General features: G+C 31.3%; 12 protein-coding genes across 15 annotated transcripts; 7 read left to right on the top strand and 5 right to left on the bottom strand.

The window, feature by feature from the left end:
* Window positions 1–4,336: 4,336 nt before the first annotated feature.
* LOC114396068 (GDSL esterase/lipase At5g33370-like) lies at window positions 4,337–9,119 on the bottom strand. Its single transcript, XM_028357960.1, has 5 exons — window positions 8,715–9,119; window positions 8,457–8,584; window positions 5,954–6,196; window positions 5,224–5,476; window positions 4,337–4,754 (listed from the first exon to the last, which is right to left on the bottom strand). The coding sequence occupies exons 1-5, from the start codon at window positions 8,965–8,967 to the stop codon at window positions 4,516–4,518; spliced, it is 1,116 nt and encodes a 371-aa protein (XP_028213761.1). The 5' UTR covers window positions 8,968–9,119; the 3' UTR covers window positions 4,337–4,515.
* Window positions 9,120–12,208: 3,089 nt separating this feature from the next.
* Window positions 12,209–14,787, top strand: LOC114395736 (MDIS1-interacting receptor like kinase 2-like). The gene is made up of 2 exons (XM_028357579.1): window positions 12,209–14,010; window positions 14,215–14,787. The coding sequence occupies exons 1-2, from the start codon at window positions 12,342–12,344 to the stop codon at window positions 14,589–14,591; spliced, it is 2,046 nt and encodes a 681-aa protein (XP_028213380.1). The 5' UTR covers window positions 12,209–12,341; the 3' UTR covers window positions 14,592–14,787.
* Window positions 14,788–19,722: 4,935 nt separating this feature from the next.
* Window positions 19,723–23,147, top strand: LOC114395518 (probable leucine-rich repeat receptor-like protein kinase At1g35710). The gene is made up of 2 exons (XM_028357317.1): window positions 19,723–22,086; window positions 22,308–23,147. Exons 1-2 carry the CDS (start codon window positions 19,839–19,841, stop codon window positions 22,682–22,684), a joined length of 2,625 nt encoding a protein of 874 aa, XP_028213118.1. The 5' UTR covers window positions 19,723–19,838; the 3' UTR covers window positions 22,685–23,147.
* Window positions 23,148–28,237: 5,090 nt separating this feature from the next.
* On the top strand, window positions 28,238–30,937 carry LOC114396589 (MDIS1-interacting receptor like kinase 2-like). The gene is made up of 2 exons (XM_028358652.1): window positions 28,238–30,328; window positions 30,533–30,937. The coding sequence occupies exons 1-2, from the start codon at window positions 28,408–28,410 to the stop codon at window positions 30,907–30,909; spliced, it is 2,298 nt and encodes a 765-aa protein (XP_028214453.1). The 5' UTR covers window positions 28,238–28,407; the 3' UTR covers window positions 30,910–30,937.
* Window positions 30,938–38,114: 7,177 nt separating this feature from the next.
* On the top strand, window positions 38,115–64,566 carry LOC114396585 (MDIS1-interacting receptor like kinase 2-like). 2 transcript variants are annotated; one of them, XM_028358649.1, is made up of 3 exons: window positions 38,115–39,643; window positions 62,124–63,782; window positions 64,004–64,566. In XM_028358649.1, the coding sequence occupies exons 1-3, from the start codon at window positions 38,185–38,187 to the stop codon at window positions 64,378–64,380; spliced, it is 3,495 nt and encodes a 1,164-aa protein (XP_028214450.1). In that variant the 5' UTR covers window positions 38,115–38,184; the 3' UTR covers window positions 64,381–64,566. The 2 variants fall into 2 exon arrangements, with proteins under 2 accessions (XP_028214450.1, XP_028214451.1); XM_028358650.1 differs by lacking the exons at window positions 62,124–63,782; window positions 64,004–64,566 and adding an exon at window positions 41,060–41,899 and having other exon boundaries at window positions 38,115–40,855.
* On the top strand, window positions 43,937–47,194 carry LOC114396588 (probable leucine-rich repeat receptor-like protein kinase At1g35710). The gene is made up of 2 exons (XM_028358651.1): window positions 43,937–46,421; window positions 46,643–47,194. Exons 1-2 carry the CDS (start codon window positions 44,444–44,446, stop codon window positions 47,017–47,019), a joined length of 2,355 nt encoding a protein of 784 aa, XP_028214452.1. The 5' UTR covers window positions 43,937–44,443; the 3' UTR covers window positions 47,020–47,194.
* LOC114396590 (AAA-ATPase ASD, mitochondrial-like) lies at window positions 48,615–50,533 on the bottom strand. Its single transcript, XM_028358654.1, has one exon. The coding sequence runs from the start codon at window positions 50,416–50,418 to the stop codon at window positions 48,916–48,918; it is 1,503 nt and encodes a 500-aa protein (XP_028214455.1). The 5' UTR covers window positions 50,419–50,533; the 3' UTR covers window positions 48,615–48,915.
* LOC114396591 (AAA-ATPase ASD, mitochondrial-like) lies at window positions 57,539–59,504 on the bottom strand. The gene has a single exon (XM_028358655.1). The coding sequence runs from the start codon at window positions 59,377–59,379 to the stop codon at window positions 57,880–57,882; it is 1,500 nt and encodes a 499-aa protein (XP_028214456.1). The 5' UTR covers window positions 59,380–59,504; the 3' UTR covers window positions 57,539–57,879.
* Window positions 64,567–75,605: 11,039 nt separating the features above from the next.
* LOC114394417 (protein AATF-like) lies at window positions 75,606–81,428 on the bottom strand. Its single transcript, XM_028355989.1, has 14 exons — window positions 81,236–81,428; window positions 80,825–80,916; window positions 80,554–80,717; window positions 79,794–79,866; window positions 79,441–79,515; window positions 79,236–79,346; window positions 78,866–78,908; window positions 77,677–77,770; window positions 77,341–77,443; window positions 77,161–77,256; window positions 76,993–77,025; window positions 76,672–76,771; window positions 76,084–76,168; window positions 75,606–75,986 (listed from the first exon to the last, which is right to left on the bottom strand). Exons 2-14 carry the CDS (start codon window positions 80,906–80,908, stop codon window positions 75,857–75,859), a joined length of 1,191 nt encoding a protein of 396 aa, XP_028211790.1. The 5' UTR covers window positions 80,909–80,916; window positions 81,236–81,428; the 3' UTR covers window positions 75,606–75,856.
* A 16,955-nt stretch (window positions 81,429–98,383) lies between these two features.
* Window positions 98,384–102,336, top strand: LOC114395581 (homeobox-leucine zipper protein HAT3-like). 2 transcript variants are annotated; one of them, XM_028357404.1, is made up of 4 exons: window positions 98,384–98,804; window positions 99,582–99,871; window positions 100,274–100,353; window positions 101,842–102,336. In XM_028357404.1, the coding sequence occupies exons 1-4, from the start codon at window positions 98,636–98,638 to the stop codon at window positions 102,173–102,175; spliced, it is 873 nt and encodes a 290-aa protein (XP_028213205.1). In that variant the 5' UTR covers window positions 98,384–98,635; the 3' UTR covers window positions 102,176–102,336. The 2 variants fall into 2 exon arrangements, with proteins under 2 accessions (XP_028213205.1, XP_028213206.1); XM_028357405.1 differs by having other exon boundaries at window positions 98,387–98,804; window positions 99,585–99,871.
* Window positions 102,337–113,887: 11,551 nt separating this feature from the next.
* On the bottom strand, window positions 113,888–118,926 carry LOC114394520 (cationic amino acid transporter 9, chloroplastic-like). Of its 2 annotated transcripts, XM_028356123.1 has the most exons (9): window positions 118,450–118,926; window positions 117,100–117,506; window positions 116,811–116,987; window positions 116,137–116,361; window positions 115,877–116,053; window positions 115,324–115,551; window positions 114,760–114,813; window positions 114,543–114,632; window positions 113,888–114,421 (listed from the first exon to the last, which is right to left on the bottom strand). In XM_028356123.1, the coding sequence occupies exons 1-9, from the start codon at window positions 118,685–118,687 to the stop codon at window positions 114,281–114,283; spliced, it is 1,737 nt and encodes a 578-aa protein (XP_028211924.1). In that variant the 5' UTR covers window positions 118,688–118,926; the 3' UTR covers window positions 113,888–114,280. The 2 variants fall into 2 exon arrangements, with proteins under 2 accessions (XP_028211924.1, XP_028211925.1); XM_028356124.1 differs by lacking the exon at window positions 114,760–114,813.
* Window positions 118,927–123,210: 4,284 nt separating this feature from the next.
* Window positions 123,211–125,805, top strand: LOC114394821. The gene is made up of 3 exons (XM_028356494.1): window positions 123,211–123,873; window positions 123,977–124,105; window positions 125,481–125,805. The coding sequence occupies exons 1-3, from the start codon at window positions 123,244–123,246 to the stop codon at window positions 125,622–125,624; spliced, it is 903 nt and encodes a 300-aa protein (XP_028212295.1). The 5' UTR covers window positions 123,211–123,243; the 3' UTR covers window positions 125,625–125,805.
* The last annotated feature ends 1,954 nt before the right edge of the window (window positions 125,806–127,759 follow it).

Genomic DNA, 127,759 nt, shown 5'->3' with positions numbered 1-127,759 from the left:
TTTGAATTTATTGTAAGAAATGAGGAATACATGTGTTTGATATATACTCAATCACAATCTATATGAAGGAAATGTTTTCAATATTTCATACAAGAGTATTTCTTAATCTATATCATTATTTTCTTATCCAAGCTGCGGTTGCCAAAAAATAAAATAAAATGAAATGAGCTCAACGTGTACGGTTTACAGCAATAATGATAGGGTATTTTGTTCGACTTGTACGGGTTTTTGAAGATCAGCCCATGTTTGTTTCAAGTATTGCTCAAATTCTGATGTTTTATTTTTCCAACATACCATCGTTTTTATTATTTAATTTTTCAAAATTATTTCAGCAAAAAATGATTGAAATAAATTTGTTATAATTTTTAATACAATATTTTTTTTAATGTTTTTGTTGTCTCGAGATTAAAATATTGATGAGATACACAAATATATAGAGTAATTTTTTAGATTATAAGATGAGCCCTTTAGAATTGCACCAGTGGAATGAAAAATTGTTTAAAGTATAATGTAAAATAAAAATAAGTTGTTATGGTGAGATCTATATAAAAATTTTAAATTCTAGCTATACCACTAGCTAGTAGAATTGTTCTTACTATTGTCAAACCTGAAACCTATCGAAATCAACATATTTTAATTAGTGTACATATATATATATATATTGACATACTTAACATTTTAAAATAATAAGAAAAACAATATTTTATAAAGTAGCCATCATTCAATTCTTTCTTTCAATTAATAATTGATGTGGTCCTGTTCTTCGTTTCTATTGAGAGAAAGAGAAAGAAAACGAGGCTATAAACGAACAGCGAAGAAAGTTTATATTTCACCGTTCATTTAAGTATAAAGTTACAGTAAAATTGATAAAAACTATGGGCCCACCCTATTAAGTTTTCACCCAAATTAAACTCGGCGAATTTGTGAAGAAACATGCTAGAAATTGATCGTTTACCAAAAGCTAAATTACAAATTTGATATCTTATTTTTCTCAAAGTTTGAATTTGATCTTCATATAATTTAATTCACGAATTTACTTTTTTAATTTTTTAGTTTCATTATTTTAGTCTACAACTCACAATCTCAAAATTGAACATTGACGGTTAATTATTTATCTTAATAGTCACATATTGCATTTCGTTGAACGTTGATCGTCACTTGTCACAATTTTATTGGAAGTTGATTTTAATTAGATGCATAAAATTAACATCTAATAAACGTGTAACACATGACCGTTAACATCCAAATAGAAGCGTGACACGTGCTAGTCAATATTGTAATGTCCGATTTTGGGGATGGGTACTGAAATAATGAAATTACAAAAATTTGGAAAAATAAATTTGTGATTTAAACTATAGAAGAACCAAAATTGAATTCTAAGATAAATAGGAGACCAAATTTACAATTTAACTTTTACCAAATTATCCTCTTAGTGTGGGAAAAATACCGAGAGCTCAAATTCGAAAATGTATCCCAACCATATTCGTTGTCTTAATTTATTAATGGTATCCAACTTATTTGAATATCTAAACCACATTCGATTTTGTTCAAGCCACAACTCCAGCTCCAATTCGACTATGCCACCAACCATATTTGATTAAGTTTGTGAGTCTCTCAAATAAATTATAAAGTTCAGGATTAGTTTTTTTTTTTTAAAATGTAAACTTGTTTTACAAAAAAATTATAAAGCACAAAAAAAGTAATGCACGGGTAAGAACGTAATTTCATGAATACTTTTTTTATATTTTTATATTTTACTATCTACTACATCATTGTTTTTTCTGTTATTTCATCTCTCTTTTTATCTATTAAATAATTCCATTTTTCACTCTCTTTCATCTGTCTTTTGTTTTTCCTCATACTTTTTTTTATTTCACTCCAACCGAAAACCACCTAAAGAAAAGCAAAATCTATATCCTATAAAATCGTAAGAAAAGGATTATCGAGATGCTTTGTTCAATAGACTGAAAGTTCAATTGATACGTACCTTTGATGAACATCCATAAGTATATAATTAAACCATCCTCGTATCGTAGCCGTCTTAGCCTAGAAACAATTCAGCTTCTCCAATCCTACATATGAAATTAATCTTATATAAAATAAAAACTGTATTAGAAAGAGATTATGACAAAGTGATTGTAGGGCATCGTGTCACATGAAGATGACATTGGTTTCATGCTTTTGCACCATCATGCAACAATGCATCATCTATAGCAATGTCATCCCTCCTGCGACAAGACTTCCTCAACCTCTTTTATATTTTCTCTCTTTCTTTGCCTTATTTACAATCTTCATTGCCAAGAAATGAATACGTATATATAGATGCCAACGTACATAGATAGTTCTCAAACTTTCGTAATTCAAGCCGTACCAATTGCTGATAAAGTTGCCATTAATTTTGGTGGGGTACACGGAGAAATGGTCGAGTCCTGACAAGTCAACTTGAACTTGAAGGGTTCAATTCAAGCAACCTCTCTAGTGTTTAATTTCATACACCATTATGCAAAATTAACAGGCAATTATATACACACATAGTACTACTTACTCGCGTTCAGTTTCTCGAGGTTAAAAATGTGACAAAGCTATATCACTTTAAGATATATGAATTGAATAGTTAAGAAAGAAGAAAAAAATCATGAATTTACTTTTTTTTTATTAATAAAAAATTAACAATTAATATTTGTTGATAAAAAAATGTTACAGTTATGTTGAGTAATTTTTTTACTCTATTTACATTTGAAATTAACATAATGTTTGTTCAATATAAATAATTAAGGATAAACCTTTTATAATCATAAAAGACTGCGAGTAATATTTAAGCCAAAGTTAATTTTGAGTGTGGGGCTAAATCGCAATTCGTTAGTTGATTCCTCAAAATCACAACTAATGGAAGTAGACTTTTTGTCTCGTTACTCGATCGGTGCAATTGAAAAATTCAAATACAAGATATTAACCTTTTGGCGTTATATGATGATGGCTAAGTCATTGATTAGTAATAAAATTTTCGGCGTGCTTATACCTTCATCGTAGAAAAGTATGCAAAGTGTAATAAGGTGAAACGACATTATTAGGTCAACCAAAAGTTACATATATATGACGTGCGTATAAAAGCATGGAGACTGTCAACTCTGGAATTGGATTCCCTACCGTTAATGCATGAGGTGCAGCTCTAAATTTAATGTGATGACTTTTCAAAAGAAAATTTCATACTTTAACTTAATATATAAAACCAAACATTTTTTTTTCAAAGGTTAAGATTTGTGCGACTGCAGGTTTCAATTCCTCAACTCTAGATTTGTGTTGTTGGCCATTAAAGACATATGTGCCAAAAAAATAGAAAATTAGAAAAGTAGTTCTAAACTTATATACAGACAATTTGTGACATTGACCACTCATGTAAAAGTCTTCTACTTAATAACACTTTGTTTGATACAACTGAAATAGTCAGAAAATAAATGTGGACCGGAGGAAGAAACTCAATAGAATAGAAGTTAGGGTGCATGTGTTGGGTTATGAAGAAGAAAAAAGAGACAATGAAATTGAATAGAAAAAAAAGAAAAAAAAGAAAAAAAATGAGATTATCAAGTTGAAGAAAAATAAAATAGAATATAAAATAATATTTAAATTGAAATTGTTTGATGATATAAAGAGGAAGGGGTATAATATTTTTTGAATTCCCTGGGTTACACTTTATTTATATTGCTATGTTAATATAGTGTAACCTGGGAGTGGTGTTGGTATTTTCAATTTTATTGAACAATACTTGTACATAGATTGGAGTATCTTTGTGTCCTATACATATAAATATATATCATTACTTTTGCTGATTAAAAAAAATGAAGTTGTTTGTAGATAAGAAAAGAAGGTTGATAAATTAATATTAAATAAAAAATATATTATTATTTAAATTGGAATCAATACGAATTTAATTAAAATATTATAATATAAAGACATTTTTATATTATTCAATAATAGATTGCCATATATTTTATTTGATTCAGCAGAATTGCCATACACGAATGGGATTTAGAGTTCAAGTAAACCTCGATCTAGAGCTAGAAGTATAACAAGCTAAATGTGATATATGCAATATGAATGATAGTTTTAGTTTATATGTTTGAGTAACATAAGTGATTTTAATTTTTGTTATAATTAATTTTAATTTTAATATTTTACGTAAAAATAAGTTTGTATTAAAATGAAATATAATTAACTAGGAGTTAAATATGTTTTTTAATTTATTTTAAATAGGGTAAGGTTCACTTTTAATTTTTTTTTAAAAAATTGAAAATCTGGGGAGGCCACGGTGGAACAATATTTTTGAAATTCAAAACAATTAAGTAATAGCTTGATGAGATTTCAAGCTCCAATCATTTATACATTTTTGAAAATTACACAATTAATTGATTCCATACAAATTAACAACAAACCCAATTACAGTAAGAGCTATCATGCATTGGCATTGAGGGCCAAGTTAGTGATAACACACTATTCATTAGGCTAATTTGTTAATCTTCATGAATGTGTTCGAGCATCCAAGGTCAGAATGGTGCTGAGGTTCATTGGCTTCATATACTTTGTAGAGCCAGACATAATTTGTTCTACAACAAGTTTGTTTGCCTTTTCAGTTGGATGGAATGGATCCCAAAATGCATGCAAGTCTCGGTTGGGGCATAGGTTGGAGACTGGCAAGCATAGCCCCATACCATTGTAGGGTCCTTGTCCACAACAAGCTACTTTTGACGTGTTAAATCCTATACCAATATGACAACATAAAATGTTAGGATTTAAAGTGATAATTGTCCAAGTTTAATAAGCAGTTGTATAAGAAATATCTCTAGATAATGTGGACCTATACCATTCGATCCCATTTCTATCACAATGAACACCACACATATTTAAGCATGTCAAGAGTGTATACAATTAAGGCCACTAAACAAATGACAAATTATTCCATTTCTTCTTTATTATTTCATTAAAATTATCATGCTACATTTTATATTTTATATAGATCAAGAAAAATTAATAAATAAATGAAAAAAATAAAATCTTTACAAAATAAATCTTATTATTATTAATTTATTTTTTTTATTTTTTGGATCATATCATTAATATTATGAGATATAAAAAAAAATTAGTGTTATGTTAAAAAGTTAAAATGATAATGATAAAAATTTTCTTACACAACATTTATTATCATGAGATGGAAGGAGTATATAGTACCATAAGCATTGGGATTGGTGATGAAATCATTGTGCATTAGTGCTGTATTTGCAGCAATGAAAACGTCGCTGCCAATTTTCTTGTTAAGTTCAAGTAGCATTTGCTCTAATTGAGGGTTGTACAATGATGCAGCACGTTGTAGATCAGCAGAACATTCTCCATTTTTGCCTCGCATGGCCAATTCTGCAGGGGCACAACCCAATGGCCCTGACCCTGTCACAAGAACTCGCCGAGCTCCCAGATTATATAGCCTCTGCATTGCATTATTAATATTACAATAATAATAATAACAAAATCTTATCTTATCAGGCCAGTTTTGTTACATGGATCATTCGATATCATTTCACAAAATTGAAAACAAAAATTTTCATTATTATTGTTATTATCATAATTGAAATAAGGTAAGAAGCCAAAATACATTTGTTTTGAATGTGTTTTTTGTGTCACCAAAGAATCTAGGTCATGTTTAGATAAACTTTTTTTTAAGTAAATAAGAAAGTAAAATGAATTAAATTTTTTCTACAAGTTAAAATTAATTTATGCACTTTAGTTTTTAAAAAACTTATTAAATGATTGACTTCTAAAGTTAAATGTATATGTTTAATTATTTTATTATAGTTTACGAGAGAAATTACGAGAAAAATTCAATATATTTATCTTCTTATTTTCTTGTTGTATAAATATTTACAGAGAAGTTTTTTGAAAGAGAACTTAATTTAATTTTATATACCTGCAAGTGCTTGCTATACCGATTGATGAGAAACTTGACATAGTCTGGGAGTGAGTATTGACGAGACCTTGCAGTAGAGTCCACTAGGAAGTAGTTGTTTACAAAATCATTGCCACCAACAGTGATAAGGATCAACGCTTGATTCACGAGTCGTTTAGTTCGTGAGACACCAATTAGAGCACTCAGTCGTTGTTGGTACTCTTTAAAATAATCTATTTGTTTGTGCATTTTAATTATGTTCATCTGCAAAAGTTGCATTAAGAAGCATAATTGCCAACTACAAATGTTTGCATGTTAATTTCGAATTGAGAAGTTCAATTTGTACACGACTTTTTTTATAACTTTTTTCCAAATTAAGAGAGACAAAAGAAAAGAGAAAAAAAATACGTAATAAGTTAATTAAGCAATCTAATTGAGAAATATGGAGAAAAGAACAAGTTGTAAACAGGTATCCTAAAAGATACTACTAAGTGTTGCCGTAATCAGTTAGCATTCATTACTCAAAATATTATATGATTACCTAGCCGTGATTAGTTAGGATATTATATCTCAAATTAGTCATATATTAATCGGATATTTTTCTGTTATTATTTTTCACATATTTGGCTCATACTTGTATTTCAAATTTATATATATCCTTACACCTCAATCAATAATATTGACTACTCCAATTATCTTTATTTTCTATACTAAGAACAATATGTTACTGTTTGACCATAAATAAATGTTCAGGTCCATTAAGTATGATATGGAATCTACCCCTTGCCTTAGATTCAAATTCCCGTGGTTTTGTGCTTCCATGTTTTCCGGGCTTTAATACAATTTATTATCAGTTTGGCTTTATTCGGGAATCACAATGGTATAACTTTATAATTAATTGGAATTCTACTAGTAGCCTAGTGGGGAAGAGTTTAGGAAAGTACAAACCTCGTTGTTACCATTTTACCAAAGAAACTATATAATTGATTGTCAAACTAATTACAAATTTACTAACAAAATTTGATATAATTATAGTAGATGACTGAGTTTGATAAAAGTTGAATTCTGAGTTATGAAATAATTTTTATTGGAAAACATAAATCTATTAATCTCTTAATTATGAGTCATACAAAAGATTAAACACATAATTTGATTTTTATAAGTGGTAACTTGCTTTGGTCTTTATTTAGTGTTCTTAGAATATTAATTAAAAAATTAAAAAAGTATTTATTATGGAAATCATATTTATAAAGGAGTATAAAAAGGTCATAAATAATATGATTTTATGTATTTAAATAATTTTTATTTTTATTTTTTAATCAATATTTTAAGAACAGAGATTAAAATTTGTGATACAATTTAATTCCCACTTCATCAAATGTCTGACAAATTAGACCTTCCCTAGCCTGTTAAAGTTAACCAAATTTAGAAACTAAATATTTGTTATGAAATTGACAAATTTTAATTTGGAGACTAATTAATAATTATTATGAAGTTAAGAATTTTGAAAACTAAACTATATATCCGGACACATTTAAGGACGAAATGAATACAACATTTTGAAGATATTTACTCTACAACTTCATAATAAAGGCACTCACCACACTCATGCATTGATCTATTCATGCTCATTCTTGATTAACTCTTAATATCATTAATCCTTTTTCTTACTGCTAACTTGTATTGTAAGGTTCTTTTTGCAAAAGTATTTACCCCTTTGCACAAGCAACAAGCATCTGCATCCAACATTCGAAGTCTAAAACCTATTGCCCTTCAACAGATACCACTCAGTCTAGGTGCAAATCCTGGCTTTTTACACGAAGGAAAATGGGGATGAAATATTGCAGAGTTATATTACTCATACAATAGTTTTCTATAACATTATTTTTTTTCCTATTTCTTAATTTCTGTCACATCAATCATTTCATCTCACTTTTTTCTCTCTTTAATTTCCATCTCTCTCTTTGTTGTATAAAAATATTATACAAATACAATGTCTGTTGTTGAAATTGAAACTTGTGTCGTTGCTTTTGTTGTATATTTCTAAGAGCCAACACACGGTAAATATTGATGTTTTTAGCAATTAGTAGAATATTTTGTCAGGAGAGAATCTTTATTAACAAGAATTAATCACATGAACATATAATTATTAGAACGTACAAAAAGTTAAAATCCGGAAAAACCTATGACTATTTATGGTAAAGCGTGCTCAAGGTTTTGAATATATGCATTGTGCGATATTACGTAAAAACACAGTCTCAGATATTATTTTTTCAACACATTATTTTCTATTAGGTAAAATTCAAGTGTACCTATTCCACTAAATATACATGTGGGTCTCATTTACTATTTGGTGAATCCCATTCCTAATTAAACTAGTAGGACCTATATAAATTTCAACAAAAAGAAGATATTATATTAAAAAATGCGTTGCATGTTAATGCTCTTTGTACTTATACATGTAAGAAAGAAAGAAGCTAGCTGGAATTTCATGTCATTAATGAATAATGAATTAAGTACTTACAAACTGATCTCCTGTATCGTTAAGGATTCCAACGCCAGCTGAAGCAAAATTGGCACCAACTAAGAGATTTTCTCTCGTTAAGTCCGGGCTCAAGTAAGGCATTGTAGACTCAGCACCTAGTTGCTGACCTGAAACATTGACCCTCCTCGTTACAGATACATCAATTTTAATGTTGATGATGCTAAAATTAATGACCATATGATAAATAAGTATTTGGACATGTATAATGCAACCTTTTTTCACATATGGAAACTTAACTGATAAAATCCGGAATGTTGAAGCCGTTAGAGAAGCGTCCAGTTGCTCTATGAGTTGGATAGTCAATTCCATAAGGAGGGGCATTAGCACGAGCAATGGTTTGCAAATAGTTGTTGTTTCCATTGTCAACAAGCGAATCTCCAAACACAAAGAATGCTCTTGGCCTGGCTTCACTTCTAGGGACAATAACACCAAGTAGTAATATAACTAAACCTAGAAGTACCATAGGAACAAAACTTGACGAGGGTGCCATTGAAATGAACCTTTGAAATAATTGTCTTGGTTTTGGAAGGGTTTGTTTAAGATATGGGATGAAGAGCTTTACTTACCTGGGATACATATACAAGTCTTGAATACGTACCTTTCCCACCAATGTTATAAATAGCATGAATAATTGAATATTGCATGAGCTTAGGGCTTTCCGATTTTGGGTGCTCTTTTATTGAAGGTTTTAAGTTCTAGCTCTAGAAATTGTGGCAACGTTACGAGCTTAATTGAGATGGGTCGCATTGAGAGTCAAGAACACGAGTTTCCACTTTCTAGGTAGATGCATGCTTTGACTTTGTGTTAGACTTAATTTGGGATGAGATGAATATATGATGTTGTAGTCTTAGTGTAAAGTAGAATTTTATATTGGATAATAATAAAAAAATTAAACATTATATAAGATAAAATTTATAAATCTAAATTTTAAAGTTTTGGATTAAAATATAATATTAAAGTTTACTTTATATATATATATATATATATATATATATATATATATATATATATATATATATATATGTCTGTGTGTGGGGTTGCTTGGTGGCCTATATTGGAATAATTGTTTTTAGTATTTATTTCCTTAAATTTTTAACATATATATGAATATGCCTATCTCTATCGACCAATATAATTATTTGGATTTGTACTACAACGTATCTAATTTTTAGTAATATTTTTTGTCTAACACATAATAAAAATATTATTAAATTTAGTTACATTACAAATAAATATTAATAATATGTTTTTGAGGTATTTTATCAAATATTGTATATAGTTTATATTACTAAAGCCTAAAAATATTAAAAAAACTTTAACAATATAAACTATATGCAATATTTAATAAATGTTGTAAAAATATATTAGTAACCTTTATTCATAATTTTGTAACATTTTTTGAATGTGATTACAAATTTTTAGTAATATTTTTATTAATTGTTAGATAAAATAAATATTGCTAAAAATCAAATTTGTATTTGTAGTTTGCTGGATATATAGAAAAAATTAAATATAATAATTGACATTTCTTAATTTAATCGATCAGTAGCTTTGTTAGGTGATGATCTCGTTTCATGAAGGTTTTGAAAAAGTTGTCAAACCAACCTTTAATGCATAGTAACACTAATAACGAATTAATATTTTTGAGCTAAGTCTACGGTGCAACGTCATTTTGTTACTCCACTCAATAAATTATCCGTTCCTCCTTCTTTTTCTACTTCTGAGGCTATTAAAATACTACCAACGTTGAAAAAATAATAAACAATATTAATATCCTATCTCTCTCTCTCTTTCCCCTTTATTTGATAAACATAAAAAATCAAAATTATGCTTCGTTAATACAACTTATCCTATATGAGTAATTTTTTTAAAAGCTAGATGCACTAGTTTAGCAATTTTAAAAGCAAATTGCAATAGATTGGTAAAAAGAAACATTTTTTCTTGTTTATACCATAATTATCCTTCATTGAAGCAATCTTGTTAATTTGAACGAGATAATAGGGACATACTATAAATGACAAAATTCATCTTTCAAGATGCCAATTGATCCTAATGTTTGATGATAAAAAAACTGTATTCTATTCTATAAAAAAATAACAATCATCACTTAAAATTCATAAAAAAAAACTGACAACATTTTAACTAAAAAAGGCATTTGTAGCCGCCAAAATATGTATTCTTGACTGTCAGTCTGTCAAAAACTAATTTTTTTTTTAAAAGAATGTGCACACATGTATACGATAATAAGATTTAAAATAGAACAAAGATATCAATATTTCCTATGCTATTATTAATTAAAAGACTAAAATGCAATTCAACCACACTGTGGTTGCCAAAAATGAAGTGGAAAAGTTTTATATATCTATATAAACTTAAAGGTGTAAAGGAATCAATAAATATATTGAAGTAACACATAGAAGGTGTAAAGGAATAAGTTAGTTATAGTTATATTTGGTTTTTAGTTTAAATTGTTGTCGCTTGAATTTTAAGATAAATCCAATCAACTGACACAAAAGAAAGGCAAAAAGAAGAGTCTTTATCCGTGGGTAAATTTATGTTTGGTACCCAAACATATCATTAGTTTTTGAGCTACAGCATGTTAGTTATCTTTTGTTATTTTCAGAAGAAATGTATCGATGTGAATCATTTCAACAGAGTTCATAGAGAACCAACCCAAATATATTGCTCAGATACTTTCAGAAAGAAACTTTGAAGAAATTACACGCACCAGCCAGTGCTAGTCGATTCAAACAACATTCTTATAAATACTCCTGTAGAAATAAATAAAAACAAGAGTGTAATAAATTCTGACACGTACAACTATTCTCGTCCATCCCTTAAGCATGTTTCTTTCTTATCTCTTTCCGAGAAATTGTTTACGGTTTCTCATGCAACCTAAACTTTCTAGTGGCCCCTCCCAATATTGTTAAGAATAATCCCAAAATGACAATGATGTCCTCGCAGAAGTGACAACAATTTCTAAGCATTCCCCATCATGGTTCTTGGAACGTGTTAATTAGTCTAAAGTCTAAGCATACGCAGCAATGGAGAAATGGTTGCATTCAATTCTTCGAAGTTGACTCGAATGCCGTGACAAATATTATGCAAGTATGGTCTAATGGGGCAAAGCCTGTTTATGCTTGTCGTAGTCAAGCTGGGGTATGAGGATGAAAGATTTATCAACTAGCATGCACGTTATTTACTCACAAAACATAAATTAAATTAATACTGCGTGCATAATATCATTAGTTATCTCATTATTATCATTATTATTTATTTATATTGATATTTTTTAAAAACAATTAAAAGGTATAAAGAAAAATAAATTTCAAATTGTCTAAATAATATTCAACGCAATTCATGTTCAGCATTCAAATAATAATCATTTATGAAACATAGAGATGTTGATAATCGTGTTTAAGAGATGCAGTCTTGTTCATAAACTTGCGGTGGCTCCTCCGGTTGACAATGCTGTCCTCACAGACTTGATCAGTGACAACAATTTCTAAGCATTCCCATCATGACCCATGAAAAGTGTTAGTGACTTAGTCTAAGCACACGCAGCAACGGTGAAGTTGTTACATTCAATATTCTTCAAAATTGACTCAAAGTCAAGCAATGCCGTGAAAAATGCATTGAACCCTCAATGGGGCAAAGCATGGAATTCTATGTTTTTGGCTGATGTAGTAAAGCTGGGGAGTGACAATAAAAGAGTGACCAACTAGCATGTAAGCCACAGTCACAGAACATAAAAAAAAAGTTCATTTTCTCATAAATCTCAGAAACAAACTTGTTAATTATCTCTCTAAAATACCATTAACTGCTTAGCTCATAACTCAGTTTGAATATTTTCGTCCGCAAAGGATGAAGTTTCTTGTTATTTGCAGTGTTGTTATTATGGGGATAACATTGGAGTTAGAAGCCGTGCCTACACCGTCGCAGCTTCAATTGGAAGAAAATGCTATAATCAATAGTGGATGGTGGAATAGATCAAAGTCAGTAGCTTCACGTAATATCTGTTCATGGTATGGTATGTCTTGCAACGTCGCTGGAAGCATAACTAGAATCAACTATCCCTTTTATACACCTGGGATTCGATTAGCAACACTAAACCTCTCTGCTTTCAAGAATTTAGAATGGCTTGAGGTCTCAAACTGTGGACTACAAGGGACTATCCCATCTGATATTGGTGATCTCCCTAAACTTACTCATCTTGATTTGTCCCATAATTCTCTTCATGGTGAAATACCTCCTTCATTGGCAAATCTTACCCAATTAAAGTCCCTAATCATCTCTCACAACAAATTTCAAGGCCCCATTCCTGGTAAGTTGTTGTTTCTAAAAAATCTTACTGGGTTAAATTTGTCCTATAATTCACTTGATGGTGAGATACCTCCTGTACTGGCAAATCTTACCCAGCTAGAGAACCTAGACCTTTCAAACAACAAATTTCAAGGCCCCATTCCTGGTGAGTTGTTGTTTCTAAAAGATCTTAATTGGTTAGATTTGTCCTATAATTCACTTGATGATGAGATACCTCCTGCACTGGTAAATCTTACCGAGTTAGAGAGACTAGACCTTTCAAACAACAAATTTCAAGGCCCCATTCCAGCGGAGCTTGGACATTTGCTTCTATCTGTGCAAAATGTCAACGTGAACCTTTCATTCAATAATTTGAAGGGTCCCATTCCATATGGTTTAAGTGAGATTCAGCTAATAGGGAACAAGGATGTATGTAGCCATGATTCCTATTACATAGATAAATATCAATTCAAGCGTTGTTCTGCCCAAGACAACAAAGTAAGGCTCAATCAGCAGCTGGTCATAGTTCTCCCTATCCTCATTTTTCTAATCATGCTCTTCTTACTACTCGTGTGTCTGAGGCACACTCGCATTGCAACTAAGAACAAACATGCAAACACAACGGCAGCCACTAAGAATGGGGACTTATTCTGTATATGGAATTATGATGGAAACATAGCCTATGAAGACATCATTAGAGCAACCCAAGACTTTGACATGAGATATTGTATTGGAACAGGTGCCTACGGGAGCGTTTATAGGGCACAATTACCAAGTGGCAAGATTGTTGCCGTGAAAAAACTCCACGGATTTGAAGCAGAGGTGGCAGCTTTTGATGAGAGTTTCATAAATGAGGTCAAAGTATTGTCAGAAATAAAGCATCGACATATTGTGAAGCTCCATGGATTCTGCTTGCACAGAAGAATCATGTTTTTGATATATGAGTACATGGAGAGAGGCAGCTTGTTTTCAGTGTTGTTTGATGATGTGGAAGCCATGGAATTGGATTGGAAAAAGAGGGTTAGCATTGTGAAAGGCACTGCACATGCTCTTTCCTATCTTCATCATGACTTCACTCCTCCAATTGTGCATAGAGACATATCAGCCAGCAATGTCTTGCTTAACTCAGACTGGGAGCCCAGTGTTTCAGACTTTGGCACAGCCCGATTCCTTAGCTCTGATTCATCCCATCGAACTATAGTTGCTGGAACCATTGGGTACATAGCCCCAGGTAAAGTGTTCATATCTTTATTTTTGGTTACTTTCTCTTGTTCGTGATTTGATGCAGATAATGACTAAACAATACATTTAATAACAGGCAAATGGACTTGTTTCTTACACTGAGTTTATAAAAAAATTAGATTTTAATGTTGTTACTTTTCAACTACTCTCCTTCTGATCTTTGAATCTGTTGGTGTTAATGTTGTAAATGTAGAGCTTGCATATAGTATGGTTGTGAGTGAAAGGTGTGATGTGTACAGCTTTGGAGTGGTGGCACTCGAAACTTTGGTGGGATCGCATCCTAAGGAAATATTCTCATCACTTCAATCAGCATCTACTGAGAATGGCATCACATTATGTGAAATATTGGACCAACGCCTCCCACAGGCAACAATGTCAGTTTTAATGGAAATAGTTAGTGTTGCCATAGTTGCATTTGCGTGCTTAAATGCCAATCCTTGCTCTCGCCCAACAATGAAATCGGTCTCTCAATGTTTTCTTACTCAGCTTACACCATTAGACATTCCTTTGCGTGAGATTTCATTGCAGCAGCTCATGAGTCAAGAACTCAGGCATTATTTAAATTTGTGAACTCCTGAAAGTGAAACTTCTAGTTGAAATTAGATGTGTCAGCATTCAATAAACTTGTTGTCAAAAGACTTCATGAAGTTCTGTTTTGAAGTTGAATTAGTTCTCGTGATATGTTGTTTGTATGGATTACAAAACTTGTTTAGTTTGTAATTTAATAAAAATCAGGAATATGAGGTACCACAAAAAGAAAACTTGTTTAGTGTGTGTTCTGTTTTTAGTTTTTTGCATTTTTACTTTTAGTACTTTAATTTTTATTTCTTCCTTTCTTTTAATTATTTTAAGGGAATAAAAGTAAATATTGAAAAAAAATGAAGGAACTGAAAATTAGTATAAAGTAAAAGTTAAAAGACTAAAAAAGTTTAACGATTAAAAACGTATATAAGAGGCGTGATGTTAAGTATTGGTGTTCTTGAAAAATCTCACAACAACATTCACAGCACTATTCCTTGTGAATTAGTGTCTTCAAAAATCTTACTTTATTAGACCTATATTTTAACAGAATCAGTGAAAAACTTATAATAATATTTTTTTGAAAGAGATCCTGAGAATCTTATCAACAAAGAAATTTTTAAGAATATTTTTTTCTTTCTCACGATAAGTAATACAATTTTAAAACTATTTTTACAAAAGATCATATTAAAGAAAAAATAAATCAAAGATTTTTTTCTCAATTGATGTGGAAAAACAATTCAAAGAAAAGATCATTTTTATCTCACCAAAAGTAAGTAAATATGTAAAGGTAAAGTAAAAGAGAATAAAAGAATTTAACGATATAATAAAAGTTATTCTTTTTCATAAGAGTAACCTATTCATTTTATTTCTCTTGTAAATCAATTATTTTTCATTAAAATATCTTCAATTATTTTTTTCTTTTTTAATGAAGATCGAAGAAGATCAATAAATTTAATAAAATTAAGAATAACTTCATAAAAAAAATTATAATTGTATAAAAATTTAATACTAATAACTATAACTTAATCAATTAAATCTTACAATTAAAAAATAGAAATAATTAATATATATAAAGACGCTATGCTAGGTTAATCAATGGCAAAAACTACTTTTATTTCTACTATTTATACTTATAGCCAAAAATTAAATATCGAAAGCTGACAGTATAGAATGCATATTTGTCCAATATGTTTGTCAGTACACGGCAGTCATGTAGCACGATATCCATACATTAAATTCGCTATTTTTTTATATATAAAAAAAGTATTCAACCATTAACTTCACACTGTTGAATTGTTCAAGATGAATGACAGAGTCAGCTTGGTTAGATGATCCTCTTTCCTGAGCTAATTTGTTGATCTTATGAAAATAACTTTTATAATTTATATAAAAATAATTTAATTATTTTTTATTATAGAAAAATTAAAAACTTATATGATAAACATTTATTAAATGGTTTATTCAAATGCATCCTACTAATAATTTAATTTTCACATATTAACAGTGTAAAGATTTTTTATATTATTAATTCATTTGTAATTATCCTAAAATATTATTTTTAATGTAAACAAATTTACTATATATAACCATCTTTAATTAACGATAGTTGTCAATACCTTTTAAGTTCGTTTGAGTAATCTGTTTGAGCTGGCTATCTTCGGCCATATGGCATCAACTGCACAGGCTTATTGAAATTCAGGAACAGCACAACATCGCCATATGTATAACGTACATTAACAATACAATTAGGATTTTGGAGGTTTTTATATTAATAAATTTTTACTGCCAATATGTAATTATTAATATTTAACTTTTTTAGACAAAATAACTTATGTCTTTCATTCATAATCAAAGATTTATACAAGTAGCAATGAAATTAAAAAACACGGAAGCGCAAAAAAAAATTAATTAAGACCTGACAGACCTAAAAAGACAACAGATGTATTGTAATACTTCATATGTAATAATGCATGAGGTGTTTGCTTTCCTATTATCTCTTTCTTATTTTAATTTCATATATCATTCATTATTGCATTATCTTTAGGGGTTAGTCGCTCGAGAGAGGATAATCCTTAAAAGAAATATAAGGAAGGTCTTACATGCATCCGTAAAAACTCAAAGCTACCGCCTCCAATAAGTCAAAAAATGTGTCTTCATAATCAAATGAAGTTTATTTAATCTCAAAAGGTTCATTAAGGAGAAAGACTAATAAACAAACCCTTGTGATATAATATTACTTCAAAGTTTAAAAAGGAGCAAATCAAAGAGAACAACAGTCAACAACAAGTCACCAACAAAATAAAATAAATACAAAATGTATATTTCGATGAACAATTTTTGGTGTTTTATTTGTAATATTTTTATGTTTTTTTATCATTTTGATTGATTATTTTTCTTTCATTAAATATATTTATTTGATTGTTTTATTATGTCAATTTCACTTTATCTTATATTACTCTTATAAATTTTATACATAACACTTACTTTTATCTCCACGTTAATCAACTTTAATTGAGTGATCAACCTCTAATTTTTTAATATTCTCTTATATATTGATAAATAAAAAATATCTTAATTTATATGTAATTTTTTTATCTCCTTTAACAGAAAATGATATAAAATATCATTGACAATTATATTTTTAAATTTAGTTTATCAAACAAATAAGTTATTTAAATATTTCTTTAATTAGTTATAAACCCGCTCAACACACGAATCTGTGTCTAGTTATACCAGTTATAGTTATACCAGCAATTATTCATATAATTAGTGTAAAAAGTAAAAAATGACCAACACTTGAGGAACCAATCAAGGTGACTCTTCTAAGAGCAAATGAGCGTCAGAAAATAACACTTATCATATAAATGGCTTCCATACTACACCTTTTAGGTAATTTGCTTTCAAAAACTATATCTAGTTTAGTGAAAAAAGTCCATTAATCCAGTGGCAGCTAGCTGCTCATGGTATAGAGTTGTTGATTATTTAATTTGTTGTATTTATTTTATAAACAAAAGAAATTATATGGAGAAGCCCTTATCCTGGGAGAGTATCCTTGGTCTCGAACACAAGGAGAAGCCCTTATCACCATTCCTCGTGAAAAATTATATGTATGTGTTATGTCACCTTTTTTTTGTCCAAAAATAAGTTGATTGTGGCTTTAAAAAAAGTTGCAAAAGTAAAAAGAAAACAAACAAAATGAGAAAACAGAAAATTTCTTGCAAGATGCCAATTGATCCTAATGTTTGATGGTAATAAAAAACTGTATTCTATTCTATAAAAAAATAACAATCATTACTTAAAATTCATAAAAAAAAACTGGCAGCATTAAAAAAAAAAGGCATTTGTAGCCGCCAAAATATGTATTCTTGACTGTCAGTCACAAACTAAAATCTTTTTGTAAAGAATGTGCACACATGTATACAATTATAAGATTTAAAATAAAACAAGGTGATACGAATATCGCTACACTATGCCATTGTTACATTACTAAGAAGGAACATTAATGAAGATAATTGTTCTGTTTCCTCTTTATTAATTCCACTTCTTTACATATTTATAATACTTTTCTTCTAACAGAATATAATTTGTTATAACTGTCTAACATCCCTTCAACTAGCTAACTTGTGGAATTGTTGTAAATGCATAAGGTAGTGCCTATTGTGCTGTTATTTCTATCAGGATTGCTATCACAAGGATATCAATATTTCCTATGCTAGTATTAATTAGTAGACTAAAATGCAATTCGACCACACTCTGGTTGCCAAAAATGAAGTGGAAAAGTTTTATATATCTATATAAACTTAAAGGTGTAAAGGAATCACTAAATATATTGAAGTAACACATAGAAGGTGTAAAGGAATAAGTTAGTTATAGTTATATTTGGTTTTTAGTTTAAATTATTGTCGCTTGAATTTTTAGATAAATCCAATCAAATGACACAAAAGAAAGGCAAAAAGAAGAGTCTTTATCCGTGGGTAAATTTATGTTTGGTACCCAAACATACCATTAGTTTTTGAGCTACAGCATGTTAGTTATCTTTTGTTATTTCCAGAAGAAATGTATCAATGTGAATCATTTCAACAGAGTTCATAGAGAACCAAACCAAATATATTGCTCAGATACTTTCAGAAAGAAACTTTGAAGAAATTAGACGCACCAGTGCTATTCGATTCAAACAAAATGCTTATAAATACTCCTGTACAAATAATAATAAAAAGAAGAGTGTAATAAATTCTGACAACTATTCTCGTCCCTTAAGCATGTTTCTTTCTTATCTCTTTCCGTGAAATTGTTTACGGTTTCTCATGCAACCTGAACTTTCTAGTGGCCCCTCCCAATATTGTTAAGAATAATCCCAAAATGACAATGATGTCCTCGCAGAAGTGACAACAATTTCTAAGCATTCCCCATCATGGTTCTTGGAACGTGTAATTAGTCTAAAGTCTAAGCATACGCAGCAATGGAGAAATGGTTGCATTCAATTCTTCGAAGTTGACTCGAAAGCCGTGACAAATATTATGCAAGTATGGTCTAATGGGGCAAAGCCCAAACTGGGGTATGAGGATGAAAGATTGATCAACTAGCATGCACGTTATTTAGTCACAAAACATATTAAATTAATACTACGTGCATAATATCATTAGTTATCTCATTATTATCATTATTCTGATTATTATTTATTTATATTGACATTTTTAAAAAACAATTAAAAGGTATAAAGAAAAATAAATTTCAAATTGTCTAAATAATATTCAACGCAATTCATGTTCATCATTCAAATAATAATAATTTATACAACATAGAGATGTTGATTATCGTGTTTAAGAGATGCAGTCTTGTTCATAAACTTGCGGTGGCTCCTCCGGTTGTTCAAATATAAAGCTAATCCCAAAATGACAATGATGTCCCCACAGACTTGATCAGTGACAACAATTTCTAAGCATTCCCATCATGACCCATGAAAAGTGTTAGTGACTTAGTCTAAGCACACGCAGTAACGGTGAAATTGTTACATTCAATATTCTTCAAAGTTGACTCAAAGTCAAGCAATGCCGTGAAAAATGCATAGGACCCTCAATGGGGCAAAGCATGGAATTCTATGTTTTTGGCTGATGTAGTAAAGCTGGGGAGTGACAATAAAAGAGTGACCAACTAGCATGTAAGCCACAGTCACAGAACATAAAAAAAAAGGTTCATTTTCTCATAAATCTCAGAAACAAACTTGTTAATTATCTCTCTAAAATACCATTAACTGCTTAGCTCATAACTCAGTTTGAATATTTTCGTCCGCAAAGGATGAAGTTTTTTGTTATTTGCAGTGTGGTTATTATGGGGATAACATTGGAGTTAGAAGCCGTGCCTACACCGTCGCAGCTTCAATTGGAAGAAAATGCTATAATCAATAGTGGATGGTGGAATAGATCAAAGTCAGTAGCTTCACGCAATATCTGTTCATGGTATGGTATGTCTTGCAACGTCGCTGGAAGCGTAACTAGAATCAACTATCCCTTTTATACACCTGGGATTCGATTAGCAACACTAAACCTCTCTGCTTTCAAGAATTTAGAATGGCTTGAGGTCTCACACTGTGGACTACAAGGGACTATCCCATCTGATATTGGTAATCTCCCTAAACTCACTCATCTTGATTTGTCCCATAATTCTCTTGACGGTGAAATACCTCCTGCACTGGCAAATCTTACCCAATTAGAGAGCCTAATCATATCTCACAACTACATTCAAGGCTCAATTCCTGAGTTGTTGTTTCTAAAAAATCTCACTGTCTTAAATTTGTCCTATAATTCACTTGATGGTGAGATACCTCCTGCACTGGCAAATCTTACCCAATTAGAGAGCCTAATCATATCTCACAACAACATTCAAGGCTCAATTCCTGAGTTGTTGTTTCTAAAAAATCTCACTGTCTTAGATTTGTCCTATAATTCACTTGATGGTGAGATACCTCATGCACTGACAAATCTTACCCAATTAGAGAGCCTAATAATATCTCACACTTACATTCAAGGCTCAATTCCTGAGTTGTTGTTTCTAAAAAATCTCACTGTCTTAGATTTGTCCGATAATTCACTTGATGGTGAAATACCTCCTGCACTGTTAAATCTTACCCAATTAGAAAGCCTAATCATATCTCACAACAACATTCGAGGCTCAATTCCTAAGCTGTTGTTTCTAAAAAATCTTACTATCTTAGATTTGTCCTATAATTTACTTGATGGTGAGATACCTCATGCACTGGCAAATCTTACCCAATTAGAGAGCCTAATCATATCTCACAACAACATTCAAGGTTATATTCCCCAGAATTTGGTTTTCTTGGAAAGTCTTACTTTGTTAGATCTATCAGCCAACAAAATCAGTGGGACCTTGCCCTTGTCACAGACAAATTTCCCAAGTTTAATATTACTTGACATTTCCCACAATCTACTTTCTGGTTCCTTAATACCCTTGTCAGTAGGAAACCATGCACAGCTAAATACTATTTACCTCAGAAATAACTCAATTAGTGGAAAAATTCCACCAGAGCTTGGATATTTGCCTTTCTTAACTACTCTGGATCTAAGCTACAATAATCTTATCGGAACAGTTCCTCTATCTATGCTAAATGTCGCTGAAGTGGACCTTTCATTCAATAATTTGAAGGGTCCCTATCCAGCTGGTTTAATGGAGTCTCAGCTATTAGGGAACAAGGGTGTATGTAGCGAATACGATTTCTATTACATAGATGAATATCAATTCAAGCATTGTTCTGCCCAAGACAACTTAGTAGTCATGGCCGGCGGCAACAAAGTAAGGCACAGGCACAATCAGCTGGTCATAGTTCTCCCTATCCTGTTTTTTCTAATCATGGCCTTCCTACGACTCGTGCGGCTAAGGCATATTCGCATTGCAACTAAGAACAAACATGCAAAGACAATTGCAGCCACTAAGAATGGGGACTTGTTCTGTATATGGAATTATGATGGAAACATAGCCTATGAAGACATCATTAGAGCAACCCAAGACTTTGACATGAGATATTGTATTGGAACAGGTGCCTATGGGAGCGTTTATAGGGCACAGTTACCAAGTGGCAAGATTGTTGCCGTGAAAAAACTCCACGGATTTGAAGCAGAGGTGCCAGCTTTTGATGAGAGTTTCAGAAATGAGGTCAAAGTATTATCAGAAATAAAGCATCGACATATTGTGAAGCTCCATGGATTCTGCTTGCACAGAAGAATCATGTTTTTGATATATGAGTACATGGAGAGAGGCAGCTTGTTTTCAGTGTTGTTTGATGATGTGGAAGCCATGGAATTGGATTGGAAAAAGAGGGTTAACATTGTGAAAGGCACTGCACATGCTCTGTCCTATCTTCATCATGACTTCACTCCTCCAATTGTGCATAGAGACATATCAGCCAGCAATGTCTTGCTTAACTTAGACTGGGAGCCCAGTGTTTCAGACTTTGGCACAGCCCGATTCCTTAGCTTTGATTCATCCTATCGAACTATAGTTGCTGGAACCATTGGGTACATAGCCCCAGGTAAATTGTTCATATCTTTATTTTTGGTTCATTTCTCTTTTTACCTGTGTTCTCTTGTTCGTGATTTGATGTCGATAATGACTAAACAATACATTTAATAACAGGCAAATGGACTTGTTTCTTACACTGAGTTTATAAAAATTGTAGATTATAATGTTGTTACTTTTCAACTACTTTCCTTCTGATCTTTGAATCTGTTCGTGTTAATGTTATAAATGTAGAGCTTGCATATAGTATGGTTGTGAGTGAAAGGTGTGATGTGTACAGCTTTGGAGTGGTGGCACTCGAAACTTTGGTGGGATCGCATCCTAAGGAAATACTCTCATCACTTCAATCAGCATCTACTGAGAATGGCATCACATTATGTGAAATATTGGACCAACGCCTCCCACAGCCAACAATGTCAGTTTTAATGGAAATAGTTAGTGTTGCCATAGTTGCATTTGCGTGCTTAAATGCCAATCCTTGCTCTCGCCCAACAATGAAATCGGTCTCTCAATGTTTTCTTACTCAGCTTACACCATTAGACATTCCTTTGCGTGAGATTTCATTGCAGCAGCTCATGAGTCAAGAACTCAGGCATTATTTAAATTTGTGAACTCCTGAAAGTGAAACTTCTAGTTGAAATTAGATGATGTCGGCTTTCAATAAAGTTTATCTAGTTGTTTATTCGGGTGAATTATTAGAAAACTTGGTGAAATTGTTTTTATGTTAACTTTGTTCTCGTGATATGCTTTGTATGGATTATGATACTTGTTTAATTTTGTAATTTAATGAAAATGAGGAATATGAGGTTTAACATAAAGAAAGGATATATTTTAGTGATTTAGATAGTAGTAGCAAACTAGAAATAATTGTTTCTAATTAAGGTTGCCAAATGAAGTAGAAAAGTTTTATGACATACATATATTATATGAAAGTGGTCCAGTAAATCCACCATAGCAACCAATAAATTGAAGTAACACAGAAAGTGTAAAGGGATGAGTTAGTTTTTTTAGCTACTGTATGTTTGTTATCTTTTGTTATTTTCTGTAGAAATGGATCAATGAAAATCATTTCAATTAATCTACTGCTCAGATACCTTCAGAAAGAAACCATGAAAATATTTATGCGTATTAGTGCTCTGCGATTCAGGCATGGCTAGGCATCAAATTTGTGTCCTATCCTGGTGTGTGCGCGTGTTCTGTTTTTAGTTATTTAGTATTTTGCATTTTTACTTTTAGTGCTTTAATTTTTATTTCTTCCTCACTTTTAATTATTTTAAGGGATTAAAAGTAAAGATTGAAAAAAAAAATTAAGAAACTAAAAATTAGGATAAAGTAAAAGTTAAAAGACTAAAAAAGTTTAACCATTAAAAACATAAATTAGAATTGTGGATTAAAAGGTAATAATTAAACCCTATCATTTAAAAAAAGAGTAAAATCAATTTTGACAACTATTATCGTCTATATTATAGTCTATTAAAAGGTAATAATTAAACCTGTCTTCATGTTTGAAAGTAAGATTCTTTCAATCTTTCTTATCACATTATTCATATTTCGAATTTAGTTTGATTTTTTATGTGTATAATTATATTTTTTACATAATATAAAATATTTTATTTAGATGTAATATGTTTTAAAAACATTATCAAATAAAAAAAATTTACTAATATTTTTTTGAAAGAGGTTCGAAAGACCTTATGAAGGAAGAAACTTTTAAGAATTTCTTTCTTTCTCAAGTAACAAAATTCTAAAAATATTTTTATAAAAGATTCCTAAAACTTATCATAGAAAAAATAAATTAAAGATTTGTTTTCGACTCATGCAGAAAAACAATTCAAAGAAAATATCATTTTTCTCACTAGAAGTGAGCAAATAAGCAAAAATAAAGAAGAAGAAAATACAATAGTTTTAAGAGAATGAAAATTTTCTATTTTTTCCATAAGAGTATCGTGTTCATTTTATTTCTTTTGTATATTAATTATGTTTTACTAAAATATCCCAAATTATTTCTTTTTTTCCCTATAGAGATTGAAAAAGACGAATAAACTCAATAAAATTAAAAATAAATTTTAAAAAAATTATAATTATATACAAATTTAATACTAATAACTAAATTAATTAATTTTTTTAATAAGTATAAATTAATCAATTATATCTTACAATAAAATTTTCATCTGCTCCTTTTTTTAATTTTCTTATTTCACTCGTACCCTCAGCACATGCTACTATTAATTATCTGATATATAGTTCTAAATAACATGATATAGGAATGTAATGGTGTCAGAGTTGGGTTTTGAAAACAAAAAAAAAATCACATGAATTGAAGTAGAATGCAATGGACATGCTATGTGGTTCAACAATGTATTTAGACAGGATTCTACCTAATGAAACATATATCTGGTTAATTTGATTTGTTGATATCATATAACTTTTAACATGATACATAGATTACAGTTTAAACATCAAACTAAAATTAGGATATATTTTATAATATAATTTAATACAAATATAACGTCATGCATATTCTATAAAATATTTATTTTTTGATTAATAAATTTTTACTGCTAATATTTAATTTTTTAGGCAAAATAACTTATGTCATTTCATTCCTAATCAAAGATTTAGTACACGTAGGAATGAAATTAAACACATGGAGGCGCCAAAAAAATCTCGACTCTCTTACAAGAACATTACATTATAGATAATTTAATTTACAAATCAAGACCGTATTTATATGTATGTCAACTTGAAATTTAATTCAGAAACAAGCAAATCAAACTAATTTGATTTGGTTGCCTTTGAATAAAATACACTGTTGACTTGAAATTTAACTTAAGCGTTACAGATAACTTCTAGATTTTAACACATTGAAATTAACTTCAAACCAAGTCAGACTAGTTGGACAAGACAAGTTTTTAAACACCTGTAGTTTCTAAATTTCGTGTCTCAGTCCCAAGATTCTTCATGCTATAAATTAATCGTTACACCAACAAACTTAATACTTACTTCTAGTAATACTCTTGTTGAAGAATTATATTAGCTTATATTGGTCACAAATTAAAATGTTAGGTCACCTATTATGTGTCAAAATAAAACATCAATGGAAGAGGATCATGTTGGAGTGCCAATAAAATTTTACCTTTGATAAAGTGGAGAAAATATCAGCGTTGTTGACTATATATATAATGCTGTCTTGATTCTAAATTAAATGATAAAGCATGTTTTAATTGATTAATAAAGTAAAAAAAAAAAAGTTGCAAAATTGTAAAGAAAACGAAAGATGGGAGCAAACAGAGAATATGGGGGAATTGAATGGCACTAGGTGGATTAATATTTTTGTCAAAAGAAAGTGGTGTTAGTATCTTTTTATTTTCCCACTTTCACGGCAAGTGAATTACACGATCGATGCTTTCAACCCTTTGGTTAATATAAAATATAGACAAAGATGTAATACACTCATAACTATTAGTTACTTTCATAATAAAAATATATTGAAAATATCTTTAAAAATATTTATTTAATAATTATCTTTAGTTTAAATATTAATATTTGATCTTTTTTATTTATGACTTGCACATATGAAAAAGAGAGATTAAAAGAAAAAAAATAAAAAAAAATAACCAAAATATTAGGCAAAACAAATCCAAAAAATATAAAAAGAAAGATTTTTAGTATTAAACCAAAGTCCACTTCAACAACTATAAAAAGAGAGTCAAGTCAAAGAAGAGACACACAACAGACAATCCACACTTTGGGTCTATCCCTTAGGGGAAACCTTCTTTCTTTATTCATCCATCATCTTCTTCTATTCACCTCGACCCCGGTAAAAGTCTCTCATGACAATGAGGCGAAACCCTCTTTAGTTAGGTCCTGACAGGTCTAAAAAGCCAAAAGATGTACTGTACACTTCATATTTATCAATGATGCAAACAAGTGTTTTCTATACTATTATCTTTTCTGTTTTTATCTTGCATTATTCATCTTTACATTCTTTTAGGGGTTAAACGCTGGAAGATGATAACTTTTAAATAAGATTTAAAGAAGGTATGCATGCATTAGTTTTAGGGGTTAGACTATCGGAAAAAGGTAACTTCTAATAGAACAAAAAGAAAAGATTTCATAAGAAAGTCATTACTAGACATAGAATGATTATTTTATGCCCATGCATTTTTGCTAACATCTAGAATTCATACTTCATGCATTTTATTTGCTGAGTCTTTGCAAAGGAATTTGGAAGATAGATAAATAAAATAGACTTATTATTGTGAGGAATCAAGAGAAAGTGATTGATCAGATGTAAGTAGAATAGAATCACCTAAATTAATAAAGAAAAAAAAATCATAAACTCATACATCACACGCAAACAAAGGTCCCAACATTATCACGTTCTGATTTTATCTTATCTTTATCTAAATCTTAATCTTTTATTTTCTCTTATCTTTTACTTTTCTTATCTTTAAATCTTTTAATTTAAATCTTTTATTCTTTTTCTTCTATTTTGATATTTAAATTTTTATCTTATCTACTATATTTTTTTTTATCTTTATTCTGAATTCTTTATCTATTGCTTTTAAATTGAGTTTGCATTCATCTAAGTACAAACAAAGTCCCTACGGATTTGACACTCGGACTTCTGAGTACTTTACTACTTGTGACAAATTTGATACACTTGTCAACAAATTTGGTACACTTGCCAACGAGTTAACATATACATGGTTTTATAAATACTTGTCCTCATTTACTTGTTAGTCTTATAATCGATTTAAAAAAAATTATATCTGTTATTCATATAATTGGTATAAAAGTAAAAAATGGCCAAAACTTGAAGGAACCAGTCAAGGTGACTCTTCTTAGAGCAAATGAGTATTAGAAAACAACTCCTATCAATTGTTTCCATACTACACCTTTTTGTTATTTTGTTTTCAAAAACAACACCTAGTTTAGTGAAAAAAGTCCATTAATCCAGTGGCAGCTAGCTGCTCATGGTATAGAGTTGTTGGTTATTTAATTTGTTGTATTTAAGTTATATTTAGTTTATAAGCAAAAGAAACTTAGAGTATTTCTAAATGAATACAAAACCCACAAACTTGCCATATAAAGAATACAGTAACCCGCATGCGTCCTATTGGATTGATAATACATCTATCAGCAAAAGAATATATATGTATTTATACTTTATTAGTAGCAAAAGAATATATTTGACAATAACCCCATGAAATTACCTTTATAATATCTAACAAGTGAATAGGATCAAAATGGAAGACTACTATATATATTATTTCTCGATCATGATCCAGATTGACAAAGCACTCCCCCATGCCATATTAACATCAAATACTTTTAGTGTTAATTTCCTTATTGTCTTTTCCAGCGTATGATAAATTTCCATTTTGGCCTTATTTTTATCAGGAGCTGGTATTTCCATACTAACACTGGTAAACCTATATTTTTATTTTGTCTGGAATATTAAATAATACATTTGCCTAAAAATATCGATCTAACTTAAACACAGTAACTAGCTGATATATGTGATCTATCTAGAAGTCGGTTTAATCTGGTGGCTTAGTGATGATGTATCAAACCTCCCTCCAAACGTGTTTGCTATGTTTAACAAGTCAAAAAATAAGAAAATCTAATCAATTCCAACGAATATTGTCGTCTATCACTTTCTGTGAAATTCCTTGTGATGTAATTTCCACTCAGTCATAGGACATGCTCAGTGCCAACAATGTCTAAGCTTTCCCATTCATGGATCGTATTAGTCTAAGCAGAGGCAACCACAAAGAAATGCTTGCATTGATCAATTCTTCAAAGTTGACTCAAAGTCAAGCAATGCCGTAAATTGGGGGATGAAGTAAAGCTGGGGAGTGACAATCCAGTTGTTCAAATATAAAGCTAAACCCAAAATGACAATGCTGTCCTCACAAACTTGATCATTGACAACAATTTCTAAGCATTCCCATCATGGCCCATGAAAAGTGTTAGTGACTTAGTCTGAGCACACGCAGCAACGGTGAAATTGTTACATTCAATATTCTTCAAAGTTGACTCAAAGTCAAGAAATGCCGTAACAAATGTTGTGGAATTCCATGTTAATGACTGTTGTAGGTGAAGCCTGGGTGTGAGAATAAAAGAGTGGCCAACTTGTATGTTTGACACACAACACACTAAAACTTCAGTTTCTCATTTATCCCAAAAACAGAATTTTCATTCTCTCTCCTAAAAAACTACCCATTAACTTATGTTAGTCACACAACACACTAAAAGTTCAGTTTCTTATAACCCATTAACTAGTTAGCTCATAGCCGAATTTAAATATTTTCTTCTGCAGAAAACAATGCAGCTTTTTGTTTTCAATTTCTATGGAACCACCTTTCTTGTTATTTACGGTATGGTTTTTATTATGGGGATTGTATTGGAATTAGGAGCCGCCCCTGCTCCTGCACCTGCACCATTGCTGCCTCCATCGGAAGCAAATGCTATACTCAACAGTGGATGGTGGAATCTATCACAGTTAGATTCACACAATATCTGTTCATGGTGTGGTATAGGTTGCAACGTCGCTGGAAGTATAACTGTCATCGGATGTCCATGTTATACACCGGGTACACCGGGGATTCGATTAGCAACACTAAACCTCTCTGTTTTCAAGAATTTAGAAATGCTTGATGTCTCAAACTGTGGACTACAAGGGACTATCCCATCTGATATTGGTAATCTCCCTAAACTCACTTATCTTGATTTGTCCGATAATTCTCTTCATGGTGAAATACCTCGTGAGTTGTTATTTCTAAGAAATCTAACTCGGTTAGATTTGTCCAATAATTCTCTTCATGGTGAAATACCTCCTTCATTGGCAAATCTTACCCAATTAGAGAGCCTAATCATATCTCACAACAAGTTTCAAGGCTCAATTCCTGAGTTGTCGTTTCCAAAATATCTTACTGTCTTAGATTTGTCCTATAATTTGCTTAATGGTGAGATACCTTCCGCACTGGCAAATCTTATCCAATTAGAGAGCCTAATCCTTTCTAACAACAAATTTCAAGGCCCCATTCCTGGTGAGTTGTTGTTTCTAAAAAATCTTGCTTGGTTAGATTTGTCCTATAATTCACTTGATGGTGAGATACCTCCTGCACTGGCAAATCTTACCCAGCTAGAGAACCTAGACCTTTCAAACAACAAATTTCAAGGCCCCATTCCTGGTGAGTTGTTGTTTCTACAAGATCTTAATTGGTTAGATTTGTCCTATAATTCACTTGATGATGAGATACCTCCTGCACTGATAAATCTTACCCAGTTAGAGAGGCTAGACCTTTCAAACAACAAATTTCAAGGCCCCATTCCAGCGGAGCTTGGACATTTGCATCATGTCAGCGTGAACCTTTCATTCAATAATTTGAAGGGTCCCATTCCATATGGTTTAAGTGAGATTCAGCTAATAGGGAACAAGGATGTATGTAGCGATGATTCCTATTACATAGATAAATATCAATTCAAGCGTTGTTCTGCCCAAGACAACGAAGTAAGGCTCAATCAGCAGCTGGTCATAGTTCTCCCTATCCTCATTTTTCTAATCATGCTCTTCTTACTACTCGTGTGTCTGAGGCACACTCGCATTGCAACTAAGAACAAACATGCAAACACAACGGCAGCCACTAAGAATGGGGACTTATTCTGTATATGGAATTATGATGGAAACATAGCCTATGAAGACATCATTAGAGCAACCCAAGACTTTGACATGAGATATTGTATTGGAACAGGTGCCTATGGGAGCGTTTATAGGGCACAATTACCAAGTGGCAAGATTGTTGCCGTGAAAAAACTCCACGGATTTGAAGCAGAGGTGGCAGCTTTTGATGAGAGTTTCAGAAATGAGGTCAAAGTATTGTCAGAAATAAAGCATCGACATATTGTGAAGCTCCATGGATTCTGCTTGCACAGAAGAATCATGTTTTTGATATATGAGTACATGGAGAGAGGCAGCTTGTTTTCAGTGTTGTTTGATGATGTGGAAGCCATGGAATTGGATTGGAAAAAGAGGGTTAACATTGTGAAAGGCACTGCACATGCTCTGTCCTATCTTCATCATGACTTCACTCCTCCAATTGTGCATAGAGACATATCAGCCAGCAATGTCTTGCTTAACTCAGACTGGGAGCCCCGTGTTTCAGACTTTGGCACAGCCCGATTCCTTAGCTTTGATTCATCCTATCGAACTATAGTTGCTGGAACCATTGGGTACATAGCCCCAGGTAAATTGTTCATATCTTTATTTTTGGTTCATTTCTCTTGTTCGTGATTTGATGCAGATAATGACTAAACAATACATTTAATAACAGGCAAATGGACTTGTTTCTTACACTGAGTTTATAAAAATTGTAGATTTTAATGTTGTTACTTTTCAACTACTCTCCTTCTGATCTTTGAATCTGTTCGTGTTAATGTTGTAAATGTAGAGCTTGCATATAGTATGGTTGTGAGTGAAAGGTGTGATGTGTACAGCTTTGGAGTGGTGGCACTCGAAACTTTGGTGGGATCGCATCCTAAGGAAATACTCTCATCACTTCAATCAGCATCTACTGAGAATGGCATCACATTATGTGAAATATTGGACCAACGCCTCCCACAGCCAACAATGTCAGTTTTAATGGAAATAGTTAGTGTTGCCATAGTTGCATTTGCGTGCTTAAATGCCAATCCTTGCTCTCGCCCAACAATGAAATCGGTCTCTCAATGTTTTCTTACTCAGCTTACACCATTAGACATTCCTTTGCGTGAGATTTCATTGCAGCAGCTCATGAGTCAAGAACTCAGGCATTATTTAAATTTGTGAACTCCTGAAAGTGAAACTTCTAGTTAATAATCACCCACGTGAAATAAAATATAAAGTTTGTAAAAAAAACAGTATCAATATATATGTACACGTATACACTGCAGTGTGAAAAAATAATAATAAAAAAATAAAAAGAACAAGATTGAAAGGCCAACATATCTGGTATAAACAAAATCACCACCACACAATTTTTATGCTAATTATAAGGAATTCTAATTCCTAAGGTACACACCTAACACAGGAACACATCAATTCTACAATAAACTCGCAACAGAACACCCATTGGTTCATCAAACACACTCAATCCAAGATTAAACATGAAAACATAATTAAATTCATAAACACCCCAAAATAACCCAAAAATTGACCCTCTAGGGATCCCTACACATGTTCATTCTAATTCCCAAGCGTGAGTAACTCATCCCTTACCTCGAGGTAGTCGCTTAAATGTTCTCTGTTAGCAATGGTGTCGTCTCTGGTGATCTCTAGAGCTCCTCCTCTGGTTGCTATGTTAGGGTTCTTGTGCGTCAGAAAAGAAAAAGGAGCAGAAGTGTTTTGTAAAAAGTTGCTCGTTAACATTTGACTTATATAGTGAGAATTTATGACCTAATAATTATTTATTTATTTTACTTATTTATTTATTTATTAATTTATTAATTACTTATTGAAAGTTACGGCTGTTACAATTTCCATTCAGTAATAGGACATGCTCAGTGCCAACAATGTCTAAGCTTTCCCATTCATGGAACGTATTAGTCTAAGCAGAGGCAACCACAAAGAAATGCTTGCATTGATCAATTCTTCAAAGTTGACTCAAAGTCAAGCAATGCCGTGAAAAATGCATTAGGACCCTGAATGGGGCAAAGCATGGAATTCAATGTTTTTGGCTGATGTAGTAAAGCTGGGGAGTGACAATAAAAGACTGAGAATCCACTTGTTCACATATAAAGCTAAACTTTGTTGGACATTTTAGTGTAATTGATCTCTTTATTATGTTAAAATAAGAGTGCACGCTTGTTTTAATGTAATAACGAGATGTTCGGTTTAGGCAAAAGGTTGGAAGTTACATGGAAGTTACTAACTTCCATCAACGGTTGGAAGTTACATGAAAGTTACTAAAACTTCCATTAACGGCAATTTTTTAAAAATAAATAACTTCCATCAACCGCCAAAAACCACCTGTTCTTTGATTATAAATAATCATCCTGGTTCAGAAAGCATAACATGTGAAAAACATACAAGACCAAAACAAAACTCTTGAATTATAATCTTCTGATTTTATCCGATTGAACAATTTTGGTTGAACCCCGAAATTTGATTCAATCTGAAAGTGTTTATACACGACTTCAGATTTATCCAGGATTATCTCGATTTTCAAAATTAACCAACAAAAGATTGAATCAAATCTTTCGAGATGACGAACGATAGTTTGAAGATGACAAGCAAGTTTGCGAAGTTGGACAAGTTTGAAGGGCAGGATTTCAGAAGATGGCAGAAGAAGATGCACTTTCTCTTGACAACATTGAATGTGGTGTATGTGCTGAGTACACCGATGCCGGTGTATATGGAAGGCGAAACTCTGGATCAAACAAGGAAGCGTTCGAAATGGGAGAACGACGATTACATTTGTCGTGGACACATTCTGAACGGTATGTCTGACTCTCTCTTTGATATTTATCAAAATGTTGAGTCTGCTAAGGAATTATGGGACTCTCTTGAATCCAAGTATATGGCAGAAGATGCCTCAAGTAACAAATTCTTAGTTAGTAATTTCTTTAATTACAAAATGATTGATTCGAGGCCTATTATGGAGCAATATAATGAACTGCTGCGGATTTTGGGTCAGTTTACTCAACATGATTTGAAAATGGATGAATCCATTGCAATTTCATATATAATTGATAAACTGCCTTCTTCTTGGAAAGACTTCAAGCATACCTTGAAACATAAGAAGGAAGAGTTGACTCTGGTTCAACTCGGTAGTCATTTCATGATTGAGGAGTCGCTGAGGGCTCAGGAAATTGACAAAGTCAATGATAAAACCGTAGCAGGTTCCTCTTCCGTTAATATGGTAGAGGAAAGTGGAACAGTTAAGCAAAATTACAATGCTAAAGGTAACAAACGAAAATTTCAAGGAAATAAGAACAAAGGTCCAAACAAACAGACAAAATTGTCATGTTGGAAGTGTGGGAAACCTGGTCATTTAAAGAGGGATTGCCGAGTGTTCAAAGGAAAGAACAAGGCTGGTCCAAGTGGGTCTAATGATCCTGAAAAGCAACAAGGTCAGATTGTAGTGAATAATTTTAATTCGAATACGAATTCAAATTATGTATCACTAATATCTGATGCATTCTATGTGCAGGATGATGACGTTGCTTGGTGGTTTGATTCGGGAGCAACAAGCCATGTGTGCAAAGATCGTCGTTGGTTCAAGGAATTTAGACCAATCGATGATGGCTCTATTGTGAAAATGGGCAATGTTGCAACTGAACCAATCCTAGGATTAGGTTGTGTGAATTTAGTTTTTACTTCCGGAAAAAGTTTGTATTTGGATAATGTCTTATTTGTACCTGGTATTCGTAAGAACTTATTGTCTGGTATGGTTTTAAATAATTGTGGTTTCAAGCAAGTACTTGAAAGTGACAAGTACATCTTGTCAAGACATGGTTCGTTTGTTGGATTTGGTTATCGTTGTAATGGAATGTTTAAATTAAACATTGATGTTCCTTTTGTTCATGAATCTGTTTGTATGGCCTCGTGTAGTTCTATAACTAATATGACAAAATCAGAAATTTGGCATGCTAGATTAGGACATGTTCATTACAAAAGATTAAAAGATATGTCAAAAACAAGTATGATTCCTCCTTTTGATATGAACATTGAAAAATGCAAAACTTGCATGTTGACCAAGATCACTAGGAAACCTTTTAAGGATGTTAAAAGTGAGACTAAAGTCTTAGACCTTATTCATAGTGATTTGTGTGATTTGCATGCTACTCCATCATTAGGTCATAAAAAATATATTGTTACTTTTATTGATGATGCATCAAGGTATTGTTATGTATATTTATTAAATACAAAAGATGAAGCTCTTGATAAATTTAAAATTTATAAGAAAGAGGTAGAACTTCATCAAAATGGGCTAATCAAAACTCTTCGTACGGATAGGGGAGGTGAGTATTATGATCCGGTTTATTTTCAATCTACTGGAATAATACATCAAACTACAGCTCCTTATACACCACAACAGAATGGTGTAGCCGAAAGGAAGAATAGAACCTTGAAAGAAATGGTGAATTCCATGTTATCCTATTCGGGTTTAAGTGAAGGATTTTGGGGTGAGGCTATGTTGACAGCCTGTTACTTGTTGAACCGAATTCCTAACAAAAGGAATAAGGTTACCCCATATGAACTTTGGCACAAAAAGACACCAAATTTGAGTTATCTCAAAATTTGGGGATGTAGGGCTGTAGTCAGGCTTACAGAACCTAAAAGGAAAACCATAGGTGAAAGAGGTATAGATTGCATATTTATTGGATATGCTGAACATTCTAAAGTATATAGATTCTATGTGCTAGAATCTAATGATTCTATTGCTGTGAACTCGGTTATAGAGTCACGGGATGCTATCTTTGATGAACAAAGGTTTACATCTATACCTAGGCCAAAGGACATGAATTCCATGTCGAAAGTCTCAGTTAATATTGAGGATATACCTTCAACTAGTACTGAAACTAGAAAGAGTACGAGAGTAAGAAAGGCTAAGTCATTTGGTGATGACTTTCAACTCTATTTGGTTGAAGGGTCAAGGAATGATATTGAATTTCAATATCAATATTGCCTTAATGTTGAGGAAGACCCAAAGACTTTTAGTGAAGCAATGGCTTCAAGGGATGCTATATTCTGGAAAGAAGCAATCCAAAGTGAGATGGATTCCATCATGCAAAATAATACCTGGAAATTGGTTGACTTACCTCCTGGATGTAAGCCATTAGGATGTAAGATGATCTTTAGGAGAAAGATGAAAGTGGATGGTACTGTTGACAAGTACAAAGCTAGATTGGTTATCCAAGGCTTTAGGCAAAAGGAGGGTATTGATTTTTTTTGATACATATGCTCCTGTTGCTAGGATATCCACTATTAGACTGTTGTTAGCACTTGCTGCTATCCACAATCTGATGATTCACCAAATGGATGTGAAAACTGCATTCTTAAATGGTGAATTGGATGAAGAGATATACATGAAACAACTTGAAGGGTTTGTTATGCCAGGAAATGAAAATAAGGTGTGTAAACTGATGAAATCTCTTTATGGCTTGAAACAAGCGCCTAAGCAATGGCATCAAAAATTTGATGAGGTTGTGTTGTCTAGTGGTTTTGTTATAAACCAAGCAGATAAATGTCTATACAGCAAGTTTGATACTCATGGCAAAGGAGTTATCATTTGTCTGTATGTAGACGACATGTTGATCTTTGGTACCGACCAAGATCAAGTTGATGAAACTAAGGCATTTTTGTCTTCTAAGTTTGATATGAAAGATATGGGGGAGGCGGATGTGATCTTAGGAATAAAGATCAAACGTGGAAACAATGGTATTTCCATCTCTCAATCACATTATATTGAGAAGATATTGGAGAAATTTAATTTTAAAGATTGTTCTCCGGTAAGTACTCCCATTGATCCTAACCTGAAGCTATTACCTAATAAAGGTGTAGCAGTGTCTCAACTTGAATACTCAAGGGCGATAGGATCACTCATGTATGCAATGATTAGTACTAGGCCTGATATAGCTTATGCTGTTGCTAAACTCAGTAGGTTTACAAGTAATCCTAGTTCTCATCATTGGCAAGCTATGAATAGAGTATTCAAGTACTTAAAGGGAACTATTGACTATGGTTTGACATATACTGGATTTCCTTCGGTTATTGAAGGTTACTCTGATGCAAGTTGGATAACCAATATGGAGGATTATTCATCCACAAGTGGTTGGGTATTCCTCCTTGGAGGAGGTGCTATCTCTTGGGCATCCAAGAAACAGACCTGCATTACAAATTCAACAATGGAATCTGAATTTGTAGCTTTAGCAGCAGCTGGTAAAGAAGCTGAGTGGCTAAGAAATCTAATCTATGAGATTCCATTGTGGCCCAAACCTATACCTCCCATGTCTATCAGGTGTGATAGTCAGGCAACTTTGGCTAAGGCATATAGTCAAGTGTATAATGGGAAGTCTAGACACTTGGGTGTTAGACACAACATGGTTCGGGAGTTAATCATGCATGGTGTGATATCAGTGGAGTTTGTGAGAACTCAGCATAATTTGGCCGATCATTTAACCAAAGGGTTAAGTAGAGATCTCGTAAAAAGGTCGGCTGTGGGATTAGGATTAAAGTCCATCTGAAATCTCTTATGTTAAGATACCCAATTCCCATCTAATATGACATTAGGTGCTGAATTCAATGTGGAAAGCTTAACATGTAGAGATTGGAACACATCATCGAAAGTATCCCAAAAGGTATGTGTTCGGTTCTGCAAGTTAAGGAGGTTGAAGTATAACTTCTCAATGGTTCTTTTGAAAAATTGCATTTGCAGGTGCAAGAAAGAAAAGGACTACCTATATAAGCATGAAGTTTAGCCGCTTCAAGAAGCTGGGACTTGGCTTTGATATGCTTATGAAGGATAGGGACACAGGCTAGTAAAACTAGTGTCGAGCAAGAGTAATGTTATAAACTATTGTGCAGATTATCTTCATGTATTCATTATGAATAGAAAGGGTTCAATCCTTAGTGACACCCTGATATTCGAATATTTGAAACGTGTAATTTGCTAAGATGAAATTCAATCGTCACGATATTTCATCTATGCAGTAGTTTGTGGTATGTTATGACTTTGGTGATTTGATCGGTAATTACACTAAAATGGGGGAGGTTTGTTGGACATTTTAGTGTAATTGATCTCTTTATTATGTTAAAATAAGAGTGCACGCTTGTTTTAATGTAATAACGAGATGTTCGGTTTAGGCAAAAGGTTGGAAGTTACATGGAAGTTACTAACTTCCATCAACGGTTGGAAGTTACATGAAAGTTACTAAAACTTCCATTAACGGCAATTTTTTAAAAATAAATAACTTCCATCAACCGCCAAAAACCACCTGTTCTTTGATTATAAATAATCATCCTGGTTCAGAAAGCATAACATGTGAAAAACATACAAGACCAAAACAAAACTCTTGAATTATAATCTTCTGATTTTATCCGATTGAACAATTTTGGTTGAACCCCGAAATTTGAATCAATCTGAAAGTGTTTATACACGACTTCAGATTTATCCAGGATTATCTCGATTTTCAAAATTAACCAACAAACTTTCTAGTGGCCCCTCCCACTATGGTTAAGAATAATCCCAAAATGACAATGATGTCCTCGCAGAAGTGACAACAATTTCTAAGCACTCCCCATCATGGTTCATGGAACGTGTTAAATAGTCTAAAGTCTAAGCACACGCAGCAATGGAGAAATGGGGCAAAGCCTGTTTATGCTTGTCGTAGTCAAGCTGGAGTATGAGGATGAAAGATTGATCAACTAGCATGCACGTTATTTAGTTAAATTAATACTACGTGCATAATATCATTAGTTATCTCATTATTCAGATTATTATTTATTTATATTGATATTTTTTAAAAACAATTAAAAGGTATAAGTAAAAATAAATTTCAAATTGCCTAAATAATATTCAACGCAATTCATGTTCAGCATTCAAATAATAATCCTTTGTAAAACATAGAGATGTTGATAATCGTGTTTAAGAGATGCAGTCTTGTTCATAAACTTGAGGTGGCTCCTCCGGTTGTTCAAATATAAAGCTAAACCCAAAATGACAATGCTGTCCTCACAGACTTGATCAGTGACAACAATTTCCAAGCATTCCCATCATGACCCATGAAAAGTGTTAGTGACTTAGTCTAAGCACACGCAGTAACGGTGAAATTGTTACATTCAATATTCTTCAAAGTTGACTCAAAGTCAAGCAATGCCGTGAAAAATGCATAGGACCCTCAATGGGGCAAAGCATGGAATTCTATGATTTTGGGTGATGTAGTAAAGCTGGGGAGTGACAATAAAAGAGTGACCAACTAGCATGTAAGCCACAGTCACAGAACATAAAAAAAAAAAGTTCATTTTCTCTTAAATCTCAGAAACAAACTTGTTAATTATCTCTCTAAAATACTATTAACTGCTTAGCTCATAACTCAGTTTGAATATTTTCGTCCGCAAAGGATGAAGTTTTTTGTTATTTGCAGTGTGGTTATTATGGGGATAACATTGGACTTAGAAGCCGTGCCTACACCGTCGCAGCTTCATTTGGAAGAAAATGCTATACTCAACAGTGGATGGTGGAATACATCTGAGTCAGAAGATTCACACGATATCTGTTCATGGTATGGTATATCTTGCAACGATGTTGGAAGCATAACTAGAATCAAATATCAATTTTATACACCAACAGGGATTCCATTAGCAACACTAAACCTCTCCGTTTTCAAGAATTTAGAATGGTTTGAGGTCGCAGGCAGTGGATTACAAGGGACTATACCACCTGATATTGGTAATCTCCCTAAACTCACTCATCTCGATTTGTCCTATAATTCACTTGATGGTGAGATACCTCTTGCACTGGCAAATCTTTCCCAATTAGAGAGACTAGACCTTTCAAAAAATGAACTTCAAGGCTCCATTCCTCCTGAGTTGTTGTTTCTAAAAAGTCTTACTTGGTTAGATTTGTCCTATAATTCACTTGATGGTGAAATACCTCCGGCATTGGCAAATCTTACCCAATTAGAGAGGCTAGACCTTACAAAAAACAAATTTCAAGGCTCCATTCCTCCTGAGTTGTTGTTTCTAAAAAGTCTTACTAGGTTATATTTGTCAAATAATTCACTTGATGGTGAAATACCTCCTGCACTGACAAATCTTACCCAGTTAAAGACTCTAGGACTTTCAAGCAACAAATTTCAAGGCTCCATTCCTCCTGAGTTGTTGTTTCTAAAAAGTCTTACTTGGTTAGATTTGTCCAATAATTTACTTGATGGTGAGATACCTCCTGCACTGACAAATCTTACCCAGTTAGAGATTCTAGGTCTTTCAAACAACAAATTTCAAGGCTCCATTCCTTCTGAGTTGTTGTTTCTAAAAAATCTTATTGTCTTAGATTTGTCCTATAATTCACTTGATGGTGAGATACCTCCTGCACGGGCAAATCTTACCCTGTTAGAGAGACTAGACCTTTCTCACAACAAATTTCAAGGCCCCATTCCTGGTGAGTTGTTGTTTCTAAAAAATCTTACTTGGTTAGATTTGTCCTATAATTTACTTGATGGTGAGATACCTCCTGCACTGGCAAATCTTACCCAGTTAGAGATGCTAGACCTTTCAAACAACAAATTTCAAGGTCCCATTCCTCGTGAGTTGTTGTTTCTAAAAAATCTTACTTGGTTAGATTTATCCTATAATTCACTTGATGGTGAGATACCTCCTGCACTGACAAATCTTACCCAATTAAAGAGCCTAACCATTTCTAATAATAAATTTCAAGGCCCCATTCCTGGTGAGTTGTTGTTTCTAAAAAATCTTACTTGGTTAGATTTGTCCTATAATTCACTTGATGGTGAGATACCTCCTGCACTGACAAATCTTACCCAATTAGAGAGCCTAATCATATCTCACAACAACATTCAAGGTTCAATTCCGCAGAATTTTGTTTTCTTGAAAAGGCTTACTTCGTTAGATCTATCAGCCAACAAAATCAGTGGGATCTTGCCCTTGTCACTGACAAATTTCCCTAGTTTAGAATTACTTAACATTTCCCACAATCTACTTTCTGGTTCCTTAGAACCCTTGTCAAAAGGAAACCATGCACAGCTAACTTCTATTTACCTCAAAAACAACTCAATTAGTGGAAAAATTCCACCAGAGCTTGGATATTTGCCATCGTTAGATTCTCTGGATCTAAGCTACAATAATCTTACCGGAACAGTTCCTCTATCTGTGCTAGCGGTCGCTAACGTGGACCTTTCATTCAATAATTTGAAGGGTCCCTATCCAGCTGATTTAAGTGAGTTTCGGCTAATAGGGAACAAGGGTGTATGTAGCGACGACGATTTCTATTACATAGATGAAAATAAATTCAAGCATTGTTCTGCCCAAGACAACAAAGTAAAGCACAGGCACAATCAGCTGGTCATAGTTCTCCCTATCCTCTTTTTTCTAATCATGGCCTTCCTACGACTCGTGCGGCTAAGGCATATTCGCATTGCAACTAAGAACAAACATGCAAAGACAACTGCAGCCACTAAGAATGGGGACTTGTTCTGTATATGGAATTATGATGGAAACATAGCCTATGAAGACATCATTACAGCAACCCAGGACTTTGACATGAGATATTGTATTGGAACAGGTGCCTATGGGAGCGTTTATAGGGCACAATTACCAAGTGGCAAGATTGTTGCCGTGAAAAAACTCCACGGATTTGAAGCAGAGGTGGCAGCTTTTGATGAGAGTTTCAGAAATGAGGTCAAAGTATTGTCAGAAATAAAGCATCGACATATTGTGAAGCTCCATGGATTCTGCTTGCACAGAAGAATCATGTTTTTGATATATGAGTACATGGAGAGAGGCAGCTTGTTTTCAGTGTTGTTTGATGATGTGGAAGCCATGGAATTGGATTGGAAAAAGAGGGTTAACATTGTGAAAGGCACTGCACATGCTCTGTCCTATCTTCATCATGACTTCACTCCTCCAATTGTGCATAGAGACATATCAGCCAGCAATGTCTTGCTTAACTCAGACTGGGAGCCCAGTGTTTCAGACTTTGGCACAGCCCGATTCCTTAGCTCTGATTCATCCCATCGAACTATGGTTGCTGGAACCATTGGGTACATAGCCCCAGGTAAATTGTTCATATCTTTATTTTTGGTTCATTTCTCTTGTTCGTGATTTGATGCAGATAATGACTAAACAATACATTTAATAACAGGCAAATGGACTTGTTTCTTACACTGAGTTTATAAAAAAATTAGATTTTAATGTTGTTACTTTTCAACTACTCTCCTTCTGATCTTTGAATCTGTTGGTGTTAATGTTGTAAATGTAGAGCTTGCATATAGTATGGTTGTGAGTGAAAGGTGTGATGTGTACAGCTTTGGAGTGGTGGCACTCGAAACTTTGGTGGGATCGCATCCTAAGGAAATACTCTCATCACTTCAATCAGCATCTACTGAGAATGGCATCACATTATGTGAAATATTGGACCAACGCCTCCCACAGGCAACAATGTCAGTTTTAATGGAAATAGTTAGTGTTGCCATAGTTGCATTTGCGTGCTTAAATGCCAATCCTTGCTCTCGCCCAACAATGAAATCGGTCTCTCAATGTTTTCTTACTCAGCTTACACCATTAGACATTCCTTTGCGTGAGATTTCATTGCAGCAGCTCATGAGTCAAGAACTCAGGCATTATTTAAATTTGTGAACTCCTGAAAGTGAAACTTCTAGTTGAAATTAGATGATGTCGGCTTTCAATAAAGTTTATCTAGTTGTTTATTCGGGTGAATTATTAGAAAACTTGGTGAAATTGTTTTTATGTTAACTTTGTTCTCGTGATATGCTTTGTATGGATTATGATACTTGTTTAATTTTGTAATTTAATGAAAATGAGGAATATGAGGTTTAACATAAAGAAATGATATATTTTAGTGATTTAGATAGTAGTAGCAAACTAGTAATATTTGTTTCTAATTAAGGTTGCCAAATGAAGTAGAAAAGTTTTATGACATACATATATTATATGAAAGTGGTCCAGTAAATCCACCATAGCAACCAATAAATTGAAGTAACACAGAAAGTGTAAAGGGATGAGTTAGTTTTTTTAGCTACTGTATGTTTGTTATCTTTTGTTATTTTCTGTAGAAATGGATCAATGAAAATCATTTCAATTAATCTACTGCTCAGATACCTTCCGAAAGAAACCATGAAAATATTTATGCGTACTAGTGCTCTGCGATTCAGGCATGGGTAGGCATCAAATTTGTGTCCTATCCTGGTGTGTGTGTGTTCTGTTTTTAGATTTTTAGTTTTTTGCATTTTTACTTTTACAGCTTTAATTTTTATTTCATCCTTACTTTTAATTATTTTAAGGGATTAAATGTAAAGATTGAAAAAAATAATAATGAATTAAAAATTAGTATAAAGTAGAAGTTAAAAGACTAAAAAAGTTTAACGATTAAAAACATAAAATACTACTGTGGACTAAAAGGTAATAATTAAACCTTATCATTTAAAAAAAGAGTGGAATCAATTTTGACCACTATTATCGTCTCTTATTCGTTTCTTATTTTTTTCCAGGAAATTGCTTAACTTTCTCATCCGACCTAGTGACTCCTCTCAGTGTTCTTAAGTTAAAATCCAAAAATGTCAAGGCAGTTGCTTGGGACACCCAACAACGTGGGTGAAAGGGCAAAAATGTCCTTCATCCTTTCATATAAAAGCGGCACAATGACTCGTCCGTACAAGTCACTGTACATTTCCGAAAATCACTTCTTCTTCTTCCTGCAAGAGAAACGACTTCTTCTTCTTCCGAGAATTCTTCTTCCTCGCTTCATTTCCGCATTGTCTCCTCTTCTTCTTCCTCGTTGTTGTGGCCTCTTCTTCTCCTGTCTTCGAGGTTAGTGAATATTCTTCCTCCTGTAGTGCTTGTTCTTCCTTACCGTTAGATATTGTGTATTGTTTTGTGTTTTGGTTTACATTGGTGCTGCTTGTTTTGTGTTTCGTGCATTGTTGTGTGTATTATTCTTCCTCCCTGCCATGCTTGTCTGCTCCGTATGGATTTTTTTTATAATTTTTTTTTCTGTTAGTGAAAACCCATAATCCGTATGACCATACGCCAATCCGTATGTACATGAATTTTTTTTTTTTTTGCACTCATTTCCTTTTCTGACGACGGAAATCGATCAAAATTCATCGTATACACCTCACAAACGCACATACACCACCGGAGATCAAATACGCTTCCAAACCGTCCTTAACAGAAACAACTGACACTAAGTCACGGAAATTTTACAAAAATGAAAATTTGAACCTACTATTTACAACCAAAAATACCATAAAAGTGCGTTTGGATAGAGAATTTTAACTGAAGAAAGTAATTTATCAGATAATTAGAATTTCTGTAATTTAGAATTCATTGTTTGGATGTTTTTTTATGAAAAATTTAAAATTTTGGAATTTTAAAACAGAATTTTAAACAACTAAAAATCTGGAATTTCAATTTCCTTCTAAAAGGTGAGAAATTGAAATTCTTTTCTTACAGACTTCTCCGTCTAAGCTCCTAAAATATCGATTGGGTGTGTGCATAGAGGAACACATATAACTAGCACATCAACCATATTTTTTATATTCATTTTTTTCATTCTCATAATTTTAATTTTTTTATCCAAACACAAAATTTTGAAAATAAAAGAATTTCAATTGAAGTATTTGAAATTCTTAGAATTTAAAATTTCTCAGAATTTAAAATTTCTCCATCCAAACACATTCTAAGGGTATTTTTGACATTTTTCAGAAATTGTTGGGTACCCTAACCAAAATGCTAGGTGTCTCAAGCAATTCCCAAATGTCACTGTTGTCCCCACTGGACATCATCACTCATAATCCTCGAAATGGGTAGGCCTCCCATGTGTCCTCTTGGGCCTGCTGATGATTTGTTGGGACATATTGCTACCACAAACCAAATATATTGCTCAGCTACTTTCAGAAAGAAACTTTGAAGAAATTAGACGTACCAGTGCTATTTGATTCAAACAAAATGCTTATAAATACTCCTGTACAAATAATAATAAAAAGAAGAGTGTAATAAATTCAGACACAACTATTCTCGTCCCTTAAGCATGTTTCTTTCTTATCTCTTTCCTTGAAATTGTTTACGGTTTCTCATTCAACCTAAACTTTCTAGTGGCCCCTCCCACAAAAATAAATTTCAAATTGTCTAAATAATACTCAACTCAATTCATGTTCAGCATTCAAATTATAATCATTTATAAAACATAGAGATGTTGATAATCGTGTTTAAGAGATGCAGTCTTGTTCATAAACTTGAGGTGGCTCCTCCGGTTGTTCAAATATAAAGCTAATCCCAAAATGACAATGCTGTCCTCACAGACTTGATCAGTGACAACAATTTCTAAGCATTCCCATCATGGCCAATGGAAAGTGTTAGTGACTTAGTCTAAGCACACGCAGTAACGGTGAAATTGTTACATTGAATATTCTTCAGAGTTGACTCAAAGTCAAAGTCAAGCAATGCCGTAACAAATGTTGTGGAATTCCATGTTAATGACTGTTGTAGGTGAAGCCGGGGTGTGAGAATAAAAGAGTGGCCAACTTGTATGTTTGGCACACAACACACTGAAACTTGAGTTTCTTATAACCCATTAACTAGTTAGCTCATAGCCGAATTTAAATATTTTCTTCTGCAGAAAACAATGCAGCTTTTTGTTTTCAATTTTTATGGAACCACCTTTCTTGTTATTTACGGTATGGTTATTATTATGGGGATTGTATTGGAGTTAGGAGCCACCCCTGCTCCTGCTCCTGCACCTGCACCATTGCTGCCTCCATCGGAAGCAAATGCTATACTCAACAGTGGATGGTGGAATCTATCACAGTTAGATTCACACAATATCTGTTCATGGTATGGTATAGATTGCAACGTCGCTGGAAGTATAACTGGCATCAGATGTCCATTGGGTACACCGGGGATTCGATTAGCAACACTAAACCTCTCTGTTTTCAAGAATTTAGAATGGCTTGAGGTCTCAGGCTGTGGACTACAAGGGACTATACCACCTGATATTGGTAATCTCCCTAAACTCACTCATCTCCGTTTGTCCTATAATTCTCTTCATGGTGAAATACCTCCTTCATTGGCAAATCTTACCCAATTAGAGAGACTAATCCTTTCTAACAACAAATTTCAAGGCTCCATTCCTCGTGAGTTGTTATTTCTAAGAAATCTAACTTGGTTAGATTTGTCCTATAATTCACTTGATGGTAAGATACCTCCTGCATTGGCAAATCTTACCCAATTAAAGATTCTTCACCTTTCTAACAACAAATTTCAAGGCCCCATTCCTGGTGAGTTGTTTCTAAAAAATCTTATTTGTTTAGATTTGTCCTATAATTCACTTAATGGTGAGATACCTCCTCCACTGACAAATCTTTCCCAATTAGAGAGCCTAATCCTTTCTAATAACAACATTCAAGGCTCCATTCAGAATTTGGTTTTCTCTAAAAGTCTTACTTGGTTAGATCTATCAGCCAACAAAATCAGTGGGACCTTGCCCGTGCCACAGACAAATTTCCCAAGTTTAAAATTACTTAACATTTCCCATAATCTACTTTTTGGTTCCTTAAAACCCTTGTCAGTAGGAAACCAATTAGCACCGCTAACTACTATTTACCTCAGAAACAACTCAATTAGTGGAAAAATTCCTCTAGAGCTTGGATATTTCTTAAATACTCTGGATCTAAGCTACAATAATCTTACCGGAACGGTTCCTCTATCTATGGAAAATGTCTATGACCTGAACCTTTCATTCAATAATTTGAATGGTCCCATTCCATATGGTTTAAGTGAGAGTCGGCTAATAGGGAACAAGGGTGTATGTAGCGACGATTTATATCACATAGATGAATATCAATTCAAGCGTTGTTCTGTCAAAGACAACAAAGTAAGGCTCAAGCAGCTGGTCATAGTTCTCCCTATCCTCATTTTTCTAATCATGGCCTTCCTACTACTCGTGCGGCTAAGGCATATTCGCATTGCAACTAAGAACAAACATGCAAAGACAATTGCAGCCACTAAGAATGGGGACTTGTTCTGTATATGGAATTATGATGGAAGCATAGCCTATGACGACATCATTACAGCAACCCAAGACTTTGACATGAGATATTGTATTGGAACAGGTGCCTATGGGAGCGTTTATAGGGCACAATTACCAAGTAGCAAGATTGTTGCCGTGAAAAAACTCCACGGATTTGAAGCAGAGGTGCCAGCTTTTGATGAGAGTTTCAAAAATGAGGTCAAAGTATTAACAGAAATAAAGCATCGACATGTTGTGAAGCTCCATGGATTCTGCTTGCACAGAAGAACCATGTTTTTGATATATGAGTACATGGAGAGAGGCAGCTTGTTTTCAGTGTTGTTTGATGATGTGGAAGCCATGGAATTGGATTGGAAAAAGAGGGTTAACATTGTGAAAGGAACTGCACATGCTCTGTCCTATCTTCATCATGACTTCACTCCTCCAATTGTGCATAGAGACATATCAGCCAGCAATGTCTTGCTTAACTCAGACTGGGAGCCCAGTATTTCAGACTTTGGCACAGCCCGATTCCTTAGCTTCGATTCATCCCATCCAACTATAGTTGCTGGAACCATTGGGTACATAGCCCCAGGTAAATTGTTCATATCCTTATTTTTGGTTCCTTTCTCTTTTTACCTGTGTTCTCTTGTTCATGATTTGATGCACATAATGACTAATCAATACATTTAATAACAGGCAGATGGACTTGTTTCTTATACTGAGTTTATAAAAATTGCAGATTTTAATGTTGTTATTTTTCAATTATCTTCCTTCTGATCTTTGAATCTGTTCCTGTTAATGCTATAAATGTAGAGCTTGCATATAGTATGGTTGTGAGTGAAAGGTGTGATGTGTACAGCTTTGGAGTGGTGGCACTCGAAACTTTGGTGGGATCGCATCCTAAGGAAATACTCTCATCACTTCAATCAGCATCTACTGAGAATGGCATCACATTATGTGAAATATTGGACCAACGCCTCCCACAGCCAACAATGTCAGTTTTAATGGAAATAGTTCGTGTTGCCATAGTTGCATTTGCGTGCTTAAATGCCAATCCTTGCTCTCGCCCAACAATGAAATCGGTCTCTCAATGTTTTCTTACTCAGCTTACACCATTAAACATTCCTTTGCGTGAGATTTCATTGCAGCAGCTCATGAGTCAAGAACTCAGGCATTATTTAAATTTGTGAACTCCTGAAAGTGAAACTTCTAGTTGAAATTAGATGATGTCGGCATTCAATAAAGCTTTTCTAGTTGTTTATTCGGGTGAATTATTAGAAAACTTGGTGAAATTGTTTTTATGTTAACTTTGCTCTCGTGATATGCTTCGTATATATGGATTATAATACTTGTTTAATTTTGTAATTTAATGAAAATCAGGAATATGAGGTTTAACATAAAGAAAGGATATATTTTAGTGATTTAGTAGTAGCAAACTAGTAATATGAGAAATCAAGTGCTTGGATTTTAGACATGGGACTAAACTGATCATGTTTGTCACTTGCCATTTTATTTTTACTGTTATAGAACAATCAAACCGTTCACACTAAGGTTACCAGATGGTTTTCAAGTCTCAACTCACTGCAGGAACTGTTTTTCTCAGAACACCTTTACCTCACTAATGTGCTATATATACTAACATTTACATTCAATCAAATTTATGTCTCAAAGATAATCGAGTCTCTAAATTTCCAATTAACCGTTATCAATGTTGTTTGTCATACATAGAGTGCTATAATATATAAGTATGATCTTTAAATTACTGAGAAAAGGGGATATTTCATGTTCGAATTTATTCATATGAAACAAATATATACTGGTAATATATTAATGATTAAAATATAAATTTTGTCTCCTTATTTTTTTAAATTAATGATTTTAGTCTTTTCCATTTTTGGTAAAATAAAAATGAAACATTTTGTTCTTTATTTTTAAAATATTTGTAATTTTAGGTCCTCTTATTTTTATCGAAATATTTTGTTATTCACTTTAAAAAAATTTGTGATTTTAATCCATGTGGTTAATTTCAATCATTAATCTATATATTTGTTAACTTTTTATATAAATTAAGTTTATCCACAATTAAATAATTTTTTTAAAAAAATATACATTTTGTTTGTTTTGTATTAATTTCTTTAAAAAATATCTAATACGGACTAATAATAAATTATTTACATATTTTATGTATAAAAATGAAAAAAAAATAGATATAATAAAAGAAGTAAAACAAAATAACAAAGACCAAAAATAAAATTTTATTTTCTTAGGAACTCAACACAAATAAATATTTTATTAAGAACCTAAAATAAAATTCATTAATTTATAAAAAAAATTAAAACATATTTAAGTCTTAATTTAATAAATTCACCTAACCTTATAAAAAAAGCTAACCCATGGCTTTTATTTCTCTCTATATATAATCTCTAAAATATTCAAAATCACACTAAATAATCCTTCAAAGTATTGAAAAAACTTTTTAATTTAGTCCTTAAATGTTAATAAAATATATTAACTTAAGGAACTAAATTAAAAATAGATATTCAATACTTGAGAGTTTTTTATTTTTATTTTTTTGAAGAAATTGATGATTTATTAGTTAGTACTTATTTTGATTACGTATTGAAGCTTTTATTCGGTGCACAATAATTGCTAGGAAAATTATGAGGGATTAGCAGCACGAGTAACTTGAATTCAACCATTAAAACGAAAAGTAAGAATGTTGAGATAATTGATTTTGGTGTATAGTAAATAAATTTCTAACTCTATAATGAACCATAACGGGTACATATGATTCTTTCTTCTAGGCGTAATTCTACCATGCACCAGGTATTATGCTGTTTCAAAATACCCGAAATTGAAAATGGAATGATAAGAACGTGTGAATGAGAATGATAGATCTAATTGACCCCTTAAAGAACAACACAATAATATAGCTGAATAGATGTTTCAACCACAAATTGAACAACAGGAGATGATTGCTATCAATTCAGCTGAAAAGATACAGTGGACAAAATAATAATGTAGCAGAATAGATGTCTTAACCAGAAAGTGTAACAATCTCAATCAAGAGTATTTCCATTTCCCACTCAAAGCATGAATCCATTTTCCTTCACATCTTCCACACTGTGCCCATTATTTTTGTTCTCCTGCTGAGTAGGTTCCTCCTTGTCCTTTTCTTCATTCAACCCTGCTTCTTCCTCTTCTTCTTCTGTCACCTTTCTCTCAAGAGATTGAATCAAATTCAGCAAGCAAGCTTCAACATCTTCATTCACACACTTAGGCATGAGATTCTCAGCAACATCAGCAGGAGTCACATTAGTCACTTCCAACAAATTCGCAATTCTAGCGAACAAATTGTGCGAATCAACATCCAAGTAGTTCTTGGCAAGAACCTTGAATGCCTCAAAGCGGCAATAGGACAATTCAATGTGTTTGTCCATCCTACCTGTCCTAATAAGAGCAGGATCAAGCTTGTCCACAAAGTTTGTTGTGAAAATAATAATCCTCTCTCCCCCACATGCTGACCAAATGCCATCAATGAAATTCAACAACCCTGATAGAGTTACCTTACTATTCTTGTTACCCTCCTCTTCATCTTTTTTACTAGGATCTTTTGGTTCCTCTTCCTCACCCCTTTCCCTTCTCATGTTCCTCTGGCCAGTGAGATCGAGCGAGCAATCAATGTCTTCCACAACTATAATAGCCTTACTAGAAGTCTCAATCAACAACTTCCTCAACTCAGTGTTGTCCTTCACTGCAGTCAGCTCAAGATCATAGACATCATAGTTCATGAAATTAGCCATTGCAGCTATCATAGTAGACTTACCGGTCCCAGGAGGACCATAGAGTAAGTAGCCACGCTTCCAAGCCTTTCCAATCTTTGCATAGTAATCCTTCCCATTCCTGAACTTGACAAGGTCATTGATGATCTCTTCCTTCTTCCTATGATCCATTGCAAGAGTCTCGAACGTGGCAGGGTGCTCGAACACGATGTGGCTCCATTTTGACTGTTTGTAGCCATACCAACCACTACTTGGATTGTTGGTGTACAACTTCCTCTGCCTGTTTCTCAGGGCAATTTCCTTCCCCTCTTCCAAAACATGTTTGATGTAAGAAATGGTGATGAGATCCCTATGCTTTTTGTGGAAAGTGAGCTTGAAGTATCTCTTTCCATCAGGGGGAGAATAATAAGAGAAGGAATATGCATGAGGGTTAGAGGCAGTTTTGCTAGCAGCCCACCAAAGCTTCACTCCTTGGAACTCATCGGTGACCTCTTCGTCGTCATCCATGCTAAGCACCAAAGGGTTCTGGCTATCTTTCACTACTTCAGCTTTCAGTCTTTTGGCTAGTTGTGAAGAATTCTCACTAAGGTAGGTTTGGATGGCAGTGTAGGCTTCGCTACGCTTGAGTCTCTCCCCTGAGAACTCAGGGAAGGTGATTTGGACATAAGGGTACAAGAGGTTCACCACTTTCTGAGTGTGGATTTGAAGAGTGTCGCGAAGCGCCGCCGGGAAGAAACGCTCAACCATGGCATACACAAACATGATTGTGGCCATCAATGAGCCCATTTGTGTCCATAGTTCCCCCATCCCACACAAACACTACTGACACTATTGTTGTGCGTGTGTTGTGTTGTGTTGTGTTGGTGTTATTTTATTTGGCTAGGGATGCATAATATATAGAGAAAATAGATGATGCAATGATGGTGTGAGACTAATTCAGATTGTTGTCACAAGTGTTAAGTTTATTAATTTTTATAATAATTATCTTAAAAAAGTTATAATAATAATGATTTTTAATTAATTCATCGTATAAAACTGTTTTAAACTCTCAACACATTCCGTTAAACTCTAATATATGACAAGCAGAAAAGGGTGTTTTCTTTTTGGGGCGGTGTCCCTTGAAGGAGTAATGTCACATACATGAGAATCTGAGTTGAAGTGGAAGAGGTCGCTGCCAGTGCTAGAGAAGTTTTTTGCTAAACGAATCCATTTGACAATGAGTGATGTTTGTTAAGTCCAAACCACTTTTTTTCTGCTGGATTGGAAAATTTGGCCCCCCAATGTTTGTCATGTACGATGGAAGCTTGAGCATGTTTGGATGAGGATGGAAACACAAGAATAATGGAACACTCCTCCAAGTAATAAAGGTAACCCGACATTCGCAACTTGTCATGCACTCATTATCTAGCCAGTTAACCCAACCATACATTTTGTGATCTTGATATCAATCAAAATCGATCCATTAAATCCACACCTTTCCTTTCTTTTTCTTCCAACTTCTTTTCTTCTGTCGTTTATATATAGAAAGAAGTCTTGAGAAATTAAGTTCACGTTAAATAAACTTTTCTTCTTAAAATGCATACTCTCTCTTTTTGCTACTTGATAATAAACATTTGTTTTTTTTAGCAATTATTCGCTTTTAATTTGTTGTTTCATTGCCGTATTAAGCCAAATTAAGTTTTTGTTTTTAAAATTGAGCAAAACTATTTCCATTATCAATTGTTTTAAAAAAAATATCTTAAGCTTATTAGCATTTAATCTATTGAATTAATAAACTATATATAAAGGAATCAAATTATACGGTATAATTTTTACTAACTATTATATCATTCTATAACTTTCAACTGAATTATATTTTCTTAAAACTTATTGTTGGATTGAAAGTTTTTTCACATAGATTATATAATCATTTGTTGTCTCATTCATATAGATCAAAATTAATGTAATTTAAATATTTTAAAATATACAAAAATATGAATTTAATTATTTTCTTTGTTTTTGTTCAATTTAAATGTTTTGGATAACAAAAAGTTGTGGAGATGAAGAAAAGGATGCTTCAATTATTATTTATGATCAAGCGGTGAACTTCAAAAAAAACATTATATATCACAAAGCCAATAAGAGTGGCAATGTATTATGAAACTATAAGCGTGAAAATAAATTAAAATGTTGCAATAGTAAATAGGATATGACGTGTTTGAGATATAGTATTGATAACTTTAACCAAATTCTGGTTCATATTGACTGAAGTAAGCTTTCTCGTTGTTGTTCAAAATTGCTTGACAATGGTAGAACGTACTCTCAGGCAAGGGCTAAGATGTCGTGGGCAACAAATGGATACTTTTGAAAGTCCGTAATTACTTGACTAGAATAGCAGCATATAATGAATACTTACTATATAATATTTTGTTTTATAGTAACTTAAGATGAACTAAGTTCCTCGACATGAGACTCAAAGCCTCTCAGCGACTAGGCTAGTTTGTTTTGATATATTGACATGGCAGTTTTGATATAGCTTTACTATTTAAATGAAAAGAAATATTAATATTTTTTATGTGAACAATATTTACTTTAATGTGAAGTATTCTATTCAATTTTTAAACTATCTCTGTAATCATTTATATAATCATCATTGATTTTTAAAGTAAAATGTAATGTTAAATAAATAATGTAATAATAATATTTTATGCAGATTTTCAAGTGTATATATTTTTAAGAGAGAAGAAAAAGATTAAATGAGAAAAGATAACAAATATAACAAGTAATCTAGTGAAATAAAACTAAATATTTTTTAAAATATTTAAAATTACAAAATATAATAAATATAAATATCAATAGTTTTTTTTGGTAGGATTCATATTGATAGTTTAATTACGAAACCTTAAATATAATTAGAAACAAAATATATCTCACAAAAGACGTTAATGTCCTGTTTAAAAAAGAATACAAATAATATAATATATTTCTTATTTGATTGAAAAAAAAATGAAAAAAGTATTAAACTATTCTTTAATTTTTTAATTTAAATTTCAAAATTCGATCTGCCTTCTTACTCTCTATCAAAGAGTCAAGTATATAATATAAATTAATAAAATTATATTCATAAATTTACTTTGTTCATCTCTTTTTTTCCTATTTTTATGTCTATCTCTTTTTATAATATTATTTGTCATATTTCTCATTTTATTTTTTTAATCTCTATTTTTATCATACCTATATATTCACTTCAAATTTAAAATGGACAATTGGACATTCAACATTTTTCCTACATAGAAATATTCTCAAAACCGAATCAGGTCAATCGCCTAGACTGAAAAAACAGTGAACTGGTAGAGTGTCCTATCCAAATAAATCACAAAATTGACCTTGAGAAAAACCAGATAAAAATCATTAAATCACTAATGATGGACCTTATTTTATAAAACTTGTTACATAGACTATAGTACTAATGCAACCCATAATATAAGAGTAAGATTACATTAGAAAAGCCGCACCGTTCGGTAACACAAGCGGTCAATTAATCAGAACCCTTTTGAAAAGACGTAGAAGCAAATGCAATAGCAAATTATTCACTTTTGCAATTAATTTACTAACTTAGCAACAAAATATATGTGGTTGTCGTCGTTTACAATGTTCAAATCACATTGTCGGTAACGTATCACACGGGTAAGCTATTAGCATGTTAGCGATTTATTTTGACAACCCATTGAGGTCACAGTAGACTGTCATAAAAAGCCTTCCGGATTTGTGTGTTTTGTTTGGCTACCTTTAGATAAAGCAATTTTACTTTCTACAACTTGATACAGAATAGTTTGATTGGACATATCACTAACAAATGTTATATGTTAACGGATAAACTTTATAATGTTTATATGAATAAATATAGCATTTTTTACAGATTAAATATCTTAATTTTTAATAAAAATAAATTATTAACATAAATACTATATAAAATTATATATATTGATACCATAATGTATTAATTATTAATATATACTATTAATGCATATTATTATTAATACAGTGCATCATATCTTTAGTTTAAATTCATAATGTTTTATACTAACAATTTAAATTTAGTTAAATAAAATCATTAGTAACAAAAATGTCTAATGTCTCCATCCATTATATTATTTCCCTAAGTATATGTCATTTTTAGTGAATATTTTTCATATAAATATTTATCAAAACCTTTAGACCAAGTTAAATTAAGTTTAACCCTAAAAGTTTATAGTTGACTTAGTCTTCGAATATCAAAAAGAATCTAAGGAGCAATCAAATGCATGTAATTGAAGAATTTTCTGACTATCCCCTCCCCAGGGCGAACTACTTTAAATACAGAGTATGATCATCTAACTTTTGAACTTCCAAACAATATCGACTAGGTCATTACTACAAGTAAATCCCAACATAGGTATCTCTCTGGAGCATATATTTGGTTAAAGCTCTTATTTCTATCTCACAATAATTTCAGCAAAAAACTAAGGCAAACCTCAACTTGGAAACACAGATGGGTCAGCTAGCATCCTTTATGAGTAGGTTGAAGTATCAAGTGAACACCCTATATATCTTAATTAACCAGTTGTGAACCCATATATGGTAGAATGTTAATGTCATCAACTTGATAACTGGAAGGCGCCTAATGAAGAAACAAATGAAACTTCCGTAACAAGGAGTTGATCGACCTAATGACACCAAGGAGAATTAATTGAAAGCCTTGGTAATCAAACTCTCATTCCCTAAAGGATTTGCTCAATCTAGAAGGGTGAATGGAGATCCTTCAGAATTTTTGCAAGTCAAGGTAAATATCCTTCAGATTGGCTAGTCAAGCTCTTATTTCTATCTCACAAATGCAAGCATAGATGGAGTTCTTTCAAAAAGAGATATTATCTGCCTTCATGAATCCAACAGTATCATCAAACAAAAATAAATGATAATGATAATACACTTTAGTTTGATGATTAAAATTTTCTTTTTATTTATGTTGTAAGACTCAACAATAAATGAAACATGTTGACTAGTATTTCTTGTTGTATTTTATTTGTTATGCACTTTGATAAAAATGTTTTATTATTTAGTTATCTCGAAAGAACTCAGTTATGAGTAAGAGAGTTTGATTTGTTGATATTATTTAAAGGATTTTTCTAATTTTTAGTTACTTTGAATCATGTTATTCTGAATCATTTTGAAATATATAATTTAAGTTATCCTGAATTATATAATTCATTTTTATTATTATATAATTCATTTTTTGTTGTATTAATCAAACATATATATATATATATATATATATATATATTATTTATTATTTTGAATACAAAGGTAAATAATAATTTTGGAAAAGAAAAAACATAAAATTGAATTCGCGAAGGAATATAAAGAGACTAGTGAGGGAAATTAGGCAATGATAGCAATCAAATGGACTTGCGAGTAACTGGCAAAGGAAAAGTGACGGAAAATTTGCGAAGGAATAGGGAGGAACTTGTGTAGGAATAGTTGCAAGGAATAACGAGGGAATGGTGTTTGATTCACAAAGGTAGAATTGTGAGGGAATATTAAGGCAATTGCGAGGAATATATTATAAAGAACAATTAGAGGATAATGATGGTTCTGTGGTGAAGCAATTTGCGAGGGAAAAGCAAGAGATTTGTTACAACATTGCAATGGATTAGTGAGGAAGAGTCATTGCAAATTAGCAAGAGGATTATTCATTTTGGATCATCTATTTTGTGACGATTTTTCCGCAAGAATCGCAAGGAAAGTCATGAGATTAATTAGTGAGAAAATGACGAGGGAAATATTCCCTTGCTAATTAACAACCTGAATTTAGCAACGTAGAATTCTCTCTCTAATCGCTCACAAAGTCGTTGCAAACTGTATTAGTAAGGAAAAGCTCTATGCTAATTAGTAAATTTCTTGTAATGCACTTAGATGCTATTAAACACTTACATATCTCGTTATATATGCTAAATTTCTCAAAGAATTGAGCATCAATAAAGGCAAGTTAAAGGATAACGAAAAAATAAGTGGAAAACATTTCCCCCGCAAAAAGCAGAAATTACCATCCCTTAAATACATAGACCCAATTAATTTTTTGTCCTATGCACAATTGGTAAAGTTAGAATAACTAATCCTTCATGTGACTTGATAGCTTTTGGAGAGCTATTGAACTTTCTCTTCCATTTAATAGAAATATTTCTCAGAGTCTTATTCTTGATTTTTTCTCTTACCACTTGAGAATTTTTTGCATTTAGATATTGTGTCAATTCCTACATTTCTTAACTATAACTTTAGTTATGAGATATTATTATACTATTATTCGGGTACCCAACAATAGATCTGTAATTATCTATTAGGTTTAATTACTAGATGTAAATAACAAATTACTTTTTTGTGGAAAGATATAACCTAACTTAAATAAATCAAGTTCGTGTCCTTATTGACTAAAATTAGGTCCCTCTATTGGTAAACTAATCCTAAGAACTTGTTTGAGAATGTTTATCAATAAGGGAATTAGCCATTGCTCTTGTATTGATTGTCTCGTAAATGTAAGGAGGGGTTGATTATTATCAAACACATTGGTGAAAGTAATGCATCTGATCTGCACATTTGGGTGGGCAAAGATATTGTTGCACTTCAGGAATTGTTGTCCTATGGCTACCTAACCTAAGGAAGAAAGGCAACGACAATATCGAAACATGGGAAGGTTACAAGAGAATTGAAAAAGACTTTGCAAAGCTTTTCTCCAAATTCTATAGCTGACTGCGCTGAAAGGAACATGTAGGCATGTGGCCACAATTCTTCAAGAGTTGGGTAATGGTCGAGTGATTTTTGCATTTTTTTTATACCATGTATCACGTATTTACAATATAATGTATTCATATTTTATTCAAAAGTTACTAGTGGAACTTATTTTACCTTTTTTTATAGAAAAAATGTATTATTATGCACTTATACTATTTCAAATCCTATGAACAATCATCAGCATTTATTAGTAGGCAATATCTCAAGCAATATAACATACGAGTATTTTCTTTCTTTTATTTTTTCGAAAGATTTATTTCTTTTTATTAATTTTATTGAATATTAGTTTGAATAACAAAAAAGAAAAAAGGAGAATTTTTTTTACTATATCTACATATCCTTTATTTTTTTTTTTTGAAATACTAAACAAAATCTAACAATTATAAAAGCATCACATCAGCATCAACCATATCAAAATCAAAATTGGACCAGTTTTTAAAAATAAAAAGACTAAATATCTCAGTTTATAAATATGAAAATCACAATCATGGATGTAAAATTATAAGAAAACTAAAATTATAATTTAGCTTTTTTATTTAATTTGACAACTCCAAATTTAAATTGCCTGAAGTCATATCCTCCCTCTCCAGCAAACATATCCACCTGTTAATTATAACCAACTATAAAAATATTTCTTTTATATTTTCACCTTTTAATTATAACCATTAAATACAAATCTGGTAATGAATTTAATGCGTTAGTAAACTCATACAATAGTTTTTATAATAGTTACACATACTTTCTTTTTCTTTTTAATTATATCTCTCTGTTCTATAAATTTTTTGATGTATAATTTATGTATAAGTATAATTTCTAAAAATATTTCGTAATGATGTATAGCTTCTTAGTAAATTGTACATATTATCATTCATTTGGTAATTTAAAAAGCTGAAGAAAATAATATTTTAAAAAACATCTTATTCGTACAATACTTTTTTATAATATTTTTTCTAAAACATTATTTTTCATCATCATATGATTCATCTTATTTTTTTTATTTCTATCTCTTTCCTGATTATAAAAAAAATTATTAGATAATATAAATATAATTCATTTATTATTTTATATAGATTTACCAAACTTATATACCTAATACTGTAAACAAGTTGCACGCGCATCAATATAATATACAAACCATTCAATTCACATTGAAATCCAGATACAATACAATCCACACAGCCATATACATCGAACCAACTTCTAATATACTAGCACATAGATAGCTTATACGGTAGCACATAGATAGCTTATACATTTTTTTAATATAGAATTCATACAAAATGAAGTCCTAATATATATGCTGACCACCATACACGTCTATTACTTAATACATAATATAGATACAAATCATTATATATTTCACACTCAAATCATATGTTCCTAATAGAATATTATTCACAGCCCAGCATAGCAGAAGCATATGCATATGTTAATCTCAATCTTTATTTTAATCCTTTTTCCAAATCAATGGACGAAACCATTCTCCTTCACCTCTTTCCCAGCTTTCTCATCACTCTCTTTCGCCTCTTCCATTGCTAGCTGTTCCTTCTCCTCCTCTTCCTTCTTTCGTGCTTCTTCCTCTTGCTTCTTCTTGGCCTTCTCAAGAGATTCAATCAACTTCTTCAAGCATGTCTCAACATTATCACCCTTCGACTTAGGCATCATATTCTCGGCAACATCAGCAGGTGTCATATTGGTCTTTTCCAACAACCCCTCAACATCATGAAACAAATCATGATGATCAACATCCAAATAATTCTTAGCAAGAACCTTAAAAGCCTCATAACAACAATAAGACAACTCAATTTTCTTGTCCATCCTCCCACTCCTAATAAGAGCAGGATCAAGCTTGTCCAAATAGTTTGTTGTGAAAACAATGATCCTCTCTCCAGCACAACCCGACCAAATCCCATCAATGCAATTCAACAAACCCGACAAAGTCACCTTACTCTCATTATTATTCTCTTCTTGTTCAGTCTTCTTCACAGGATCTTTCGCATCCTCACTCTTTTCCTTCCCCTTTTTAACCACCCTCTTCCCAGTAAGATCAAGAGAACAATCAATGTCCTCAATCACAATAATAGACTTACTTGTTGTCTCAATCAACAAAGTTCTCAACTGCGTGTTATCCTTCACCGCCGTCAACTCAAGATCATACACATCATAGTACATGAAATTCGCCATAGCAGCTATCATGGTAGATTTCCCAGTACCCGGAGGGCCATACAGCAAATAACCACGCTTCCAAGCTTTTCCAATCTTTTTATAATACTCTTTTCCGTTCTGGAACGTGTCAAGATCGTCTATAATCTCTTCTTTAGCTTTTTTATCCATGGCTAGGGTTTCGAACCTCGCAGGGTGCTCGAAGACAACATGGCTCCACTTGGATTTTCTGTATCCGCCCCAACTGGTGTGACAGCTGTTGGTGTACAGCTTCAGCTGCCGGTTCTTTAATTTCAACGACTTTCCTTGTTCCAATACATGTGTGATGTAAGAGCTTGCGATAAGGTCTCTGTGGCGCTTGTGAAAGGTGAGCGTGTAGAACCTCTTCTCGTCGGAGCTAGGGTAAAAGGAAATCGACTGTGATTTGTTCATGGTTTTGTTAGAAACCCACCAGACCTTAACTCCTTGGAAAGTCTCCGTAATCTCTTCGTTGTCATCCATGGAGAGAAGGAACTTGTTGTGGCTGTCGTTGGCGGGTTCGGCTTTGAGTTTTCTGGCTCTCTGAGAAGAGTTTTGGATGAGGTAGGTTTGGATGGCGGTGAAAAGCTCACTGCGTTGGAGACGTTCGCCTGAGAATTCAGGGAAAGTGATGTGAATATAAGGAGACAGAAAGCCTATTAGTTTGTGGACATATATTAGGGCATAGGAACGGATATGGGTTGGGACGAACTTGTCAATCACAGTGTAGGCTATCATAATGGTTGCGGTGAATGTCCCTAATATAGACCATTCTGACCCCATATTCTCCAATAATCGATTACTATGTTTTCTTTGGTTTTTTTCTAAGTTTTTGAACTAGTTTGCTTTGGTGTTTTGATCAATGGAGTTTCAAAGCAGTTAGGGGAAGGTATTTATACAGAGGAAAAGTGCACATTGGTCGAGCATATATGCTAAGTAAGCAGATTTCCGAGAGGGGAACACCTCATTTTCATAGGAAATTCTTAGTATGTTTCGTCCTTTGTCCTATCTTTTTATTTTCTAAAAGTGTCCGGCAGCCATTTTTGACCATTCAAATGCTTATTGGACCTCAGGTTTTTCTTAATTTCTCCTACTTTACACCGTCTCACCTCATGCCTGCATTTAAATATGAGAAATGCTACTTCTATTTAAGATTTTCAAAACACTTTATGCGAGAAATGTTGTCGTACTGTATATGTTGCTTTTTTCTTAAAATTATATTTGTTTGAAGAAATAAAATATGATACAAATTTATTTCTTTTATTATAAAGGAAACTTTTAATGATTTTGAATAATCTTTAAGCAAAATAGATGGATTTCAAATAATACCTAAAATAAAAGAATGTTAAATAATACATGAAATGAAATTTGCATATGATGGACAGCAAATCAGTTTATCTTTTTTTAAAAATAAAATAAAAGGCAAATCAGTTCATCTATCTAACCACTAAGAACATGAATATTCAACGGGGATGGGATTATATTGTTTCAACTTAACCAGTATTGAGCAAACTGTGATGTCCTCAAATTTACAAAATATTTGTTTAAATCTAAGTAAATTAACCTGCTAAAGTAATGGTTATTAGAAAATATTACATTTCAAAAAATTTGAAGTTAAATTTTAACTTTACATCAATAAATATATTTTTATCCTTGATATTAAGTAAATGAAACTAATATTTTATCTATTAAAACCTCTATGTATTCTTATTTATAAAAATAATATAAAATATTCAAACTCAATTAGAAAAGAAAAAATGTTTTACGTTGAATTTTCGGTGAAGATATAAATTTAATTATTTACTATTATGATCATTTAATTTACGTTTTAAAAATATTTTAAAAAATGTTTACTATGTATGAAAGAGAAAGAGGTATCATACTTCTTAGTCAACTTGGCTTCTATGATAAGTCAAGCTTTTTTATCAAGAGGAAACATTTTTTTTCCGCATCTTTTCAATTGGGGTCGCTTTTAAAAAAAATGCCCCTCTTAGTAAAAAAGCTGATAAGTCATTTATCACAAGCAAAGTATTATAGAATAGATATTAAAAAGAAATTAATTTTTTACTTGCCATTGACTTGTGGATTCAACTTTCAATAATAAAACAAGTTCATGATAGTGAGGTAAAGATGCCAAACTTGACCAGGCAAGGAGACTGAAAACTATAGAAAAATATAGTTGAATTTAATAAAGTTAACAGCGACAGCAAAATAAGGAAGAAAGAGTGATAGAGCATAAGTAATGGGAAGATTAAACTAAAAAACGAGACATACATTTGAAAATTTAAATTATATCTAATATAATTATTCTTATTAATTAACAAGAATAGTAAAATATTTAAATTTAACTTTTAAATATATAATTAATTAAACTACCTAGTATAGAAATAGTTATTTTTTATTGTGAAAATTATTAATTTAACAAAATTAAACAAAATAATACATTAATACAAAATGGAAGACTACTATATATATTATTTCTCGATCATGATCCAGATTGACAAAGCACTCCCCCATGCCATATTAACATCCAATACTTTTAGGGTTAATTTCCTTATAGTCTATTCCAGTGTATGATAAATTTCCATTTTGGCCTTATTTTTATCAGGAGCTGGTATTTCAATATACTAACACTAGTAAACCTATATTTTTATTTTGTCTGGAATATTAAATAATACATTTGCCTAAAAATATCGATCTAACTTAAACACAGTAACTAGCTGATATAAGTGATCTATCTAGAAGTCGGTCTAATCTGGTGGCTTCGTGATGATGTATCAAACCTCCAAACGTGTTTGGCGTTTGCTATGTTTAACAAGTCAAAAAAGAACAAAATCTAATCATCAATTCCAACGAATGTTGTCGTCTATCACTTTCTGTGAAATTCCTTGTGATTTAATTTCCACTCAGTCATAGGACATGATCAGTGCCAACAATGTCTAAGCTTTCCCATTCATGGAACGTGTTAGTCTAAGTTCATTTTCTCATAAACCTCAGAAACAAACTTGTTAATTGTCTCTCTAAAATACCATTAACTGCTTAGCTCATAACTCAGTTTGAATATTTTCGTCCGCAAAGGATGAAGTTTTTTGTTATTTGCAGTGTGGTTATTATGGGGATAACATTGGAGTTAGAAGCCGTGCCTACACCGTCGCAGCTTCAATTGGAAGAAAATGCTATAATCAATAGTGGATGGTGGAATAGATCAGAGTCAGTAGCTTCGCGCAATATCTGTTCATGGTATGGTATGTCTTGCAACGTCGCTGGAAGCGTAACTAGAATCAACTATGGCTTTTATACACCTGGGATTCGATTAGCAACACTAAACCTCTCTGCTTTCAAGAATTTAGAATGGCTTGAGGTCTCAAACTGTGGACTACAAGGGACTATCCCATCTGATATTGGTAATCTCCCTAAACTCACTCATCTTGATTTGTCCCATAATTCTCTTCATGGAGAAATACCTCCTTCATTGGCAAATCTTACCCAATTAGAGTTCTTAATCATCTCTCACAACAACATTCAAGGCTCAATTCCTGAGTTGTTGTTTCTAAAAAATCTCACTATCTTAGATTTGTCCAATAATTCACTTGATGGTGAGATACCTCCTGCACTGGCAAATCTTACCCAATTAGAGAGCCTAATCATATCTGACAACAACATTCAAGGCTCAATTCCTGAGTTGTTATTTCTAAAAAATCTCACTGTCTTAGATTTGTCCTATAATTCACTTGATGGTGAGATACCTCCTGCACTGGCAAATCTTACGCAATTACAAAGACTAATTATCTCTTACAACAACATTCAAGGCCCCATTCCTGGTGAGTTGTGGTTTCTAAAAAATCTTACTGTCTTAGATTTGTCCTATAATTCACTTGATGGTGAGATACCTCCAGCACTGACAAATCTTACCCAATTAGAGAACCTAATCATATCTCACAACAACATTCAAGGTTCAATTCCGCAGAATTTGGTTTTCTTGAAAAGTCTTACTTTGTTAGATCTATCAGCCAACAAAATCAGTGGGACCTTGCCCTTGTCACAGACAAATTTCCCACGTTTAATATTCCTTGACATTTCCGACAATCTACTTTCTGGTTCCTTAAAACCCTTGTCAGTAGGAAACCATGCACAGCTAACTAGTATTTACCTCAGAAACAACTCAATTAGTGGAAAAATTCCACCAGAGCTTGGATATTTGCCTTTCTTAACTACTCTGGATCTAAGCTACAATAATCTTACCGGAACAGTTCCTCTATCTATGCAAAATGTCTTTAACTTGAGGCTTTCATTCAACAATTTGAAGGGTCCCATTCCATATGGTTTCAGTGGGAGTGAGCTAATAGGGAACAAGGGTGTATGTAGCGATGATTTCTATTACATAGCTACACATCAATTCAAGCGTTGTTCAGCCCAAGACAACTTAGTAGTCATGGCCGGCAGCAACAAAGTAAGGCACAAGCACAATCAGCTGGTCATAGTTCTCCCTATCCTCATTTTTCTAATCATGCTCTTCTTACTATTCGTGTGTCTGAGGCACAATCGCATTGCAACTAAGAACAAACATGCAAACACAACAGCAGCCACTAAGAATGGGGACTTGTTCTGTATATGGAATTATGATGGAAGCATAGCCTATGAAGACATCATTACAGCAACCGAAGACTTTGACATGAGATATTGTATTGGAACAGGTGCCTATGGGAGCGTTTATAGGGCACAGTTACCAAGTGGCAAGATTGTTGCCGTGAAAAAACTCCACGGATTTGAAGCAGAGGTGGCAGCTTTTGATGAGAGTTTCAGAAATGAGGTCAAAGTATTATCAGAAATAAAGCATCGACATGTTGTGAAGCTCCATGGATTCTGCTTGCACAGAAGAATCATGTTTTTGATATATGAGTACATGGAGAGAGGCAGCTTGTTTTCAGTGTTGTTTGATGATGTGGAAGCCATGGAATTGGATTGGAAAAAGAGGGTTAACATTGTGAAAGGCACTGCACATGCTCTGTCCTATCTTCATCATGACTTCACTCCTCCAATTGTGCATAGAGACATATCAGCCAGCAATGTCTTGCTTAACTCAGACTGGGAGCCCAGTGTTTCAGACTTTGGCACAGCCCGATTCCTTAGCATTGATTCATCCTATCGAACTATAGTTGCCGGAACCATTGGGTACATAGCCCCAGGTAAATTGTTCATATCTTTATTTTTGGTTCATTTCTCTTTTTACCTGTGTTCTCTTGTTCGTGATTTGATGCAGATAATGACTAAACAATACATTTAATAACAGGCAAATGGACTTGTTTCTTACACTGAGTTTATAAAAATTGTAGATTTTAATGTTGTTATTTTTCAACTATCTTCCTTCTGATCTTTGAATCTGTTTGTGTTGATGTTGTAAATGTAGAGCTTGCATATAGTATGGTTGTGAGTGAAAGGTGTGATGTGTACAGCTTTGGAGTGGTGGCACTCGAAACTTTGGTGGGATCGCATCCTAAGGAAATACTCTCATCACTTCAATCAGCATCTACTGAGAATGGCATCACATTATGTGAAATATTGGACCAACGCCTCCCACAGGCAACAATGTCAGTTTTAATGGAAATAGTTAGTGTTGCCATAGTTGCATTTGCGTGCTTAAATGCCAATCCTTGCTCTCGCCCAACAATGAAATCGGTCTCTCAATGTTTTCTTACTCAGCTTACACCATTAGACATTCCTTTGCGTGAGATTTCATTGCAGCAGCTCATGAGTCAAGAACTCAGGCATTATTTAAATTTGTGAACTCCTGAAAGTGAAACTTCTAGTTGAAATTAGATGTGTCAGCATTCAATAAACTTGTTGTCAAATGACTTCATGAAGTTCTGTTTTGAAGTTGAATTAGTTCTCGTGATATGTTGTTTGTATGGATTACAAAACTTGTTTAGTTTGTAATTTAATAAAAATCAGGAATATGAGGTACCACAAAAAGAAAACTTGTTTAGTGTGTGTTCTGTTTTTAGTTTTTTAATTTTTTGCATTTTTACTTTTAGTACTTTAATTTTTATTTCTTCCTTTCTTTTAATTATTTTAAGGGATTAAAAGTAAAGATTGAAAAAAATTAAGGAATTAGTATAAAGTAAAAGTTAAAAGACTAAAAAAGTTTAACGATTAAAAACATATATAAGAGGCGTGATGTTAAGTATTGGTGTTCTTGAAAAATCTCACAAGAACATTCACGGCACTATTCCTTGTGAATTGGTCTCTTCAAAAATCTTACTTTATTAGACCTATGTTTTAACAGAATCAGTGAAAAACTTATAATAATATTTTTTTGAAAGAGATCCTGAGAATCTTATCAACAAAGAAATTTTTAAAAATATTTTTTTCTTTCTCACGATAAGTAATACAATTTTAAAACTATTTTTACAAAAGATCATATTAAAGAAAAAATAAATCAAAGATTTTTTTTCTTAATTGATGTGGAAAAACAATTCAAAGAAAAGATCATTTTTATCTCACCAAAAGTAAGTAAATATGTAAAGGTAAAGTAAAAGAGAATAAAAGAATTTAACGATATAATAAAAGTTATTCTTTTTCATAAGAGTAACCTATTAATTTTATTTATCTTGTAAATCAATTAAAATATCCTCTATTATTTTTTTCTTTTTTTATGAAGATCGAAGAAGATCAATAAATTTAATTAAATTAAGAATAAATTTAGAAAAAAATTATAATTGTATAAAAATTTAATACTAATAACTAAATTAATTAACTTACATAGTAAATCTAAATTAATCAATTACATCTTATAATTAAAAATTGAAATAATTAATATATATATATATATATATAAAGACGCTATGCTAGGTTAATCAATGACAAAAACTACTTTTATTTCTACTATATATACTTATAGCCAAAAATTAAATATCGAAAGCTGACAGTATAGAATGCATATTTGTCCAATATGTTTGTCAGTACACGGCAGTCATGTAGCACCATATCGATACATTAAATTCGCTATTTTTTTATATATAAAAAAAGTATTCAGCCATTAACTTCACACTGTTGAATTGTTCAAGATGAATGACAGAGTCAGCTTGGTTAGATGATCCTCTTTCCTGAGCTAATTTGTTGATCTTATGAAAAGAACTTTTATAATTTATATAAAAATAATTTAATTATTTTTTATTATAGAAAAATTAAAAACTTATATGATAAACATTTATTAAATGGTTTATTCAAATGCATCCTACTAATAATTTAATTTTCACATATTAACTGTGTAAAGATTTTTTATATTATTAATTCATTAGAAATTATCCTAAAATATTATTTTTAATGTAAACAAATTTACTATATATAACCATCTTTAATTAACGATAGTTGTCAATACCTTTTAAGTTCGTTTGAGTAATCTGTTTGAGCTGGCTATCTTCGGCCATATGGCATCAACTGCACAGGCTTATTGAAATTCAGGAACAGCACAACATCGGAATATGTATAACGTACATTAACAATACAATTAGGATTTTGGAGGTTTTTATATTAATAAATTTTTACTGCCAATATGTAATTATTAATATTTAACTTTTTTAGACAAAATAACTTATGTCATTTCATTCATAATCAAAGATTTATACAAGTAACAATGAAATTAAACACACGGAAGCGCAAAAAAAATTCTCGACTCTCTTGCAAGAACATCACATTATAGATAATTTAATTTACGAATCAAGACGGTATTTATATGTATATCAACTTGAAATTTAATTCAGAGACAATCAAATCAAATTAATTTGATTTGATTTGCTTGCCTTTGAATAAAATACACTGTCAATTGGAATTTAACTTAAGCATTAGAGATTTTTTTTCGGGTCTCAGTCCCGAGATTCTTCATGCTATAAATTAATCTTTACACGAACAAACTTAATACTTACTTACTTACAATAATTAACTTACTTACTTAAAACGAGACATACATTTGAAAATTTAAATTATATCTAATATAATTATTCTTATTCATTAACAAGAATAGTAAAATATTTAAATTTAACTTTTAAATATATAATTAATTAAACTACCTAGTGTAGAAATAGTTATTTTTTATTGTGAAAATTATTAATTTAACAAAATTAAACAAAATAATACATTAATATAAAATGATGTGTGATGTCCACAATTTGTATGATGATCCTTCGAAACAACGACAAATGTTAGGAAAGTCAGTCACTACTCGAATACATAATGAGATAAACGAATCAATTTTAAATAGGTCTAAGAAATTATCATTGTATAGGAGTGAAGGACATAATCGTACTAATTATTCATACACACAAGTAGATTACTAATATAGTTTTTATTTTTTATGTTTTTCTTTAACTTGTATTATTTTATATTAATGTATTATTTTGTTTTTAATTTTAGCATGTATTTTTATTAATAGATTAACTAAATTTTAAATAAAAAAATATTAAAATAATATAATATATTTTAAAAAATAAAATATTAAAAAATATATATAACACATAAAATAAAATCATAAAAATATACACCATATTAAATAAAAGTATTAACAGGTAATATTAAAATTATTTATTTGACAATTAAATAAATAAATTTTTTTACAATTTTAAAAAATTAGAAAACAAAAAATATAACTGTAAAAAATTTAAAACTTTTATAAAAAAAACAAAAATTTTATGAAAACAATTTTAATGTTTTTTTAGGAAAAAAAAAAGCTTTTACGACTTTGAAGTTATAAAAGCAAAAAAAAAATAGATTACAACTTTAAAGTCATAAAAAAATTAAACGAAGTCGTAAAATTATTTATGACTTCAGTTTTAAAAAAGTCATAAAAGGTCGTATAACTTCTAACTTAGAGGTGATAATGTCTGTTATGACTTATCCCTTTGGAAAATTATTTAAAAGTGACCCCAATTGAAAAAATGTGAGAAAAAAAATACCCCTCTTGATAAAAAAAAATCGATAAGTCATTTGTCACAAGCACAATATTATAGAATAGATATTAAAAAGAAATTAATTTTTAACTTGCTATTGACTTGTGGATTCAACTTTCAATACAAAATAAGTTCATGAGAATGAGGTAAAGATGCCAAACTTGGAAACCAAGCAAGGAGACAAAAAACTATAGAAAAATATAGTTGACTTTAATAAAGTTAATAGCGACAACAAAATAAGGAAGAAAGAATGATAGAGCATAAGTAATGGGAAGATTAAACTAAAAAAGGAGACATGCATTTGAAAATTTAAATTATATCTAATATAATTATTCTTATTCATTAATGTTAGTTGTTATTCATAAGTTAGTTTAGTATTGAAAATTTATAAGGATTTAGCAATGTGCCTCCAATTTATGGTTCTTTTTTGTAGAAATTGTACATATTTTCTTTATTGTGTGATTTTATAGGGTAGAAACTTCATTTTTGTGACCTAATGTTGAATCCAACTCAGTTTCAGGCTAAAGAAGAGAAGGTAAAAGCTGCTGATGACTCACTTAGCGAGGCATCCAACACGCAGCTAGCCCGCCTAGTGAGGACGTTGTCTCTTCTCGCGCTTAGCGGGCCCAAACTCACTTAGCGGAATTTCACTTACTCTCGCTCAGCGAGACATGTTCCATGAGTGAGCCTTCGGAAGCTGAGAAGTCCAAGAGCCTTTAAAACACTGAAGTTGACGGAAATGAAAAGACAATTGGTTGAGAGCAACAAAGAGAGTTTGACTTCGTGAAAAATATAGAGATTTAGGGTTAAGAGGCTGGAGAAGACATTCTCCATCATTTTCTTCCATTTTTCCTTAACCAAAAATAGTTTTCTTCTTGTATTTTGAAGTTTTGTTTGTAATGGAAGGCTAAAACCTCTTTGTTGGGGAGTTACTACTGAAACTTTTGATGTAATACTCTTACTATCTATTTAATGTTATTTTTTTGTGTTCTTTGCTTCTATCTATGCTTATTTTACATGTTTGTGGCTTGATCACTCAGTTGTATGTGCAGTTAGGCTTTTTAGTATTGGAAAATGTTTTAAAACCTTAGAACTTGATAGAGCAAGCTAAAAATTTGTATGTCTAGGAATGGAGTGCAGTTATCTAATATATTTTACACTGTAAGCTTAGTGTAACTCTTTTAAAACAAGTTTGTTGAAGAATCAAGAGCGAAGGCTAAGAGAGTTAGGCTCATTCATGTGAGGAATCATGGTTTGAGTAATTTCTCAGTGTAAGAACACTAGGATAACGTTAAATAGAGAAAAACATATTTTATACAACAAGAGAAATTCAGTAGGACACTCCCCAACGCTTTTAACTTGATAGTTGTCACCTTTTGTAGCTTTGAATATTTTGTTCTTGTTAAATTAGTTTAATAGTGCAGAACTCAATATTTGTTTTATTTCAAACTTTGAAAGTGTTTACATATTGAATATACATAGTTTAGGTGAAACAAATTTCATGTGGATACGATACGCGATCTTACCATTTTATATATAATTGTGCGAATCGGTACACTTGTTAACCACCCGAACAATTAACAAGAGTAATAAAATATTTAAATTTAACTTAAAAATATATAATTAATTAAATTACCTAGAGTAGAAATAGTTATTTTTTATTGTGAAAATTATTAATTTAATAATATATATTTTCATGCAAAAAGGTTACTATTATATATTGAAGGAGGACATATCACATGAGAATAACTATCTTATATGAAAATTAGAATGATTAATCTCAATCGTTAGATTAAAAAATTAAGGTTAAAACATTTTAAATTCAAATTAAATCTTCATTTTATCATAAAATCTTTACAAGATTTTATGATAAAAAATCAAATATCTTAAAAATTAATTTATGACGTCCTAAGATATTTTAAACATATCATCATCATCATTATAAATATCATTATTGTCATGACCGTCATCGCAACTATCATCATGATGGTGAGTCGTTATTATCAACATGAATATTGTCATCGTTAATGCTACCATCAACATCATGATTGTCGTCATGACTACCGTTGTCGCTAATAACATGATCGTCGCCGCTAATGCCGCCGCCCCCGCTGCCACACAAAAAAAAGAGAGAGAGAGAAAATGTTCCGGACCACGTCCTTGTTGGTATCAGCTTTGGGAGGGCGGATGACAATAGAGAATTTTTCATCATCTGAAAATCATGCATTGAAGCTCTTACAACACCAGATGATAAATTTCCAGAAAAGTTATTTTAGTAATTATAAAAAAGTTATTTCTTATTCTGACTGTGCAAGGTTATTGAAAATAATTTTAAGGTAAACGTGGACGTCATTGTAGTATAAGCGTGGCTTTTTTTTTTTTTGACAGAGATAAGCATGACTTAATTCGACTGAATCTATACGAAAAACTCTCTTCATTTAATTATGGTCGAATTCTTAAGTCTTGAATTTTGGAGTTGGATGACATGTACAGCATGCCATGTAGTCTCACTCTCACTAACATCTAGCTACTTGACGTACTATAGATTATTAGTACTTATTTTATATTAATTTCTCATTGCATGGAAGTTTCACTTGCCCAATTGGCAAAGGCTGCGTGTATAATTAGATATTCATGTTCCCATTTAATAGAGTGAAACTAAGATTTTTATTTTTGCCGCGGTTGTTTAATACAAGTGTTGTGGCGTGTTCAAAAAGTGGCATTTTTCTATGCTTTAGATCATCCGGCCTAAGAATAATGTGGTTAGAAAATCTGGGCAGCAAAAATGGCACTAATTAATATTCCGACGAAGAATATCATAATAGGTATAAACACACACACACATTCATAGGTTTCCTATATGTGAATGCAAAGAGTGCTATTAACAGGGATAAATCTCATAAACTTGTCCCTAAAGTATATACATGGTCGAAAGGATACCTTTTGAATGCCTAAATATTACGTAGTACATAACTACATAGTGGTTGTGTAGTTTTATTTTAAGCAGTAAATAAAATGAAAATAAGGTAATCTTTTATAATTATTTATAAAAATAAAAATATTTTTCTGGAACAAACAAATTTAATAAATTTGTGTCTCCCATTACTTAACTGTCTTCCACTACTCTTCTTGACCTCTACAAATTATATACAAAGATTTTTTCCCTCATGTCATTTCATTTGGCCTAATTTTTATCACTAACCTATTCAAATGTTTATTGACCGTGACATGTCATTTAGCCTAATTTTTCTTACTTTTCTCGTTTAAATATGTGTACTCCCATTGGCTAAAGTATAAAGTAAGAATAAATAAGATCTAAGGCTAATGTCCCAAAGATCGTGCTTCTTTTATATTAAATTTCTCTTTGTATGTCTGCATCTGAAAAGTTCATGTAAGTTTAATTTGACCAATTAGCGATGGTTGCATATAAACATAAACACATTAATTATTCACATTTACATGCATGGCGTGATACATTTTGATTTGTACTACACGAGTGATGTGACTTGTATAAAACCTCTTTCAAATAATTTAACAGTGTTACCCCTTTCAGCCATAGAATAAGGAGAAAAAATGTGCAGATGGTGCCCAGAAGGTGTGGCTAGCTAGAAAAACAGACAAGAAAAGTATGTTGTGGCACGGCCAAAAAAATATCTAAGCTGGAGACAACTACAACAACGTTATTTGATTTTGTTAAAGATTAAATTTTAGATATATTATCTATAATGAGATACCTTAAGCTTTTAACAACTTTTCTCAATTCTTTCTTAGTTTTCTTTTGTTGAGTTCTCTTTTTTTCTGGATTAAAAATCATGCAATTTAATTTTTCTATTAATTCTTCTAGTATTTTTTTTTATATTCAAATTACCTTAATTAATTATACAAAAGAGTTTAGTTAAGTTGATTCAGTAAAATACATGAGTTATAATAAACTCCTAGTACTTATTTTCGATTCCTAATATTGTTAGTTCTAAAATTGTATGATAAAATTTACATTTTAGTTTGATAAGTATTTTATGATCAAAATAACATTTTATTGTCTTTCCGTTTCAGTCACCCTACCTTATATTTTATGTATGTTCGTTATAACTCTTTCATCATTTTGTATTATTGATCCAAGATATAAAAAAATGTATAATAGCGATAATAAGATTCAAAACTAAGATCCAACACAAATTATCCAAAATATTTAAATTTAAACATTAGTAATATGACATATTCTCTCATCTTTACTTTCAATTTAAAGTCATATACTCCTTAACTCTTACTAAACTTGCAATCTCTAAGCGAAAGAATATTGTTAAATTTATAATTTTGTATATAGTTGCCTTCCAACGGTTCAAAATCCAATGCATTGCTCTCTATTTAAGAGCAACTCCATCTAAAATTATTAAATCCGAACTTTCTTATAAAATCAGATCTTTTTATCATCAAAGTAATTTAACTAAACTTTAACTTCAATTTAATAATTTTAAAATATTTCTTAAATAGATTATGCACTTAATATTTCAATTCATTATTTAACGAATCACTTGGAAAAAAATTGTAAGTATCACTAAAGTAAAAAAAAAAATGGAGTTACTCTTCAAAACATAGTCTGAATTACTCTCAAATATTATTTTTATAATGTTTTTAGATGGAGCAATTTAAGAGGGGAATTCATTTTTTTAAGAAATTTAAAATGATTCATGATAAAATAGCTTGTTTGGATAGAGTATTTGAAATGAAATTAAATTTTTGATTTTTTTTTTATGAATCATATTGATTGACTAAAACAGCGGGATTTCAAATTCTCTAAAAAAATATAGAATTGAAATTCTTTTTTTGGAGATGTTCACTCTAACTCACATTCTTGCTCAGGAGTCTTTCTCGTTCAACACTCACAACTATGGGTGACCAAAATTTTTATGTCTATATCGATATAAGTTATTTTTCACTGATATTGGCTGAGGTTTTTTTGGTCAGAATTTTTTTGTATGATGTCAACCAAAGTTATTTTTTGCCAATATCGACTAGGATTTTTTTTAGATGATGTTGGTTAGGGTTATTTTCTCACTGACGTCAGTCATGGGAAATTTTCGCTAACGTCGGCCAAGGATTTTTTTTTTCGTTGTCATCCAAGTTTTTTCAGTTGATGTTGACCAGTGATTTTTTTGGTCGACATTGACTAGATTTTTTCTACTGACATCGGTCATGACTAACTTTTGAGTAGACACCTGTTAGGGTTTTTCAGTCGACGTCGGCTAGGTTTTTTCAGCCAAAGCTATTTTTTAGTCAATATCGGCTAGGGTTATTTTTTTAGCCAATATTAACTAGGGTGTTTTGGCTTATGTCAACTAGATTTTCTTAGCCGACATCGGTTAGGATTTTTTTGCTGACATCGACTAGGGTTTTCTGGCTAACATCAGTCATAGCTATTTCTTAACCACATTAGCTAGGTTTTTTGGTTGATGTTGACTAGGGTTTTTTCTGCTAACACCAGCTAGGTATTTTTTACCGACATCGGACATGACTATTTTTAGTTGACATCGACTAGGTTCTTACAATTGACATCCACTAGAGTTTTTTCGATCAACATCGGTCAGAGTTATTTTTTAGCCAACATCAACCAAGGCTATTTTATAGCCGATGTTGGGTAGGGTTTTTTGTCCGACATTAGTTAGGACTATTTTTTAGCCAACTTCAATTTGGGATTTTTCGGCCAACATTGACCAATGATGTTTTTCAGCTGACATTGGGTAGGTTCTATTAGTCGGCATCGACCAAGCTATTTTTTAGTTGATATTGGGTAGATTTTTCTGTCAACGCCTGCTAGGATTTTTTAGGCCGACGTTGGCTAAAAATTGTCTTGATCAATGTTGTTCGAAAAGACCCTAACCGGTGTCAGCCAAACAAACCCTAGCCGGCGTTGGTAAAAAAACCTAGGCAACATTAGCTGAAAAATAAACTCAACCAACGTTAGCCAAAAAATAGCCCCAATTGATGTCAGCTGACAAATATTCTCGTCATACTTTGACAAAAAAAAATCATATTTGATGTCGACCGAAAAATAGTCTTGGTTGATGCCGGTTTAAGAACATCACTGGTTGTGGTTAGGCAAAACAACCCTAGTTAAAATTATCAATATTTTGTATTTATAAATTATTAAAAATTGAAAATATTTTTTAATTAATATTTCAAAATTAGATTGTGTTTATTTTCTATAAATTTTAATATTAAAATTTCATCTATTTAAAATATAAAATTGAAATTTTGCATACGGAGGAAATTGAATTGCCCTATCCAAACAAAGAATTTAAAATGGAAGAAATTTGAATTGATTTATCTAAACAAAATATTTAAAAAATGAAAGAAATTAAAATCAAAGCAATTCAAATTGTAGATATTTTAAATTCTTTGAAATTTTGAAATTCATAATCCATAAGGTTAGAGTCGGTTGTGAAGATATGGCCAGTGGAAATGCCCAAAGGTTGCTGTATTAGTTTTATGCATTTGAGGTTATAAGCTGCCATTTCTTGGCCGTCCAAATGTTTGGTGACCCATTGTTTCTTATATATATATATATATATATATATATATATATATATATATATATATATATATATATATAGAGAGAGAGAGAGAGAGAGAGAGAGAGAGAGAGAGAGAATAACGTGTATGATATTTCCACCCATAATGAATCATAAAATTATACTGGCTCATAGGAAAAATAAAATATTATCCATTCAACTTGTTCTTATAAAACCAATTCTATAAGTGGAAAAATAACTTGAAATTAGAAACTTCTAACATTCTTACAATTGGACAATTCTAATTAACATATTTTTTTAAAAAAAAAAATCATTTTGAAAATGACTCTCAAGTTGAATAACAGTTTTGTGGGTACTAACAAATTTGATAATCATCACTACAAGAAAGGGTCATCTTAATCACAAAACCATTACATAAGAATCATAAGCAAAGTAGTCATCATCTAATTTAGTAAAGTCCACATAACAAATAATTTCATTGACATGATGACAATTATATATGTGCAAGTGCAAATACACATAGAATAATATGTGATCATAAGCAAGTTAGTCGACATCTAAGTTAGCAATGTCCTGCATCTTTCCTATGAAAGACCGATTGGCTTTCACAGGAAACATCATCAATTTCACATAAACAGAACATACATGTTTCTTACTAAGCATCATTCCCTAAAGCAAAATTAATAATCATTTTATTAAGAGACCAATGTTTTTTCAAGAAAATACTCACATCTCGAGGATATTATTATGCATGGCAACGTACTTGACATATCAAAAACATAAAAAGCATTCCAAACTTAATTCATTTAGTAATCAGAAAATGGTTAAAACAATTTCTTTAAAATAGGCACAAATTTAATATAATTCTTAGAGCATTTGACAACCCTCCTTGACCTAATAACCTTCTAATGGCATCCAAGCCTCATTGCGAAGCCCAAAGGTAAGGTTAAAAAGATAACCTGGAGTCCAGGGCCGTTTATTTTAGGTTTTAATAAAATTTATTTTAAACCGTTAAATATAAATAAAATGTTTATATTAACTTAATCATAAATTTTATATTCAAATGTCACTACAAAATTGATCTTGGAACAAAACCCACCCAGCTATAAAACAGATTAACCCAAAGCACGATGTTCAAAATCACCATCGACCCAAAATCAATAGTGAGCTCACTCTTACCAACCATCAAAAGGCTTTTTTTCTACAATTTACAATAATAATAAATTTCATAAAAGAATAATTATTTCTCAATAATAAATTTCATAAAAGAATAATTATTTCTCAATAATAACGTAAACAATTTGGGTAATTTGTATTAAAAATATATTTTAGGTTCAATTCTCAATCCCACCATTTTACACCAAAAAGAAAAATCCTTTTTGTTCTTGAGTTCTATCAATGGACTTTCAATCATCCATGACGATGATCTCTGATTCTTTTATATAAGAAAAAAATGTGCGAACCCTTCACTTATTACTTTTAATTTAAAATTGACCATCAAATTCACTCTGGCATGCGACGAATATCGAACCAACAATTCATGGAAGAGGCTGGTTTTATAAAACAAAATATGGTAGCAAACATGCATTTCAAAACTGAAATGTTGAAGCAAATTCAGAACTATAATCTATTATATTGGCATCTGAATAGATTTACAGCAAAATTGTCTCATGAGGAAAAAATATCAAATTCCTCAATAATCAGCATCATGTAGAAATCAAATTAGTGTACAACATATGAAGAGTAAGGGCAAAACTGTGAGACCAATATTTCTGTCTGCCAACATGATTATGAGGCTGCAGCAGATGATCTTTGTGTCTTCAATCCAAACAGATTCTCAAACAACTTCGGAGCCATGGGAGGAACATTGGCAGGTAGTGGGGCCATAAAATTTACTATCTTTTCGTGAACATTATACCTTCATCAAATCATTCAAAAAATTATTCATTTCATAAATTACGGCAAGATATATATACAACGGTAAAGAGAAAAAAAATATAGCAATCTTTCAATACCTTATCTTCCGACTTTTTGAGGCGCGACGATCAACAATTTTTCTTTTCTTTGGTTGCATTCTCTTCAAAGCATAAAATGCTTTCTCTGTACAAATAAATTGGTAGAAAATGAGAAAAATGGACTTGCACTCTTAAAGAAAGCAATTAAATATTATTTTTAGGGAGATAACTGAACTATTTTGTGGTTAGAGAAAGCAACATACGTAAATTTCAGCCTCTGAAAATTTACAACTGGCTGTTTAGGGGAACCTTCGTGCTTTTTTTTTTACTATTCTCACAAGCTTGGCATAAATGGCACAGTTTTCAGAAGCAGCAAGCATTATGAATCATTCATATTTTATATATCCCAGGGAAATGCTAATAGAGATCCCTACAGTACAAGTGCAAAACCTAGACCATATAGAAAGTTCAATATCAAAACCATCGTGATGGTGAGTCCAGCTAAACTTAAAATCAGCCATTTGGACCTGTTAAAGACAGTGTGCCTTTTGAAGCCTTTATGCAACTTAAAACTATGCCAAATATCACTCCTAAATGCAAGAAAATATTATTATAAAAAAATAATCAGCCAAATAGAAAAGTGTTTACCAGATGATGAAGGATCAACTGTCTCAAAAAATTCTTTCAATAATTGTTGATAAAATTCAGAGTCATCCAGAAGTTCAGGATCACCATCAGTACATGTTTCCTGCAGAGCAAGGTAATCAAAATTAAGAATTTGCTTAGGATTGTGAAGGGAGGTTAAGATTGTAAATCACAAATTGTAAGATCACCCACCCCCACCCCCCCAAAAAACAAAAAAAAAAAAAACAAAAAACATACACAGCTAAGCAACATGCTATAATGAAGAAACTTGCACATAAGTGATAACGAAGCAACAATCAGAAAATACTACTGTACAAGACTTACCGCTTCTTTAGGTTCACCAACAACCTCTGGAACCTGGAGACATGTGGCAGACAGTGACAAAGGTAAATAAATCAGCTTTTAACTTAACATACTCCTTAAGCCTGTTTCAGCCAAATATGGAATATGCAGCACAATATAAAACAACTAAAGATTAAGAGAATGACTTACAGATAAAAATATATTAACATCTGATCTTCTCACCCGCATCTGCTTGATTAGTCTACTGGGATCTCTCATATAAGCAGCGACTTGATTGCTAATATCCTGTGTGATGGAGCAATAAAATTAGCATTAAATACTCACCTATCACATAAAAGAAAAATCCCAAGACCAGTTAAAAAACCTGACCTGATTAAAAGCATGCAATTTGCCCTTAATGGCAGCAGCACCAGTAGTCACTTGTGTCACCCGCTGCCATTTGTTGATTGACTTGTCTCTGAAAGATGTTATACTGCAAGATACAATCATGAATAGCATTAAATGCATAATGAGTCACATAACAACATATTTAAGATAGAAATGTAGATTAAGAGCAAAAAATGTATAATTTGAGAACTTTCAAGCATTATTGATGCAAAGAAAAGGCTCATAAAACAAAACCTATAAGTCTCAAGCTGCAACATGTTCATAGAGAAAATGAATGTGTAGCAGAATACTACTGCATTTAGAAGATTATGAAAATACCTCTTGTGCATCTGTGAAATCTGTGACCACTCCTGATCAAGATTGCCATCCAAATGCTTATAAACTTCTAAATCTTTTGATGAACCTTCTGAACCTTTATGAAGAGGGTGAAAAAGTTCATTACTTTGAAACAATATTCAAGGTTCAAGCAAATTTGCAACCAATATTGAAATTCACATTAGAATATTAACATTAACAACATAAAGCAATGATTTTCCTAAGGTTGTCTTAGAGATGAAAAGTCAAGTATGGAGAGTTTTGTAACCAGGTGTGCCAACAGAAAATCGGGAAACATAAGATAGAGAAAGAACTTATCACAGTTTGACCTAAAATCAACTATAGTCCTACAGAAAGAATACTTTGCCAGTCCTCCATTCCCCAAACATTTATTATACCAACCTCATCTAAAACCAGCATTCAAGGCTTTGATAACATTTTGTAAAGTGTTAGTGTGTCACAACTTTATCAACTCCAGTAATTACATTTTCAATAATTTTGCATATGGGCATATATATCTTAAAATGAAAAAAGAAAAAGTGGTGGACTCTTCTTGTTTGGTTAGATGTTTCTCTACATGCTTTCAACCACAGTAAAACAAGATATCAGGGCTAAGAAAGGGGGGAAAATACAACAAATGGAAGACTCCACTACGGATAGATAACTCTTGCACCCGTATACTTCTTCCCCACCAAAAAACTTATCAACTTAAGACAGAATCATGCCCCACTTCCAACTTTTCCTTCTCTCAATTCTTCCAACCATTTTCAGCTTGATGACTACTTTTTTATTCACAAATGTGTTCACCTTGATTAACCAAGTTGGTTAAAGATTATAATAGGAACTTGGTGACAAACATCAGATGCAAGTCTTCCAAACGGGTGAGTTGCTATATGTTTCAAGTACATACAACATAATATATTAAAATGAAAGTGAAGCCCAGTCCACATAACAGGTACATCAAAAAGAGAAAGAAAAAAAACAAAAATCCCTTGAATAAAATCCATATTCCTAAAGCAACTAAAATGCTAATTTACAATTTCTTACGAGAAATGTGCTATTACACAACCCTCAATAGCAACTCCAAAGATATGTCAACAAGCATCAAAGTAAACAAGGTATCAATCAAGCACAAGATAAATCATGGAAGAAACTAGAAAGAAAAATAAGAACAATAGAGAAACCAGTTTACCAACTATGGCTTGGGTAATTGATGGATTCTTAGCAAAGAGAGCCTGGAACAAGGAAAAAGATCAGTGACTATGAAATCAGTGGTCAGATATATTATTTATATAGATAGATAGATAGATATAAAGGAGGGATCAAGTTACTCCCATTAGAGTGACTTGATCCCTTCTCATATACACATGCGCGCGCACACACACACACATATATGTATGTATAAAAAATATAAAACTTCATATAACAAGAGTTGGTGAAATATAGAAATGAAACATTCAGCACAAACACACCTTGTCCACTAAAGCATGGATATGAAACAGACTTGAAAAAAAATTCTCATTCTCTTATTTTTTATTTAAGTTTCCAGGCAAAAATCGCACCTCTTGCAGTTCCAATATAGAATCTAAAGTCTCTTTGGATGAAGTCATCAGATCTGAATATGCTACTCTAACTGTCTCATCAGTTTCACAGAACAAAGACTTGATTGATTCCTGCAGAAAATTTAATTTAGTTTTACCATGTTTAGCCATGACATTCAGATAAGATAAAATAGTAAATCACATTAAAACAGAGGTAGGAAAATACCTGTGGTAACCTATTGGAGCTTGAGAAAGGCTTCTGAAGCAAGAATCTAAGCTCAAGAATTTTGTACCAGAGGGCCTTCAGGTGAAACAAATTTTGGTTATGTTATTACTTATTACAAACTCAAAGCAGAAGCCATGAAAATGATACTGAAGAAAAGGTGATAGGTAAAACTGAAAACATCTATGAACGAATTAAGGACTAATAAACATTCTTCAACATACTACAATGAAAAGCAAATGGAGAAACAGAAAATTAAATTAACGGCAAAAGAATAACTGAACACAATAGCCTATAACATAATGGGAAGAAAAAAAAACATTAGCCAGTGTACAGGTCAAACAATAAAACTGCACCTTCTGGCTTTTCACAGCTTGACCCTTAAGAAGATCTTCATCCTTATGATGCTTCAAGTTCTTCAAAGTATCTCTGAAGGTAGAAAATTAAATTTGAGACCTCAGAAGTCTGTAACATTCCACATTAACATAACTGGGAAAGCAATATCTTGCAGATATTTTGCAATGCTTATGAACATATGTGAGAACTCTATGTCAAAAAAGACAATGTTATTCGTAAGCAATACAACAACACATTGAAGAACAAAATGGTTAATAATAATAAGAAACATCCTAATGGGACAATTGTTGTTGATTTGGTAGATAAATACAACCACAGCTGACAATCTCAGTTAAAAATAATTGTATCATGATCCATTATTCCAAGAGCCTGATTCATTTGGTTACCTAACAATAGCAGCAAATAAAAAGATTAAAATATGCAGTAAACTTTAGTCTCTCATTATTATATTTGATACAACAAAATATATTTGATCTTTGACACAAATTAAACTTAATGCTCATTACAAATAACACTAGTAAAACAAGTACAACAACAATAAACCCTTATCCCACTATGTGAAGTTGGCTGCATGGATCACACAATGCCATTCGGAATGGTTAAAAATCAACTAGTAAAACAAGTACATTAAACCAAAAACAAAGACTTCACTGAAACTTGTTAGTGACATAATTCCGAAATGTTGAATATAGCAATATAGTTGAACGTTTCATATGCAATATAAACTAAATATATATCAAATGTTAAATGGAATCTCACAGCTCCTGGTGATGAAGATCTCTATATTCTTTCTCAAGCTGTTCCATCTCATCATTCTTCCATTCACCATGCTCTCCTGTCCCATCTTCATCATCTGTTACTTCCTCTCCATGTTCTTCCTCTTCATCCTCCTCCTCACCATCATCATCGTAATCATCCTCCACCTACATCAGGAAAACAACCCTTAATCAAAATTCATAAGGAAATCACTAACGTTATATAATTATTAAACAACAAATTAAAAAATCTAAAATTTTGCAGCAATGAATACCTCTTCATACTCCATATTATCGTATTCATCTGAATCACTGTCCCTTTTTCCTCTTTTTCTAGATTTCTTGGCAGATAACCCCATTTTTACACCTAAATTTAAAATTGTAAAAAAAATAGCACATTAAGTAGCAATTAATTAACTACAATCACAGGTGTCAACGGAGAATAAACTGGTAGTTAACCATGTGAAACTCTGATCATGCAGCTAAATTAGCACTAAACCAATACTATACAATCATTACATCAAAAAGAAAAGAAACAAGACATAACTACAAATATGGTAATCAGATGCTAAGAACAAGAATGTCTGAATTAAGAAGTAAGCAAACGGTACAAAACAGAAAGCCTCAAAGCTAATAAAGTAGTGGAAAAGAAACATTAAATTGCAAAAAGCAGGAAGAATGAAGACCTGAAGAGGTGGCACGGTGGGAGGCTGGGAACGTTTTTCACGGTTCGGTCGTGATTCGTGAAGTGAGAAGAATGAAGACTGAAGAGGTGGCGCGGGTCGCGGTGCCGCGAAAAGCGATGGCGCTGCAGTGGTCGTAAAGTGAGAAGAAAACCCTAGGGAAGCCAGGCTGCTGAGTGAATGAGTGAGGAGTGCGCCTAGTGACCAATGGGCTACGTTTTTTACTCTTTCTATTTACACCGAATTTGCTAAGTACACCTCTTTCTATCTCTCAATTATCCATTATACCCCTTTCCTTAAGAAGTACACCCCTTTTATTTTTCACAAATGTATTTCTGGAATTACATATACCTATTCTATAAATGTATTTCTGGAACTATGATTCTTAGTGCTAGAGATATACTTCCAGAATATGTATATATTTTTTAATAAAATATCACTTAAGAATTAAAATGATTGACAAGAAACTTTAGAAAAAATGTTAAACGTTTATCTTATACTCATGTTTGTTAATCTTATTTTCATTATATCATTAGTATTCTTTAAATCCTATCTAAAATTTTATTTTCATCTTATCTTTATCATCCTTTAAACCCTAATTTTAAAATATTTTTATCATATATTATTCATATAATATTGCATTTTCATCATTATTATACAATATTTTGTTTTTTCCTTCATGTAACACTATGTTTTAAGGTATGTTCATCACTAACTTTATATATTGTACACCTTAATTACAAAGCACAACTTTTGACAATGATTTCTTTCCTTTAAGTGTGTTCATTCATTTTCTAATCTAAGTTTATGTCAATGATTCAATGTCACATGAAGTTGGTGATGAACGTACCTTGAAATGCAATTGTCACATGAAGGAAAATGTAAAATATTGTATTATGATAATAAAAACACGGTATTATATTATGAATATGTGATGAAAATATGCTAAGATTGTAAGTATGATTAAGAGTGTGTTTCATGATTTAAAAATTTATTCATGGGAATATGAATTTGAAATTTTAATATTTTCATTTTTTTACAAGCTTTAAAAAAATGGCTTAATTAACTTTTTCATATCTAGAATATAATCTGTTTTCAAAAAATTACCTAACGTTCATTTTTTTTTACATAGATATCTGAAAAAAAAATTGCATTTCATTTTAATACTTAACGTTAGTCTATATCCGTTAAATGATAATGTGACGAATAAATGTCACATCATCACACCTAATCACTAAACACATAGGCACAAGTGTCCATGTCATTAATTTTTGTTTTTTTTTTAAAAAAAATGAAGCCACACTTGAGACAAGTGGGTCATGGAAGCAAGCACCTCAATGGTACCCGAAAACCCGAAGTCATTCTAATTGTTGAGCCACATATTCCAAATCGCAAATCCAACAAAGGATTTGGGTAAGCCACCGGTGAGGTTGTTGCTATCAATCAAGTTGGCGGGAATCATCCATGGAGCGAGGTTAATGCTATCGGTCATGCTGAGGGTTTGCAGACTAGTGAGTCCCTGGAAGCAACCATCAGGGATGGAGGTGAAGTTGTTGCTACTAAGGAAAACGCTTTCGAACATGGAGAGGTTCGAGAGTGAAGGCAATGTGCCGAAGAGTGCATTGTTTTGGAGAGAGAAAGCGGGGTGAGTTGGGAGAATGAGTTTAGATCCGCAGTAAGCATTTCATCGAGCGACTATGAAGCGATGTTGATTGTGGTCACTCGATTGGCGTTGCACTTCACGCCCTTCCAATCACAAAAGTTGGTCCCAAACCACCCCGACGGCGTCAAGCTCAGCACCTTCGCGAGCTTCGACATGAACTTCATCTACCACTTGGTTTCATTTTTTTAAAGATTAACAAAATAATAATTAGTGACATGGACGTTTGTGTCTACGTGTTTAGTAACTATGCGTGATTATATGACACTCCGTCTGTCATGTCATCATTTAACGGATGTGGACTAACAACAGACGATAAAATAAAACACAATTTTTTTAAGTATTTGGATGAAAAAAATGAATGTTATGTAATTTTTTAAAAACAAACTATATTTCAAGTATAAAAAACTTAATTAAGCAAAAAAAATTAAACGTCATTCATGAAAAAAAACTAATAGTCCATTATTTTATTTTATTTTATTTTATTTTTATAGAGAAGCTAAAGTGATTTAAAGAAAGAAGTGGATGGTGATTGTCGTTGTGATTTGATGCACTTCTAGTGTAGTAACAAAACACTTACCTAATACATATGAACATATAGAAGACTAGGAAACATAAAATTTTGCTGTGTGTATTTTTACGGATAGAGTGAAGCTAATATGTGGTCCATTTTCTGCTAAACAACCGAATCCCAGTGGAACAAAGATTAAAAAGAATTATTAGTTATGCACGTTGTGGTAAGAGTGAGGTATGGTTGAATCGTGATGATTGACTAACGACTAGACCTTAACGAAATTAAAGCTCTCTGGCTTATGTGCTATAGTCATGAAGAACAGAGTAATAGATTGCTCAAAATCCGCATTAAATTCCTGATTTTTTTCCGCATAAAAACCCCCCAGCAAATAACTGGGGATTCTTTTCGTAAAAAAATCAGCAGGAATTAAGCGAATTTCTAGTAGTGTGGTTTATAAAGATAACATAAAGAAAGTGTTGAAGTTAATGGTAGAAAAGGTACTGGACTGTAATAAAAAAAAAAAAAAAAACTATTAGTTCAAACCCAGAGGGAATTACAGGCGAACTAATAATTTAGCCTTGACAAGTCTGTAGCCATGGCCGGGTTTGTGACAGCAAAAGAGTCATTTTATGCATAATTAAGAGTTAATTATATAGCAGCTAGTAAGTAGAAACGTATTGATCATACGAGAAGTCAATTAATGAAACTCAAAGAACTATGGTATTGCAAGTCTTGGAAACACTTCTTTGTGGGTTTATATTCATGAATTGTGGTGTTATCACTTGTTTTCCTCATAATGGTGAGTTTTAAAACAGATGGAACTATAGGCCTCACATGGTGTCATTTAGGATGAGTATGGCAAGGTTAGATATTAGGAAGTGTAAGCAAAAGCCACAGGGGCTCAGTGAATCTATCTGTAATCAACGTATGGTACTGAATCAAGATGCTAAATACCATTTTTTTGCATATTTCTAAGTTTCATTATATAAGGCTTAGTGAGGTAATGATATGGTTGCACTATAGAACATATGACTAATACTTAATAAGACTTTTGTTCTCAACTTGGTGACATTAAACCATGAGATTAATAATCTTTTCTGCATAATTCGGGAGTGCATAGGCAAAATGGAACTTGTATACTAGCTAGAATCGATTCTAGATATTCAAAGCTTGTTAGGACCGCACTGCTGAATTTCTTGAGAATAGGTGTTGAAAATGAAGAGCTACTTTCGTTTTTACTCTTATACTGATACTGACTAAAACGAAACCTTTAGAACTATTTGTAGGGAGTTCTTGCAGTACAAAAACTGTTGTAAATAGCAAGGGTGGTTGATAGTGATATAACAGATGAGGAGAATGTAATGAATTAAGAAAATTAAGAAAACACTACTAACTATAGCATCTCCTTAATCTCTTTAACACAAAATAGGCAAAATAAACAACATTTATCAAGTCTCCCTATGGCCGTGGCATTCAACAAAGTCCTAAGCCAAGAATTTCAATTTTTCTTAATTAAGACCAAAACAACACATTCATTTGATCCTTATTCCCCTCATAAACCATAACACAATAAAAATTGAGAATCAATGTTAAACCATTAGTTTCCAACATTCAAGAGAGATATATAGAATCATCAACCATTTCAAACCACCAATATATAGCAAAAATAGCGGTGGCATCCAACATCAAAATCAATCCAAATTTTCAAAATTTTCAAGCTCATTCCACGCATAATCATCCATTCATTAATTCTATCACAAACCACAATGGGATAGTAATTTAGAAATTAGAATAATAATAAATAGTCATAAAATAATCCACATCATGATATCATGAACATGCAGATTGCAACATCAATCATATATCAAACTTGAAAAAAAAACAACACAATGGAAGTTTGGGGCCAACTTCCGTCCATTGAATCATTTTAGTGATTTGAACAAAATTAAATATCTTTGCACAATTAACTTAGTTAACTTTTCATAATTAACGAGTTATAAAGTTAGTTTGATAATTAAAAGAAAAATATGAGAGAAAGACATCATAAGTTTGAATCTCTCTCATTAATACATATTTGGTAGAATTTAATTTTTTATTATAAATTTAAACTAAAATTAAGTGTGCAACACATTACATGTGCTTAACAATGCTTAATAAGAAACTCCAGCTTAATTGATTAAATAATATATATGAGTTGTTTTAAATCTCATTATATTTGAAGTTAATTTTTACGAATTAAAAAAAACATGTCACATGTGTTTATTTATACTTATAAAATCCTAGATTTAATTTTTCACGTCAAAATTGAAACTGCTGCTAGTTCTAACTTCTACGTGCACATTTAGATTGTAATTTAAAAAATTATTTCGAGTTTGGTTTTTCTAAAACTAAGTCTCAAGAAAAAACTTTACTTTCATACATATTTTTTATAGAAATAATCAACTTTACTCTCAAATATGCTTTTATAGAAAATCCAAACACACCTTTTATCAAATTTGGACGTGGATTTTTTGAGTAGGGTGTGGTTACACACATGCCAGCTTATCTGTGTTCGTATTTTATAACAGTCCATGATATGATTGTGGATAACAAGATATACGAATACGATGAATTGATGTCAAATTAAAGAGTTATTTATTTTTAAGTATCTAATTTAAATTCAACAAAAGAAAATTTCAATAGATATTTTTGGCAGAGAGCATAATAATAAGCATTGGTGCGGGCAGGCAAAGGAATAAAAAGAGGAGAAGAGGAGGTTTGAGGGGAGTGAAAGGCACGCGCAAAAGAGGAGCGTGCGATGGAAAGTTTCGACAGTATCCAATGATTATTGGGAGATTGCGTGTCTGGTTACGAAGACACAAAGTGACACGCACGGGGGCAATCATGGGACCACGTGGCGCAACATGGCATGCCCCTGCACGTGAACTCCGATGTGTTCCCCACGTGACTCCGCCCCCTCTGTCCCCCCACGATTATTTCAATTTCAACCCTTCACTTCCTTTTATGGATGCCCCTCAACCTCAACCTCTTCCCACAACCACCACTAATCAATTTTGCCTTCTCACCAAAGCTTTTTCTAGCATTTTACTCTCAAAAAGTTCATTTGGAGGAGCAAAATTACTCATATTTTGTAAGATAAATGTTAATTTTAGTCGCTCTTTAATTTTTATTGATGATTTCTATTTTTTTATTTTAAAATATCTATAATTTTAGTTTAATTATTCATTTTTCATATTTATTATTATTTATTATTATTCAATTGAATCATAAACTTAACCTATTCACTTAAAATATCATAAAAAATAAAAGAATTACTTAAAAATGTATGCAAAACTGATAATTAGACCAAAATTGTATGTTTTTAAAAAAAAAATAAAGGATTAAATTCGTGGATCAAGAATTAGATATGAACCAAATTTTAATTTATCCTATTTTACATGGGAAGTATATTTAGTTTTCTAAAACATACAAGAGATCAAATTTATTTTAACCCAAATAATAAAGACTAAAAATATATTTTAACATAATTATCAATAATAATTTGTGATTAAATAAGAGTATAAAATTATTGACTTAAATATAATTTTGGTATTCTTATTTTATCTCATCCATAAATTTGATTCTTTTATTTTTAAAGAAAAATATTAGATTTTTCTATTTTAGAAAACTTTTGAGCTTGATCCTCAATTTTTTCTGTTTTTTATTTTTATCCAATTAAACTCTAGTTCTAACATATTCACTTAAGATACCATAAAAAAAATATATGTTATTAAAATATAAGAAACGAAAGAAAAAAAGCAAAATTAATGATCGGATCAAAATTATAATTTTGTTAATATAGAAAAATCAAATATTTAATTTTAAAATAAGATAAACAAAATTATAATTCTATCAAAATAAAAGAACAAATTATATTTAAGCCAAAAATTTTACACTCTCGTGGCATATCCATATCCATTAAACTCTAATAGAAAAATACCCCAACTTTAACCATAAACGATACTGCTCTCCTACAGTTGTTTTCACAAAATATACACAAATAATATTAATATAAAAAGCACAAACTAATCTTTACAAATATGAGATATGGTGGACAAATCTAAGGTGTCATTTTCCAAATAAGTAAACATCACTTAATTCAACCGAATCTAATGATTCACAATATTGTAATTCAACGAAGCAATCACTGATGAGTTGGGCACGAAAGTGAAAGAATTAAAACAAGTCACATATGTTTGCCTTCCTTCCACCCCTCCTTTTCTTATTCCTTTTGTGTACTACAGTAGTATTAAGATCACATTAGACTAGCTAGTTGAGTAAAGAACTAGTCCAAATTTATCTCACTTTACAACTAGTCATAAATGTCTCTATTTTAGAAATAACTTAATTTGACTTTTAATTTATGTATAGTAATTATGCTATTTTGTCTGTCTTATTGATTAAATTAATTATAATCTTATAAATGAAATTTCCAATATATTATTAAGTTAATTAAACATGTTACTATTTTTTTTATTGAACAGTTAAAAAAATAAAGAAAAAAATAACTAATTTGTGTAGTTTTTATAAGGAAAATTATGTTTTTAATCTATATATTTTTCCAACAGATCAGCATTTCTATACTTTCATAAACTTAAAAAAAAGTTGAATTTAGTCTCTCTTCTGTGAGACTTCACTGTATTTTTTTAAAAGCCAAGAGGGAATAAGTTCATGTATATTTTTAAAAAATTGGGATCGAATTCATCAATCTAAAAATACATAAATCTCAGCCACATTTAATAAAAAAATATAAAAACTAAATACACTTTTTCTTTTCTACAATATTGAAGTATCCAGAGGATTATAGTTCACTTTTTGTAGATTGCAAAGTTGGACGGAGATTGAATTAATATTAGTGAAACGACCATTCATAAGGTCGATTTCCTATCCAAATATCCAAAGCTAAAATGAATATAAATTATTTAAGAACCATGTGTCCAGCAAATGGACACGACCCATATGAGTAAAGAATAGATACATGACAAGAATCTTTTTCCCTTATTTTTCCCACCCTTACATGAATAGAATATTCTGCTTACATCACTTTCGTCCTTTAATTTTTCTGTGGAAATATTCATATGGATTTAAATCCAATTATTTATGGAGTTGAATTTGGAGTAGTTCGCAATCACATCATGTGTATGATGAAAGGGCAATGATGTGGACTTTGCATGAACTTTATGCGAGTGTTCCCCCCCTGCTCCTGCCTCATCCATCTTCTCTTCTCACACTCTAATAGTATTTCAAGTGTTACCCACCAAATCTTTCATGGATCCTTTTGAAAGTGTCAATTCTCCAGCTTCTGGGCACGCCCTTTCTTTTCATTCTACAGAGATTATTTTTTAATTTTTTAAATTATTACCAAAGGTTTATGTGTTTTATTTTTCCTTGTCCTTTTCGTTATCTTCAATTTCTGGCAATCCTTTTCTTCCTTTCAACAAATCAACAATATTTTTTCTTCTTCTAATTTCACAAAACAAACGTTTAGGTTCCATTGCTTTATCTGTACCTTTTGGGGAAAGAGAAAATAAAATGTGGAGAGAAATTGAAAATTGAAAATTAAAAATTTAAATTAACTGAAAATTAATAATTTTTTTAAAATTTATTTTTTCTACCTTTAATTTTTATTTTATATTTTCATTTAAATAAAAAATATTATCTATATATAATCTTGTATTAAAACGTGTTTTATATTATAGGTTTATAATTTCTAAATTTATCATTTTTAGTTTATAGTTAATAGGTGAATTATTTTAATCTCTGAAATTTACATCTTAATTTACAAGAAGTTTATGTCGTTAAAATTCTTTAACTAGAGTTAAAAAAATTTAACAACATGTATCTATTAGAAATTAAAATATAAACTTCAACTAAAGAAAATTTATTTTTTAATTATAAGGAAATGGATAAGTTTAGAAAATATAAGATTATAATTAAACTTATGTTTTAAAGTAACAATCAATTATGCTAATTTTTTTTATAAAAATATTAATAAATGATACAGAAATATTTTAGTATTATTTATAAGAACATTTTTATCATAATTATTTCATTTTATATAGACGTTTTACTTTTTTTAAACATGGTAAACTTACCTCCACCAACATAAAGTGTTTTCAAATAATTTAAAATATTTTTAAATAAAATTCTTTTATAATAAATTAAATATTTAATCCATTCATCCTTATCGAATATTAAAAATTTAGACTTTCTCCGAAATAAAAATAAAAAATTGCTTATTATAAAATCGCTTAAACTTATAATCTATTCCCACTCATAGAATCATTTGGACGCATATATAAACGAATTTCGATTATTTCTTTTATTAGTTAGTTTAAGTTTTATATATATATATATATATATATATATATATATATATATATAATATCCTTTCTTTTCTTAAGAGGACCATATCTTTGTGTTGAAAAAGTAAAAGAAAATCCAAATCATATATTAATATTATGCCTTTTCAGCTAGATTAAATTTTTATATCTGCGTAATGTATGAAATGGTTAAAAGATAATTTATTTGTAAACTTGAAATATATTTTTATTTATTAATTGAAAATAAAGTGATATTATACCAAAAAATTAATATATATATATATATATATATATAATATGAATTTTTATACATTTATAAATATTTAATTTTATACTCAGTATTCATCTATATTTTAAAAATAAGATGTTACAAATGGAATTTTTTGGTAAATTGGTTTTCAATTATGTAAAATTTTGTATATTTAATATGCTTAATGAAAATATAATTATATAAGACCTATTAGAGTATCTCATTGGGAGTTATTTATGGCAGTTTTAATTTAAGATTTAATTTTTATGTAATTTTAGAATCAGAGTAATTGACGTGATAGTTCTTAAATAAAAATTGCTGTGTATATAAGAAACAATTCTTAATAATTATCAAGAATTGTGTGACTATTTTAAAACATATTTTTTGTTCTTAAAAATTGCACCATTAAAAAAGAAGAAAAAAATATTGAAATTCTACTCTTGAAAATGCTCGTATATTAATGAAATATCGCATTTGTTAAAAAAATGGAATAAATATTGTTTTTCATAAAGAGGTGAATCTCCACGGGTAGAAAAATAATTTAAAAAACCATTTAATTGATATTTTCAAACGCATCAACTGTAAGAAAAGCATACGAGAATGAAATATCAACGAAAAAGGCAAATAATGTCTGTTCAGATCTCAGCAATAGCAACTTATATCTGCTAGTATAAGATCCTGAATTGCTGATAAAAAAAAAATCTATTCATAAAAAACCTCAAATAGCAAATATATATTTGTTGTACAAAGATTGTCTGAAATTCACCAGATCATGGTATGATATATATGCTCATTTCAAAACCAATGATTATTGGCATTCCACTAAATAATGAATAATGTGTAAGACACAAAAACAGGATAGAGTAAGAGTCATACCATTTGTTATAAAAAAAAATGTTAAACTTAAAATTATAAGTGAAAATTTCAATTTAATTATTTAATCAATAAAATTTTAACAATTAATTGCTATTTTGAACTTCTACTCTTATAAATGATATGATATTTTGTTGCTTCTTTAAACAAGTTTTCATAATCCTATATAAATCATACACTACAGAGAAATCAAGAATAATATTTTTCCTTTCTCATTTATATCTTCAAAACGAAAACCATCATGTGGACCTATAAATTATCTTGCTTGACTATCAATAATATGATTCAATATGTGCATTTAAATTCTAGCTTAAGAGAAAATTTTCTTCTGATAGAATAATTTGATTGAGCACAACTGATTAATGTGTTAAAGTTAAGTTTGAATCATTCAAATAATTTTTGAATTTAATCATTAGTGGAAATAATTTTTAATCAAATTTTATTTACTTTTCGTCCGAACTTCAAATTAATCAGAGTCATTTTTCCCTGATGAACCAAATGGTTAAGACAAGAAATATAAAAAAAAAACTTCTTATAGAATGTCTTGAATCAACTCCTCTAAATCTTCCCAAAGCTTTTTGCTAAAAAAAATAATGGGATAAAATACTGGCAAAATACTCACCAATGGACCGTGAGCACAAACCATGCAAATGAACTTAGTACTACGTTCAACTCAAAATCTTAAGACATATTAGGTTTGCGGGTCCTTATTACTTATATGTTACTTAACTTGTCCATTCTTCCTAATGTTGGACTTCAATATTCGAGGGGCAGACTACGGTGGAGAAGTAAATTTTTGTGTGTATGGTGCACAAAAAATAAAGGCCTTTAGATTGATCTCATTTCATGGTATTATGGGACACCTTCCACATCTTACCACCACCTCTCTTTTCCCCAACCACACCTTACCATGGTTTCATTTTCTTTCTCGCCGACCTTTCTCCCTTCACAGTCTCCAACCATCCCTCCCTATTTGACACCCCCCCCCCCATTGTCACCATTGTTTTTAATCTTAGAACCAGTGATGGTGGTAGCTACGCCGGTGGTGGAGAATCGACAATGTTTTGATGGCGACGATGTTTGTTGATTTATAGATATGGGCTTGAATCATTGGTTGGCGATGCATGGGGTTCAACGGTAACGCGTCAACAAGGAAAAGGGTGATGGTGAAGCTAGTTTGCTTGGGCGAGATTGCTCCCCATCGAAACCCATCACAAAAGCAATGAATCTGCCACATCTACGGTGCTCTACGCCAACAAACTCCAAACACCACCACAAAACCCAAACCCAAGGCGCCACCACGAAAGCCAAACATGATGCACCATCACAAAATCATTGTTCAATGAGATCATTTAGAGACTTTGTCGCCAATAGACATGAAGTGGTGATGACACAAGGATAATTTACGCAGTGGAGTGAATTGACACAACTCAGATTTGAGAGTTTTATTTTTTTTTCTTAAATCTGGCTTTGATTTTTTTTCTCCCTCTCTCTCTTCATGTTGTATTAGTTTTGAAACTTATATTTTTTGGTTAATATTGGTTGTATAACTTCCGTTTTTATGGTAAATACTGATTTAATATTGGTTTTATTGATCTCAATTGTTGGTTGTTGTTGATTTGTTGTTTTGGTGAGTTGAGAGATGTTACTATGTTGTGTTACCCCTTTTTTTGGACGGAAGGGGAAGAAGGATGGTGGCGGCAGAGAGGAAAAAAAGAAACGTAAAGAAGAGAGTTGGTGGTAAAGTGTGGAGGATGCATCATACTACCATGAACTTAGAACAAAGACCTTTATTTTTGTACATCATACACAAGGATATTTACTTCGTCATCATAGCTTGTGCCAATATTTGAATATATTTACTAAATATATTCGGACTTCATAAAAAAATTCACAATTATACTTCAACAATTTCCTCCCAAGTGAGTCTATTCCACCTGGTTGCTCTCCCTTAAGCGAAATCATTTTTCGTTGACAAGTATTTAATGGGCCCTAAAGCTTAGCATTGACCACCAATATGCTCTAAATATTTGCATTCTCATTATGTCCAAAGCTTACCCATGACTTACATACTTGCATCATTGTTGATTCACTACCACTTTTACAGAACGCAAGAATGGTCTAAATATTAAACGATCTTTACCAATTAATCACAAATAAATCATATAAATGAAGTTAACACCACATTAAACTCATGTCTTAAAATATTAAGTTTGTAGATTTTTTTTACTCATATATTATTTAACTTTTTCATTCATATTGGATATATTAGATTTGAGAGTTCTTATTAAAGGATATCTAATATATAACTTTTCTCGTGACTAGAAGTTTAAATCCCAAAGTATATGACTCGACTTTTTCTCCAACCCATTTATGGCACATAAAGTTAATTCTTTTGTTAGTTATTAAGGGATACTAGATAATATGCACCTAAAAGGTTTTAGCTAGCTCCTCTAATTCTTAATAGTGGTGTTAAACGATATTTTATGATATTGCTGGTGAGGTGAAAGTCCTAGGGGGCAGTGGCGGAGTTTGAAACAAAAGTTTGGAGGGACCAAATTAATTTAGACTATATAATGTATAAATTAGACGTATTCATTTTGATAAGATAATCTTTTACAAGTGATTATAAGCATTTAATGATATTATTCGAATATTAAAATATTTTATCTAGTTTATTAATAACACTCTTTAGAGCTTTTTTTTACTACTTTATATATATATATATATATATATATATATATATATATATATATTATTGTTTACCACTAAATAAAGTTTTAGAAAATTATCTTTAAGTTATTTTTATGAAAATATCTATAAGTCACAATAAGTTTTTTCTTTATACAAAACAAAATTTGTACAATAATTACAAAATATTAAGTTTTTTTTTATCAAATTCTCAGTGAATTTAAACACAATCATATTCTTGCCAGAATCATACGAAATTTTGTAGAATAAAATTACAAGAAAATCGAAAAATTCATAAAACAATTTGCATGAAAAAACCACGAGAAAAATATGTAGGTTTAAGGTAGTTATATTATATGAACTTTCTTATATAGAATAAACATATAAAAGTAAAAGAAAATTGAGTTTGAATAATGCAACAAATAGTTTTATATTTTGAAAAGATAATTAATATTAATTAAATAGTTAATAATGTATGAAAAGTATTAGTATTGTTTTACTTTTAAAGTAAAAACACACTCGGTACTAGCTTCTATTATAGTTAATTGAGTGGGATTTATTTTAATGGTCATTTACATTGAGTGTGTCTATATTAATTAGATAGTATTGTTAATGCAGTCGCTTTACTTTTGTAGCTTCAATCAACCAGCATATATTACTAAAAGAAACTAGGCATTTTATAATAAAAAATAATAACCAATCCTGATTACGAAAATCAAAATTTTAAGTTTCGTTCCTTTTACACAAAAAAGAAAACAAAATACCAAACACTACAAAATTTTGAGAATATGCTAAACTCTCTGTCTAAAGTTCTCGTATTTTCACTCAATGCCTATAATATATACCTTAAAAAGTTTGGAGGCCATGGTTCTCCTATGTTCTCAAAAAATTTCACCATTGATGAGGGGATGGAACTTTAAATTAAGGACTAAAACTAAACTTTAAATTTTTAGAAACTAAATTAATTTAATTTTTTAGGAACGAAAGTGAAACTTAGATTTTATAGAAGTTAAAATCATATTTTGAAAGTTTTTTAGGTGAAAAAAACACTTGCAAATATAACATCACCCAAAATATCCATTTGTAGACTGTTAATACGTACTATATTAGTCATGTCACGTCACAATGTCTTATTAAGTTCATAGAGGTAGACACTTGCATAAAAAAAAAACTCATTTTGTACTTTGAAAATGTAAAATAAGAAAGAAAGAATATGCGTGGGTCTTTTATAGCATTGAATTAATTTTTTTATTCTGTTTGAAGTAAAATCATACCATATTTTCAAAACTCGAAGTTATTTATGTTACATAGTATAATAGCTTAATATAAAAAATAATTATTATATTTTTCTGACCCTAGAATTATGTTTTTTCTTCTTCAAACAATCAATTTGATTAATGCAATCTCTTGCATGTTACGTTATTAATCAATCAAATCGTTATCACCGACCTTATTTATGAAATATAATTTCTATTGACCTTAATCAAACAATTAAAACGGTGCTTTCCTTTACTAGTCATAGGTATAATTTGCCCCCTGTTCTCCGTTAATGATTAAAGTTTTAACTCGATTGAGCGTTGGTTTTGAAATTTTGACCTAGTATAGTTACGTTAAAGCTTCAACCTATCGAAAAACTGAAAGTTACTACTATGGGATAATTATAATTTACAAACAGCTAGCATTGAATTGTGAACAATGTCAATTGACCACTACTTTTAACCGGGTGGACATGTTTTTATTTTCAACAACGTTGAAAAAGGAGTTAGAGGAATCATTACTTTTTTTTTGTAATGGTATTGACATGAATTGTGAAACATTAATGGTTTGAATTTTAGATGCAGAAGCAACGAATCCATAAATTTTGGTTAGTGGAAGTAAGAAATAATTGTTAATATTTTATAAAAAGTAAAATATTACGAGGAATTATAAAATATATAATATTATGATAAAAAATCTAGAGTATTTAAACTTCTATATAAAAAATTATTCTTTATTTATTTTCATATATTGAAAATGTTTTATGATTTTTTCATTGTCAATACTAATTTAATGTGTGAAATGTAATGCATTTCATTAAAATAATCATCATTAAAATATTATTAATCCTGATTTTTTTACATCAAGAACACACTAAAAGAAAAACGATCCTAAAATAATTATATCATGAAAGTTTTGAAAAGTAATTTGAATTTTTTATTATTTTTGTCTCAACAAATTTTTTTCGATTTCTTTCTTTTTTTTATTTCTTGAGCAATTCACTAATGTTAAAAGAGATGATTTATTTGTGATTCTAGAAAAATTAATTATTATATGTAATTTGAAATTGTATCGTTTGAAATTTGTATAACCAATTTTTTTCCTCTTATGTTTATTATCTTTATACAATCTAATATATTATTATACTAATATCTTTTCAAAAAAAAATATAACAATTTAATATATTAAAATAATTTAATTTATTTTTTCTTTTACGAAAAGATATATTTAAATAATCTTTATCTATATAATTTTTGAATTGTTTTTGAGATAATACATGAAACAATATATTTTATATAGTATGTGGTGTTTTTTTATTACTCTAACAATAATAAGAATTTGACTAAATGATTTGAACTCAAACATATCATTTTTATATTTAATGTCTTATATTTGTTTAAACTTTGTGTTAAAAAATCTAATGGTGCAATATATAATTTTTTATGGGAGTAATTTTTTTTACATACATTAATAAATAAATAAAAACCTGATGGGACCCACGCTAGATAAGATGCATCCGCCATTGTTGAGAAGTTGGGGCAGATGAAAGAAAAATCTAGTCATTAATTATTTTTTGGAGTATTCTGATATGAATTGTGAAACATTTAATAGTTTGAATTTTGGATATGAGGCCCAATTATTTAAATCCATTAAAAAAAATACAAGGTAGAGAATAAATGTACTTTCAATAAGAATTTTGAACAAAAGTTTCTTAAAAGAATTTTCAAAAAATAATTATTTATTCTCTCCATTTCAAGTTATATGACGTTTGTAATTTTAATATAGGTATTATAGTATGTAATTAATTTATTGAATTTTTAAAAAAATATTAAGTAATTTTTTAATATATTCTTTATTTTTGAATATATACTTTTTTATACAATACTCTCACTCATTAAGAATAATTTTAAAAAAATATTTAATATAAAATTTTTTAAACAATATATAATTAGAATGATTTTTTTTTCTCACACACGCCATATATGTATGACCTGAAAGTCTGAAACGGTATGAGTAATATTATATATGTTTAAATTGTATTTGATATGATTCTCAATTAAAAATTATAATTTTACGCAAAAATAAAAAAAAAATTATAACTTAGGATTAATAATATAAAAATCTTTACATTACATATTACTAGTACTTTCTTTGTTTGTTTTATACTAACATTGAAACTTGCAAGTTCCAAGGCATAGAAGAGAAAATTATTCTTGTGCCCATGGAAAATCAACCGAAGTGAATGAAAATCACGCGCCGCCGCGACTGGTGGGGTTCAACTCTTCCTTCCTGTAACTGTTATGCCTCGTTATTTGGGGCTAGCATCCTTGTCCAACGGGGCCCACACACCTTCACAAAATCCGCTATGCGACCCATCTTTTGCATCATGTCACAACTCTCACTGTGTCTTTACTACCTTATATTAAAATTTTCATAAATATTTAATATCATTCATATAATAAAAGAAATAAATTAACACTTTAATCTTTAAATGGATGATAATTTAATTTATAAAAGAACAGGAATTATAAATTAACACTTTAATTGAATTCTTAAATGTGTAACAATTGTGACAGTTATGTTTTATTATTAATTTTGTAGGATCATTTGAATAACTTATAGTTTAATTCTTAAATGTTTAAAGTTTATGTTCCAATTAAATATAAAAATTATAATTTTCATACTTTTGACATATTTAAAATTTAAATCGAAAAATATTATTTTTTTAAGAGACAATTGGTAAGAGGATTTTTTTTATACCCGTGAAACATATTCTTAGAAACATCAATTATTAAGAGTTATGATTATTGAAAATGAGTAAAATAGTTAATTTTAATATATGTAAAATATATAATTAAAACTTTCTCAGCACTGAAAAAAGTAGGATTTTTATTTCTTGGATGTTTTTGCTGGAAAATGAACTAAAATTAATTTTTAAGAATCATAATTCTTGAAAATATTTTTTTAAATTAATTACATATAAAACATGATAAATATAATTTTTTTACTTTAAAGATTTTTAGAAAAATAAAAACTTTATATGTCTACCAAACGGCTCCTAAGAGACTAATTTGACAATAATTTACATATTCTCAAAATAAAATGATTATTCATCAATAAAAATAAATAAATAATTTCAACACTTTTTTATTCAAAATGCACCTTAATTTTAAACATAATATATTTATTATCATAGCTCAAACGTGCATTCACTCCACAACACTCATCACCTCCATGATGAGGCGATGATGATGATGATTCTTCCAAGCACATCACGTGAAACAGACAAATCCACCCCCTCAAAGCCCTTCCTCTTTCTGGTCAACATTCTTACTGAAAAAGCAGCTGTTTTTCCTCAACAGAACTAGTTAAAGCTAATTAAGCTCTTGCTTAATCAGTTACCACCACCACACTAATCCTAATCCTCAACACTAACCATAACCACCCACATTGGTTAAAACGAACCATGGTTAAAATATAACCTGACTTAGACTTGAAGAATCCAAAAACATATTAAAATGCCTAGGATAGCCATTTAAGTCATGATTGAGCCAATTTGTCACTCTGACCCAGGTCATAATTAACTCTGCACCATCCATTCACTATATTTTGCTGTGTCTATATATATTTATAGTTCCATCAATCAGTTTCCCCTGCACTGCAAAAAAAAGTGAAAGGCTGTTACACACTGCCACCAAAGACCAACCCTTTTTTCCTCCATTTTGCTTGCCCCAAATCAGAGTTTTTTTTCCCCAAACACACACTCACAATTGGTGGTTGAGTGCTTCTTCTCAAAATGGGTGAGAAAGATGATGAGTTTGGGTTGAGTTTGAGTTTGAGTTTGGGGGGAGTGAATCAACAACAACAACCCCCTTCTTTGAATCATATGCACCAGCCTCAACAACAACAACCTGTTCCCATGAATCACAATAAGACTCTCTTTGGTGATTTGTTTCAGTTACCAGGTACGAGGTTTTTGTTGTTCCTTAAACTTTTTTTCCTAAGATTTTTGTTTCTAGATTCCCCAAATCTTTTTGTTGGTATTTTTTCACCAAATTTTTGTTGGTATAGTATTTTCTCACCAACAATTTTCCTTAGTTTATCTCTTCAATCACCCCTTTTCTTTTTGCTAGAAACAAAAAACAAATAAAACATTTGTTTCTCTAACTTTTGGAAACTCGAACCTTCGTTGGTTAATCTAATATCTAACTCATGCAATCTACCCAACTCAGATCCAGGTTCTACCCTTTGCACAAGATTTTAGAAAAACGCTCACCGACTATTTTTTGTTTGCAATTAATGACATTTTTTTTAATATTTGCTACTAAAATGTTGTGTTTGCATCAGTCATTTTTTCTCGCATTTATATGTAATTCATTACAATAAGAAGGATGAAGAACATATTGTAATGGCAACTGCAATATAAAACCTCACCTTTTCATCTCTTTCTCTGTTCCCCCCCCCCCCCCTATTAAACATATTTAATCAGTTATACCCAATTAAAAATTACATAAGTTTATCATTTTTAGTTTATTATTCTCAGAGATTTTTTTTTAAAGAATGCAATATTCATGAACTGTTAAATAATTTCTCAGTTATACACGCATTTTTCTTAATTTCTGTTTTCTAAATTCGAAGTATCCAAGTGTTTGTACAGAAATACCCTTGGCTATGCTCTTTAACTACAAAACCTGCCATTCCCTGAATAAACCATTGTGAAACTCACATGCAACTGCATGTAGCAGATCGGAGCTCCGATATGGTACGAGGAATCGACGTTAATTCGGCGGCGGAGTACGATGGCGTTTCCTCGCCGAACAGCGCCGTCTCGAGCGTGAGCGGCGGCGGCAAGCAGAGCGAGAGGGACGACGATAATGCCGCCGCCGTGGCTGGTGAGAGGACCTCGTGCTCGCGAGGGAGCGACGACGATGACGGTGGTGGCAGCGACGCCGCGAGGAAGAAGCTGAGGCTGACGAAAGAACAGTCCATGGTGTTGGAAGAAACGTTCAAGGAGCACAACACCCTGAATCCGGTAAGTTAGTGGCATTTCCGTAAATTCCTAGCAAGTGTAAGGATATTTTTGGTATTATGATTATTATCAAAGACACCCTTTCTGCCACTGTTTATCTAAAAATAAAATAAAACAAAATAAAATAAAAAGGGAGAAAAAAAAAGAGATTTAATAGAAAATGACAGTAAAGAGTTATTTTGAAATTAGGCTTTATATGTTCATATGGAGACAGTGGAGTGGTTTCTTATATGCTATTAAACAAATAGTGACATAGTTTGTGATATTAATCTAGTTAATTCAAGAGTAAAATAGTCTAAAAAATTGAAGGCAAAAAGTGAGTATCACTATTATAATTTTTTTTAATAGATTATAAATATATAAATTATGAGTTATGAATTATTATTATTTTGTATTCTATTTTAGAAACGGAAGCAAGCGTTGGCAGAGGAGTTGAATCTGAAGCCCAGACAAGTAGAGGTGTGGTTTCAGAACAGAAGAGCAAGGTGTGGTTTGGAATAATTAATATTTAAATTAAATTATTTGTTGACTTTATATTCCTTTTTATTTGAAAATGATTTTTTTAGTCTTATAGTTTACATTTTAATTCTCTTTTAGTTTTTATAATTTTAAAAGTGATTTTTTAATCCTTATAATTTGTATTTTAATTCTCTTTTAGTCCTTATAATTTAAAAGTAATTTTTTTAGTCCCTATACTTTATATTTTAATTTCATTTTAATCCTTACTGTCAAAATATAAATAATATTATCAATTACAATTAATTACAAAAATATTAATAAGTAATTCGTAACTAATTTATAGTAAGATAATTTATAATAAAAAAATAAGTGATAATTTATAACTAATTATTTTTATATATTTTTTTATAATAAAGAGTAAAAGATAATTAAAATACAAATTATAGGACTAAAAATATCACATATAAATTATAGGGACTAAAAGAGAATTAAAATATAAATGATAAAGACTAAAAAGAATACTTTTAAACTACACGGACTTAAAGAGAATTAAAATATAAATTATATGAAAAAAAAAAATACTTTTAAACTATAGGGATTAGAAAGATAAAAATCATGAAACTAGGAACCAAATAAATAATTTAACTTTTTCTTAATTGCAAGCGTTTAAGTTTGAATGAGGGGTTGAAGTTACCTATCTCCCTTCAGTTTTTGTTGTTAGTTTTTTTTTTTTTTGTAAGCATTAGTTTATTTTTATTGAAGGGACAAAGTATAGATAATATGAATTCTTGACTGAAATGTACATGCGGTATGGTTTTGTTGTTCCTCGTCAATGTTAATTATTATTGTAACATTTAAATGCAATCAAAGCAACTTTAGCATAACGTCAAAATAAATAATGGGTTTGACTTCCCCTTCTTTTAAGTTTGAATGAGGGGTTGAAGTTACCTATCTCCCTTCAGTTTTTTTGTCGTTAGTTTTTTTTTTTTTTTGTGTGTAAGCATTAGTTTATTTTTATTGAAGGGACATAGTATGGATAATATGAATTCTTGACCGAAATGTACATGTGGTATGGTTTTGTTGTTCCTCGTCAATGTTAATTATTATTGTAACATTTAAATGCAGTCAAAGCAACTTTAGCATAACGTCAAAATGAATAATGGGTTTGACTTCCCCTCCTTTGACAGTGATCAATGACACAATTATGTTGACATAAATCTAAATTTATCAATAATCATGTGACAAAAAATAAATAATAAAAACAATGGGAGGTCAAATACTACGAATGGCCACACAAATATAGTCTAGTAGTGACGAATTTGGAGATAGATGTTTGATATTTGGATGTTGCATTTATTCATTTTTTTCAGTAGATGTGGCAAATGGTACATTGGTTGTTGATGCGTGTTTCTGTTGTTACTTTGGGCTATTCATGTTGTTGTAAGTTTGGTTATTATTTCATGGATGGGAATAATATGAACTCTAATCTAACGATTTTAGTTCAATTAACGCAGGACTAAGCTGAAGCAAACTGAAGTGGATTGTGAATACTTAAAGAAATGCTGTGAGAATTTAACTGAAGAGAATAGAAGGTTGCACAAGGAGGTTCAAGAGCTTAGGGCATTGAAATTATCCCCACAAATGTACATGCATATGAACCCTCCCACCACTCTTACAATGTGCCCTTCTTGTGAGCGTACTCACTCCTCTGCATCCTCCTCCCCTGCTACCATCCACTCAACAGTGGCGGCGGCCACCTCTAGCAATTGCAAACTGCTTGGTGCAAACATCCGGCGGCCGGTGCCCGTCAACACTTGGCCATTTGAAGGCCCAATTCCTCGGCCATAATTGGTTGAGGGCAATGTGATATTTATAATGATGTCTAGACATTTTTAGTTACTAGACATGTATGCATGAAAAGAAAAAAACAAATTACAACGGAACACTAATTTGTGGTTTTTGTTTGGAATCAAGGATATGAGTTTGGATTTGGTTAACTCTTCAATGAAGGGTTGTTCTATTTTGTGTATGCTATAAGTTCTAGCTAGTCAACTTCAAGATTTGTGTAGGGTAGATATGTTACCGGTAGGGTAAGGTTTCAAATGCCGAATAGTACAAGCATTTATTGGTTTAGACTTTAAAATGAAGAGAAAGAGGATCCGAATCTGTGATGTTCTCGTCAAATTGGGATACCACTTCCTAGGGAAAAAAAGGTTGGGTGGTGGGTAGAGGGTTTAACATGAAGGAATGATTGTGATTTCTCAATTGGAGATTTTTGTCTAACTTTGCGTATATGTCCTAATACTACAAATGTAAACAAATAAATAAATAAAACACAACAATTTTTCCTTCAGGTTCCACAGAGTAGCTATTTGGCCTAATTAGAAAATAATTTAATTTTCCTTTCTAATTGAGGGATTTTCATGAAGGAGTTATGAATTTATCAATTACTAATTGTTTTGTCTATTTTTGCCAACGTACTAACTGGGATTTAACGTTGTTTTGTTCATCTTTCGCTCTTTTTAATGATATTCTAGAAGTAGTTTTTAATAGTTGTTCCATTCAAAATTAAACAATTAATTTTTTTAGTAATTTCTAGAGAAATTAAACTCACCTTCCTAAGAAAGATATACGTTCGTTCAAAATATTTGACCATTTATACCAGCGTAGGTTGGCTACAAAATAGTTTATTTGCTGAGAGAATGCAAAGAAGGATGTGGCTACGCACTGACAAAAACGGTTATATCACGTGATTTCGAAAGTTTAAAGTTTTAAGGAGGCACAAAAAAGCACAATAAAAAATAAATTGTGCCATGCATATTTTACACATTGATGCATTGCTAGCTAGTGGTGTTGGTCAAGGGTTTACTGTAGTTGTCTTGATGAGCTAAAAAAAAGGATCTAAGATGTTGGCAGTTGCCACAAACCATAAGAGAAATGTATTTATAATAGATGATATGATAAAAAAAAATTGAGAAATGCCAATAGTATTTTTTCTAAAACACTATAGTATTATTCAATGATTGATGTTTAAGTTTGTTTTATACAAATTAAGAAAAATAAGTATTCCAAGAAAATAGTATTTATTAGGGAACAATTTTACAAAAATATCCTTATTTTTTTTCTTAATTTTAATAAATATATTATTAAGTCTTTCAAGACAATAATATTTATCAAAAGGCAAAATTGAAATATATGTTTGAAAAGTGAGAACATCAATAAATTTAAATTTTTTTCAAAGGTTAAAATCATGGTTATAATTATCTTAGGACGAGGAAGTTTTGTTAAAATCTGTTGAAATTTCTTTTAAAGAAAAAAGTAAGAGATATACTCAATGAATAAGTGATGGGAGTCATAAAAATTATAATTTTTAACAGATTTAAGCTAATAATAGAATGTCTTTATAATAACATGCAAGAGAATGTATTGCTAACATTTTTAAAGAGATAAATAAAAACAAATACTCCCTCTATCTCAAAATAAGTGTTGTATTTAATTTTTTAGTGCAACATAAATTGTTCTTTTTCACCAATATCTTAATAAATATCATTTTAGTTTTTAAATCTAATAATAATACTGCTACTTTTATTTATTTAATAAGATTGATTTTGTAAAATTATTATTCTCTTTTATTTATTTATTAACTTTTTTTTTATTTGTATAAAATAATTTAACTTTTTTTTATTTGTATAAAATAATTTATGACGATACTTACTTAAAGATGGAGGGAGTAATAGATACTCCACTTAAACTAGGAGTATTAAAGAAGTGTTGGTAGATAAATGGTAACTACTTATCACCACTTAAACTATGTTTGATTTAGAAAAAGAAAATCAAAGGAAATAAAGGGAAAAAAAAGAAAAAGTAAAATGATTTTTTTAGATTATTTGATAAAAGAGAAAATGAAAAAAAAACATATTAAATTTATACATGGGATCTAGTTGCAGATCAATTTCTTTTTCATTGTTGACAATCACCAAATGAGGGAAGGATTGCATATTTTTCAATTTTCGTTCCCTTCTCCATCAAATCTTTCATTTTTTGCTCAAACAAATTGTTAAAGAGAAATTTGGGAATCTTTGTTCATGATGAAAAAATGATATGATGTCATCGACTTGTACAATGTTATAAAGTTACTTTTTCTGCTAATTAATGTGCAACATTAGTCTCTTTTAATACGAGGAATATTTTTTTACATCTTGTTTGGTTAAGAAAAAAACGAAAAAGAAATGATACTTATGTAAAAACACTTCTAAATTTTGGTCCATATGATATATAGATTACAAAACTTACATGGGATCCAACTGTACTCCATTTTGTTTTTGTTGTCAGCAATCATCAAACGAGGAAAGAATTACAAATTTTCCAATTTCCGTTCACTCCTCTATCAAATCTTTCGCTTTCTACTCAAACAAACAAATTGTTAAAGAGAAATCTGTGAATCTTTGTTCATGATGAGAAAGATGATAGGATATTTAGATTTATAAGTTGTTATTTAGTTGTGTTTTCTGTTGATATGCAAGATTAGTCTCTTTTAGTATGTGGAATGTACTTTACATCTTTTGGTTACTGAAAAAAAGGGAAAAGAAGGGGTACTTAAAAAAAAACTCCTCTGTAACGAGGGAAGCTTTACATATTTTTCACTTTTGATTCCCACCTCAATCAAATCTTCTGCTTTCCGCTCAAACAAAGAAATCATTAAAGAGAAATTTATGAATATTTATTCATGATGAAAAAATTGATAAGTTATTGTGGATTTCTATGTGGTTATGTAGTTATTTTTTATGCTTATGTGAGATTAATCTTTTTAAATACATAAAATGTACTTTACATCCTTTTTTGGTGAAAAAAAAAGGAAAAAAATGGGTATTTTTCATCCATATATGGACAAATTACAAAAAAGACATGTGACCGAGATATAAGTCACTTTTTTTTTTTGTCACGAAAAGAGAAAATGATTACATATTTTCAGTTTTCATTCCCTCCTCTATTAATTCTTCCTCTTTTCACTCAAACAAACAAATCATTAAAGAGAAATTTATAAATTTTTGTTCAAGATGAAAAAAATAATAAGATGCCATGAATTTGTAAGTTGTTATATAATTACTTTTCCTGCTATGTGCAAGATTAGTGTCTTTTAATATGCGGCATATACTTTTTTAAAACACGTTACTAATTATTATGAAAAATTATCTAATTATAAAACTTTTATCCCGTTATAAATTAGAATCCATTACTAAGAGATTGAGACTTTCACACTAGCCTCACAATTAGCCAAAAAGTATTTCTCGATCTCAAATCATCTCATATATTATATATATATACTTGTCTTCTCAATTATCTATCATTTTCAATGAACCTTTTTTATCCCTATTTCCAATTTGAGTTTTAATAGTTATTTTAATTATTAATAATTAGAATAACTTTATATTGCAATTTAAATGGTTGGTTGTAAATCTAAAATTATATTTTAGAATTATAATGAATGTATGTTATATAAAAGATATTTATTTATTATAATTTTTAATTATATAAAATATTTCTTCAAAAAAATATATAAAATGTTTCATCCTTTATAATGCATAAATTAAAATACTAGTATAGTTAAAATATAAAAAAAATTATTCTACACTTTATCTTTTAAATTGAACATTACACTTCTAAACAACCCAAAGGGTTTCAATACAACCCAAGTGCAGATATGCACTGATGACATCAAAATTTCATGCTTACACCCTGTCGGTCCAATGTCTAACGACTCACTCGACAGCTCAAATTGATCAACAGATCAGCATAAATCCAAAAGAAAATAGGCAAAGCAAAAAGGAAGGGTAGAGAAATATCTTATAACAGAAATATAAAAAAATAAAAATCACTAGATATAAGTGCACACACATGGCTTATTCACACACGAGGATAACAGTATTCATAAATTAAGACTCTAAGATAGAAGGACATAAATAAAAGCACATGAACAAAATTTTTCTTAATCCTAACAAATAAACCTCTAAACTCTCTTCTTCATTGACTTGATTATAAAAATCCAAACAAATACTTAGAGGCCTGAGCGGCACTAAACAACCATCCTAGAATCAATCAAGGTTACGCAAAAGTTTGCATGTATTCCTTAAAATGATGTAGAATAATAACCACTTCAACAAATTAAGGTAATTAGACTTTTTTTTAAGGCTAAAAATAACTTTAAATTAAAAATTAAAAAATATCTTAAGAAACATAATTAATATTATGTTAAAAAGTGTATGAATCAATTGATGCAAGTTCATTTCACCTTAATAAATACTTTTGGATTTAAGTCATAATAAGAATGATTGACAATTTAGTAACTTCAATCTCTAATAACAAAGTTCCAATTTGTCACCATAAATCTAAATTCTAGCTCTTAATGCATCAAACTAAGATAAACAAAGGCAATAAGTCTTGAGTGTGCCAAGATAACCCATGATTGACAATTTACTCTCGTCAACCCCTACTGTTGAAGCATTTACTGTACATGACAAACAAAACTTGTCCATTTACATAATTTTGTGATCCGTGAGTTCCAAGGCTTAATGTTGAGGCAGTGTTCTCCTTTTCTGAGTTCTTGGATGTGTACATTATCATTTTGTTTGTGACAGTGGTTACCTGTCATGTCTGTTTCGTAAGACATTACTCTCCTCTTACTTACATGTGTATTCCCATCAACTGATTACCTCAAAATCAGTGTTGCTAGATGCAACAACAGTCCTTGACCTAGCTATGTCTGCGGTGGAATTGATGAATGATGACGACTTTGAAAGTGTTGTCGTTTTTGAGAATTGCCCCCTATTTGTTATTATCAAAATTGATGTATATTCCTGCTTTAATTCCTCTATCTTTGCTCACATAGTTAATAAATTGTTGGCATGCCTATTTATAAGAGTAGATGAATAAAAGAACATACCAATAACGTGTAGGTAACGAAACTGGATTCCTATTTTGAACTTAACTAGAACTGCATGGGATATAGTAATAAGTAATAACCTAATAGTGCTGATCTTCAACACATTTCTAATGCTTTACTTTAATATATTTATGTATAAATTAAAAACATTTTATAGGGTTAAGATCTCTGCAGTTAAAATTTTAACTAGAGAAGATCTTGACAGTGAGTGATATTATGTTGTTTCCACATGCAGGATAACTCTATCATATAATCATATCAATCGTCAAAGGAGTCTATGATCATATCAATCGGTAAAGGAGTTTAACTCAATTAATTATACAAAAATGTATGAATTGTTGTAAATTTTCTAACACATTAGATTGGATTTCGACATATATAAAAAAATGATCATATCTATCAGACTGTGTATTCACATGGCAAGTTCTTGGGTTATATGTACCAAAAAGTCCACACACATTGCACTCACATTGCGTTTGGAAGCTTTTATTGGATCACCGTTAGCCTTATTCCTCTTCAGGGTGTCTCGTCAAATTGGACCAGCAAAGTTCCTGGGCCACAGTTTTGGCCCATTAGAGGAATAAGTCATGTATTTACATGTTGGAAGATTATGTCTCCTTCCCAAAATAACAACCAATTCACTAGTTATTTTAGTACATTAATATAATCATTTGCATGCACCAGTGGTGAGCATAGTCATCACTCATCAGGCTTGAAATTGTTACGTGCAATAATTTCTATAGCATGAAAGCATGCGATTCCAGTGACCTCCCACTTTAAGCATGAGCAGCTCACAGTATAATGGTCTCCATGCTCACTTCAAATATTGCCCCATCACCATCCCATGCCAAATACATGTCCATCTATCACCTAATAATTTCTTGTTTTCCAAAAGTTCTTGAATATCATGTCAATGTTACACAATTTAACAGAAGCTCCCCAAAAAATAGATTCAACTTTCTAAGACCATAGGTCTACACATTCCCAACAAAGATTACTCTATTTAATAATCATAAGATTCATACCAAAGATGTAAATTCAAATCCTACTATCCACATGAAGATTTCAATGGTAGATAATATGTAAATATCAAACATTTTTTAAGTCATGAGATAGATCTGTCCTGATCCTAATAAGTTCTAGCATCAACTAATCTAAACTTTTATTTAATCCAACCTAAAAAGAAGTCTACACATTCAAGCATAATGTATTTTGGCTGGGCCTGTGATGACCCAAACCTAAAAAAAAGTTCCAAAAATATGGTAAAACTCAAATCAAGAAGACAAGGGTAGCAATGTCATTAAAAGCAAACGGCCATGATTGACAGTGACACCTTTTGAATTCTGCCCCACTACGTTGGACAATTGCAATTACCTTAATCTTTTATTATCTTCCTTGGTGTTGTCCCAGATGCACTTTTCCTTGTCCTCAAAGTCTTCCTTTCTTCATTCCTCATCTCACATCACAACACCACAAACACATTCACATCACAGAGCAAAGGGGGAGACTGGGAGGGACTCACCTCACTCACTCACTCATCAATGGCAGATTCAAGCCCTTACACCAAACCCCATTTCCCACTTTCCGACCACAGCTCCCGGATCCAACCAAAACCCACTAACCAAGGTAAGTCTTGCTCAGGTTTCATCCTTAAAGCTCTGTTATTGGCACTGTTTGTCGTTGTTCTTCCACTTTTTCCCTCCCAAGCCCCTGACTTTATGAGCCAAACCATACTCAAAAAGTTCTGGGAGCTTCTCCACCTTCTCTTCATTGGCATTGCTGTCACCTATGGTTTGTTTAGTAGAAGAAATTCAGAACTTGACACCACACACATAGAATTAGAAACTGCTCACTCTAGTGCTGATGATTCCACTGCTGCACCTAGTTATGTGTCCAAAGTGTTTCCTGCTTCTTCCACTATTTTTGATGATGATGGGTGTGAAAATGAAAATGGAAATCCTTGTGGGGTTGATGAGAAGAGGATGATGATGATGATGCATTGTTGGAATAATCAGTACTTTGATGGGAGGCCAGGGGGGATGTGCTCCAATGGGGGTGATACTATTGGTGTTTTTGATGAACAGTACAAAACCCATTTGTCAATTTCTGAAGATAGTTTTGGTTATTCTTTTAGATGTGATGGGAATGGAATTGGAACCAATGAGGTTCAGGCTTGGAATTCTGAGTACTATCACAGTGAGCCAGTGGTGGTTGTTGCTCAACCAAACTACAATGCTGGTGAATGTGGTGAGGTTGTTGGTTATAAACCTCTAGGGCTACCGGTTCGCAGTTTGAGATCAGTTTCTAGAGATGTAGATAGTCCTAAATATGCCAATGAAAGTGATTCCAGTTCAGGTTCGAGGGGTTCTTCTAGGGGATCGGGTAAGAGTGGAGATAGGGAATTTGGGGATCTGGATCCTTCCAATTTGGAGAAAAAATTTAACGATGCTGGTGGTGGTGGTGGATCAGCTTCCCCAATTCCCTGGCATTCAAGGAATAGAAGGACAGAAAGGGAGAAAAAACATGGCAATGTTACCCGTCCTTCACATTTTAGGCCACTTTCAGCTGATGAAACTAAATTTGAAGCACTCAGTTCTGGGTCTTGGCAGTCAACAACATCTTTCTCTTCTCTTAACAACATGTATTCTTCCTTGGATTCGATTTTGTTGGATAATATGAACTTTCAAGAGGAAGAGATGAGGCAAAAGGAAGCTTCCTATGTTTCTGCCTCGGAGAAGATGAATTTTCAAGAGGAAGATGTAGGGCAAAGGAAGACTTCCTTTGTGCCTGTTTCAGAAATTATGAATTTCCAAGAGAAAGATATGGGATCTTCCTATGTGCCTGCTTCTGAAAATACAAGTTTTCAAGAGAGACATTTGGGGAAGAAGATTTTCCAGGGGTCTTCATCAAGAAATAGAAAGATGGCAACTAAAGGAAAATATGGTGCTGCTTCTTTTCCTTCACATTTCAGGCCAATGTCAGTTGATGAAACTCAATTTGACTCACTCGGTTCAAATTCAAACACTTTTGAGGCTGTGAGATCCTTCTCTTCCAATGCACGAATGCATTCTTCCTTGGATTCAATTTCATCAGATATGGACTTCCAAGAGGAAGACATGGGACAAAAGAAGACTTCCCATATGCATACTTCAGAAAATATGAATTTTCAGGAGGACAGCGGACCCAAGAAGACTTCCTATGTGCATGATTCAGAAATTGTGAATTTCCCAGAGGAGGATATGGAACAAAAGAAGACTTCCTATGTGCCTGCTTCAGGAAACATGAATTTCCAAGAGGTGGATTTGGGAAAGAAGATTTCCGAGGTGTCTTCTTCTAGAAATGGAATGATTGAATCTAAAGGAAAATTTGGTGCTGATTCACCTCCTTCTCATTTCAGGCCAATGTCAGTTGATGAAACTCAACTTGAATCACTCAACTCACGGTCTTTCCAGTCTATGGGATCTTTCTCATCTCAGTCAAGTTTATGTTCTTTGCTTGATTCTGCTTTGTCAGAGAATATGAATTCGCCGAAGGAAGACTTAGGGGAAAAGAAGAGCTCACATGGATCTTCTTCAAGTTCACCATCACCTTTGGCTAGGAGAAATGGTGAAGCTTCATTGCAAGCATTTCAAGCTCGTGGATATACTAATGGTTCCTCACTCCTGGATGACATAAAGAGCAGTTTGAATGGTGACTTGAGGGGTTTAAATGAGATTGAAGGTGAGGATCCCTCTGGCAAAAAAGAGTCGCGGATGCAGGTTTTGCAGTCGGACTCAGAAAAGCCCGCAAGAGTAGCAAAAGCTCCATCACGGGGAAAATCAGTCAGAACAAGAAGAGCCAGTGGCCTGACTTCAGGGACAATGAGAATAGGAGAAACATCTAGCAAGCAAACTGATGAAAAGGTTGAAAAGAACAATAAAGATGTTGAGTCAGTATTGAGAAAAGATAAAATGAAGAGCGGAGAACCAGACCTTCCATTGAAAGGAGTCAGTAAGAAAACTCTGGATTCTTATTGTCCTAAGCCTGAGATTAGTTTTTCCAATCATCGTAGGAGAGATAAGCTAGAGCCATCCAAAAATTTATCCAAGCAAGATTCAGATATCGAGCTTGACAATACTCGGGTGAGCTCAGATGAAAACAGGGTGCCTGAATGTGTCAATGATTCAGATCTGGATTCTGAGGTGGATAAGAAAGCTAGCGAGTTTATAGCCAAGTTCAAAGCTCAAATCAGGCTTCAGAAAATGGGATCTATTGAAAGATCAAAAGAGCAAAAGATCACTCAAAACAAGATTAGGTGATTTGTAAACTATTGTGCTACAATTGTTTCTAACCCGATGAACACAGAGTTCATCAGAGATCTTATAATATTATATTTCATTGAGTTTCCTTCATTTTAGGAGATTTGATTTTCTTCTTATGTTTTTGTATAATTGATGAAGTTCAAATTCTGTCATTTTTGTGGCTGCAGGTCTTCCACTTATTTATTTTCACATACAACAAAATATTTATGGATATCACTTTTGGTGCCACTGTTTGTTTCTCAAGTTAAAATACACCATATGAATTTTGTGTTAGTTACTACTTACTATTGTGCCTAAAGTTGTAACTTTTGAGCAGTCTCTCTTCATCTAACTGGTTTCGATCATGTATGTATTTGTCCCTTTCTTGAACTGTTGATTTCCTTATAATGTGGCTTGAGGTAAAACTAAAACCAATCCCTTGACTTTGCCTAACAGCTTTTGCTTTTAGGAGAGATGATCTTTGACATGATATCATAGTTTCTATGATCGAGTGGTATAGCGAGCTTATGCATACTTTGCACTTCAAGTGTGCATAGAGTGGGTCTTATGTGAGGGGCCTTGTGAGGGGCCTTAGTTAGAGCTTTAGTCAATTTTATGCATTCACATAACATCTTAAACTTTAGGAGAGATATCATGATATATTCTTGTCTCTTTGCTTGGAGACCAATAAAAAATCATGTGGTAATTTAGAGTTTTACTTAGGATTGAGATAAATTTGGATTTTCACTATAGAAGGAAGATGCTGTTAGATTTAAGAGTTCACCTCTGGACTCCATTAGTATTTGCAAGCAATTTTGTTTTGTGTTTTGTTTGTTTTAATTTAATGGATTAAACAAATAACCATGTGACTTGAATAAGGTTTATCTGTCAACATGGAATAAAGAGCAAGGTGAGGCAAAGGTGGGAGATGAAGACATTCTTTTCCTTTTATACCAAAGAAGTGCTTAGAGGATTAGAATGGTGTGTGTTGCTTAGGTGGAAAAGACAAGATTCGCCCCTAGTTATTTATAAAAGGATAAAATGCATGTTAGTCACCTAATGTGTAGGTCATGTGCGAATTAGTCCTGAAGTTTTAAAAAGTGTAAATTAGTTTTCTATTGTATTGTAAACAACTTAAAATGGATCCTTTATATCATACATCATTCAGTATAAATTTATTGACATATTAATTATCAAATAAAAAAATATATTTATTGATGCTGGAACTTGTTTAAATTTTTAAACACGGATAGTTTTCCTTTTCAAGTTTTATTAGTCAACTTTTAATTATAATTTTTTAAATATAAAATAATTTTAATGTAAATACATTTTTGGATAAAATATTAGTGCTAAAAATTAAAATCACTAGCTGACAAAAATTATAACCTAAATTCTTTTTAAATAATTAAAGAAATGATTCATTTTTATAAACCTAAAATACATTTAAAAAATATTATTTTTCTCTTTCAAAAATTAAAATGTTTTAATGAAATAGAATGTCTACGTTAACAAAATTCTTTATTCTAGAAGATACAGATAACTAAATTCTTTTAAGTATATCAATTAAGATTTGATTTCTAGTTGTGTATAAAAATTACATTTAAAAAGTTAACTTAATTTGATGGTTTTTACACCTTAAAAGAAAGGCCCCTTCAACTATCAGCTGAAAATAGCTTTAGCGCACACACAAATATAATATTAAAATAAATTATTGCAAAAAAAAAAAATCTTTCTAATGGAACTTCTTTTTGAAAAAAATACAAAATGGTAAGCTTTAACATATCCAAAAGTACCAACTTGACATTCACACAAGATACATGACGATTTTTCTTAGATTTAATTAATTATTTGATCCCTACACTTTGTATTTTGTTCCCATACCTAGTGTTCCCATACCTAGAAACTTTAAGTTTTACTGCTTGTCCCTGTACAAACATTTTTTTTTTATATGTAGTTCTTATATCTCCATATTATGACAGTTTCACACCATCATAAAACTATCAATAGGAACTATTTTTTTTTTTAAAGTGTATTGTTTTTATATAGTTTAGAGTTTTTATGTATAGGTACTAAAGCACAAAGTGTAATGACCAAATAATTAATTAAACCTTTTTCTTATTAACTAGCAAACAAGAGATACATCATAATCATACACACGCTAGCTGATCATATATGTCTATGTTAACTAAATTCTTTATTCGGGAACATATTAGTTAAACTGTAAGACATAAAAACAAATTAAAATAACAATTGAAAGATAACTAAACTCTTCAAATGTAATAATTAGAATTTGATTTTTAATTCTGTATAGGAAAAACTATTAAAAAGGACAAAACCTAGTTTGATGATTTCATCTTTCAAACGAAACTCACCTTCAACTGTCAGCTCGAAATAGCCTTGTTACACACACACAACTTTAAATTATTACATATCAAATTTTTTAATGGGGCAGACTCTCTTTGAAAAATGATAGGCCTCAACATATGCAAAAGATGGATCAACTTAAAATTTGCATAAAATACATGATGATTTTTCTTTTTCTATGAAGTAGAAAACAAGACATACATCATATACATGCTACCTGACCATATCATATACAATCTAGTAGTGAGTATAGCCAGATAGTTATTCATATAAGATGGACATTCCTAACAGAAGGACTAATAGCTAATTTACTTCAAAATTTTAACCAGCCCCCAATGAACACACATTGTATAATATTGAACAAATGACTCATAGAGCTTCTTCCTCTAGTGCCCTTTGATAGACATTCTCTTCTGCACTGGGGTTAGCATGATATTGACCGTATATTGCATAAACACCAACCATGACAACACAAAGAATCACAAATCTCACCCATGCTTCATGATGTAGCTGTCAACAGAAGTTCATTGTTAATTGCCAGTTTTAACATATAAATAATCAACTATAAACTTTTCAAAGAATGTATTATTTTTGGCCAAATTTTAAAAAATGAAAGAGATCATGAGCATACCTGGGCAAATAAGAACATGTTAAAAAAGATGCAAATATTTGGCAGAAGGGGAACCCCTGGGCAAGAAAACCCTGGTGCATCTGCATAAACCTATAAAGCAAAACGACACAGCAGAATGGAATTAGAGAAAGAAATTAACATCAAAATGCAGCAAGCTCATCAATTTCACAAATATTAATGTGATCTGCGGTGAAGTCCGGGGAGCAGAGTTGTTGACCTTGAGATTGCCTCTCCGTTTCGTGTACTTGACACATACAACCATCAATGTGTTCTTCATTTTGTAGTATGACCCAGAAAAAGAACAAACAATTTTAGATTACTCTCTCCACTAATGACAGGATTCAATTAAAACTCTCAGTGACTTTGGTTAGTACCTAGTCCAATAACCAAATTGGAATTTTTTACATGTTCATGATACAACAACCTTCAATCCATAGTATATATTATTAATTTTATTATTTACACATTTTGTAACCAAAGCATTTTAAAATAGCCAGGCAACATGCAATTCGGCCCTGTTTAGATAAACTTCTTAATAAATAGTTATATGAGAAGAAAACAGAAAATTAAAATGAATTAAATTTCTGTCATAAATTAGAATTAGCTAATGCATATTGCATAGGTAATTTATAGAAGCTTTCTCATTTAGTTTTTCCAAAATTGATTTTAAATCATGTAGGAAAAACTTAATTAATTTTGCTTTCTTATTTTCTTCTCCTATAAGTATTTATTGAAAAATTTATCCAAACAGAGCTTTGATAAAATATAAAATAATCCTCACCTGGCGGAAAACAAGAGCAGCTGAAGCACCAACTGCAATAACTAAAGCCAGAATCAGAAAAATAAATGAAGCATCATATCGGTACAAGAGCCCACTAGCAAATCCACAAAGAGCAACAGCAATGAGGCAAATTATGCCTTCCCGCTCAGCAGAAGATGACACTTGACTATTTGTCTTATCCTTCCAGCGAAGAACGACAACACATGCTGAGACAACCGAATAGCCAGTCTGAAATAAGTGAATTTATCATGTGAGAGGCGCTAACTAAGAATATGCAAACACTAAGTATACTTCTGTCAAGGCACACCATGTGGTTTCCCTAAAGGGAAAATATGATGCACATTATCTGAACACAATCAACACATACTAAAAAACGTTGTAAGATTAGATTAACGTATCCAACACCCACTGAACAAGAAACTCCCACCTTTCCTAAGTCGCACACATATTTCATGCCAACCAAAACAAATAATACTATGTTAATACAAAATAAGATAGATATATGCATTTCGTTGGCAAGTTCACTACCAAGAGATTAAAAGTCAACTCTTACCAGTGTACCAACGGAAAGAATGTGAGAGAGCACATGAACATTAAATAGCCCAGCCAAAACACTGGCAACCAAGCCAACCCAGATCTGAGAATGAACAGGGGTGTGGTATTTGGAGTGGACTTTAGCAAATACTAAGGGTAGTAAGCCATCCCTGCCAAGCCCAAGATATAGCCGAGACTGCTCATCAGAAACAACCCATCATGTACATTAGCAAATGCCACAAGACACATCAATCATGTCATAATTAAGAAGGGATTTACCTGAACGTATAGACCAACAAGGAGTGTTGTTGTAAGTCCAGCAACAGCACCAACACTAATCAGAATAGAAACAAATTTTAATCCCTTAGACGAAAAAGCTTCAGCCAAAGGAGCATCTTCTCCTAGAAGATTATATGGAACCATTCCAGTAATCACCAGGCAAACTCCAATGTACAATGCAATACATATTAAGAGGCTTCCTATTATGCCTATTGGCAAATCCCGCTGAATTTCAGGAAAAAGAAAAAAAAAATATGGTGAGCTAATTCATGAGAATAGAAAGGAGAACAACTTAGAATTGAGCGCGTGAATATGTATCAACCTGAGTAGATGAAAATATTGTTGAGATAGTTTCTATTACTCAGCTAAACAGATGTACTAGTTAAAAATAACCTGAAGTTAATTAAGAATTGTGACCATTTTGGATAAATTTCTACATAAACACTTATAAGAGAAGAAAATAGGAAAGTAAAATGAAACAAACTTTTTCCAAAGGTTAAAAATTTAAAATCAACTTAGCCATTTCAATTTTCATAGAAATTTTCTCATCTAACTTAGCCAAATAGTCTCTATTTTACTTCCAATATAACTATCATTGTCAACAGATACGTCAGATAAGAGATATGGCATCTGGCAAATTCATAAACTATGGGAGCAATCTTAACATGACATACCTGAGGCCTCTTAGATTCTTCAGCAGAATTTGCAACTGCATCAAATCCAACATAAGCAAAGAAGACTACAGTAGCTCCCGTAAATATGGCTTTTAAACCATTTGGAGCAAAGGGAGACCAGTTGGAAACGTCAACCTCAAATGCTCCAGCAAAAATGACAATGATAACTATGATTATCTGCAACAAACAGTAAAATAACTTATCATTCGATCTCAGTCTCTCAGATAAACCCTAACATCAAGGCGATGTTAAGTACTATATTGTGGTAACTTGTAGGATGGAAAGGAACCTTGGTCACTGTCATAAGAGAATTCACAACAGACGATTCTTGAACACCCCGACAGAGAATAAAAGTCAGAAGAACTAGCAGAATTGGAGCCAAGACATTGATGGATAGCACATCTCCAATGTCTTCACCATGCCCAATCCATTTTGGAATGTTATCTTTGAAAACAGGGAAGAGTTCTAGAATATTTATTAGATAACTGGCTAGGCTTCTCGCTATACTAGCTGCCCCAATGTGATAGTCAAGCATCAATTGTCCAAAAACAAGAAAAGCTGTAAGTTCATTAAAAGCTGTGTACGCATACAGATATGCTCCTCCAACAACAGCAGGAAATCGGGTAGCTAGTTCAGCATAACAGAGAGCATTTATAACGCACGATGCTCCCGCAAGTATAAAACTTATTGTTACTCCTACATCATAGAAACAAACCATGAATAAGCCACTAAGTTTGGAATAACAGTAACTGCAAATAATCATAACATATCAGGCATTACAGCAGATGGTATTTGAGTTTAATTTTCATACATTTGTAAAGATTTTTATACTGTAGATGCGACTTTTAAAATAATTATTACAAAAGTCAACAATCTTAAAATGCAGGACAATCTATTATTGGTGATGGTATAAAAATTCTTTATAAAGTTAAACTAGTTCAATAACTAACTAAATTTTTGAGACAATGATATCTTTAGTGCAAGATTTCTTTTCTTAATTTGATATTAATTTTTATATGTTGTGCCCTATCTTATAATTTTTAAAATTTGTGGCATCCTTGAGTGAGTGTCATACCGCATTCATGTTCAAGTCATATAAGGGGCTTCCTACATGAAGTTCAACCCTCTCCAGTCTCCACCTCCCTTACGCAAGTACTAGCACCTCCAACTAACCCAGAAAATAAAAGAACAAAACTCAAATACAGTTCCATGAGTTCTTTTGGTGAGGTTCCATAATCAGTATTGGAGTTTCAGTAACTATGTTGACCTTTAATAAAAACATTCATTACACATATTATTGAGGTAGAACTCTAATTTTAACTAGAAAACAACATAAAAAGTGCTAAGAAACTAGTACAATATCAAGTAAAACATGACCGCTACAAGTAGTAAAAAAGTGTTTCCAGTCCTAACAATCACAAATTTATTATTTCATTGAAGTAACTTAGTACTAGTAGCCATTTGATTTTTTTATTATTATTTTAGTAACTTATTCCCTCATTTAATATTAATTTATTAAACTAAAATAACTTAAGACACTAATTTATCCCCTCGAAGAACAAAAAAGAAACTTTAATTAAATAAATAAATAAATAAACTAGAACAACGATTTTGAGATTAAAAAAAAACAGAGGTGTACCGGGTCCGGCGTCGCGGGCGACGGTGCCGGTGACGACGAAGATGCCGGCGCCGATGGAGGCGCCGATTCCGAGGAGTACGAGGTCGAGGACGCCGAGGCGGCGGGAGAGGCCGAGGTCGGAGCTTTCGCGGGCGGCCTTCTCCGCCGGCGACATAAGGCGCTTTGATCGGAGCGCCGAGGACCAGAAACGCGAACAACCGGAGGAAGAGGAAGAAGAAGAAGGAGAACCAATTCTCATGGCGAAGAACGAAGATTTAGCGCGAAAATGAGGTCAAATTGGAAGAAACAAAAATGACTATAGATTCATAGAGATTTTGGATTGGGTTTTGGTGCACTCACTGTTTTGCTTTCTCTCTATTAACCAGAAAAATAAAGAGTGGATGCAAAATTTGCATATAGAAGAAAGATTGTGACAAAACAAAGGAAGTTCATTCAACGGGAGAGAAAATTATTACCATAACAAAATAAATAATTGACTAATGTGAATTTTTTTTCTTATTTAACAATTAATTAGGCTTTTCTTGGTGATATATGTTGTACAAAATTTATCATTGGTACATACATCAACAAAACGACTGGACCAATTTTGAATCTAGCCCTGTTTCAGTCCAATCACAATACGTACCTATTATTCCTATTTTATTATATTCATTTATGATAATTTTTAAAATAACAAAAAACATAATAAATAGTAACTAATTGACTAATATGGATTGTTTTCTTAATTAATTAGTTTTTTATATGAATATGGTGTAGAAAATAAATTTTATCATGTAGAGACAGTGTGTGGGCCGCTTTGAATCTAGCCCTATTTCAGTCCAATTACAAATTTACAATACATACCTATTACTTTGTTATATACCACTGTTTTAATTTTTACTTGACTATGATTTTAATTCTTATAAATATAATTTTGTATTTGATTTTAGTTTCTATAAGTTATGAACTTTTAGATAAAAAATATGTTATCACTCTAAGTGACATTTGATACAAAAGAAATGTTTAGTTTTTCAATATGACGTTGAGAATGTTTATTTTTTCATGTTTGATTTATTTTTTTAAGAAAATAATATTCCAAGAATTAATGTTCTTACAAAATTATTGTCCCGGAGAAATGTGAAAATCTAAGGGTGTGCTTGATTTATATTTTTATTTTTTATTTTCATTTTCTATTTTTATTTTTTGAAAATTATTTTTATTTTTAAAAGATTAAAATTCTGAAAACATGTTTAGTTTGATTTTTTGTTTTCTGCTTTCAAGAAATAAAAATATTAAAAAAGCGTTTTCAAAAGAAAATGTATTTTTAGATTTGTTTAAAATTACATTCACGTTTTCATTTTACCAAAATTGGGTTCCTAGTTTCAACTGAAAACACTAAAAATGAGATTTTATTGTTTTCAGTTTATGATTTGTGTGGGAAAATATTTTCATTAAAAATGAAAATAAAAATCCAATCAAACACATTTCCATTATCATTTTCTATTTTAAGTGAAAATGAAAATAGAAAACAATCAAACCAAACAACATCTAACATTTTCCCGTTTAAAAAATTTTTGTTGAAGGGAAAATATTATATTACTATTGTTAAAAGATGAAAAGTTTTTATTAAAAAGGTTTAAATATATTTTTAGTTATTTATGTTTTTTATTAGATTAATTTAATCATTTATTTATTTAAAAAATTATTTTTTATATTTTTAAAATGAGTTAAAATATCCTTTCAAAACAATAATATATTTTTATTTTGAAACATAATCTTGAAAGATTTTTTAATTCAAGACATAAAATTTGTTTCATATCATTATCAAACATGAAATTTTTTTCATCAAACTCAACAAATGTAATAAAAATTGTGTTAGAAATATGTTAAAAGTTATGTTGCTAGCACTTCTTTATAATAATAATGTTATCTCACAATTTTATCGATATAACATAATTTTTTACAAGTTATAATATAGTTTAACAGTAAGTGGAATTATTTTAACAAATGAAAATTATAATGATTAAAATTTAAAAATAACATTAAATAATCTATGTTTATAAAAATAAAAATAAATGTATTTTCACTAAACAAAAAAAGGCACAGTGTATAAGCAGACAAAAGAATATGAAAAATAAGAGATTGAGGAGCCAATTATTATATATGTAGGTGTAGCTAACCAATGTGTTTCACGTTGAGCTATATTTCTTGTGTTGTGACTTGTAAGTGAGGTACAATATGCTGACATGCAAGCAAATCTTTTTTTTTTTTTAACCAGATAGAAGAATTAAAAAAAAGATGACAAGAGTCAAGACAAACTACAAACAACGAACATAAAAATGAAGATTTTGAAAAATCTCAAGGGACTGTGATATAGCACCTTCGTTGGCAAGCACATCTTGTTTAATATTCTTTTCCATTTCTTATTAACACATACATAATACTACCTTATTCTTGTTTTTTATTTTATTTTAAAAATAACATTAATTTATTTTGCTTCTAATGCTTATTGAAAGAACTTTTATTTCTCAATGAATTAGTTTTCTATAAACACATTTTTTAATACATTATTAATCCCATTATTATTTTCTTAAAAATCAACATAATTATTCTTCAAAAAAATCAACATAATCAGTGTATTATCTTATTTCACCATTCAATAATTTGTTTAAAATACTGATAAATATTTAATAACATTATTAATAGTTTCTCCATATAATTTTATTACATAAAAAATACAATAAAAGTATTATTAATTTAAAATAATTCCATTATTATCTTTTTGTGTTCACATAATTTATTTTAAGAAAAATATTTTTTAAGCAAAAATAATTAAAGAGCATTCATAATATCTTTTGATTAAAAGTTTATTAATTGGGAGAGAGTTCTTTAAAAAAAAATCTGAAAAATTGTAAAATTCAAGCATGCACTAAAAATGATTTGCAAATCGTTCTCACTCTCATGTTTTTTTGTTGGAAAGGTAAAAAAAAATACTGAAAAATCGACATTACTACAAAATTTATATTACATCACAAAATTATTGAATTTGCCATTACATTGCAGCACAAGACCGATATCCTTACTTGTTCAACTTTTCCTTCCAAATGTAAACCTGCATCTCCCAAATACACCTTGATTTTTGTTTAAACCTGGGTTTGGATGAACAAAAATTTATATCGGATTCGAGCTTTTTATCTTAATTTTGACCAAATTAATTTATTGATTGTAAGAGTCAATTCGATTATATACTTTCTCATATTACAAATTTATGAATTTAATGGAACATAGTTATAATATAAAAGTATAAGTTAGTTCAATTAAATATATTTTCATATCTTAAAGGGAATAAAAATTACTCTAAATTAATTCATCTTCATAAAGAATCAATAAAAATTCCTCGTTAGAAAAATTAGTACATTAGAAAATTATTATGTGCACTCCAGTCCTATAAGTTTTCCCATAATAAATTCCCCTCCAATATACAATACTTACTTTTAATTTAATTTAATTAGTTGTTCAGTCCCTCATGTAAGCATGATAACAGGGCTCGAACCTACGCGACTCATCACGATTTTGATGAAAAAATCTGAGTTGGTCGAAATCGGGTTTGGGGATAAGATTATTAATACTCGACCTAAACCTACTTTCAAATCTGTCCAATAATAATTAATTTACAAAAATATCATTACATATATATATAACACACTAAAATATGAAACTATTAGATTGAATTTTATGTTAGTGTTGGATTGGATTTTATATTGTCATGTACAATATAAAAATATGTTATAGTTGTTATTTAAAATTATATTTTTCATTCTATGAAAAAATATTTTTTTTATAGAATTCTATAAATATGTTGGGGGACCAGGCGGGACACAGAAAGATATGAAAATATTTTTTTTTTTTATAGAATTCTATAAACATGTCTACCCTCAAGTCATTCTCAAATCTCTTTCTTGTTTAATTTCAATTAAAAGAAAGTAAAAAATAATAAAAAGTTAATAAATATAAAAAGTACAAAATAAATGTAAAACAAATACATGAAAAAACATTATATTATATATTTTAGAATTACCGTTTTTTTAATGTTATTATAGATACAAAATATTTATCAATTTTATTGATAGCTAATCTTTATCGAAAAACTTAATTACCAGTTTTAGTAAGGTTTTTCATTTTAATTATTTTTTTATTTACCAAACTCAAACTTAAAATCTTATTTAAATGATCTAACTCTAATTTAACTTAAACGAACATAATATTGATATTTTATAATTACATTTTATGGTAAAAACTTAATTTTCATATTTTTTTTAAACAAAAAAGACATTCTAATGTAAATTTAAAATCAATTTATATATACATTTTAATTATATTCAATAATAAAAGTTAATTCTACCCATTTTTAAAATCGAAAATAATACACGGATACCACATACTAGCTATCAGCAAACGATGTTTTTTTTATAAAAAAAAGCTAACACTAAAATAGATAAAAAAATAGAAAATTTAATAAAGAAATTAATTTTTCGAATTTTTTACATATTTAAAAAATAAATTTGTATTTTTCCAGAGGAATTAATTTGTTACGAATCATACTTTTAGTTTGACCATTTACCAAAGTATCAATAATGTGTCTATGATATTAAAAAACAACAGTACTTAACTAAGTAAAGAAGTTGAAACAAAACCACCTCATTGCGAAACCCGCCAGTAGCCGTTACGTTCAAATCCTCTCACTATATAACCCTTTCTCCTTTCTCCTTCGCCACTACAAAATCCACCAACTCAAAGAAAGAAACAGTTCAAGAAATGGGTGAAGCAAACGCTCAATCTCAGAGCGAACCCTTCATCGCAAACTCTCCACAACCAACATTTCAGAAACACAAACACCCCATCACCGCAAACTCACCACCACCACCACCACCACCACACTCACCAATGTGCGATCATCACCACATTCTTCAACAAAACCAAGAAGCGGTGGAGCCCACAGACTTGTTCTCCATGATGCACCTCTCCAACAGCAATGTCTGCAGCAACCGTCAGCCACCCTGCTCCGCCGCCACCAACAACAACCCCATGAAGCGCCGATCGACGCCATCTTCCTCCTCCTCCGGCGAGCCCTGCGCCAAGAAGCTCTTCTGCGACCAAGAGGATCTCACCCTCTACGGCTTCTCCGCCGTCTCCATTCCCCTCAACATCAACCCCCTCGTCAACAAGCGCGGCTCTTTCCCCGTCCTCCGCCGCTGCGTCTCCGACCCCTGCACCCCTCCGGCGCCGTTGCCGGAACCGGAGCAATCCACTCCACCGGAGAGAGGCTCCGGGCTGCCACCCCTACCGCCGAGATTCCAACGGAGCGTGTCGGATCTCTCTGTTCCTTCCCCGGACAAGGCTATGTCCTGTTTGAGCTCTGAAGAAACCGTCGCGCCTGATTCCGTGGTATAATGGGTTTTGATCTTTTTTTTTTTGTGAATAATAAAGTTTTGATCTTTTTTGAGTTTGGAATAATGGGTTTTTTTTCTTCTTATGGGTGTGATTGCAGAGGCTGAGAAGGATGAAGGAGCGTTTGAAAGAGATGAGGCAGTGGTGGGATGAAGTTATAAAAGATGAGAAGGAAGATGGTGGAGAAGAAGAGTGTGCAGTTGCTGAAAATGTCAAGGTCCTAGCTCAGGTATGTGTGTGTGTGTATGGCTTTGTCTTCTTGACCTTGGACTCTGATTGGTTTGTGTTATCTTTAATGTATTTGGTTCTTTAACTGTGCTAAGAAGATTTATGATATACAATTTAATTAGAATGTCATGACAATGTAAAGAATGTTATTTGTTAGATTGTTATCCACTTGCATTTGAAAAATTGTAATGAATTGGGGTTGGAGGCAAGAGAAAACTAGGAAGAAAAAAGAAAAGCTAAAAAGAAAAAGTCAGAGATATGATAGGAAAGTAAGAAAGAGATAGAAAGAAAAATAATATGAAAAAGAGATGGAAGACAAAATGAGTTTATGTTTATTATACTCTCATAAAGGATAAATTTATTTTTATAAAAAAGTGTTTTAAAAGTCATACATGAGATTTTTTTTTATCTGCAACAAGATTCATTCATTCAAATGGCACAAGATGTGCTACAGACAGATACAAAATAGAGTTTATGATTACAAAGAACCAACTACATGTGCCATGATATCACATGCATCCTGTGAAAGAAAATCTCAAACTATCTACACAGCAATTAAATTTCCACCATTTAGTAACAACGGTGATTGAATCTTACCCTATACACATCACATGTCTGTATATGGAAAGATACAATACATTTGCACCTTCTATCAACATAAAGTTCCGTTTTGTCGTGGAACCATAATTGTTGTCCCAAAACGTGTCATTGCAAACATAAACCTGGATTTGCTTGCCATTGTTGGTAGGACCACGGGAAGTTTTTCTGATAAGCCTTTAACCAAGTCCAAGTCATGTATAAGATCCTTTCCCATAGCTGGTTGCTATCCAAATGTTGACCTTCAAAGACCATAGCATTTCTTTGAGTCCACAGATTCCAAATTATTGTACTCCAAACCACCGATCCCCACTGTTTTATCAACCCTCCAATCTGCCAAAAGTGTTCCTCTGGTGAAAAAGGAGAGCCAAAGCAGTCCCCATCAGGTTGCACCATTCTCATCCACATTTGATATGCCACAGAGCATGTGAAGAGTAAGTGTGAACCATCCTCCTCCATCCCATGATAAAAAATGCAGGATAAATCACCATCATCAATCACTACTTGCCTTTTATTAAGATTCCTTTTTGTTGGGATTCTGTCAAGAAAGACACGCCATAGAAGGAAAACCACCTTGTTTGGTATTTTTAGTTGCCAAAGTCTCTTGAAAATGGCCATTTCCAAACTCCCCCACTTGATAATGTAAAAACGCGTGCATGCAAATCAACTCTATAACATGTAATCCTAAAGCCATCAATTGTTATTATTTTTTGGATATACAGTTTTTATTGCAACTAAGACTAATTGATGTTTTATGTTCAATCCGTGTGTTTTTGCAGGACGATTTGGGAGGTGGAGATTCTGAAGAAGCTGTTAGTGTTGATTGGGCTGAACGGTGCATAAACCTTGCGTTTAGGTGCCCGTGTGGGAAAGGCTATGAGGTTCTCCTCTCTGAAAATAACTGTTACTACAAGTTGATGTAGATGAATAAGTAATGTGTTTGACTCCTTTCAGTTTGGGATCACTTCTGTTTTTATTCTCTTTTAGTTTGGCAAAGTCTTTTTCTATTCTCATGTGTGGCATTTGGTTAACCAATGTTATATCACTTGCTTTCAATAATGTAAATAAAAATGTTGTGTACTATCTCCAAGAAATAGAGGAAAGTATATTTTGTTCCATCTACTACTCTGTAACTCAGTTCAAAATATCATAAAAAAAATGTATGACTTGTGAAGAGTGCTAATTCCTCTGGGCACCAATGTGTTCTCCAGTGCCTCTTTGTGTAAAATTATCTTATTGAGTTAAAGCATTGAGGAGAAATTTGTGTTTGTAACTGCTTTAGTGGGTAAACTTTTTCTAATTAGAAGTTGAAAGGCTCTTTCTGGATTTCTCACTGTGATTCAGTTGTAATGTTGCATGTCACTGTTACCTGAAGCTATCGTCTACATTTGAATAGAACAATATTGTAAAGTGAGAAAATTATCAATTTAGACTAACAGCAAACAACAAAGACATAAACTAGTGCTGCAAACTACAGATCTGATACTATATCCATACTCTTTTCTTCAGAATTTTCATCCATAATGGTGGCAATTTTCTTGTTCTAGTGGGAAAACTGATGCTTGATTGTTTTTAGAGTTTGTGTCTACTACGTTCCCATGTCCTTTTATTTTTTGCTCACTTTCTCATCAATCATCATTTACTAAAGGGTATGGAAGCTTTAAAATCTCAGGTGAAATTTCAAACTCTTTTATGAAGGAAAAACTTCTACATAATGTTATGGCTAGCAAAGATGGTTTGTTTCCATGTGGATTCCCTGTGGTACTGCGCATGCCCCTACAAGAATGATGTAGGAAATTCTTAAATCAAGTAAATACTTAATGAAAACAAATGATCTTACAAGAATGATGTAGGAAATTCTACTTTATGAATAGTATACAAAGCAAATTAAATTTTTGTATAAATATTATGAAACTAAAATATGAAATGCTTTTTTCATTTACATGCTTTCATTAATTTCAACTTTGTACAGTCATGAAAGAAAAACGTGAAATACTTGTTTTATGTATGTACTTTTATGAGTAAAAAAAGTCTATGTACTTTTAATGAAGAATCTTTAAAGCTGAACATGCTCCATTTAGAAATTTCATATGTAATTGTGGTATATTTCACCTACAAACTCAATTTTGTTCTTCACAAGGCAACAAATAAGTGTGTCAAATAAAAATTATATAATTATATTAATATTTTTTTTAAGTTAAAACTGTATTAAAAGAATATCATCTTTGGTTATATATCTCAAATTTGTCTTAAAAAAATATCAATATGTCGAAAATCTTCGTGAAAAACTTTTTTTTTTCCAACAATGACTTTTATGGTTCTATTTATATGTATATTTTGGCTTATAGAAAAACTTTCTTTCAAGATAACTATTATATTTTATATACATAGAGGATATTCATACTTGCCTAAAACATATATACTAGATATTATCCGATGTGCGTTAAACAATAAATAATATAAGAGTTTATCATACTCTTATCCTATATTATTATCAATCAAACCTAGACCTCGTGCATTTATCCTGACTCCCACTAGACCGGCGTTAATGAATTAATTTTTAAACAAATGAAGGTTATATATTTTTACTATTTAAGGACATGAGACAAAAAGAGTTAATCTTGATTATTTAAGTTTAAGTAAACAGTACATAAATAGACAATAATAAAGTTAAGTAAAATTTATTATTGGCCTAATATATTGGATTATTTATGTCATTTTACTTTGATACAATATTAACGTAACATATTAGATGAAAGACGATGGTATAACAGAAATTAAGATATGATTTTGTTTTAATTGTTGATATAGCTCTTTTAAGTATCCTAAAAGTGTGATGTATACTTTAGATGATAAGACTAAAATTACTAAGCTTAATGACTAGATGAATATTTGAAATTTTTATTCTATGATCATAACTTTTACTCCTTACTTTTAAGTTATATTCTACATTTATTTTTCACTTTTAAATAAATATGTGATTTGACTTGAAATATTCTACATTTATGTTTTTTGCTTTTAAACAAATATCTTCTATATGAGGTGACTTGACTTGAAA

Source organism: Glycine soja, chromosome 18 (assembly GCF_004193775.1).
Source record: "Glycine soja cultivar W05 chromosome 18, ASM419377v2, whole genome shotgun sequence".
Lineage (NCBI taxonomy): Eukaryota > Viridiplantae > Streptophyta > Magnoliopsida > Fabales > Fabaceae > Glycine > Glycine soja.
The sequence above is the reverse complement of the archived record's forward strand: the minus strand, read 5'-3'. Positions and strand labels throughout refer to the sequence as shown.

Bases quoted from the DNA above. Each gene is read 5' to 3' on its own strand.
- LOC114396590 (XM_028358654.1), bottom strand. From the start codon at position 50,418: ATGGGGGAACTATGGACACAAATGGGCTCATTGATGGCCACAATCATG.
- LOC114394821 (XM_028356494.1), top strand. From the start codon at position 123,244: ATGGGTGAAGCAAACGCTCAATCTCAGAGCGAACCCTTCATCGCAAAC. The intron at 123,874-123,976 runs GTATAATGGGTT...GTGTGATTGCAG, and splicing joins CCGTCGCGCCTGATTCCGTG to AGGCTGAGAAGGATGAAGGA. The intron at 124,106-125,480 runs GTATGTGTGTGT...GTGTTTTTGCAG, and splicing joins ATGTCAAGGTCCTAGCTCAG to GACGATTTGGGAGGTGGAGA.
- LOC114396591 (XM_028358655.1), bottom strand. From the start codon at position 59,379: ATGGGGTCAGAATGGTCTATATTAGGGACATTCACCGCAACCATTATG.
- LOC114394417 (XM_028355989.1), bottom strand. From the start codon at position 80,908: ATGGGGTTATCTGCCAAGAAATCTAGAAAAAGAGGAAAAAGGGACAGT. The intron at 77,257-77,340 runs GTCAGGTTTTTT...TCCATCACACAG, and splicing joins AATTGCATGCTTTTAATCAG to GATATTAGCAATCAAGTCGC. The intron at 77,026-77,160 runs GTAAGTCATTCT...ACATGTCTCCAG, and splicing joins ATGTTAATATATTTTTATCT to GTTCCAGAGGTTGTTGGTGA.
- LOC114396068 (XM_028357960.1), bottom strand. From the start codon at position 8,967: ATGGCACCCTCGTCAAGTTTTGTTCCTATGGTACTTCTAGGTTTAGTT. The intron at 6,197-8,456 runs GTAAGTACTTAA...CAACTTTTGCAG, and splicing joins ACGATACAGGAGATCAGTTT to ATGAACATAATTAAAATGCA. The intron at 5,477-5,953 runs GTATATAAAATT...AATGCAATGCAG, and splicing joins GGTATAGCAAGCACTTGCAG to AGGCTATATAATCTGGGAGC.
- LOC114396588 (XM_028358651.1), top strand. From the start codon at position 44,444: ATGCAGCTTTTTGTTTTCAATTTTTATGGAACCACCTTTCTTGTTATT. The intron at 46,422-46,642 runs GTAAATTGTTCA...CTATAAATGTAG, and splicing joins CATTGGGTACATAGCCCCAG to AGCTTGCATATAGTATGGTT.
- LOC114396585 (XM_028358649.1), top strand. From the start codon at position 38,185: ATGAAGTTTTTTGTTATTTGCAGTGTGGTTATTATGGGGATAACATTG. The intron at 39,644-62,123 runs GTTCAATTCCGC...ACAACATTCAAG, and splicing joins ATCTCACAACAACATTCAAG to GCTCAATTCCTGAGTTGTTG. The intron at 63,783-64,003 runs GTAAATTGTTCA...TTGTAAATGTAG, and splicing joins CATTGGGTACATAGCCCCAG to AGCTTGCATATAGTATGGTT.
- LOC114395581 (XM_028357404.1), top strand. From the start codon at position 98,636: ATGGGTGAGAAAGATGATGAGTTTGGGTTGAGTTTGAGTTTGAGTTTG. The intron at 98,805-99,581 runs GTACGAGGTTTT...AACTGCATGTAG, and splicing joins TGATTTGTTTCAGTTACCAG to CAGATCGGAGCTCCGATATG. The intron at 100,354-101,841 runs GTGTGGTTTGGA...CAATTAACGCAG, and splicing joins TTTCAGAACAGAAGAGCAAG to GACTAAGCTGAAGCAAACTG.
- LOC114396589 (XM_028358652.1), top strand. From the start codon at position 28,408: ATGCAGCTTTTTGTTTTCAATTTCTATGGAACCACCTTTCTTGTTATT. The intron at 30,329-30,532 runs GTAAATTGTTCA...TTGTAAATGTAG, and splicing joins CATTGGGTACATAGCCCCAG to AGCTTGCATATAGTATGGTT.
- LOC114395736 (XM_028357579.1), top strand. From the start codon at position 12,342: ATGAAGTTTCTTGTTATTTGCAGTGTTGTTATTATGGGGATAACATTG. The intron at 14,011-14,214 runs GTAAAGTGTTCA...TTGTAAATGTAG, and splicing joins CATTGGGTACATAGCCCCAG to AGCTTGCATATAGTATGGTT.
- LOC114394520 (XM_028356123.1), bottom strand. From the start codon at position 118,687: ATGAGAATTGGTTCTCCTTCTTCTTCTTCCTCTTCCTCCGGTTGTTCG. The intron at 114,814-115,323 runs GTGAGGATTATT...TACAAAATGAAG, and splicing joins CTGCTCTTGTTTTCCGCCAG to AACACATTGATGGTTGTATG. The intron at 114,422-114,542 runs GTATGCTCATGA...TTCTGTTGACAG, and splicing joins ACATGTTCTTATTTGCCCAG to CTACATCATGAAGCATGGGT.
- LOC114395518 (XM_028357317.1), top strand. From the start codon at position 19,839: ATGAAGTTTTTTGTTATTTGCAGTGTGGTTATTATGGGGATAACATTG. The intron at 22,087-22,307 runs GTAAATTGTTCA...TTATAAATGTAG, and splicing joins CATTGGGTACATAGCCCCAG to AGCTTGCATATAGTATGGTT.